Below are 114821 nucleotides of genomic sequence, written 5' to 3' on the forward strand. Positions count from 1 at the left end.
ACTTTGGGTGGTGGGGCCAGGAGACAGGGTGCGACAAGCAGATTGAACTCCAAGGGGAGTTCTGGCCCTCACATTTAAAGGGACCGCACACCTTTTAAATGTCCTCCCTCCACTTGGAACAATGAAAGAGAGGGGCATCTTCCCTTGGGCCTCATAGAATTGGCCCTCCTAGTCCTTATCTTTTTAAAACCTGGGAAGTGTTTTGAGGAGAGGCACCAGATGCTATCCTGCAAATTTGGTGCCTCTACCTAAAAAAAAAAGCCCCCCCACCCCCCCCAGAGCCCCAGATACCAGTGGATCAATTCTCTACTATACCCTATGGGAATAAGTCTCCATAGAAATAACAGCGTTCCCAGAAGACATTTCCCTCCCCGCTTTCCGATGACCCTGAAGCGGGGGGGAGGGCCTCCAAACCGAGGGATCCCCTGCCCTCACCTGGGGATTGGCAACCCTACTCAGCCCGCCATGCTCTGTCAGAATTCCAGAGATGCCACAGGCTCAAAAAGATCGGGGACCCCTGGGCTGGACCGACAGAGAATGACCGATCTGAGATCACACGGAGAGATTTATGGATTTGAACCCAAGTCCCCAGTCACAGTCCGGCACTCTAGCCATCCCACCAAACGAACTCATCACGCTTAGCCCTAGGGTTGCCAGGTCTGGCTCAAGAAATATCTGGGGATTTTGGGGGTGGAGCCAGGAGACTTTGGAGGGTGGGGCCAGGAGAAAGGGTGCGACAAGCAGATTGAACTCCAAGGGGAGCTCCGGCCATCACAGTGAAAGGGACCGCACACCTTTTAAATGTCCTCCCTCCATTTGGAACAATGAAGGATAGGGGCATCTTCTTTTGGGGCTCATAGAATTGGGCCCCCTAGTCCCATCCTTTTGAATCTTGGAGGGTATTTTAGGGAGAGGCACCAGATGCTATGCTGAAAATGTGGTGCCTCTATCTCAAAAAATAGCCCCTCCAGAGCCCCAGATACCTGCGGATCAATTCTCCATTATACCCTATGAGAATCGCTCTCCATAGGGAATAATGGAGTGGCCAGCAGACATCCCCCCACCCCCCGCCGCCTTCTGATGATCCTGAAGCAGGGGGCAGGCCTCCAAACCGGGGGATCCCCTGCCTCCACCTGGGGATTGGCAACCCCACGCTCTAGGCAGGGCCTAGAGATAGGGTTCCCAGTTTCCAGGTGGTGACTCCACCTTCTGAGGCAGCTACTTTATGGCGGCCATTTTGTGTCTCCGTCTACCACGCTCCGTCAGAATTCCAGAGATGCCTGCAGGCTCAAAAAGATCAGGGACCCCTGGGTTCGGCTGACAGAGAATGAGACTTATGGCCGGGGCAGGATTTGAACCCATGTCCCCAGTCACAGTCCGGCACTCTAGCCGTTCCACCAAACTGATTCCCCGCACTCAGTTCCTCCTGTAACAGCCTCCGTTTGCCTTTGGCCAACCCCATTGAAAGAGCTTCCACCCTCCGGTGAGCTCCATGAATCTCCTGCAGATAAGCTTTTAGGAGCTGTAAACTATCATCGCCGTTTTAATCCTGGAGCCCCTCCAAGGCTTGAGTGTGTTTTTATGAACACCTCGGCCTTCCTCCTCTCGCCAAGCTCGTGAAACCGACTCGGGATTCGAAGGAGGGCCAGGAAGCCAGCAGAGAAGGCGGGCTCAAGGTTTCCAAAAGTCCTTGCCAAAATCTAAAACAGCCTTGGCAAAGGCAGGGAAGCCAAGGTTGCCCGCCTCCGGAGAAGGCGAGAGAAATGCGTTCGCTTGCAGAAACGCTACGGGTGGAAACGGTTTGCCCAAAAGGAAGCTCAGCTCTGCAAGTTTATCGTGCAGAAAAGGGCAACCAGAATGATTCAGGGATTGGAACGTTTTCCCTATGAAGAAAGGTTGAAACGCTTGGGGCTCTTTAGCTTGGAGAAACGTCGACTGCGGGGTGACATGCTAGAGGTTGACAAGATGATGCTTGGGATGGAGAAAGTAGAGAAAGAAGTCCTTTTCTCCCTTTCTCACAATACAGGAACTCGTGGGCACTCAATGAAATTGCTGAGCAGACAGGTTAAAATGGATAAAAGGAAGTATTAGCCACAGTGTGAGTGTATATATAAAAATTTTTGCCACTGTGTGACACAGAGTGTTGAACTGGATGGGCCGTTGGCCTGATCCAACATGGCTTCTCTTATGTTCTTACGTTATGCTGAGCAGTTGGGTTAGGACGGATAAAAGGAAGCCCTTCTTCACCCAAAGGGTGATTAACATGTGGAATTCACTGCTGCAGGAGGTGGTGGCGGCTACAAGCATAGAGAGCTTCAAGAGCGGACTGGATAAGCATCTGGAGCAGAGGTCCATCAGTGGCTATTAGCCACAGCTTATCATTGGAACTCTCTGTCTGGGGCAGTGATGCTCTGTATTCTTGGTGTTTGCGGCGGGGGGGACAGTGGAAGGGCTTCTAGTGTCCTGGCCCCACTGATGGACCTCCTGATGGCACCTGGGCTTTTTTGGCTACTGTGTGACACAGAGTGTAGGACTGGATGGGCTATTGGCCTGATCCAACATGGCTTCTCTTATGTTCTTATGAGACACAGAGTGTTGGACTGGATGGGCCACTGGCCTGATCGAACAGGGCTTCTCTTATGTTCTTATGTGACACAGAGTGTTGGACTGGATGGGCCACTGGACTGATCCAACATGGCTTCTCTTATGTTCTTATGTGACACAGAGTGTTGGACTGGAGGGGCCATTGGCCTGATCCAACATAGCTTCTCTTATGTTCTTATGTGACACAGAATGTTGGACTGGATGGGCCACTGGCCTGATCCAACAGGGCTTCTCTTATGTTCTTATGTGACACAGAGTGTTGGACTGGATAGGCCACTGGACTGATCCAACATGGCTTCTCTTATGTTCTTATGTGACACAGAGTGTTGGATTGGCCTGATCCAGCATGGCTTCTCTTATGTTCTTATGTCTGTGGCAATGATGCTCTGTATTCTTGGTGTTTGCAGGGGGCACAGTGGGAGGGCTTCTAGTGTCCTGGCCCCACTGATGGACCTCCTGATGGCACTTGGGTTTTTTGGCCACTGTGTGACACAGAGTGTTGGACTGGATGGGCAACTGACCTGATCCAACATGGCTTCTCTTATGTTCTTATGTGACACAGAGTGTTGGACTGGATGGGCCACTGGCCTGATCCAACAGGGCTTCTCTTATGTTCTTATGTGACACAGAGTGTTGGACTGGATAGGCCACTGGACTGATCCAACATGGCTTCTCTTATGTTCTTATGTGACACAGAGTGTTGGACTGGCCTGATCCAGCATGGCTTCTCTTATGTTCTTATGTCTGTGGCAATGATGCTCTGTATTCTTGGTGTTTGCAGGGGGCACAGTGGGAGGGCTTCTAGTGTCCTGGCCCCACTGATGGACCTCCTGTTGGCACCTGGGCTTTTTTGGCTACTGTGTGACACAGAGTGTAGGACTGGATGGGCTATTGGCCTGATCCAACATGGCTTCTCTTATGTTCTTATGTGACACAGTGTTGGACTGGATGGGCCACTGGCCTGATCCAACAGGGCTTCTCTTATGTTCTTATGTGTGACACAGAGTGCTGGACTGGAGGGGCCATTGGCCTGGTCCAACATGGCTTCTCTTATGTTCTTATGTGTGACACAGAGTGTTGGACTGGATGGGCCATTGGCCTGATCCAACAGGGCTTCTCTTATGTTCTTATGTGACACAGAGTGTTGGACTGGGGGGGCCTTTGGCCTGATCCAACAGGGCTTCTCTTATGTTCTTATGTGACACAGAGTGTTGGACTGGATGGGCCATTGACCTGATCCAACATGGCTTCTCTTATGTTCTTATGTCTGTGGCAATGATGCTCTGTATTCTTGGTGTTTGCGGGGGCACAGTGGGAGGGCTTCTAGTGTCCTGGCCCCACTGATGGACCTCCTGATGGCGCCTGGGCTTTTTTGGCTACTGTGTGACACAGAGTGTTGGACTGGAGGGGCCATTGGCCTGATCCAACAGGGCTTCTCTTATGTTCTTCACTCTGGCTTCTGGGCATAGGGATGCCAGCCTCCAGGTGGAACCAGGGGCTCCACTGAAATTACAGTTCATCTCCCAGTGGCAGAGATCTGTTCCCCTGAAACCAATGGATGTCTTGGAGGGCGGACTCTACAGCCTCTTGCCCCACTGAAGTCTCTGTCCTCCCCAGGCTCCACCCCCAAATCTCCAGGAGTTCCCCAAACCTGGAGCTGGCAACCCTACCAATAGCCCCCAGTGGCCAGTGAACATCGCAATTTCAATATAGTCATTAATGACCTGGAAAGGGGGTAGGAGGTAGCAAAGTTTGCCAACGGCCATAAATAATTTAAGAGACTTAACTGCAACGTGCTTGGCTCGCCCATTAATGTAGCAAACTTCATAAAAGAAGCAATGACATCTGGAATTCAGACAGGGAGCTCTTATTACCGGTCCATAAATGAAGGGTCTTCATCACAAGGAGCAGAAAGTCTTTATGGTTAAGAATGTGTCTGAGTACCAATGGAACTGCAGAAACTGGCTTCCTACTCTCCCAGAGACCTGAAAGTAGAAGAAGAAGACTGCAGATTTATACCCCGCCCTTCTCTCTGAGCGGCTCACAATCCCCTTTATCTTCCTCCCCCACAACAGACACCCTGTGAGGTGGGTGGGGCTGGAGAGAGCTCTCACAGCAGCTGCCCTTTCAAGGACAACCTCTGCCAGAGCTATGGCTGACCCAAGGCCACTCTGGCAGCTGCAAGTGGAGGAGTGGGGAATCAAAGCCAATTCTCCCAGATAAGAGTCCACGCACTTAACCACTACATCAGACTGGCTCTACAGAGGAAGGCAGTGGTAAACCACCTCTGCTTCTCAGTTGCCTTAAAAGCCCGTTACTGAGATGACCATAGCTGGTTGCAACTTGATGACGCATGCCTACATAACCTGCACTTGTATTTCAAAAACTGGGTGCTTCTTTTTTTAAAAAAAAAAGCACACTGACAGAAAGGCAATCTACACTTTCAATAGCAAGAGAGCCAGTTTGGTGTAGTGGTTAAGTGTGCAGACTCTTATCTGGGAGAACCGGGTTTGATTCCCCCCTCCTCCACTTGCACCTGCTGGAACGGCCTTGGGTTAGCCAGAGCTCTGGCAGAAGTTGTCCTTGAAAGGGCAGCTGCTGTGAGAGCCCTTTCAGCCCTACGTACCTCACAGGGTGTCTGTTGTGGGGGAGGAAGGTAAAGGAGATTGTGAGCGGCTCTGAGACTCTGTCCTTGAAAGGGCAGCTGCTGTGAGAGCCCTCTCCAGCCCCACCCACCTCACAGGGTGTCTGTTGTGGGGGAGGAAGTGAAAGGAGATTGTGAGCGGCTCTGAGACTCTGTCCTTGAAAGGGCAGCTGCTGTGAGAGCCCTCTCAGCCTCACCTACCTCACAGGGTGTCTGTTGTGGTGGAGGAAGGGAAAGGAGATTGTAGGCCGCTCTGAGATTCTGTCCTTGGAAGGGCAGCTGCTGGGAGAGCCCTCTCAGCCTCACCTACCTCACAGTGTCTGTTGTGGGGGGGAAGGAAAAGGAGATTGCGAGCCGCTCTGCGACTCTTCGGAGTGGAGGGTGGGATATAAATCCAATATCTTCATCTACCTCACTGGGTGTCTGTTGTGGGGGAGGAAGGGAAAGGAGATTGCGAGCCGCTCTGCGACTCTTCGGAGTGGAGGGTGGGATATAAATCCAATATCTTCATCTACCTCACAGTGTCTGTTGTGGGGGGGAAGGAAAAGGAGATTGCGAGCCGCTCTGCGACTCTTCGGAGTGGAGGGTGGGATATAAATCCAATATCTTCATCTACCTCACAGGGTGTCTGTTGTGGGGGAGGAAGGGAAAGGAGATTGCGAGCCGCTCTGAGACTCTTCGGAGTGGAGGGCGGGATATAAATCCAATATCTTCTTCATCTTCTTCTAAATTATATCAGCTCATCATCTACCTTAACATTCTTCTTGAATTATAATTGTCATCATAAAACCTTACTGCCATCATACTTTCATAATTTCTTTCTCCTACGTGGCCACAGCGGCACGATGAAGATTTCCGTCTGTCTGCTTCATATGATTGGGTTATCTTCCCATTTTCTTGTGGGGGCAAATATTAGAAAGTTTGTCAGATCTTAAAGTTCACCAGAAAGTCTCACAGGGCAATTGCAAAAAGGCAAATGCAATTTTGGGCTATATCAACGGAAGTATAGTTTCCAGATCACGGGAAGTGATGGTATCGCTTTACTCCGCTGTGGTAAGACCTCACCTGCAGGATTGTGCTCAGTTATGGGCACCACGTTTTAAGAAGGACATAGACAAGCTGGAACGGGTTCAGAGGAGGGCGACGAAGATGGTGAGGGGTCTGGAGACCAAGTCCTATGAGAAAGGTTGAAGGAGCCGGGGATGTTTAGCCTGGAGAGGAGGCAGCTGAGAGGTGAAATGATCACCATCTTCAAGTCCTTGAAGGGCTGTCCTATAGAGGAGGATGTAGAATTGTTTTCTGTGGCCCCAGAAGGTAGGACCAGAACCAATGGGTTGAAATTAAATCAAAAAAGTTTCCAGTTCAACATTAGGAAGAACCTCCTGACCGTTACAGCAATTCCTCAGTGGAACAGACTTCCTCAGGAGGTGGTGGGCTCTCCTTCCTTGGAGCTTTTCTAAACAGAGGCTAGATGGCCATCTGACAGCAATGAAGATCCTGTGAATTTAGGGGGAGTTGTTTGTGAGTTTCCTGCATTGTGCAGGGGGTTGGACTAGATGACCATGGAGGTCCCTTCCAACTCTAGGATTCTAGGGGATTTGAACAATGGAGCCCAGAAGCAAGTATTTGGGGCAGGGGTAAGAAAGAAAGAGCACAATAAAATTGAGAGGTTCCGAAGCCGTTCTCCTGTGAGCTCCTGCCCCAAATGTTTACTCTCAGTCTACCTCAAGCAGACCCATTCTCTCTCAGGATCCGGCGACCTGCCTCCCCAATTAGACACAAATCTAGCACGCGCCTTTGTGGCAGGGCCGCCGGCTTCCTTCGGAGATTCGAATCCACTGCCAACTCTCCCTGTCCTCCAGGTGACGTATTTTATTTCAGCGAAAGAAATGATGAATGGAGTCGAGAATCGATGATCTTCCCGTATTCCTTAGAGCGGGCTTGCTCCTTCAGGGTTCCAACAGAAAAGTAAAATGCGGCTCAAGTCAGCCTTCTCCCCCCCCCCCCCGCCCCCTCCCTCAGGGAATTCATCACTATTGACACAAGTAATGACCAGGGTCTTCAAATCGCCTGCCACCTTTCCGCTTTAATTATTTTCCTTTTACATTGGTGGATTTGCTTCGCTCATTTTGCGTAGCCAAACTTCTATATTTCCTGCTGAAAGCATTTCAATTTGGGGGAGGGGGGTGTCTCTGATCGGAGGGCAGCCGGAATACCAGCGCTTCGTTAAATGCGTACGATTGCTTGGAAATCGTGTCAACACTGCAAAAACAATACACATTTAAATTACAAGATGAGGCAAGCAATGATACGTAAATATTTCAAGGGCTGTCAGTTCTCATGCAAATTACCGCACCTTGTGGCTTTTGGAGGAGTCTTTTAATACGCATGAAAACTTCTACAAGTTTGAGACGCCTGTAGAGAAATGACCAGATCAAAACTAGTTTCGAGAACTTGTCTCTTAAAAAAATAGCGTAGGCGCAAGCTGCTCGCCAGCTAAGCTTACTTTCAGCCCCACAACAGACACCCTGTGAGGTGGGTGGGGCTGAGAGGGCTCTCACAGCAACTGCCCTTTCAAGGACAACCTCTGCCAGAGCTATGGCTGACCCAAGACCATTCCTGCAGCTGCAAGTGGAGCAGTGGGGAAGCAAACCCGGTTCTCCCAGATAAGAGTCCACGCACTTCACCACTATACCAAACTGGCTCTCAGGAAACCGCAAGGGATGTCTGCTATATCTGTGTGAGACAGTGGCGTGTGTGAAAAAAAAGTCCTGTGCGAAACAATGGCAACATCAGGGGGTGTGGCCTAGAATGCAAATGAGTACCTGCTGGGCTTTTTCTACAAAAATAACCCTGGGTGAGGTTCATAGCCTGGCTGCTTGAAATCCCAAGGGGAAAGGTCTGCCCATTCCAGCTGCCTCCGACCTTGAGATTCAGCCTGGCAAAGGCAGCAGCAGGCCCTGCCTCGGCCTCCTCCCCGCCCATGCTAAATCCCTTGGATGAGGTCAGCAGATGACATTCACTCCTGTTCCTTCCTGCATAACTCACTCCGTCTCCTAACCAGAGGAAGCCGGACTCCAAAAGCATTCTCTCCCGTGTGACTCTGCTTTGTAATAAATTAAAGGAAGCTATAAAGTGTTCCTTCTAGCCATAAAGATTGATTCCTCTCTCTCTCTCCCTGTCCCTTCCAGTTTCAGCACTACCGAAGAGGTGATCTTTTGTGTCTCCTCAAAGCTATTTCCTTTGGTATCGTTATGGCCAGTTTCAGAGGGTCCCGATCCTCACGGTGTGTGAGGCATGTGAGCCCCAGATATAGCAGACAACATCCCCTGCGGGTCTCCTTCTACATCTTTAGCCGCCTCAAATCAAGTCTGCCTCCTCGCAAACCACACTGCATACTGTGTCCAAAACTGACCCCAGCATATCTCATGTAAGGTTGCCAAACTCCAGGTGAGACCCGGAGACCCCTGGAATTACAACTGATCTTCAGGCAGGGTTGCCACCCTCCAGGAGGTTGCAGGAGGTCTGCCGCTATTACAGCCATAGGGTGCAATGGAAAATTGATCCACAGATATCTGGGGCTCTGGGGTGGGGGGGTCTGTCATTTTTAAATAGAGGCACCAAATTTTCAGCATAGCATCCAGTTCCTCTCCCCAAAATACCCTCCAACTTTCAAAAGGATTGCACGAGGGGGCCCAATTCTATGAGCCCTCAAAGAAGGTGTCCCTATCCTTCATTTTCACCAATGGAAGGAAGGTGTGCTGTCCCTTTAAACGTGATGGCCAGAACTCCCTTTGGAGTTAAATTGTGCTTGTCACAAACTTGCTCCTGGCTCCACCCTCAATGTCTCCTGGCTCCACCTCCAATGCCTCCTGGCTCCACCCCAATGTCTCCTGGCTCCACTGCCAATGTCTCCTGACCCCACCTCCAATGTCTCCTGGCTCCACCTCCAGTGTCTCCTGGCTCCACCCCAATGTCTCCTGGCTCCACTGCCAACGTCTCCTGACTCCACCTCCAATGTCTCTTGGCTCCATCTCCAATGTCTCCTGGCTCCACCCCAATGTCTCCTGGCTCCACCGCCAACGTCTCTTGGCTCCACCTCCAATGTCTCCTGGCTCCATCTCCAATGTCTCTTGGCTCCACCTCCAATGTCTCCTGGCTCCACCCCAATGTCTCCTGGCTCCACCGCCAACGTCTCTTGGCTCCACCTCCAATGTCTCCTGGCTCCACCTCCAATGTCTCCTGGCTCCACCCCAATGTCTCCTGGCTCCACCTCCAATGTCTCCTGGCTCCACCTCCAATGTCTCCTGGCTCCACCTCCAATGTCTCCTGGCTCCACCTCCAGTGTCTCCTGGCTCCACCTCCAACGTCTCCTGGCTCCACCCCAATGTCTCCTGGCTCCACCTCCAATGTCTCCTGGCTCCACCCCCAAAGTCCCCAGATATTTCTTGAATCGGACTTGGCAGCCCTGTCTCCAGGCTACAGAGATCAGTTCCCCTAGAGAAAAGGGCCACTTCGGAGGGCGGACTCTGTCGCATTATCCTATGGCCGCCAATTCTGGGCTGGGAAATACCTGGAGAATTGGGGGTGGGGAGGGGAGGATATAATGCCATTGCAGGGTATGAAGCAGCAGAGCCCACCCTCCAAAGCACCCATGTTCTCTGGGTGGATGGGCCAGTATTGCTTGAAGAACAGTTGTAATCCCAGGCAGGGCATTCTTTGTACAAAAGCCCAGCAGGGACTCATTTGCATATCAGGCCACACCCCCTAATGCCAAGCCAGCCAAAAAGCCCTCATCCTAGGACATCAGACCATCCTTGGGGGTTATGCAATAATGGCTAACACCTAGGGTTGCCAAGTCCAATTCAAAAAATATCTGGAGACTTTGGGGGTGGGGTCAGGAAACTTTGCGGTGGAGCCAGGAGACACTGGGGGCGGAGCCAGGAGCAAGGGTGTGACAAGCATCATTGACCTCCAAAAGGAGTTCTGGCCATCACATTTAAAGGGACCGAGCTCCTTTTAATAGCCTTCCTTCCTTAGGAAATAATGACGGATAGGGGCACCTTCTTTTGGGGCTCATAGTATTGGACCCCCCGGTCCAATCTTTTTGAAACCTGGAGGGTATTTTGGGGAGAAGCCCTGGATGCTATACAGAAAATCTGGTGCTTCTACTTCAAAATACAGCCCCTCCCCCGAGCCCCAGATACCTGTGGATCAATTCTCCATTATTTCCTATGGGAATCAGTCTCCATAGGGAATAACGGAGTTCCCAGCAGACATTTCCCTCCCCCCCCCCTGCTTTCTGTTGACCCTGAAGCGGAGGGAGGGCCTCCAAACCGGGGGATCCCCTGCCCTCACCTGGGGATTGACAACCCTAATAACAACATGATAAAAAAAAAATCCTACAACACTCAGTGTTACAACAATATTTAAAAATGTCAAGAAAAGGCTGCAGCAGAACGTGCAAATAAATGAACTATAATTATAGACCTCCAGAGTCTGTGCTGCCCTTTTGTATTACAACCAGGCACAGTTAATAATTACAATTGACTCTGTAATAGTCCTCTGCATTGTAACCTCCTGCAAATCCTCACAACAATATGTCCAATTCACGGGGGGATCACGGGGGTTGGTGCAACGTGGATACAGCAATCCTCACCAGAAGAGCTACAAAGAAGAGTTCTAAATACTAAAAAGTTCAGTGGCACCTTTTATTATTATTCTAATAATAATAATAATAATAATAATAATAATAATAATAAGAAGAAGAAGAAGAAGAAGAAGAAGAAGAAGAAGAAGAAGAAGAAGAAGAAGAAGAAGAAGAAGAAGAAGAAGATGATGGTGATGGTGATGGTGATGGTGATGGTGATGGTGATGGTGATGGTGATGGTGATGGTGATGGTGATGGTGATGAAGATATTGGATTTATATCCCGCCCTAAACGCTGAATCTCAGAGTCTCAGAGCGGTCACAATCTCCTCTACCTTCCCCACCCCTCACAACAGACACCCTGTGAGGCGGGTGGGGCTGAGAGGGCTCTCACAATAGCTGCCCTTTCAAGGACAATGCCTGCGAGAGCTTTGGCTGACCCAAGGCCATTCCAGCAGGTGCAAATGGAGTAGTGGGGAATCAAACGCGGTTCTCCCAGATAAGAGTCCGCGCACTTAACCCCTACACCAAACTTGATTTATACCCCACCCTCCTCTCCAAATCGGAGAACCTCAAAGCGGCTTACAATTGCCTTTTCCAGGAGCGTGATTCGAATTCAGTGGCACCTTAGAGACCTACATAATGTCCAGGGTGTAAGCCTTCGGGAATCAAAGCTTCCTTCCTCAGTTAAAGAAGGAAACTTCCTACTTATATATGATGAAGGGAGTTTTGACTCTCGAGAGCTTACTCCCAAGAAACCTTGTTAGTCTCTAAGGGTGTAACTGAATTCGAATCTTGCTCTTCGCACACCAGAGTTTTAAATCTTGAAAGCTTCTGCCCTGAAAAAATCTTAATTAAATTAAATTACAGTGACGTCACGCCGAGAATGTCGCACTGGGGGCACTCTAGGATTCGCAATAAAACTCTATGGTACCATAGAGTTTTACCATGAATCCTACAGTGCCCCTGGCACAACATACCCAGCACAGTGACATCACTTCTGGGTGACGTATATATATATATATATACACACACACACACACACACACACACACACATAAATCGGCCACTGTGTGACACAGAGGCTGTTGGCCTGATCCAACATGGCTTCTCTTATGTTCTTATGTGACACAGAGTTTTGGACTGGAGGGGCCACTGGCCTGATCCAACATGGCTTCTTTTATGTTCTTATGTGACACAGAGCGTTGGACTGGAGGGGCCATTGGCCTGATCCAACAGGGCTTCTCTTATGTTCTTATGTGACACAGAGCGTTGGACTGGAGGGGCCATTGGCCTGATCCAACAGGGCTTCTCTTATGTTCTTATGTGACACAGAGCGTTGGACTGGATGGGCCATTGGCCTGATCCAACACGGCTTCTCTTATGTTCTTATGTGACACAGAGCGTTGGACTGGAGGGGCCATTGGCCTGATCCAACAGGGCTTCTCTTATGTTCTTATGTGACACAGAGTGTTGGACTGGAGGGGCCCTTGGTCTGATCCAACATGGCTACTCTTATGTTCTTATGTGACACAGAGTGTTGGACTGGATGGGCCACTGGCCTGATCCAACATGGTTTCTCTTATGTTCTTACCTTACAGGGTGTCTGTTGTGGGAGGAGGGGGGAGGTAAAGGAGATTGTGACTCCTCTGAGACCCAGAGTATAGGGTGTGATATAAATCCAATATCTTCTTCTTACCACACTATCTCACAAACTGCACAGACAGCCTTAGCTTTAAGTCAATACTGGTGGATTTATTTAGAGAAAAACATATAAATAGTGTGGAGAGAAAAAGTGTCTAAACTATTCTACGTAACTGGATGGCTTTGGATTGTAGTAGGCCATCTGCTTAGTTCAGTTCAGGCGGAGAGACACCGTGCTATTCCTCCAGATGCAAGGAAGGAAGAGGAGGTGAACAAACAGGAAGGAAGTTCCCTGAGTTACATTCTACTGGTTCCAGAGGGTGAGTGAAAGCAGAACCAGACAGGAAGGAGACCGATATGAACCTATCTGTCTAACTTGCTCTATTGTGTTTGTAGCCTTGGAGGACTGAGCAAGAGACATCGTCAGTCTGTTCTTCTTGCACATTCTCCACCCTCTGAGCCTTCCACCAGGACAACCCCAAAGCCTGATGGAGTTGCCAGTTCCAGGTTAAGGAATAACTGGAGACTTTGGGGGTGGGGCTTGAAGAGGGCAGGACTAGAAAAAGGGAGGGACTTCAATAGGGTACAATGCCACAGGTCCACCTGTCAAAGTAGCCATTCTCTCCAGGGGAACTGATCTCTGTTGCCTGGAGATCCATTGTAATCCCAGGAGATCTCCTGCCACCACCTGGAGGCTGGGAACCCTAAGACCTGTTAATGCAGGGGTGTCAAACATGTGGCCCGGGGGCCGAATCAGGCGCCTGGGGGGCTCCTATCAGCAACTGGCTGACGTCTGCTTCCTTCTCCCTCTCTCTTGCTTCCTTCTGCATCACAGCTTGCTTCACCAGGCTTGCTCAATCGCACAGGAGCTACAGAGCCAAGCCTCTATTTTCTCAGTTGGCTGAGGCTCCTCCCCGTCCTGGTCCCCTAGGGAGGGAGGGAAAGAGCCAGAGCTTCCTTTGCCCATTTCCCTGGATCCCATGGGAGGAATACAAAGAAAGCACCTTTAAGACCAACAAACGTTAATGTTTTAAGCATGTTTTATTTAAAGTTTGTTTTTTTAGTCGTGTTTGTCTGTGTCCTTTAAAAAGTTTATATCTCTGCTACCTAATCTTAAATAAGTATACACATGGCCTGGCCCGGCCAGACAAGGTCTCATTTATGTCAGATCCGGCCCTCATAACAAATGACTTTGACACCCCTGTGTATTACCGATGAACAAAGCTAGACTGTTCCTGGGATGGATCCAGAAGTCCCCCGTGCAGCCTTCAGGTGAAGCTGTCTTAGAGTGAATCAGACCCTTGGTCCATCGAGGTCATTCTTGTCCACTCAGATGGGCAGCAACTCTGAGAGTACTTAGATCTGGATCACAAAATTTGCTAGTCGTCCCCGGGCTGAAGGAGGCCGGACTGATACAACAGATATGATCGACCAGAGACAGGGCCTTTTTAATCACAGCCCCCTGCTGGTGGAACCAGTTAACCCGGATGAAGTGAGGGCCTTGTGGAACCTTGGGCAGTTCCGCAAGGCCTGCAAGACTGTCCTTTTCCGGTTAGCATACAACTGACTGGCATTTAAGAACTTCGGAGGAAGCCCATCACTATCAGATTAACACCAAATTAATAGACTGTCTCTGTTTCTGCTGTCTTAATTGTTTTAACTACTGTAAATTATTGAATATGTATTTTAATATTTATTAATTCTATTGTTCTATGTTTTTTATGTTGTAAGCCACCCTGAGCTCGCCTCGGTGGGAAGGGCGGGATATAAATCGAAAGAAAGAAAGAAAGAAAGAAAGAAAGAAAGAAAGAAAGAAAGAAAGAAAGAAAGAAAGAAAGAAAGAAAGAAAGAAAGAAAGAAAGAAAGAAAGCGGCCACTTTGTCAAGCGGTCTATATGGCAGGGGTGTCAAACATGTGGCCCGGGGGCTGAATCAGGCCCCTGGAGGCCTCCTATCAGGCCCCCGAACAACTGGCTGCTTTGTCTGCTTCCCTGTCTTCTCCCTGCTTCTCCCTGTCTCTTGCTTCCTTCTGCATCACAGCTTGCTTGGTCAGGCTTGCTCAATCGCACAGCAGAGCTACTGAGCCACGCCTCTTTTTTTTCTATTGGCTGAGGCTCCTCCCACTCCTCATCCCCTTGGGAAGGAAGGAAAGAGCCGGAGCTTCCTTTGCCCAGTTCTCTGGATCCCATGAGAGAATGACAAAGAAAGCGCCTTTAAGACCAACGAGTACTAATGTTTTTAACCATGTTTTAAGTTTTTAAAAAATATATATATTTAATTGCATTTGTCTATGTCCTTTATAAAGTTTATATCTTTGCTAAGAGACCAATCTCTTCCTCCTACACTGCGGCAGCTGCCCTCTCGTCACACTATAGCTCTGGGTTGGGAAATACCTGGAGATTTTGGGGGCGGAACCTAGGAAGGATGGGGTTTGGGGAGAGGAGGGGCCATAGTGGGGTATAATGCTATAAAGTCCACCTTCCAAAGAGACCATTTTTCTCCAGGGGAACTGATCTTTGCCAGAAGGAGGAGAAGATTAGATTTGTACCCCGCCCTCCGTTCTGAGTCTCAGAGCAGCTTAAATCTCCTTTCCCTTCCTCCCCCACAACAGACACCCCCCCCCCGTGAGAGAGGTGGGGCTGAGAGAGCTCTGACAGAAACTGCTCTTGAGAGAAGAGCTCTGAGAGAACTTGTGACTGACCCAAGGTCACGAAAGCAGGTGCGTGTGGAGGAGGAATGAGGAATCAAACCTGGTTCTCCAAAATTAGAGTCCATCGTTCTTAACCGCTACCCCCAAACTGGCCCTTACCTACTTGATTCGCCAACGGGGAATCATTTCCCCTTTCCTCCTTTTTATCCTCACAACAACATGGAGGGGTAGCTCAGGCTGTGCATGCGTCATGACTGGCCCAAGGTCACCCAGCTAGCTTCCGTGGCAGAATGAGGATTCGAACCTGGGTCCTCTTAGATCCTAGTCCAGCGCTGTATCACACTTGCTTTGTTCTTGCCTGCGGGAGTCCTATGGCCAGGCGTGGAATTCTAGCAGGAGCTCCTTTGCATATTAGGCCACACACCCCCGATGTAGCCAATCCTCCGAGAGCTTACATGGCTCTTTTATGTAAGCTCTTGGAGGATTGGCTACATCAGGGGGGTGTGGCCTAATATGCAAAGGAGCTCCGGCTAGAATTCCACCCCTGCCTACGGCAGAAGACAGAGCAGCCAAGAAGTCTTAAACAACTCGGAAAAGAATTGAAAATGACTCTCGTGGTGGATCGATGGATCCCTTAAAAGGCAAAATGATTCATCCTCTCCAATTCTGTAATGAATCGACAACCCCAGTTCGGAAGGGCTGATACAACAGATATGATCTGCAATCCTATTCGTTCCGCTCTATTCGTCATTCAGGCTTGAATGACAAATTGAATGCCAACTCATAAACTATGGATCAATAGTAACAGAAGAACGAGGGTCTTACCGCCAAGGCTGAAAAGAAGTAATATAGTTATCTTTGGCCCAGGCGCTTCTTTTCGAAACAGGGATGCCACTGCGAACGAGAAAATGGATTGTTGCAAATGGAAGCCAAATGAACCCCGCTCACTGGCTCGGCTTGAAAAACCTGGCTGGGAATTTCTGTAACTAATCCACTCCTAAAAGGAATATGACATCCTTTGGATTCTTTATAATCCTGAGATATTGTTCTCCCTTCCTCGCCCTCTAAATCATTTGCTATTAATGCTATTAGAAATATTAACAATTAACTGGAATTTCTTACGCTGCCCCTAAGAGCAGGAAAGTGGAGTCTATATTTACGAGCACCCCAGAGACTTTTTTTTTTTTTAAGAAAAGGAAAATAATGAAACGGTGACTTTTAAAAGCCCTTGGCAAATTCCACTTGAGAATCAACGGAGGTTAAAATTCCAACCTTCCCTTTAAGCAGAAGCAGTTTCTCCGGTGAGTTTGTACTTGGATGACAATACATTATCCCCAGAAAACCCTTGTGGGGATCCACAATCAGCCCCTATGAAACCAGACGTTTCAGGAGACTCCATCTTGTACCAAACAAGTTAATCATGAACAGGGAGAGCGTCTCTTTAGGAGACATCGAGGTTCTTATCAGAAACCCTCGTTTGTGCACTTATTTTATTATTTTAGTAAATTTCTATTCCGCCCGTGCCCCGTAGGGCTCAGGGCGGAGTACAACATATGATAAAACAATAAAATACAATAAAAGCATTTTATAAACCGACAACTCGACAGCACTCCGATGGCCATGGCATCACACATCGCCCAGCCTAGCCATCTCACATCATGACATCTCGTAGGGATGGTAGTTTTTATTCCATTTCCTAGCACAGTGCTGGCCGGGGAGGCCAACCAGATCGAGAATCGACACCCACAGCCTCAGCTAAAAACCTGGCGGAACAGCTCCGTTTTACGGGCCCTACGGAAGGCTAGCAAGCCAGGTAGGGCCCGGATCTCTGTAGGGAGCTGAGTCCACCAGCTTGGGGCCAGGACTGAAAAAGCCCTGGCCCTAGCGGAGGTGAGGCGGGCGTCTCTTGGGCCGGGGGCGGCCAACAGATGTTGGGAGGCGGAACGTAACGACCTCCTGGGCATATATGGAAAGAGACGGTCCCGCAGGTATGTTGGTCCCAGGCTGCGTAAGGCTTTAAATGTTAGCACTAGAACCTTGAAGCAGATCCGGTACTCGATGGGCAGTGGAGACTGCGGAGCGCCAGCCGAAGGCCCACCCGTAGAGGCGGCACAGTCAGCAGGCGAGCCGCCGCATTCTGCACCCGCTTAACCGCTCCACCAAACTGGCAGGAGAAAATGAGGGTGAACTTGATGACATTATGCTCTTCTGAGGCCTCCTCTCCCCGAACCCCACCCTCCACAACCGCCACCCCCAAAATCTCCAACCTGGAGCTGGTTGAGACCCCTAAACCCTAAGCGGGGTGGGGGTCAGCTCAGACACATTTTGGAAGCGCTTCCTTTTGGCCCCGAAATTTATCCCATCAATTTGGTTCCAGGTTTGTTTAAAGACAAGTTTTGTACCAGAGGAGTAAACATTTATATCAAGTGAGTGAAGGGTTTTCAGTTTAATCAAGGAGCGCCATCCGTGCGCTTCCCCCCATAAATATTCAGTTATGGAAATGATGCGATTTTAAGAAGGTTTTCATGCCAGCCATAAATAAACATTTGTCGGAGATGAACGCGTACTTTCAAATCACCAGCAAGAAGTAAAGAGCCAATGATGTCTGGTGACAATTGGAAAACAAAACGTGCTTTATTGAGAGGCAAATGCTGTGTTACCCCATGTGGAGTCGAAGCCGGGCAAGGATTTTCAAATCGTTCTATCAGCCTTCTTCTCCAGGTGTGTTTGTTTTCCCACAAGGCAATTCTCTTCGGAAAAACAAAAGCCAGCATTTCTGGATCAAGCCAGGCCAAGCCCCAGACTCAACGGCAGAATAAAGTGGGGCCTCTTGCAGGTGCCTGGCCCCAGGATACCTCCATTAGCTGGCCCCAGGGGAAGGCCTTCTCCGTTGTGGCCCCCTCCTCTGTGGAATGCACTCTCAGATCACACCAACTGCTTAGAAACCAACAAGGGTAGGAGCTTTCCAGAGTCAAAACTTTCTTCCAGTATCTGCCAGAGGGAGCTTTAGTTAAGAAGATGATGATGATGATTGATGATGATTTATCCCGCCCTATAAATCTCTATAGAGTCTCAGAGCAGTCACAATCTCCTTTACCTTTCCCCCACACGCACAACAGACAACCTGTGAGGTAGGTGGGGCTGAGAGAGCTCTTACAGCAGATGTCCTTTCAAGGACAATTAACATGTGGAATTCACTGCCACGGGAGGTGGTGGCGGCTAAAGCATAGCCAGCTTCAAAAGGAGATTTGATAAAAATGTGGAGCAGAGGTCCATCAGCGGCTATTAGCCACAGCGTATTGTTGGAACTCTCTGTCTGGGGCAGTGATGCTCTGTATTCTGGGTGCTTGAAGGGGGCACAGTAGGAGGGCTTCTACTGTCCTGGCCCCACTGAAGGACGTCCTGATGGCACCTGGTTTCTTTGGCCACTGTGTGACACAGAGTGTTGGACTGGATGGGCCACTGGCCTGATCCAACATGGATTCTCTTATGTTCTCATGTGACACAGAGTGTTGGACTGGATGGGCCACTGGCCTGACCCAACATGGCTTCTCTTATGTTCTTATGTGACACAGAGTGTTGGACTGGATGGGCCACTGGCCTGATCCAACATGGATTCTCTTATGTTCTCATGTGACACAGAGTGTTGGACTGGAGGGGCCACTGGCCTGATCCAACAGGGCTTCTCTTATGTTCTTATGTGACACAGAGTGTTGGACTGGATGGGCCACTGGCCTGATCCAACATGGCTTCTCTTATGTTCTTATGTGACATAGAGTGTTGGACTGGAGGGGCCATTGGCCTGATCCAACATGGCTTCTCTTATGTGACACAGAGTGTTGGACTGGAGGGGCCATTGGCCTGATCCAACATGGCTTCTCTTATGTGACACAGAGTGTTGGACTGGATGGGTCGTTGGCCTGATCCAACATGGCTTCTCTTCTGTTCTTCTGTAACACAGAGTGTTGGACTGCATGGGCCATTGGTCTGATACAACATGGCTTCTCTTCTGTTCTTATGACAACTCCTACAAGAGCTCTGGCTGACCCAAGGCCATTCCAGCAGGTGCAGGGGGAGGAGTGGGGAATCAAACCCGGTTCTTCCAGATAAGAGTCCACGCACTTCACCACTACACCAAACTGGCTCTCACCAGCTTTTAACCCAAAAATCTCATTGGCTTCTATCATGCTACTGGACTCAAATCCATCCTCCAAGAGGCTTCTGGGGATTTCCTGGAATTACAGCTGAATTCCAGATGACAGGGATCAGTTCCCCTGGAGAAAATGCCTGTTCTGGAGGGCAGACTGCCTGGCACTATGCCCCACGGAGGTCCATCCCCTCTCCAATCCCCCCCTGCAAATCTCCAGGAAATTCCCAACAAAGCTGGCAACCATACAGGCAGGGCTTTTTTATAGCAGGAACTCCTTTGCATATTAGGCCACGGCCCCTGATGTTGCCAATCCTCCAAGAGCTACAGGAGGCTCTGTAGGAATCACAGAATCCTAGAATCCTAGAGTTGGAAGGGACCTCCAGGGTCATCTAGTCCAACCCCCTGCACAATGCAGGAAACTCACAAACACCTCCCCCTAAATTCACAGGATCCGCATTGCTGTCAGAGGGCCATCTAGCCTCTGTTGAAAAACCACCAAGGAAGGAGAGCCCACCACTTCCCGAGGAGGAAGCCTGTTCCACTGAGGAATCGCTGTAACGGTCAGGAGGTTCTTCCTATTGTTGAGTCAGAAACTCTTTTGATTTACTTTCAACCCATTAGTTCTGGTCCTACCTTCTGGGGCCACAGAAAACAATTCCACCCCATCCTCTATAGGACTGCCCTTCAAGTCCTTGAAGATGGTGATCCTATCACCTCTCAGCCGCCTCCTCTCCAGGCTAAACATCCCCAGCTCCTTCAACCTTTCCTCATAGGACTCGGTCTCCAGACCCCTCACCATCTTCGTCGCCCTCCTCTGGACCCGTTCCAGCTTGTCTATATCCTTCTTAAAATGTGGTGCCCAAAACTGAACACAGTCCTCCAGGTGAGGTCTTCCCACAGCAGAGTAAAGCGATACCATCACTTCGCGTGATCTGGACACTATACTTCTGTTGATACAGGCCAAAATTGCATTTGCCTTTTTAGCCACCGCATCACACTGTTGACTCATGTTCAGCATATGGTCCACTAAGACCCCTAGATCCTTTTCGCACAGACTACTGCTAAGACAAGTCTCCCCCATCCTATAACCATGCATTGGATTTTTCCTACCTAAATGCAGAACTTTACATTTATCCCTGTTAAAATTCATTTTATTGATTTTAGCCCAGTTTTCCAGCCTGTCAAGGTCACTCTGAATCTTGTTTTGGTCTTCTACTGTATTTGCAACCCCTCCCAATTTAGTATCAGCTGCAAATTTAATAAGAAGAGTCCTGTAAGCTCTTAGAGAGTTGGCTACATCAGGGGGTGTGGCCTAATATGCAAAGGAGTTCCTGCTAAAAAAAGCCCCTGCATACAGGTCACGCAGTGCATCAGCCCAGCGCCAAAATGTCTGGGGCAGCTGTGGTCATAAGAACATAAGAGAAGCCATGTTGGATCAGGCCAATGGCCCATCCAGTCCAACACTCTGTGTCACACAGTGGCCAAATAAACCAGGTGCCATCAGGAGGTCTTTCAGTGGGGCCAGGACACTGGAAGCCCTCCCAGTGTGCCCCCCCAGCACCAAGAATACAGAGCATCACTGTCCCAGAGAGTTCCAGCAATACGCTGTGGTTTTCTGCTTCTAATATATTTGAAGAAATTTTTATTGTTGGTCGTTATGTTTTTTGCAATATGCTCCTCATCGTCCCTTTTTGCCTGCCTGATCACAGTCTTGCATTTGATTTGCCACAGCCTGTGTTCCCTTTTATTAATCTCACTTGGACTAGCTTTCCACCGCTTAAAGGAGTCCTTCTTTCCTTTTACAGCTTCCATTACTTTGTTTGTTAACCATGCAGGCCTTTTCTTATACCTGTTTGTACCTTTCCTAACTTGTGGTATATATTCTATCTGAGTTTCTAGGATTGTAGTTTTAAATAGCCTCCAAGCTTCCCCAAGGGTTTCGGCTGTATTTACCTTTCCTTTCAGTTTCCTGTTCACATGCCTCCTCATCTCAGAGAATTTACCCCTTTTAAAGTTAAACGTGGTTGCGGCGGTCTTTTGGGGCAACTCTCTATTTATTTGTTCCTTCTTGTTCCTTTTTAGGGCGTGAGCATTACCTGACAGCATAGAAATGCACAGAGCACGCCAAATGGCAACTGCAACGCCCGCATGCCATAGCCATGGGTCCCCGCTGCCCCCTAGCTTCCGCAGGAATCCGGGAGACGTTTGCCATCCGCCGATCTCATTTAATTTCAGTGCCAGTTGCACATCTGCAGGATTATTAACCCAGCATGCCTCAAACGTGGGATATTTATTGCCACAGATAATAGATGTCTCCTTTTCCCCCTGTTTTTAAATTAAAATAGCTGTTTGACCATTAGCCTGCTGTTTATAGTACCCCGCTCCGAATATTGATTCTGCTTTTTGAAAAAGGCGCAGACAGCAGGCGAGATAATTGAAGGAGCCCACGTTTGATACGCTGGATGCGATTTGCGGAGTCGAGCGTGACTCTTCCCCCAAACCGAACCTGCAGAAGAAACAAAAGACCGAGGGAGGCCTAAGAATGAAACGTGCCATCAAAGTCTGGTCCGAGGCAAAGATTTCCAGCTCCATTCCGAGCTGGCAGTGTTCAAAGGTTAGCTTCTCAACGGCTCCCACTCTGGTGTTCAAAACGACACTTTCCCTTAAGGGCACCCACCAGGAGTAGATATGAGAAAGCCCCCATGAACATAAGAACTTAAGAACAAAAGAGAAGCCCTGTGGCCCCTCCAGTCCAACACTCTGTGTCGCACAGTGGCCAAAGAAACCAGGTGCCATCAGGAGGTCCATCACTGGTGCCAGGACACTAGAAGCCCTCCCACTGTGCCCCCCCCCCAAGCACCAAGAATACAGAGCATCACTGCCCCAGACACAAGAACATAAGAGAAGACATCTTGGATCAGGCCCATGGCCCGTCCTCTCCAACACTCTTTGTCACAGAAGAACATAAGAGAAGCCATGTTGGATCAGGCCAATGGCCCCTCCAGTCCAACACTCTGTGTCACATAAGAACATAAGAGAAGCCCTGTTGGATCAGGCCCATGGCCCCTCCTCTCCAACACTCTGTGTCACACAGTGGCCAAAAACCCCAGGTGCCATCAGAAGGTCCATCAGTGGGGCCAGGACACTAGAAGCCCTCCCACTTTGCCCCTCCAAGCACTAAGAATACAGAGCATCACTGCCCCAGACACAAGAACATAAGAGAAGCCCTGTTGGATCAGGCCCATGGCCCCTCCTCTCCAACACTCTTTGTCACAGAAGAACATAAGAGAAGCCATGTTGGATCAGGCCAATGGCCCCTCCAGTCCAACACTCTGTGTCACATAAGAACATAAGAGAAGCCCTGTTGGATCAGGCCCATGGCCCCTCCTCTCCAACACTCTGTGTCACACAGTGGCCAAAAACCCCAGGTGCCATCAGAAGGTCCATCAGTGGGGCCAGGACACTAGAAGCCCTCCCACTTTGCCCCTCCAAGCACTAAGAATACAGAGCATCACTGCCCCAGACACAAGAACATAAGAGAAGCCATGTTGGATCAGGCCAATGGCCCCTCCTGTCCAACACTCTGTGTCACACAGTGGCCAAAAAACCCAGGTGCCATCAGGAGGTCCATCAGCGGGGCCAGGACACTAGAAGCCCTCCCACTGCTGCCCCCCCTCCAAGCACCAAGAATACAGAACATCACTGCCCCAGACACAAGAACATAAGAGAAGCCATGTTAGATTAGGCCAGTGGCCCCTCCAGTCCAACACTCTGTGTCACACAGTGGCCAAAAAACCCAGGCGCCATCAGGAGGTCCATCAGTGGGGCCAGGACACTAGAAGCCCTCCCACTGTGCCCCCCAAGCACCATACACAGTATTTCAAATGAGGCTACACCACCGATCTTGTGCTCTTTTTTTCTTAACCCACCCCCACCCCCAAAAAAATAATTGCTTCTGAGCTCCATTGGTCAACCCCCCTGTGAGAATTTGGCTGCACTCTTTAAGATCTGACAAACTTTCTAATATTTTTCCACACACCCCCCAAAAATGGGGAAATAACCAAAACATAAAGCAGGCAGATGAAAATCTTCCTCATGACCCTGTAGCCACATAAAAAAAAGGTAGTCCCCAATGCAAGCACCCGTCGTTTCCGACTCTGGGGTGACTTCACATCATGACATTTTCAAGGCAGACTTTTTTACGGGGTGGTTTTAAAAGTATGACGGGAGTATGGTTTAGGGTTGCCAAGTCCAATTAAAGAAATATCTGGGGACTTTGGGGGTGGAGCCAGGAGACTTTGGGGGTGGAGCCAGGAGACATTAGGGGTGGAGCCAAGATCAAGGCTGTGTCAAGCATAATTGAACTCCAAAGGGACTTTGGGCCATCGCATTTAAGAAGAAGAAGATATTGGATTTCTATCCCGCCCTCCACTCCGAAGAGTCTCAGAGCGGCTCACAATCTCCTTTCCCTTCCTCCCCCACAACAGACCCCCTGTGAGGTAGATGAAGATATTGGATTTATATCCCGCCCTCCACTCCGAAGAGTCTCAGAACGGCTCACAATCTCCTTTCCCTTCCTCCCCCACAACAGACACCCTGTGAGGTGGGTGGGGCTGAGAGGGCTCTCACAGCAGCTGCCCTTTCAAGGACAACCTCTGCCAGGGCTATGGCTGACCCAAGGCCATGCTAGCAGGTGCAAGTGGAGGAGTGGGGGATCAAACCTGGTTCTCCCAGATAAGAGTCCGCACACTTAACCACTACACCTTTTCAATTCCTTCCTTCCATAGGAAATAATGAAGGATAGGGGTACCTTCTTTTGGGGCTCATAGAATTGGACCCCCTGATCCAATCTTTTTGAAACTTGGGGGGTATTTTGGGGAGAGGCACTAGATGCTATACTGAAAATTTGGTGCCTCTACCCCAAAAAACAGCCCCCCAGAGCCCCAGATACCCGCGGATCAATTCTCTATTATTTTCTATGGGAATAAATCTCCAAAGGGAATAACAGAGTTCCCAGCAGACATTTCCCTCCCCTCCCCCCGCTTTCTGACGACCCTGAAGCGGGGGGAGGGCCTCCAAAAAGGGGGATCCCCTGCCCCCACCTGGGGATTGGCAACCCTAGTATGGTTTGATTGCGACCGTTATAATTCAAGGAGCATTTTGAAATAGATGCTGAACAGATAAAATTCAGTCCGCCTTCGGGTGATGTCAGGGGGAGTGCGGCTTATGCAAACGAGTTGTGCTAATGAGCTCCCGCACCTCTTTTTCTACAAAATGACCCCGACCGGTGTGTATCCTTGAGAAGCCCAGCCCCCTTGCATCTGTTAAACACCTTTATTAAGCTGCCAGCTAACTGGCCGCCCACCCTCTAAGCTGAGTCAGTGTGAGCTAGCTGCCGGCTCCCTCATTTGTGCCTTCGCTCAGGAAGGCTGGCCCCAGAGCAAACGAATTTCAGCAGCAGCTCACAACTTGAATGCCGGGAGCTCACAAAGTAGCTCACAAAAGACTCCGCACCTTAGAGAAAGTATTGCGCTCTACCTATATGTGTGGATGGACTGGTAATTTCCATTTCATTGTATCGGGAAAAGTGTGCACGCACACGAATGCTTTTACCTTGAATAAGATCTATTGGTCTTAAAGGTGCCCGGCTGGCATCTAACTTCATTCTGTTGCTTCAGAACAGGGGTGGCCCAATTGTGGCTCAGGAGCCACACGTGTCTCTTTCACACATATTGTGTGCCTCTCAAAGCCCCTGTCGCCCCGTGGGCTGGCTTGGAGAAGGCGCTTCTCTCTTGAAATCACTTCTCCCAGCCAAGCCAGCCGGTGGCTTGGGGGGTGAATGCATTTAAAATTGCTTTCTTTCCACCTCTCCTTCGCTCCCCCATGCATTTCCCTGCCTGCCCACCCTCCCTTCCCTCGTAGCTCTCAAACATCTGATGTTTATTCTATGTGAGCGGCCCCGTGGCACAGAGCGGTAAAGCAGCAGTACTGCGGTCCGAGCTCTCTGCTCACGACCTGAGTTCGATCCCAGCGGAAGCTGGTTCAGGTAGCTGGCTCCAGGTTGACTCAGCCTTCCATCCTTCTGAGGTCGGTCAAAGGAGTCCCCAGCTTGCTGGGGGGGAAGCGTAGATGACTGGGGAAGGCAATGGCAAAGCACCCCGTCAAAAGTCTGCCGTGAAAACGTTGTGAAAGCGACGTCACCCCAGAGTCGGAAACGACGGATGCTTGCACAGGGGACCTTTCCTTTCCTTTTTCCTTATTCTATGCGGCTCTTCTATCGCTTCTGTACTGGCCTCTGGTGGCGACTGAGGGGCACAGCGCAAGCTCTCTGTTGCATTTGCCGCTTTGGCCAGCAGAGGGCAGCAAAGGAGACAGAACTCACAGAAAGAAATGCAAAACTGAAAACTCTGGGCAGCAAATGTTTCCTGAACACAAGGTGGGGAGGGAGCCCAACGCCACCCTGCTGGAATATTCCAGAGTGGTCCAAGTAGTGCAGAGGTCCTTCTTACAATGCGGCCAACTACTAGGTCATAAAGAGGCATGCTTTCTTCTGACGTAGCCTCCTGGCACCAGCGTTCAGAGGTTAGACGGGCTCTGATTATGGAGGCTCTCTGGCCCACTGATGGCCCCGCTTTCCATGAACCTGGGCGCTTCATCTCTCGAACGTTGTCTCTTGAACTTTCTGCAGGGCAAGTGATGGATCTCTCTCCTAAAGCCGTCGCTTCCCTTCTCCTGCATTAGTGGCCCGGAGGCAGCTGCAACGTTTGCCAAATTCAAACGGATAGATTCAGCTGGGTCACCGACATTGTTGGTCTGAAGCAGGGGTGGCCAAACTGGGGCTTGGGAGACACATGTGGCTCTTTCACACATCTTGTGTGCCTTTCAAAGCCCTCACTGCCCCATCGAGAGCCAGTTTGGTGTAGTGGGGAAGTGTGCGGACTCTTATCTGGGAGAACCGGGTTTGATTCCCCCCTCCTCCACTTGCACATGCTGGAATGGCCTTGGGTCAGCCAGAGCTCTCTTATCTGAGAGAACCGGGTTTGATTCCCCCCTCCTCCACTTGCACATGCTGGAATGGCTTTGGGTTAGCCAGAGCTCTCTTATCTGAGAGAACCGGGTTTGATTCCCCCCTCCTCCACTTGCACCTGCTGGAATGGCCTTGGGTTAGCCAGAGCTCTCTTATCTGAGAGAACTGGGTTTGATTCCCCCCTCCTCCACTTGCAACTGCTGGAATGGCCTTGGGTTAGCCAGAGCTCTCTTATCTGAGAGAACCAGGTTTGATTCCCCCCTCCTCCACTTGCAACTGCTGGAATGTCCTTGGGTCAGCCAGAGCTCTCTTATCTGGGAGAACCGGGTTTGATTCCCCACTCCTCCGCTTGCAGCTGCTGGAATGGCCTTGGGTCAGCCAGAGCTCTCTTATCTGGGAGAACCGGGTTTGATTCCCCACTCCTCCACTTGCAGCTGCTGGAATGGCCTTGGGTCAGCCAGAGCTCTTTTATCTGGGAGAACCGGGTTTGATTCCCCACTCCTCCTCCTGCAGCTGCTGGAATGGCCTTGGGTCAGCCAGAGCTCTCTTATCTGGGAGAACCGGGTTTGATTCCCCACTCCTCCTCCTGCAGCTGCTGGAATGGCCTTGGGTCAGCCAGAGCTCTCTTATCTGGGAGAACCGGGTTTGATTCCCCACTCCTCCTCCTGCAGCTGCTGGAATGGCCTTGGGTCAGCCAGAGCTCTCTTATCTGGGAGAACCGGGTTTGATTCCCCACTCCTCCGCTTGCAGGTGCTGGAATGGCCTTGGGTCAGCCAGAGCTCTCTTATCTGGGAGAACCGGGTTTGATTCCCCACTCCTCCGCTTGCACCTGCTAGCATGGCCTTGGGTCAGCCATAGCTCTGGTAGAGGTTGTCCTTGAAAGGGCCGCTGCTGTGAGAGCCCTTTCAGCCCCACCCACCTCACAGGATGTCCGTTGTGGGGGAGGAAGGGAAAGGAGATTGTAGGCCGCTCTGAGACTCTGTCCTTGAAAGGGCAGCTGCTGGGAGAGCTCTCTCAGCCCCACCCACCTCATAGGGTGTCTGTTGTGGGGAAGGGAGGTAAAGGAGATTGTGAGCCGCTCTGAGACTCTTCGGAGTGGAGGGCGGGATATAAATCCAATATCTTCTTCTTAAATCTCGAGCAGAGTTTTTTATTCTTGGGCGGGGGGGGGCGGGTGTTAAGCTTTCGTGTGGACGCACACTTCAACTAGGGTTGCCAAGTCCAATTCAAGAAATATCTGGGGACTTTGGGGGGTGCAGCCAGGAGACATTAGGGGTGGAGCCAAGATCAAGGCTGTGACAAGCATAATTGAACTCCAAAAGGAGTTCTGGCCATCACATTTAAAGGGAAGGAACACTTTTCAATTCCTTCCTTCCATAGGAAATAATGAAGGCTAGGGACACCTTTTGGGGGGGCTCATAGAATTGGACCCCCTGGTCCAATCTTTTTGAAACGTCGGGGTTATTTTGGGGAAAGGCACTAGATCCTATACTGAAAATTTGGTGCATCTATCCCAAAAAACAGCCCCCCCAGAGCCCCAGATACCCGCGGATCAATTCTCCATGATTTTGAATGGGAATAAATCTCCATAGGGAATAATAGAGTTCCTAGCAGACATTTCCCTCCCCTCCCCCCGCTTTCTCACGACCCTGAAGCGGGGGGAGGGCCTCCAAACCTGGGGGTCCCCTGCCCCCACCTGGAGATTGGCAACCCTAACTTCAACAGACGCCGGCAGTCGTGCTACACCGAGCTGGCAGGCGATGGGGTTTGCAATCCGACTTTGTCCCCGCTTTTGCTACATCCGCCCTCCTCCCGCCGCCACGCGCGTGTGTCTCCCCCAAAGGGCGGGAGAACCCTCGCGCTTCTTGAACAAGCGGACCGAGAGGACCAGGAAGGCTGGATTCGGACACGCGCCGCTGCTGCAGGCGGCCCCTCCTCTCCCGCCTCTCGCCTGGCCCCTGCTGGCGGCCGGCGGGAGTGCAGGCGCCGCGGGCGGCAATTGCGCGCTTCCCCCAGGAGGAGGCGGCCGAGAGGCGAGCCCGGCTATGGGGGCGAGCGGCGTTTGCAGCAGGCAATCTGGAGCAGAGGAAACCTGGGCCTGGGGGTGCACCAGACGCCCCTCTCGCTTTCTCCTGGGTGGGGGGGGGGTTCTTTGGGCGCATTAGAGAACGACGCACAGGCCCTCTTTTTGGGGGGCTGGAAGGTTCGGAATAGCGGCTCGCCGCTGAAAGAGTGGAAGGGGGCGCATAATTTAAAACTTAATTAATTAAAATAGATTAGCAATCAGATTCGGGGGCGGGGGGCGGGAGGGCTTGCTTGCTGGGGGTGGTGCGCTGAGTCCGGCTTGCCTCGCCTCGCCAGCGGCAAAAGGAGAGTCCGTGTCTCGCTGTCTTGCCCAGGCTACGCGGCAGGGGCTATTCACAGGCGCGATCCCACTACTGATCGGCACGGGAGTTTTGACCTGCTCCGTCTCCGACCTGGGCCGGTTCACCCCTCCTTGGGCAACCTGGTGGGCCGCGGCTCCCCGCGGCTCGCCATATTGATGCCGAACTTAGTGCGGACACCCGATCGGCATAGCCCGCTGCAGCCCAGAACTCCTGAGCTCACGCGATCCGCCGGCCTCAGCCTCCCCGGCAGCCGGGATTACAGGCGCGCGCCACCGCGCCCGGCTGCCTCCACTCCGCCGCTGCACGCCCCTTAGCCCGGCAAGAGGGTGACGTCACCGCCCGGACACGCCCACAGCTCCGCCCACAGCCATGCTAGAAAGAGCGCCACTGCGCGGCCGCCTTAGCCCAGGTAGAGGGTGACGTCTCCGCCCGGACACGCCCCCAGCCCGGCTAGAAAGAGCGCCACCGCGCGGCCCTCTTAACACAGGCAGAGGGTGACGTCACCGCCCCGGACACGCCCCCAGCCCTGCTAGAAAGAGCGCCACCGCGCGGCTGCCTCCACTCCGCAACTGCACGCCCCTTAGCCCGGGCGGAGGATGACGTCACCGCCACGGCCCCTCTCCTTCCCTCCCTCCCTGCCTGGCTAGCACACAGCGCAGCCCCACCAGCCTTCAGTCTAGCAACAGGTGACGTCACCGAGCCGGCCACGCCCCCAGCCCGGCTCCCTCGCGTTCAGCCCTGCTAGAAAGAGCGCCGCCGCACGGTCGCTTGAGCCCAGAGAGCGGGTGACGTCACGGATCGGCCACGCCCACTCCGGCTCCCTCCTCCCCTCCCTCCCAGCCCGAGAGAGAGCGCCGCCGCGCACGCGCACGCCATACCCAGGGAATACGGTGACGTCCCCGCCCAGTCCCTGTGCCGCGCGGCATGCCGGGAGCCGGCTGGCCTTCATCTGCGCCTGCGCGCTCCACCTCCTTCCTTTCCCCTCAGACCGCGCCGCCGCCGCCGCCGCCTCCGCCTGAGCCACCATGGGTCACCAGCAGCTCTACTGGAGCCACCCGCGGAAGTTCGGGCAGGGGTCCCGCTCCTGGTGGGTGAGGGGAAGGGGGGCGGGGCAGGGCAGCCGGGGAGGGAAAGGGACCCCCCCCTCGGCCCTCCCACGTGACTGGCTGGCGCGCGGCCTCCCCCCCCCCCCTCTCTCTCTCTCTTGCAAATATATTTTATTGCATTTAAATCAGGGGTGTCAAACATGCAGGGCCCGGAGCAGCTGGCTGCCGTCTGCTTCCTTCTCCCTCTCGCTCGCTTCCTTCTGCATCACTCCTTGCTTTGCAAGGCTTGCTCAATCGCACAGGAGCTACAGAGCAAAGCCTCTGTTTTCTCCATTGGCTGAGGCTCCTCCCTTGGGGAGGGAGGGGGAAGGCAGAGCTTGCTTTGCCAGGCTCTCTCACTCGCACAGCAGGGCTACTGAGCCAGGCCTCTCTTCCTTCTATTGGCTGAGGCTCCTCCCTCTCCTGATCCCCTGGGGAAGGAAGGAAACAGCCACAGCTTCCTTTGCCCAGTTCCCTGGATCCCATGGGAGAGACACAAAGAAAGTACCTTTAAGACCAACGAGTGCTGATGATTTAAGCATGTTTTAAGGATTTTTTAAAATATATATATTTAATTGTGTTTGTCTGTGTCTTTTATAAAGTTTATATCTCTGCTACCTAATCTTAAATAGGTGCACAACATGGCCCGACCCAACAAGGTCTCATTTATGTTAGGTCATTTGTTATGTCATAACAAGTGAGTCCAACACCCCTGAAAACCATCAGATCCGAAGGTCATACATATGATGTAGCACGGGGGTGTCAGACTCATTTGTTATGAGGGCCAGATCTGACATAAATGAGACCTTGTTGGGCCGGGCCATGTGTGTATTTAAGATTAGGTAGCAGAGACAAAAACTTTATAAAGAACACAAATATATATTTTTTAAAAGAATAAAACTTAAAACATACTTCAAACGTTAGTGCTCATTGGTCTTAAAGATGCTTTCTTTGTATTTCTCCCATGGGATCCAGGGAGCTGGGCAAAGGAAGCTCTGGCTCTTTCCTTCCTTCCCCAGGGTGCTAGGAGGGAGGTCTGTATTCAGCATCTTTATCAACGATTCAGATGAAGGAATAGAGGGAAAGCTTATTAAATTTGCAGATGATACTAAATTGGGAGGGGTTGCAAATACATTAGAAGACCAAAACAGGATCCAGGATGACCTTGACAGACTGAAAACTGGGCTAAAATCAATAAAAATGAATTTTAACAGGGATAAATGTAAAGTTCTGCATTTAGGTACAAAAAATCCAATGCATGGTTATAGGATGGGGAAGACTTGTCTTAGCAGTAGTATGTGAGAAAAGGAGCTAAGGGTCTTAGTGGATCATACGCTGAACATGAGCCGACAGTGTGATGTGGTGGCTAAAAAGGCAAATGCAATTTTGGCTGTATCAACAGAAGCGTCGTGTCCTGACAAAGGGACACCCCTGCCGCCTGAGGCCTCTCCCCCCCCCCTTGGCGCCCCTGACTGACGCGCAGCCTCTCTCTCCCTCCTCTCTCCCCCCTCCGTGCAGCCGAGTGTGCTCCAACCGCCACGGCCTGATCCGCAAGTACGGCCTCACATGTGTCGCCAGTGCTTCCGCCAGTACGCAAGGACATCGGCTTCCTCAAGGTGCCTGCTAAGCGGGGGAAGGGTTAGGGAAGTGGAGGAAGGGGGCTTGTGGGATCAGTGGGGGGTGGATGGGTGGACTATGTGGGGGGGCTGTGGTGGTCTCCCTCTCTCTCTCTGACACCCCCCTTGCCCTTCTCTCCCCACAGCTGGACTGAGCAGCGCCTGAAAAACACCCCCAAGCCGGGAGAGAGGAGGACGCAGGAGGAGGCCGCCCCTGGCTGGAGAAAGGAGGGGAGCCACATGGGGGCCTGGCTTGGCCTGACACTTCCCGCCCTCCCTGGTGCAGACAATAAAGAGGCTGTTGTGAGCTAGGAGGTCCTACTCTGCTTTCTTCTTGGGGGCGGGGAGGGGGCCAGGAGGACTCTGCCCCGGATCTCACGTCCCTCACCCTTGGTTGGCCGAGAGTTCAACTGCATCTCTGCCTGCCCTTTTCTTGCCCCCCCCAGTGGTTCCTGTGAGCCTAGGAGGGCTTGTCCATCCCCATCTCTCCCTGGGGACCCTGTCTGAGTCTACCTGGTAGGGTAGAAGGTAGGCATGACTCCTGCTTTGGCCTGGTTTGGGGTTTTCCCTTCTCTTGGTGGGCTCAGTTAAAACCTGGCAGATGTAGAATACCCAGAGGCAGGGTGTGTTGTTGCCTGCAGTGGCCATACAGAGCCTCACTGCTCCAGACAGAGTTCCAACAATACGCTGTGGCTAATAGCCACTGATGGACCTCTGTTCCAGATGTTGATCCAATCCCCTCTTGAAGCTGGCTATGCTTGTAGCTGCCACCACCTCCTGCGGCAGTGAATTCCACATGTTAATCGCCCTTTGGGTGAAGAAGGACTTCCTTTTATCCGTTCTAACCCGACTGCTCAGCAATTTCATTGATTGTCCACAAATTCTTGTATTGTGAGCAAGGGAGAAAAGGACTTCCTTCTCTACCTTCTCTATCCCGTGCATAATCTTGTAAACCTCTATCACATCACCCCCGCACGTCTCTATCATGTCACTCCGTACTATTGTCCCTCACAGTATAACTACCATGAATATATATATATAAAGGTTAACCAGTGCTGATATTAGATTACAAGATAATGCAGCTTAATACAGTTGTGGATATATGTGGAAAGCTACAAACATCATTATATGAGAAAATATAGGTGGAAATATATGTATAAGTACATAAACATGTGGATACAGAAATAGGCATATGTAATAATCTGCATAGATATGTAAATACATGTATATGCTTTTGATAACTGACCCTTCATTAGCAATGATAATACTTGTAAGGAAACCACTTCGATGTGTCTGAGTCACAAGCCTAAAGGCCAGCAACTACCTGACTGAGAAGCAGTTTCTTCTGCCTCCTGTTTTGGAAGCAAGCACCAATCATAAGAACCTGAACGCAGGGGCCATTTGTTGGTGGCAGGAGGAGGTGGGTGTGGGGTGTTCCTCCGCTTCCTTCCACCCACAGCAGTGCTATTCTTGGGAGTCCTTTTGCAGGGGTGTCATGGATTCCCAGAAGAAGGGGAGTTTGGTTCTGCCAGTACCAGTCCATTCTCCGGCGGCTCAACACAGCCTGGAGCAGAAGGCAACCCATCGGCCGTGCGTTGTATTCCTTTCTTCTCAGATACTTTAGCGCAACTACTGTTTACATTGAGTACATTATTCTTTGCTCCCACTGTTGTGTAGTTCATGGGGTGGGGTCCACCGATGGCTGTTCTCAGTGCATCAAATTGCACTCAGAGCCAGTATCAAAATACTTGAGGGCACACAGCAGGACAGCACCGGCGCCTTCATACTGCACTCACTTCCCCCTGAAACTTGGAAGACACTTGGCGGCAGCTCCCAATCTGAACCAGAAAGAAGAAGATATTGGATTTATATCCCGCCCTCCACTCCGAAGAGTCTCAGAGCGGCTCACAATCTCCTTTCCCTTCCTCCCCCACAACAGACACTCTGTGAGGTAGAAGAAGATATTCGATTTATATCCCGCACTCCACTCCAAAGGGTCTCAGAGCGGCTCACAATCTCCTTTCCCTTCCTCCCCCACAACAGACACTCTGTGAGGTAGATGAAGATATTGGATTTATATCCCGCCCTCCACTCCGAAGAGTCTCAGAGCAGCTCACAATCTCCTTTCCCTTCCTCCCCCACAACAGACACTCTGTGAGGTAGAAGAAGATATTCGATTTATATCCTGCCGTCCACTCCGAAGAGTCTCAGAGCGGCTCACAATCTCCTTTCCCTTCCTCCCCCACAACAGACACCCTGTGAGGTAGAAGAAGATATTCGATTTATATCCCGCCCTCCACGCCGAAGGGTCTCAGAGCGGCCTACAATCTCCTTTCCCTTCCTCCCCCACAACAGACACCCTGTGAGGTGGGTAGGGCTAAGAGGGCTCTCCCAGCAGCTGCCCTTTCAAGGACAGAGACTCAGAGCGGCCTACAATCGCCTTTCCCTTCCTCCCCCACAACAGACACCCTGTGAGGTGGGTGGGGCTGGAGAGGGCTCTCACAGCAGCTGCCCTTTCAAGGACAACCTCTGCCAGAGCTATGGCTGACCCAAGGCCATTCCAGCAGGTGCAAGTGGAGGAGTGGGGAATCAAACCCGGTTCTCCCAGATAAGCGTCCGCACACTTAACCACTATATCAAACTGGCTCTCCGACCTTGTGAGAACTGCTGTGAGGCCCCGGATGGGAAGCAGTCCTAACTTAGATCTTGGCATGCGGAAGGTCCCAGGTTCAATCCCCAGCATCTCCATTTTAAACGACCAGGCAGTAAGTAAGAACATAAGAGAAGCCATGTTAGATCAGGCCAATGGCCCATCCAGTCCAACACTCTGTGTCACACAGTGGCAAAAAAATTTTATATATATATACACACACACAAACACACACACTGTGGCTAATAGCCACTGATGGACCTCTGCTCCATATTTTTATCTAAACCCCTCTTGAAGGTGGCTATGCTTGTGGCAGTGGGGGGGGGGGATCCGAAGCCCTGAATCTTTCTGCAACAATCCAGAGGAAAAGGATCTGGACTCAGAGGAGATGCACAGAGCGGTGAGCTGGGCGTGTGGAGGGATGGATTTCTGGGTGGGTGGAGGATCCAGCAGGATTCTTCCTCCCACAGGAGGGAAAGGATGCCTCTTTTGTATTCACAGGTATAATATGGTCACCCCTGGAGCATCTTCTAAGGGACTGGAGGCGAGGTTTGCAATCCTGGACGGAGCCCCCGCCACACACACCCCAGGGAGTCTGTGTCTTTTCCCTGAACTGGGGGGGGGGGGTTGCTTTTGATTTCCTCTGCAGGCGCAGAAAGAAGAGGAAGGAAGAGAAGAAAGCCCCTACTGCAGATAGGCACGCAGGGACCAAAAGTGAGGTGGGGGGTGCTGGTGGGGAAATGAAGCTCCCAGAGGAATTCCTGCCGTCTCCAACTGGAAGGTTGACGGGCTGGGAAAGACCTTCCTGCCCCCCTTCCGCTTGAAGACAGGGCTGGCGCTAGGGTTACCATCCTCCAGGTGGTGCCTGGAGACCTTCCATTTTTACAGTTGATCTCCAACTGGCAGAGATCGCCTCCCCTGGAGCAAACGGCTGGCTTTGGAGGGTGGACTCTACGGCATTGTCCCATGCTGAGGTCCCTGCGCTCCCCAAACCCCTACCCTCTCCTGGATCTACTCCCAAAGTCTCCAGGAATTTCCCAAAAGAGACCCGGCAACCCTAGCCGGTGCCACGGATGGACAGAGCTCAACGAGAAAAGGGGTCTCTCACCTCCGGTTCAGCAGGAGGAATGTCTGGGGGCAGCTTTGCACTCAAAGCAGCCGATGGTGGGCTGAATGGGCCCAGCATCTTCCACTCTCGCCTCCTTGGTCAGCTTCTTGAGCAAGGAATGTCTGGTCCCCAAGGATCCTTCTCACCCGGCTCCACAGGGAAGGTGAAGTTTATCCCCCTTCCTCCCCTCTGTTCAATTGTTCAGTCGCACAGTCGAGTCTGACTCTTTGCAGCCCCATGCGACCTTACGGACCAAGTCACGCCAGGCTTCCGCCATCCTCCGAAGTCTGCTCAAATCCACCATCCTTTTCAAAATGCCTGTGTGTGAGTTGAGCAGGAAGCAGGAAGTACTCAATGTCTTCCGCCATCCTCCGAAGTCTGCTCAAATCCGTGTTTGTTGCATCAGTAACGCTGTCCAGCCATCTCCTCTTTTGCCGCCCCCTTCCTCTTTTGCCTTCTGTCTTTCCCAGCATCAGGGTCTTCTCCAGGGAGTGCTCCCTTCTCATTGGGTGGCCAAAGTATTGGAGCTTCAGCTTCAGCATCTGCCCTTCCAGGGAACAGTCTGGGTTGATTTCCCTTAGGACTGACTGATTGGATCTTCTTGCAGTCCAAAGGACTCTCAAGTCTTCTCCAGTGACGGCTCCCTTCTCATTTGGAGGCCAAAGTATTGGAATCAGCTTCAGCATCTGACCTTCCAGGGAACAGTCTGGGTTGATTTCCCTTTGGACTGACTGATCTGATCTTGCAGTCCAAGAGACTCTCAAGAGTCTTCTCCAGGGAGTGCTCCCTTCTCATTTGGAGGCCAAAGTATTGGAACTTCAGCTTCAGCATCTGACCTTCCAGGGAACAATCAGGGTTGATTTCCCCTTAGGACTGACTGATGTGATCTTCTTGCAGTCCAAGGGACTCTCAAGATTTTTCTCCAGCACCACAGCTCAAAAGCATCTATTCTTCTGCGCTCGGCCTTCCTTATGGTCCAGCTCTCACAGCCATACATTACTACTGGGAAGACCATCGCTTTGACTATACAGACTTTTGTGAGACAAGGAAGCTGACCTTTAACCTTCTGTGCAACAACTTACAGAATCAAATAGGAAATGTGTTGTAAGAATCATGGAAGGAACCAGAGTCATCTAGTCCACACCCCTGCACAATGCAGGAAACTCACAAACACCTCCCCCTACATTCACAGGATCTTCATTGCCATCTAGCCTCTATTGAAAAACCTCCAAGGAAGGAGAGCCCACTACCTTCCGAGGAAGCCTCTTCCACTGAGGAACCACTCTAACGGTCAGGAAGTTCTTCCTAATGTTGAACCAGAAACACTTTTGATTTAATTTCAACCCATTGCTTCTGGTCCTTCCCGGGGCCACAGAAAACAATTCTGCACCATCCTCTAGAAGTACTTGAAGATGGTGATCTTATCCCCTCTCAGCCGCCTCCTCTCCAGGCTGAACATCTCCAGCTCCTTCCACCTTTCTTCATAGGACTTGGTCTCCGGTCCCCTCACCATCTTCGTCGCCCTCCTTTGGACCCGTTCCAGCTAGGCTTCCCTCAGGTCCCTCAGGCACTGAGGTCAGCAGGGAAGAACCAGCTGACTATCCCCAGACCAAAGGAGGCAAAACTACAAAACACTCACACACGGGCCTTCTCTATCGCAGCTCCACACCTATGGAACCAGCCCCCGGAAGAACTGCGAGCCCTGCGGAGCCTTGACCAGTTCCGCAGGGCTTGCAAGCCCACCCTTTTCAGGATGGCCTTTGCCAGTTGAGCGACTGATGCTCGTTGATTTCTATCATCATTAATTTTATGAACAGAATTAGCACCTGAAATATATCTGTATTTGTTTTAAATTGGAATGTTTTTTAAGATTAATGTGATTTTAAACCTTTGTATAATCATATGGATATGTTGTTAGCCGCCCTGAGCCTGCTTCGGCGGGGAGGGCGGGATATAAATAAAATTTTATTATTATTATTATTATTAGAGTCGTAAACAACTTGTGCTTGCATAGGGGATTATCTTTACCTTTTTGTGTCAGGAAAACAGCACAGCTGGCTGTAAAGTCATGGCTTCCCCCAGCATTCTATCAGCCACATACTGTGGTGCTCCTGTGTTTGTGATGTTTTCAAAGATTTCAGGTTTTCACGGCTGGTAACAACATTAGGGTTTGTAGAATCTTTCGGGCTCAAGTGCCGTGTTCTACTGGAGAAAGTTTTCCTTCCAGACGTTTCGTTCTCAGCTGCGGAGAACATCCTCAGTGGCGTTGCAGCCGGAGCAGGTGCTCAGACCTTCTTGGCTGCTGTGCATTGAGTGGGGGCCAGGGCTGCTGGAGATGTTTGTGATGTTTGTTTTTATGATATTATTTTAACTCTGTCGTTTTACTGTTGTAAGCCGCCCTGAGCCCGCTTGCGGGACAGGGTGGGATATAAATTCCAAAATTAAATCCAAATTAAAATTAAAGGAACTGGAATCAGCACAGAGGGAGAAATACTCAAAAGATATTGTTGTATACGGCTACACCTACATTTCTAGTGGCAAGAGCTGCTCAGCAACGGAGTCAATCACACTCCATTGATTCCGAAGTCTTTTGCACCTGGTTGGAGAAGAAGTGCAAGACTGGCTTGCGCCAAAAACTATACACTTCAGTGGCATTCAGAGCATTTGGCCATCAATCAGGAATGGCTTGCTCCTAATAAAAACTAGAGAGAGCATTTTGCCAGCAAAATCCAGAGGGCTTTTGCACCTGGTTAGAGAAGTTCAAGATTGGCTTAAGCTCCTAATATAAACACTTAAGTAGTACTGAGAGGACGAGAGATCTTGAACAAAATAAAGATATTGCAGAGAGCATTAATACTGAATTGCAACGAGAGGCTAATAACCCTCCGCTGAATTGTAACAAGAGGCTGATAACCCTGAAGGAAATGAGAAGACTCCTGACAAAGTTTTTTTGTGGAAATGAGCCTATATCCGGGTGCTTGTTGGATGGACCTTTCTTGTAATATTGGAAGGTACAAAAAGATCATACAACTCTTTAAAAGGTTTTTCTAAACATTGTTAGCCAGCACATCAGTGTTTGGTTTTTGTTATTGCCTGTAACATGAACTGTGATCCTAGGTTGTTGGTTTTTTAGCTTGACACTCTTGCCCTCGAGGGGGGACGAAACGAGTGCTTCAGTCATCTTTACCTGTATACTGCCCTCACCTGGATAGCCCAGGGTTGCTACGCAGAGGAAGGCAATGGCAACATCTCTCACCTTGAAAACTGGGTGGGGTTGGCTGCAGCCCATCGGCGTTTTACACACACACACCTGGCTAGGGGGTGACAAGCTCAAAGTGCTTTTAAAACACAACCAGTAACCACAAAACAACACCCAGGGCTTTTCCAAAGCAAGCTTTAGAATTTATTTAGGGAAACAGAGGGATACAGGAATGGAAAAAGTACTCAAAAGCATAAGATCGGTGAAACTGAGTATTTCACCGCATCTGAAAAATTAACGGAGAGAGAAAAGAGCCAGGATTCAGTGCTGGAAAGAGCCTTGAGATGAGGAGGGCGAGGGATTTAAAAGGGGAAAGAAGAGTTTCGAGAGAAAGGAAATTAAAAGCCCATCCAGGAAGAGGTTTCCAATCATAAGAACAATCATAAGAACATAAGTCACAATCATAAGTCCAATCGTAAGAACATAAGAGAAGCCATGTTGGATCAGGCCAATGGCCCATCCAGTCCAACACTCTGTGTCACATAAGAGAAGCCATGTTGGATCAGGCCAGTGGCCCATCCAGTCCAACACTCTGTGTCACATAAGAACATAAGAGAAGCCATGTTGGATCAGGCCAATGGCCCATCCAGTCCAACACTGTGTCACACAGTGGCCAAAAAAATTTATATATACACACACACACACACACAGTGTGGCTAATAACCATTGATGGACCTCTGCTCCATATTTTTATCTAAACCCCTCATCTAAATCCTAAATCCTCAGTCTGCTGATGTAGGTACAGTCCAGTGACTGTTTTATGATCCAGAATTGAGTGGAACATAAGAGAAGCCATGTTGGATCAGGCCAATGGCCCATCCAGTCCAACACTCTGTGTCATACAGTGGCCAAATTTTTTTTTTAATATATATATATATATATACACACACACACACACACACATATATACACACACTGTGGCTAATAGCCACTGATGGACCTCTGCTCCGTATTTTTATCTAATCCCCTCTTGAAGGTGGCTATGCTTGTGGCCGCCACCACCTCCTGTGGCAGTGGATTCCACATGTTAATCACCCTTTGGGTGAAGAAGTACCTCCTTTTATCCGTTCTAACCCGACTGCTCAGCAATTTCATCGAATGCCCATGAGTTCTTGTATTGTGAGAAAGGGAGAAAAGTACTTCTTTCTCTACCTTCTCCATCCCATGCATTATCTTGTAAACCTCTATCCTGTCACCCCGCAGTCGACGTTTCTCCAAGCTAAAGAGTCCCAAGCATTTTAACCTTTCTTCATAGGGAAAGTGTTCCAAACCTGTAATCATTCTAGTTGCCCTTTTCTGCACTTTTCCCAGTGCTATAATATCCTTTTTGAGGTGCGGCGACCAGAACTGCACACAGTACTCCAAATGAGACCGCACCATCAATTTATACAGGGGCATTATGATACTGGCTGATTTGTTGTCAATTCCCTTCCTACTAATTCCCAGCATGGCGTTGGCCTTTTTTATTGCAAACGCACACTGTCTTGACATTTTCAGTGAGTTATCTACCACGACCCCAAGATCTCTCTCTTGGTCAGTCTCTGCCAGTTCACACCCCATCAACTTGTATTGGTAGCTGGGATTCTTGGCCCCAATGTGCATTACTTTGCACTTGGCCACATTGAACCGCATCTGCCACGTTGACGCCCCCTCACCCAGCCTCAACAGATCCCTTTGGAGTTCCTCACAATCCTCTCTGGTTCTCACCACCCTGAACAATTTAGTGTCATCCGCAAATTTGGCCACTTCACTGCTCACTCCCAACTCTAAATCATTTATGAACAAGTTAAAGAGCATGGGACCCAGTACTGAGCCCTGCGGCACCCCACTGCTTACCATCCTCCACTGCGAAGACTGCCCATTTATACTCACTCTCTGCTTCCTATTACTCAGCCAGTTTTTGATCCACAAGAGGACCTGTCCTTTTACTCCATGACTCTCAAGCTTTCTAAGGAGCCTTTGATGAGGAACTTTATAAAAAGCTTTCTGGAAGTCAAGGTAAACAACATCTATTGGGTCCCCTTTGTCCACATGCTTGTTCACCCCCTCAAAGAAATGTAACAGGTTTTTGTGGCAAGTTCTTCCCTTGCAGAACCCATGCTGAGTCTTCCTCAATAACCCGTGTTCATCAATGTGCCTACTCATTCTGTCCTTGATAATGGTTTCTACCAACTTTCCCGGTATTGAAGTCAGACTGACTGGCCTGTAATTTCCCAGATCTCCTCTGGAACCCTTTTTAAAGATGGGGGTGACATTTGCTACCTTCCAGCGTAGGGGACATAGGCAGAGCTCCCAGGGAAAGAGAAGTTCGAGATTGGCTTAAGCTCCTAATATAAACACTTCAGTAGTACTGAGAGGACGAGAGATCTTGAAGAAAACAAAGATATTGCAGAGAGCATTAATATTGAATTGAAACAGTGGAGGGAGAGATGTTCCTTCCTGGCAAAGGAACTTTCCAGAGTCTCAAAGAAAGGAAAAGTGGACTTGGCAGCCTCTAAGTGAGCAGAGACGTTGAACAGACGACCACACTTTGGCTGAAAGAAGAGTTACAGCAGCCAACGTAAGAACATTCACCTCTTCTCATTTCAGCTCCTACTCAGCTGTGGAACCATGTCGGTTGTACCCTGGGGTCTTGACTCGCTTCCCACTCCCAGATTTCCTCCACAGGCTCTGCCCCAAGGATTTTTTGGGGGGTTATTATTTCGGTGCTCTCGCCGAGTGATCCCTTCTAGATCTCCCAAGCTTCAGACTTATGCGCGTCGAAGATCTGCCTGCCTTAAATCCACCGAATTGGAAAGGGTCACAGAAGCCATCCAGTCCAACCCCCCCGGGTCAAAGTGGGATCAGACTAAAGCATCCCTGAAAAGTGTTTGTCCGGCCACTGGCTGAAGACTCACCACCTCCCCCGGCAGCCCGTTCCACTGTTCAACTACTCTGATTAGAAACAATTTTTCTAATCTCCAGACGGCACCTTACTACCCATAATTTACACCTACTGTTCCAAATCCAAGCCTCTGCTACCTGCCTCTTGTGCCAAACATTCCAAGACTTCAAGAGAACACCACGAGTCAGCCCAGATCTCAGCCCAACGCTGAGGGATAGGGGCCGTCTCCCCTTCAATCCATCTGATTATTTCTTCTCTGGGATTCAGTGGGGGCGACCATCATGTAGGTGCTGGAACAGCAGATGATTATCTGTGGGCTCCTTAACAGCGGCACATCTCCAATGCTTTCATCTTACCATAGGCTTGTAACTTGGGTTCTCTCAATAATTAAATCACCTGAATTCCCCATTTCTGCACTTATCCCAGTCTTACCTTGGAGACCTGACACTTTGGCAAAAAGATTGTAAAAGTGAGGTTCAGGACAGATTTACTTCTAATCACCCAAGTCCAGGGGAGCCGGATCTCGTTGGGTCTCAGAAGCTGATTCTGGCAAGTAGTTTGATGGAAGACCTCCAAGGAATATCAAGGTATCAATATAGAGGCAAGCGTTGGCAAAGTACCCCTGAATATTTCATGCCCTGAAAGCCACACGGTGGCTTGCCGTAAGTCAACGGTGACTTGGTGACAAAAAAGCCCAAAACCCAGTCCATAAATTGCGTAGCATTTGCAGCAAAGGAGTGACAGCATATTCAATGTAAATGGTGGTTGTTCCTAAGTCTTTAAGCAGAAAGAAGAAGATGAAGATATTGGATTTATATCCTGCCCTCCACTCCGAAGAGTCTCTTCGGAGTGGAGGGTGGGATGTAAATCCAATATCTTCATCTACCTCACAGGGTGTCAGTTGTGGGGGAGGAAGGGAAAGGAGATTGTGAGCCGCTCTGAGACTCTTCGGAGTGGAGGGCGGGATATAAATCCAATATCTTCATCTACCTCACAGGGTGTCTGTCGTGGGGGAGGAAGGGAAAGGAGATTGTGAGCCGCTCTGAGACTCTTTGGAGTGGAGGGCAGGATATAAATCCAATATCTTCATCTACCTCACAGGGTGTCAGTTGTGGGGGAGGAAGGGAAAGGAGATTGTGAGCCGCTCTGAGACTCTTCGGAGTGGAGGGTGGGATATAAATCCAATATCTTCATCTACCTCACAGGGTGTCTGTTGTGGGGGAGGAAGGGAAAGGAGATTGTGAGCCGCTCTGAGACTCTTCAGAGTGGAGGGCGGGATATAAATCCAATCTTCATCTACCTCACAGGGTGTCTGTTGTGGGGGAGGGAGATAAAGGAGATTGTGAGCCGCTCTGAGACTCTTGAGTGGAGGGCGGAATATAAATCCAATGTCGTCGTCTTCTTCTGGCAACAACACACCCTGCCTGGGAGTCTGCCAGATTCTTTCAACGGAAAAGAGGAGAGAAAAACCCAGGCCAGGGCAAAGCGGGGCTCGTGTCTATCTGCTGCCCTACCAGGAAGACTGGGAAAAGGTCCCGAAGGAGAGAAGGGGATGGACAAGCACACCTCAGACCACAGGAACTACCGGAGGGGGGCAAGAAAAGAGCAGGGAGAGATCCAGCTGGCTCTCCAGAAGCGAGGGATGTGAAATGCTGGGCAGAGCCCTCCTGGCCCCCTCCTACCTCCCCCCCCCAAAAAAGAGAGCCAAGTCTAGCAGGACCTCCTGGCTCACAGAGCCTCTTTATTGTCTGCACAGGGGAGGGCGGGTCTCAGGCCAGGCCACTCCCCATTCGGCTCCACTCCTTCCCCAGCCAGGGGCTGCCTCCTTCTCCTCCTCTCTCCCGGCTTGGAGGGTTGGGGGGGGGGTTCAGGAGCCGTTCAGTCCAGCTGTAGAGAGAGAAGGGCAAGGGGGGAGCATCAGAGAGAGAGGGGGGAGACCCCCATAGCCCCCCCTTCTTAGTCCGCCCATCCCTCCCCTCCACCCCCCCCCCCACAAGCACCCACCTTGAGGAAGCCGATGTCCTTGGCATACTGGCGGAAGCACTGGCGACACATGTTGAGGCCGTACTTGCGGATCAGGCCGTGGCGGTTGGAGCACACTCGGCTGCACGGAGGGGGGAGAGAGGAAGGAGAGAGAGGCTGCACGTCAGTCAGGGGCGCCAAGGGGGGGAGGAGAGGCCTCAGGTGGCAGGGGGTGTCCCTCTGTCAGGACACTCTGTGTCACACAGTGGCCGAGAGAGAGAGAGAGAGAGAGAGAGAGAGAGATGCACTGTGGCTAACAGCCGCTGATGGACCTCTGCTCCATATTTTTATCCAATCCCCTCTTGAAGCTGTCTATGTTTGTGGCCGCCACCACCTCCTGTGGCAGTGAATTCCACACGTTAATCACCCTTTGGGTGAAGAATGACTTCCTTTTATCCGTTCTAACCCGACTGCTCAGCGATTTCAGCGAAAGTGTTCCAAACCTTTAATCATTCTAGTTGCCCTTTTCTGCACTTTTTCCAATGCTCTAATATCCTTTTTGAGGTGCGGTGACCAAAATTGCACACAGTATTCCAAATGAAACCTCACTATCGATTTATACAGGGGCATTATGATACTGGCTGATTTGTTTTCAATTCCCTTCCTAATAATTCCCAGCATGGCGTTGGCCTTTTTTATTGCAAATGCACACTATCTTGACATTTTCAGTGAATTATCTACCACGACCCCAAGATCTCTCTCTTGGTCAGTCTCTGCCAGTTCACCCCCCATCAACTTGTATTTGCAGCTAGGATTCTTGGCCCCAATGTACATTACTTTGCACTTGGCCACATTAAACCTCATCTGCCACGTTAACGCCCACTCACCCAGTCTCAACAGATCCCTTTGGTTGTGCCAGTCTTTTGGGGCAACTCCCTATTTATACAAACGGCGAAATCAATAACATTATGGTCACTGCTCCCAAGCAGTGCAATCACTTTTACATCTCTCACCAAGTCTTGGGCATTACTTAGGACCAAATTCAGGATCTCCCCACCCCTGGTAGGTTCTGTGACCATCTGCTCCACAGCACAGTCATTGAGAGCATCTAGAAACTCAGTTTCTTTCTCCTGACGAGAACACATATTGACCCAATCAATCTGTGGGTATTTCTTTGTATCACTCCCATGGGATCCAGGAAACTGGGCAGAGGAGGCTCTGGCTCTTTCCTTCCTTCTCCAGGGAATCCAGAGAGGGAGGAGCCTCAGCCAATAGAAGGAAGAGAGGCTTGGTTCAGCAGCCCTGCTGTGCAATTGAGAGAGCCTCGCAAAGCAAGCTCTGCCTCCCCCCTTCCTCCCCAAAGGAGGAGCCTCAGCCAATGGAGAAAACAGAGGCTTTGCTCTGTAGCTCCTGTGCAATTGAGCAAGCCTTGCAAAGCAAGCTGTGATGCAGAAGGAAGCGAGAGAGAGGGAGAAGGAAGCAGATGGCAGCCAGTTGCTCGGGGGCCTGCATGTTTCACACCCCTGATTTAAATGCAATTAAATATATTTGAACGAAAGCAAGGAAGAGAGAGAGAGGCCGCGCGGCAGTCACGTGGGAGGGCCGAGGGGCTCACCCACCAGGAGCGGGACCCCTGCCCGAACTTCCGCGGGTGGCTCCAGTAGAGCTGCTGGTGTCCCATCGTGGCTCAGGCGGCAGCGCGGTCCGACGGGAAAGGGAGGAAAGGAAGTGCGCAGTCGCAGATGAAGGCCGGGGAGGGAGAGGAGGGCGCGGCTGGGCGGTGACGTCACCGTACTCCCAGGGCAAGGCGTGCGCGTGCGCGGCGGCGCTCCCTCGAGCTGGGCTGGGAGGAGAGAGGGCGCCGGAGTGGGCGTGGCCTGTCCGCGACGTCACCCGTTCTCTGCTCTAAGGCGGCCGCGCTCTTTGTAGCCAGGGGAGGAGAGAGCTGGGGGTGGGTTTGGCTGTGATTGACATACCCGTTGCCTGGGTTAAGGCGGGGCTGTCCCTAGCCGGGCTGGGAGGGAGGGAGGAAATGGGCGTGGCCGTGGCGGTGACGTCACCCTCTGCCTGGGCTAAGGCGGCCGCGCGGTGGCGCTCTTTCTAGCAAGGCTGGGGGCGTGTCCGGGGCGGTGACGCTACCTCTGCCTGGACTAAGGCGGCCGCGCGGTGGCGCTCTTTCTAGCAGGGCTGGGGGCGGGTCCGGAGCGGTGACGTCACCCTCTGCCTGGGCTAAGGCGGCCGCGCGGTGGCGCTCTTTCTAGCAGGGCTGGGGGCGGGTCCGGAGCGGTGACGTCACCCTCTGCCTGGGCTAAGGCGGCCGCGCGGTGGCGCTCTTTCTAGCAAGGCTGGGGGCGTGTCCGGGGCGGTGACGCTACCTCTGCCTGGACTAAGGCGGCCGCGCGGTGGCGCTCTTTCTAGCAGGGCTGGGGGCGTGTCCGGGGCGGTGACGCTACCTCTGCCTGAGCTAAGGCGGCCGCGCGGTGGCGCTCTTTCTAGCAGGGCTGGGGGCGTGTCCGGGGCGGTGACGCTACCTCTGCCTGAGCTAAGGCGGCCGCGCGGTGGCGCTCTTTCTAGCAGGGCTGGGGGCGTGTCCGGGGCGGTGACGCTACCTCTGCCTGGACTAAGGCGGCCGCGCGGTGGCGCTCTTTCTAGCAAGGCTGGAGGCGTGTCCGGGGCGGTGACGCTACCTCTGCCTGAGCTAAGGCGGCCGCGCGGTGGCGCTCTTTCTAGCAAGGCTGGGGGCGTGTCCGGGGCGGTGACGCTACCTCTGCCTGGACTAAGGCGGCCGCGCGGTGGCGCTCTTTCTAGCAAGGCTGGGGGCGTGTCCGGAGCGGTGACGTCACCCTCTGCCTGGACTAAGGCGGCCGCGCGGTGGCGCTCTTTCTAGCAAGGCTGGGGGCGTGTCCGGGGCGGTAACGCCAACCTCTGCCTGGGCTAAGGCGGCCGCGCGGTGGCGCTCTTTCTAACAAGACTGGTGGCGGGGCTGGGGGCGTGTCCGGGGCGGCGACGTCACCCTCTGCCTGGGCTAAGGCGGCCGCGCGGTGGCGCTCTTTCTAGCAGGGCTGGGGGCGTGTCCGGAGCGGTGACGTCACCCTCTGCCTGGACTAAGGCGGCCGCGCGGTGGCGCTCTTTCTAGCAGGGCTGGGGGCGTGTCCGGGGCGGTGACGCTACCTCTGCCTGGACTAAGGCGGCCGCGCGGTGGCGCTCTTTCTAGCAAGGCTGGGGGCGTGTCCGGGGCGGTGACGCTACCTCTGCCTGGACTAAGGCGGCCGCGCGGTGGCGCTCTTTCTAGCAAGGCTGGGGGCGTGTCCGGGGCGGTGACGCTACCTCTGCCTGGACTAAGGCGGCCGCGCGGTGGCGCTCTTTCTAGCAGGGCTGGGGGCGTGTCCGGAGCGGTGACGTCACCCTCTGCCTGGAGTAAGGCGGCCGCGCGGTGGCGCTCTTTCTAGCAAGGCTGGGGGCGTGTCCGGGGCGGTGACGCCAACCTCTGCCTGGGCTAAGGCGGCCGCGCGGTGGCGCTCTTTCTAACAAGACTGGGGGCGGGGCTGGGGGCGTGTCCGGGGCGGCGACGTCACCCTCTGCCTGGGCTAAGGCGGCCGCGCGGTGGCGCTCTTTCTAACAAGACTGGGGGCGGGGCTGGGGGCGTGTCCGGGGCGGCGACGTCACCCTCTGCCTGGGCTAAGGCGGCCGCGCGGTGGCGCTCTTTCTAACAAGACTGGGGGCGGGGCTGGGGGCGTGTCCGGGGCGGCGACGTCACCCTCTGCCTGGGCTAAGGCGGCCGCGCGGTGGCGCTCTTTCTAACAAGACTGGGGGCGGGGCTGGGGGCGTGTCCGGGGCGGCGACGTCACCCTCTGCCTGGGCTAAGGCGGCCGCGCGGTGGCGCTCTTTCTAACAAGACTGGGGGCGGGGCTGGGGGCGTGTCCGGGGCGGCGACGTCACCCTCTGCCTGGGCTAAGGCGGCCGCGCGGTGGCGCTCTTTCTAGCATGGCTGTGGGCGGAGCTGTGGGCGTGTCCGGGCGGTGACGTCACCCTCTGCCGGGCTAAGGGGCGTGCAGCGGCGGAGTGGAGGCAGCCGGGCGCGGTGGCGCGCGCCTGTAATCCCGGCTGCCGGGGAGGCTGAGGCCGGCGGATCGCGTGAGCTCAGGAGTTCTGGGCTGCAGCGGGCTATGCCGATCGGGTGTCCGCACTAAGTTCGGCATCAATATGGCGAGCCGCGGGGAGCCGCGGCCCACCAGGTTGCCCAAGGAGGGGTGAACCGGCCCAGGTCGGAGACGGAGCAGGTCAAAACTCCCGTGCCGATCAGTAGTGGGATCGCGCCTGTGAATAGCCCCTGCCGCGTAGCCTGGGCAAGACAGCGAGACACGGACTCTCCTTTTGCCGCTGGCGAGGCGAGGCAAGCCGGACTCAGCGCACCACCCCCTCCCGCCCCCCCCCCCGAATCTGATTGCTAATTTATTTTAATTAATTAAGTTTTAAATTATGCGCCCCCTCCCACTCTTTCAGCGGCGAGCCTTGCTATTCCGAACCTTCCAGCCCCCCAAAAAGAGGGCCTGTGCGTCGTTCTCTAATGCGCCCAAAGAACCCCCCCCCCCAGGAGAAAGCGAGAGGGGCGTCTGGTGCCCCCCCAGGCCCGTTTCCTCTGCTCCAGATTGCCTGCTGCAAACGCCGCTCGCCCCCATAGCCGGGCTCGCCTCTCGGCCGCCTCCTCCTGGGGGAAGCGCGCAATTGCCGCCCGCGGCGCCTGCACTCCCGCCGGCCGCCAGCAGGGGCCAGGCGAGAGGCGGCGGCGAGACCTGCGGCATGCCCGGGCCGGGGGAGGAGGGGCCGCCTGCAGCAGCGGCGCGTGTCCGATTCGAGCCCTCTGGTCTGGTCCCGAGTCCACCTGCTCAAAAGGGATCTGCCGCGCGGTTCTCAAGCACAAAGGCTTGTGCTGCCTTAGGATTGGTCGGTGATCAATGAGGGAAGCAGATTCTTGTTCTCCAGAGCAAAAGATCCCAGGCGGTGAGACCAAAAAGCAGAACCGGATCTACATGTTTTTTGAGGGGGGGGGGGTTAAAAAATGATGCCCCCTTTTGTGCCATTCTGTCTTTTGGCCCCATACGATACAATGGACTCCATATCCAATTTGGTGCCCCTCCACCGTTGGCGCCCGGGGCGAGCATCCCCCTCTGCCCCCACCCTAGATCCGGCCCTGCCAAAAAGCCAGGAGTTGAGATGCAGCCAAACCTGCCAGCTCTTTTGTTCAGCCTGCTTAGAATCTAGGGTTGCCAAGTCCCATGCAAGAAATATCTGGGGGCTTTGGGGGTGGAGCCAGGAGAAAAGGGGTGGAGTCAGGATCAAGATTGTGACAAGCGTATTTGAACTCCTAAGGGAGTTTTGGCTATTACATTTAAAGGAACTGCACGCCTTTTAAATGCCTTCCCTCCGTTGGATAGGGGCACCTTCTTTTGGGGGGCTCATAGAATTGGACCCCCTGGTCCAATGCTTTTGAAACTTGGAGAATATTTTGAGGAGAGTCACCAGATTATATGCTCCAAATTTGGTTCCTCTACCTCAAAAAACAGCCCCCCCCCCCGAGCCCCAGATACCCGCAGATCAATTCTCCACTATGGGAATCACTCTCCATAGGGAATAATGTAGTACCCAGCAGACATTTCCCTCCCCTCCCCCCGCTTTCTGATGACCCTGCAGCAGGGGAGGGCTCCAAACCGGGGGGATCCCCTGCCCCCACCTGGGGATTGCCAGCCCTATAAGAATCCAACAGTACCTTTACCGGTCCTGGAGTCAAACCCTAGTAAGCTTAGAGGGGACACGTTTAAGCAAATGATTGGACCCGTTAGAGCTGTGAAATTGTCACCTGCTTTCTGCTAGTGCATTGCACGCAATTGCACCTCGGAAGATGAAAATGCAAATAAAATGCTTTCCTTCGAACTTCCTTCCTTGTGGCTAGAATGAGAAGCCAGGACAAGAGCAGTGTCCCCCCCTAAGCTGAGTGAACGTGAGCTGGCTCACAGACTTTTAGCCTCCAGCTCACACCTTTTTGTCGTAGCTCAGGAAGGAGGACCCCCAGAGCACACTGATTTATGGAGGGGCTGAGAACGTTCATGCCAGGAGCTCACAACTTTCATGCCAGCGGCTCACAAAACAGAATTTTTGCTCACAAGGTTCTGCAGCTTAGAGGGAACATTAGACAGGAGTACCTCTACTTTGGGGCATACAAGCTATTGGCTGTTGAAAGTTAATGTCCAAAGCTCTGAGCCTATGCAGAGATTAGTGCTTGTGCCAAAGTCCTGTGGGAGAGTCCTTTCAAAGGCCCAATGAAAAATAAACTGCATTCTCCAGTATAATCATAGAATCATAGAGTTGGAAGGGAACTCTAGGGTCATCTAGTCCAACCCCCTGCACAATGCAATACAAAGGAGCTTAAAATTAGGCCAAGAGGAGCAAATGAGTGACATGGCCCCTGGGCCGCAAGAACAATTTGGGGTAACAAACAGGGAAAACATCCAGAATCGACAAGCCAGTGACCTCCTCAGGTGTCTGGGCTTGGCTACATGTAAATAACCCCTGCGGCTGTGAAGGCTTGGCAAGTGAACAGAATTTATACTTTTCTGAATACAATCACTGCAATTCTAAGACGAATCAAGATTTATCATAAAAAGCTTCATATGATTTGCTGCCCCATATAAACACACACACACGGTTTCTTTGTTCTGTGTTACACTGCCTAGCCTGGGCAAGACAGTGAGACACAGCTCTCCTTTCTCTTGGGGGACACACATATGTGGACGGGGGGGAGGGGTGCGATGTTGGGGAAGCACTATGGGGGGGGAGCCTACATTTCAGGCAAGTCACTCTCCCCTCTCCTTACCACCTATGTCAGGGGTGGACAAACTTGCTTAATGTAAGAACCACATAAACAGATGTTTGAGAGTTGCAAAACATGAACATCAGATGTTTGAGAGTGGAAGGAAAATAGATTTGGGGAGAGAGGTAGAAAGAAAGCAACTTTAATTTTAAATGCATTCTCCAAGCTGCTGCTGCCTTGGAGAAGTGATTTAAAGAGAAATGCCTTCCCAAAGTTGGCCAACAGGGTTGGTGTGGGCTTTGAGAGCCACACAATATGTGTGAAAGAGTCACATGTGGCTCCCGAGCCACAGTTTGGCCATCCCTGACCTGTATCTTGCTGGCCGGTTTCTACAGACCCTCCTTGCACCTGACATTTCTCGAAAGCTTCTGTTACAATAAAATGTGTTAAAGGTGCTACTGGACTCTACTATTTTGCAGCAACAGCCTAACACCACTAACTCCTCTGCATCTACCTTACAGGGTTGCTGTGAAGATAAAACGAAGCATAAGAGAACAATGTTAAGATTTTTTAGGGTCTCCGTTGATGAGAAATGCAGGACAGAAATTAATAAAACGAAATAAAGGCCAACCAAAAGCAGCTTCAGGAGGGGTAGCCTTGTTGGCCTGAAGCGACGTTTGAGTCCACGGGGCACCCTGAAGCTACACAAAGTTTCATTCTGGGTATATGTTTTTCTGCGCATGCACGCTTCTTCAGATGCATACAGATGTGTGTACATCAGAGACAGACATGAATCTGAAAAAGTGCGCATGCATACAAAAGCTTAGACACAGAAATGAAACTTTGCGGCTCTCAGACTTTGCACCTTAAAACACCGTTGAAGCTTTAAAGCGCTCCCGCGCTCTCGGGCCAGCCAATGGCTGCTTTCCATTTCGACCGGAAGTCCGGCCCCTAAGCCTCTCTAGGGTTGTGGTTTGGGAGGGGGGCTTCCTCTACCTAAGGACCTGGCGGAGGAGGCCGTAGGGCGTTTATGCCATTTGCCGATGCCTTCCTCTTCTCGACCCCACCAATTCCATGAAGGGCCTGGGAAGGCGGGAAGTAGCCGAACCGTCTCCCGTCTCCTCAGAGACAGCGGGACTGCGCGGAGGGAGGTGAGATTGGAGCCCGTAGCTCAGGCAGTTTGCGAGACAGCCCCTCGGCGCGCAAGCGCAGATGTGAGGGCGGGAGGAGGCCCGGCTGCGCGCGCAGGAGGCGGGAAGCGGCGGCGGTGGCGGCGGGCTGAGGGGAGGGATGCGGCTGCCGTGCGAGGTGTCGGTGGTGAGCCGGATGCTGCCTTCGGCGGGGCTGCGGGGGCCGGGCCGAGCCGCTAGGGCGCTGCTGTCGCTCGGGAGGCCGCCCGGAGGAGGAGGAGGCGGCGGCGTTTGGCTCCTGGTCAGCACCGCCCGCGACCGCCCCGGCAACAAGTACCAGGTGAGGGAGGGGCAGCCCTGAGCCCCCCCCCCCCCATAGTCCCTCTAAGACGGGGGGCAACTTGCCTGGCGTCAGAGCCGCATAGAATAAACGGCAGATGAGGAAGGGAATCAAATAGATGGGGGAGGGGGGAGGTGGAAAGAAAGCAACTTTAGCTTTAAATGCATTCTCTCCTCCCTACCCCCAATAGTTCCTCTAAGCCAGGGGGGGCAAACTGCTTAATGTCAGAGCCATATAGAATAAACGTCAGATGTTTGAGAGAAGGAAGGAAATCAAATAGATGGGGAAGAGAGGTGGAAAGAAAGCAACTTTAGCTTTAAATGCATTCTCTCCTCCCCCCCCCAAAAAAAATAGTCCCTCTAAGCCAGCGGGGGCAAACTGCTTCATGTCAGAGCCGCATAGAATAAACGTCAGATTTTTGAGAGCCGCAAGACTGGAAGGAAATCAAGTTGATGAGGGAGGGAGAGGTGGGAAGAAAGCAACTTTAGCTTTAAATGCATTCTTCCTCCCCCATAGTCCCTCCAAACCAGGGGTGTTCAAACTTGCTTAATGTGAGAGCCTATGAAATAAACATTGGATGTTTGAGAGCTGCAATACAGGAAGGAAATCAAATATATGGGGGAGAGGTGGAAAGAAAGCAACTTTAGCTTTAAAATGCATTCTCCAAGCTGCTAGCTGGCTTGGCTTGGAGAAGTGGTTAAAAGAAATAAATAAGAACATAAGAGAAGCCCTGTTGGATCAGGCTAATGGCCCATCCAGTCCAACACTGTGTTACACAGTGGCGAAAATATATATATGTATGTGTGTGTGTATATATATATATATACATACACACTGTGGCTAATAGCAACTGATGCCTTCTCCAAGCTGGCTGATGGGGTGTTGGGGGCTTTGAGAGCCACACGTGTGTGAAAGAGCCCCAGTTTGGCCACTCCTGCTCTAAACAGTGCAGCTACCGTTGGCCATGCTGGCTGGGGCTGATGGGAGTTGTAGGCAAAAAAAACATCTGGAGCGCTACCGTTGGCCACCCCTGGCTTAGAGGGAACATTGCTCCCGAGTCACAGATTTCTTCTTTCAAACATCCCCCCCACACACACACACACACAAAAACTCCTCCTCTCTTCTGAGGATTAACTGCCCCACCCACCAATAGCCGGCGAAGGAGAAATGAGCGGTTCAAGGCAGGCTAATGTAGGCTGAAGGGGGGATATGGGCAAATATTGGAGGTTCCCTCCCGCTTTGAGTTTCGGGCTTCATCGGCTTAGGGGAAATGCACCCGCTGCTTCTTCCCAGACCTGCTCGGAGATACCGACAACACGATAAACTTTCAAATTATTATTTTGCAATGAATTGCGAAAGCAAGTAGCATCACAGTGAAGGAGACTGGAGAAACATATGGAACAGAGGTCCATTAGTGGTGGCTCTTAGCCACAAGATCCGGATGGGACACTGTCTGGGGCAGTGATGCTCTGTCTTCTTGGTGCTTGGGGGGCAGCAGTGGGAGGGCTTCTGGAGTTTTGGCCTTGCCGGTGGACCTCCTGGTCGCCCCTGAGTTTTAGCCACTGTGCGGCCGTTCACACAGCGTGTTGAGTCTGTGTTAAACTGACCCGGTTCTGTTCCAAATATCTTTGTTATCGATCAGACTGCCATACCGCAATTCGGAACTCCGCAGTGAAACCGTCTTCTGCCGTCCACACGACGGCACCATGCAGTTCTTTTTTTTTTCTTCCGCTATTATGTGCATAGGTTAAAACATGCGGTTCTGCACATATCGCTAAGTAGTAAAAAAAAAAAAAATGGCGACTGTAAACCGGATGTCTGAGGCTCCTTTTGCTCCAGGACAGCCTACAGACATCCGGAAGTTGGTTGAGAACTATCCAGACGGAGAAACGACGAGGTGAAACCGGAGAACTCAAAAAACACCACAGAGGAGCAGGTAACGAAATACTTCGGTTCCGAGAAGGATTGGGGGAGGGCTGCTACGATTTAATACCGGGAGGCAGATGTTGCTGTCTGATCAGCCATTTTTATTCCGGTATGAAACAGCAGCGACAACTGATTATACTGTGCGTCTGAACAGGGCCTGTGAGTGTTGGACTGGATGGACCTTCGGTTTAATCCAAAATGGTTTCTCACGCTCTTTATTCTTGGACTTTTGGGGGGGGCAGCTGTGGGAGGTCTTCTGGAGCTCTGGCCACCCTGGTGGGCCTCCTGATGGTACCTGGGTTTTGACCACTATTGGCCTGAGCCAACAGGGCTTCTCATGTTCTAATGTGACGCAGAGTGTTGGACTGGATGGGCCATTGGCCTGATCCAACATGGCTTCTCTTATGTTCTTATGTGACACAGAGTGTTGGACTGGATGGGCCATTGGCCTGCTCCAATATGGCTTCTCTTATGTTCTTATGTGACACAGAGTGTTGGACTGGATGGCTTCTCTTATGTGACACAGAGTGAGGGCTGGATGGGCCATTGGCCTGATCCAACATGGCTTCTCTTATGTTCTTATGTGACACAGAGTGTTGGACTGGATGGGCCACTGGCCTGATCCAATATGGCTTCTCTTATGTTCTTATGTGACACAGAGTGTTGGACTGGATGGGCCACTGGCCTGATCCAACATGGCTTCTCTTATGTTCTTCTGTGACACAGAGTGTTGGACTGGATGAGCCATTGGCCTGATCCAACAGGGCTTCTCTGATGTTCTTATGTGACACAGAGTGTTGGACTGGATGGGCCATTGGCCTGATCCAGCCTGGCTTCTCTTATGTTCTAATGTGACACAGAGTGTTGGACTGGATGGGCCATTGGCCTGATCCAACATGGCTTCTCTTATGTTCTTATGTGACACAGAGTGTTGGACTGGATGGACCACTGGCCTGATCCAACATGGCTTCTCTTATGTGACACAGAGTGTTGGACTGGATGGGCCATTGGCCTGATCCAACATGGCTTCTCTTATGTGACACAGAGTGTTGGACTGGATGGGCCATTGGCCTGATCCAACATGGCTTTTCTTGTGTTTCCTTCCATATGTCTCTGAGTACCAGTTATGCCTGTCTGTCTTTGCCCAAAGCCAAGGCCTTTTCCATCTGGGCTCCAGCTCTGTGGAATGGGTGGAGATCTTTACAAGGAGCTATAGGATGACGCCAGCTCATTTTTTGAGGGGATTTGAACTGACAGACATCTTTTAGGCGTAGGAGAGATTTGGGAGTTTGTCACTCTTGTTTTTTCTGCATTTTTTTAAAAAAAACTTATTGTAAGCTGCCTTGAACCACAAGGAGAGGTGAGATATAAATGTTTTAACGAACAAAATGAGCACAAACAAGCCAGCATGTTTTTAATGTTGTTTTATTAGTAAGTCTAATGCGTAAGTATATTTCATAAAGTCCAATAGCTTTTAGCTGAACTAAAAAGGATACTTGTAAAACAGTTTTTAGGCTAGAGGTAGATCGCAAAGTGGCTTCAAAAGATGGAACACTTTAGGGGGAGGTGTTTGTGAGTTTCCTGCATTGCGCAGGGAGTTGGACTAGATGACCCTGGAGGTCCCTTCCAACTCTAGGATTCACTGCATTCTATGACCATTAGAGCAGTTCCTCAGTGGAACAGGCTTCCTCCTTGGGAGGTGGTGGGCTCTCCTTCCTTGGAGATTTTTCAACAGAGGCTAGATGGCCACCTGACAGCAATGAAGATCCTGTGAATTTAGGGGGAGGGGGTTGTGAGTGTCCTGCATTGCGCAGGGGATTGGACTAGATGACCCTGGAGGTCCCTTCCAACTCTAGGATTGTATGACTGTTAGAGTGGTTCCTCAGTGGAACAGGCTTCCTTGGGAGGTGGTGAGCTCTCCTTCCTTGGAGGTTTTTCAACAAAGACTAGATGGCCATCTGACAGGAATGAGAATCCTGTTGATTGAGGGGGAAGTGTTTGTGAGTTTCCTGCATTGCGCAGGGAGTTGGACTAGATGACCCTGGAGGTCCCTTTCAACTCTAGGATTCTAGGAAAATGAAATGTTTTGCAATGCTGTTTTGGTGTTCCGTTAGAGTGGTTTTGCATGAATGACTCACCCCTTGTTCCAGAAAGGAGTAGCTTCACAGGGCAAGGAAGAGAGACTCCTGGGTTTGCATACGCCCACACACAGACAGACCTTTCTTATGTGGATTCTCTTGGAGCATCAGAGTGCTCTGTGGTTTCAAAATTTAAAAAATCAGCAGTATTTAGGATGGAGCATTCCCAGCCGCTGAACTAAGTGGGGCTGGCTGGAATAAGTCCTCTTGTGATTAATGGAACCCCTCAGTTGACCCTGGCTTCATCCGTACTTTCACTGGCATCTCTCTCTGTGTGTTCCGCCAGAGCTCTGTCTCTTCAGCAGAAGTTGGCTCCAATTTCCCTGGACTGTTCCTCAGGCGTAGAGAAAGGGAGACCTACAGGGAAACTGGCAACCGGGCCTGAGTGCGAGGGAAGGTTGTTCTTGAGCCTTGCAGGCTGCTCTGTGCCTCAAGCCTCTAGGACAGGGTTTTTCAAACTCCCCTCCCCCCATGGCCCGGTTATTTTTAAACTTCTCCTTCATGGCCCACTAAAATTCGGGAGTGGAGCCAGGAGACTTTGGGGGTGGAACCAGGAGACAGGAAAGCCTGTCTCTTCTATAGAGGTCTCCAATGAAAACGGAGCTCAGGCTTTGCAGCCTGTGTCAGTCTTCAAGGCTGGCTTTTATCTGCACAACACAGAGATGTTGGGGGATGGAAGGAAAGAAAACGGAGCTCAGGCTTTGCAGCCTGTGTCAGTCTTCAAGCCTAGCTGTTATCTGCACAACACAGAGACGCTGGGGGATGGAAGGAAAGAAAACAGAGCTCAGGCTTTGCAGCCTGTGTCAGTGTTCAAGTCTAGCTTTTCTCTGCACAACACAGAGACGTTGGGGGATGGAAGAAAAGAAAACGGAGCTCAGGCTTTGCAGTCTGTGTCGGTCTTCAAGCCTAGCTTTTCTCTGCACAGCACAAACGTTTGGGGGATGGAAGGAAGGAAAACGAAGCTCAGGCTTTGCAGTCTGTGTCAGTCTTCAAGGCTAGCTTTTCTCTGCACAACACAGACGTTTGGGGGATGGAAGGAAGGAAAACGGAGCTCAGGCTTTGCAGTCTGTGTCAGTCTTCAAGGCTAGTTTTTCTCTGCACATCAGAGAGGCGGGAAAGGGAGCAGAGCAGAGCTCATACTTTGCTGGGGACAGGGCTAGCTTTGGCTTTTCTTGTGACCTGGTATTGAGGCTTCCGTGGCCCTGTACCGGGTTGCAACCCTGCAAATGGGAAACGCTGCTCTAGGAGCATGATACTTCATATTCTAGGAGCATGATACTTCATATTCAGCTGAAGCAAGGGCTCAGACGACTAGAGAGACGGTGGAGGCATACTCGGGACGAAGCGACGAGAACATCCTATAGAACGCTTATGAGGTCTTATGAGATGGCAGTCAAGGCTGCAAAGAAAGAATACTTCGCAGCCAAGATTGCATCTGCAAAATCGCGCCCAGCACAATTGTTTAGAGTAATTGGAGATCTTATAACATTGCCACAAGGCAAACCAAATATTAGGGAATTAGAAATAGGCTGTGAGGCATTTGCGAAATATTTTGCAGATAAAATCTCGTCGCTCCGCCAAGACCTGCCTATCACATTAGACACAGTAAGTGAAACTGAGGCTCCGCGCCAGTCTTCAGATTTAGTACTGGACCACTTCGACCCACTCAGCCTGGAGGAAGTTGATGGAATTCTCTCTGCTGCTCGCCCAACAACAAGTGATTTGGACCCTTGCCCCTCTTGGCTGATTAAATCCTGCCAGAGGGAGCTTAGATGTCCTCTACGGGACATCATAAATAGATCCCTCCTAGAGGGGCATTTTCCAACGCCTCTGAAAGAGGCTTTGGTCCGCCCCCTCTTGAAAAAACCTACAGCAGACCCGGCCGAATTGGCAAACTACCAACTGGTGTCCAATTTACCATTTTTAGGTAAAATTATCGAGAGGGCAGTGGCGTTGCAGCTACAGAGATTTCTAGATGACGCTTCTGTCTTAGACCCGTGCCAGTCTGGCTTCCGACCGGGCCACGGGACGGAGACGGTCCTGGTCGCCTTGGTGGACGACCTCCAGCGGCAACTGGATCGAGGCGGTGCAGCAATACTGATGTTATTAGATTTGTCGGCTGCATTTGATACAGTCGACCATCGGTTGCTGATCCACCGCCTCGCCGACATAGGGGTTGAGGGGCTGGCCTTACAATGGCTTTCCTCCTTCCTCATGGGTCGGGGACAGAGGGTGGCGATTGGGGGTGAGCGATCCCAGAGGCGCACACTAGACTGTGGGGTGCCCCAGGGAGCAGTTCTCTCCCCGATGTTATTCAACATCTATATGCGCCCCCTCGCCCAGATTGCCCGGAGATTTGGGCTGGGTTGCCATCAATACGCAGATGACACCCAGCTCTATCTTCTAATGGACGGCCGGCCCGCCTCCGCCCCGGGGAACCTGGACCGGGCTTTGCAGGCTGTTGCAACGTGGCTTAGACTGAGTGGGCTGAAGTTAAATCCAGCGAAGACAGAGGTTCTCCATGTGGGTCGTGGCACTCTGGGGAAGGAAATATCTCTCCCGGCCTTTGACGGGGCGCCGCTGAAGATGGCGCAGCGGGTAAAGAGCCTGGGCGTCTTACTGGAGCCTTCATTATCAATGGAGGCCCAGATAACAGCCACTGCCAAATCAGCATTTTTCCACCTGAGGTGGGCGAGGCAGTTGGCCCCTTTCCTAGAGCGTCAGGACCTAGCAATGGTGATCCACGCGATGGTCACCTCAAGACTGGACTACTGTAACGCTCTCTACATGGGGCTGCCTCTGTACCGGACCCGGGAGCTGCAGCTAGTGCAGAACGCGGCGGCCAGGCTGTTACTTGGTCTCCCAAGATGGGAGCATATACGGCCGGGGCTGCGCGGACTGCACTGGCTGCCAATCATATACCAGATCCAGTACAAAGTGCTGGTCATAACCTTTAAAGCCCTATATGGCCAAGGACCGACCTACCTGAGGGACCGTCTCTCCCCATATGAGCCCCAGAGAGCACTGAGGTCAGTGGGGAAAAGCAGACTGAATACCCCTGGGCCAAAAGAAGTCAAACTTCAAAGCACCCGCACTCGGGCCTTTTCCGTTGCGGCCCCACAACTCTGGAACCAACTCCCAGAGGAGGTGCGGGCCCTGCGGAACTTAGACCAGTTCCGCAGGGCCTGCAAGACCGTCGTCTTCAAACAGGCGTTCACCAATAACTGAATTAATGTTTACCGCCAGATTAATAACAGTTACCGCCAGTGTTGATTTAGGAATGTTTTAATTATTGATTGATTTTAATATGAATTTTAATGTGAATTTAATGTTTTTCATACTGTATTGTTTACTTGAAATGCTGTTAGCCGCCCTGAGCCTGCTTCGGCGGGGGAGGGCGGGATATAAATAAAATTTTACATTACATTACATATTCTTAAAAGCCTGGGACAGGAAAAGGGTGTGTGGGTGTGGTGTTGGGGAGGGGCAAGGGGCCGCTGGAACTTGAGGAGCAGGAAATTGCACAACTGGCTGCAATTCACTGGAAGAGCCGCTGCAATTTGCTGGAAGAGCATCCCTGCCCCAGACAGAGAGTTCCAACAATACGCTGTGGCGAATAGCCACTGATGGACCTCTGCTCCATATTTTATCTAATCCCCTCTTGAAGCTGTCTATGCTTGTAGCTGCCGCCACCTCCTGTGGCAGTGAATTCCACATGTTAATCCCCCTTTGGGTGAAGAAGGACTTCCTTTTATCCGTTCTCACCCGACTGCTCAGCAATTTCATTGAGTGCCCACGAGTTCTCATATTGTGAGAAAGGGAGAAAAGGACTTCTTTCTCTGCTTTCTCCATCCCATGCATCATCTTGTCAACCTCTATCATGTCACCCTGCAGTCGACGTTTCTCCAAGCGAAAGAGCCCCAAGCGTTTTAACCTCCATAGGGAAAGTGTTCCAAGCCTTTAATCATTCTAGTTGCCCTTTTCTGGACCAGGCAGGAGGTGATGTGAAAGACCTTTCTCTGCCTGAGACCCTGGAGAGCTGCTGCGGGTCTGAGTAGACGAGACGGATGTAGATGGAGAGGAGGTGTGATTCCGTATGGGTTCATCTAGTTGACTAATTAGATCGGGGTTATGGTGCTTGTGAAACGTGTCAGGGCTGTTTTATTAAGCAAAGCTTATTTACTCAAGATGGCAATTTTGTTGTGTTCTTCCTCCTCCACCCCCCGCCCCAATTCCCACTCCAGTTGAAAGAAAATATAGAACAGCTTTTTACCAAGTTTGTGGAAGAAGGAAAAGCCACCATACGGCTGAAGGAACCCGCAGTGGATGTCTGCCTCAGCAAGGTATGAGATGAGAAGATGACGGTGATATTGGATTTATATCCCACCCTCTACTCTGGATCGCAGAGTCTCGGAGCGGCTCACAATCTCCTTTCCCTTTCTCCCCCACAACAGACACCCTGTGAGGTAGATGAAGATATTGGATTTACATCCTGCCCTCCACTCTGAAGAGTCTCGGAGCGGCTCACAATCTCCTTTCCCTTCCTCCCCCACAACAGACACCCTGTGAGGTAGATGAAGATATTGGATTTACATCCTGCCCTCCACTCTGAAGAGTCTCGGAGGGGCTCACAATCTCCTTTCCCTTCCTCCCCCACAACAGACACCCTGTGAGGTAGATGAAGGTATTGGAGTTATATCCCGCCCTCCACTCCACAGAGTCTCAGACCGGCTCACAATCTCCTTTACCTTCCTCCCCCACAACAGACACCCTGTGAGGTGGGTGGGACTGGAGAGGGCTCTCACAGCAGCTGCCCTTTCAAGGACAACTCTGCCAGAGCTATGGCTGACCCAAGGCCATTCCAGCAGCTGCAAGTGGAGGAGTGGGGAATCAAACCCGGTTCTCCCAGATAAGAGAGCTCTGGGTGACCCAAGGCCATTCCAGCAGCTGCAAGTGGAGGAGTGGGGAATCAAACCCGGTTCTCCCAGATAAGAGAGCTCTGGCTGACCCAAGGCCATTCCAGCAGCTGCAAGGGGAGGAGTGGGGAATCAAACCCGGTTCTCCCAGATAAGAGAGCTCTGGCTGACCCAAGGCCATTCCAGCAGCTGCAAGGGGAGGAGTGGGGAATCAAACCCAGTTCTCCCAGATAAGAGAGCTGTGGCTGACCCAAGGCCATTCCAGCAGCTGCAAGGGGAGGAGTGGGGCATCAAACCCAGTTCTCCCAGATAAGAGAGCTGTGGCTGACCCAAGGCCATTCCAGCAGCTGCAAGTGGAGGAGTGGGGAATCAAACCCGCTTCTCCCAGATAAGAGTCCGTGCACCTAACCGCTACACCAAAGGGTGCCTGGCCAGACACTGCTCTTATTTGCCAAGTCAAACACAACCCAAGTTGGAATCTCCGGTCTCTCTGCATAATTTACACAGGATCGGAAGGGGAGGAAGCTCCGGCTTCGCCTTTGATGTTCCAGGACTGGGCAGCCACACTTGCAGTGCAGTTGTGGGAACGCGCTGCCAAGAATGAACTTCATTGAGTGCAATAGAATGTATTTTGGGGAGGGGCTGCGGTTGCACAGTCACGTATCTCCTTCGCACGCAGAAGGTCCCAGGTTCAATCCCTGTCGTCTCGAGTATAAAGAATGAGGCAATAGGTGATGGGAAAGAGACCCTGTCTGAGACCCTGGAGAGCTGTTGCCAGTACTGGCCGTGATGGATCAGTGTTCTGACCAGGCCTTGAACTCAGCAAGAGCTCAGTGGAGCAGAGCTCCTGAACCTTTCTGATGGCCCCCCTTTCCCCCTCCCACCTTGTCCATTGAATAGGAGGTGCAGCTGCATAACAGTCCCTGGATTAGGAGAGCGGGCAGCCAGCCAGACACTGGGGGCTTTGCCATGCCCCCATTAACCCCTGGAGAAGCCCACGCTGCCCTTTCTCTGCTTCTTATGTGATTTTGGGCGACATTGAATAGGAGGTGCAGCTGCATAACAGTCCCTGGATTAGGAGAGCAGCCAGCCAGCCACCAGGGGCTTTGCCACACCCCCAGCAGCCCTCATTAACCCCTTGGGTTGCTTTTGGCTGGGGGGTGGGGAGGTGCATCTGCTAATGAGTTTTGCTAATGAGTTCCACCACCTATTTTTCTACAAAATAACCCCCCGGTTCTGACTCAGTAGAAGGCAGCTTCCGTGTGTGTTTGGCAAATCTCCATTTTGGGAGAGGGACGGTGGCTCAGCAGTAGAGCATCTGCTTGGCACGCACAAGATCCCAGGTGCAATCCCCAACAATCTCTAGCTAAAAGGCAGTAGGTGGAGGGGGGAAATTGACCCTGGAGAGCCATAGCCAATCTAAGTAGATGGTAGTGACGTCGATGGACCAAGGGAATGAGTCAGTGGAAAGCAGATTCACGCAACATATAGACTTGTTGAGGATCGCTGCAGGAAAGCGCGCAAATACCACCCGTTATATAATGATGGATTGTTCTTGTGGAGCTTTCCTTCTGCAGTTTTAAGTTCCTTTTAGGGACGCTGCTGCCGGCTGTTCCCCGGCGTGTTTTGGATGCACCTAAGTTCTGAAGCGGGACGAGAAGCAAGCTCACGCTGTCTCTCATTATGAAATGTTTAAAAAAAGACTTCTGATTTTCAGTTTTGCTTATGGCAGTCTGTAAGCAGTGAACCTGCAACGTCGGATTATTTGCAGAATTTGTGCAGAGAGTGTCTTTCGTGATATATAGTTGGCAGCTGGTCCTGAATCTCTGTTCATATTTTCTTTTTAAAAAATCAATCAAACTTTAGTAAAAAGAATAAATACCAAATATACCTATCTTTCTTCATATGTCAAACACTGGTGGTCAGAGTCCTGTGGGACCTTGACCAGTTCTGCAAGGCCTGGAAGACGATACTGTTTCAGTTAGCTTTTAACTGATATGCTGACCACCACCAAGGTACTAGATCTAAATGGATGCTTCAGATCACTGGATGCCATCTTTAAACTGTATCGAAATCAGCACCAAATTATTTTAAACTGTTAGTTTTAATTTCAACAGAAGTCTAGTGTCCAGATCACGTGATGTGATGGTATCGCTTTGCTCTGCTCCGGTAAGACCTCACCTGGAGTATTGTGTTCAGTTTTGGGCACCACATTTTAAGAAGGATCTAGACAAGCTGGAAGGGGTCCAGAGGAGGGCGACGAAGATGGTGAGGGGTCTGGAGACCCATGAGGAAAGGTTGAAGGAGCTGGGGATGTTTAGCCTGGAGAGGAGGCGGCTGAGAGGTGATATGATCACCATCTTCAAGTCCTTGAAGGGCTGTTCTCTAGAGGATGGGGTTGAATTGTCTTCTGTGGCCCCAGAAGATAGGACCAGAACCAGTGGGTTGAAATTAAAAGATTCCGGCTCAACATTAGGAAGAACTTCCTGACCGTTAGAGCAATTCCTCAGTGGAACAGACTTCCTCAGGAGGTGGTGGGCTCTCCTTCCTTGGAGGTTTTTCAACAGCAGGTTAGATGGCCATCTGACAGCAATGAAGATCCTGTGAATTTAGGGGGAGGTTTTTGTGAGTTCCCTGCACTGTGCAGGGGGGTTGGACTAGATGACCCTGGAGGTCCCTTCCAACTCTATGATTCTAACTTCAAGTGCATTTTCCAAGCTGCTAGCTGGCTTGGAGAAGTGATTTAAAGACAGCAATGAAGATCCTGTGAATTTAGGGGGAGGTGTTTGTGAGTTTCCTGCATTGTGCAGGGGTTGGACTAGATGACTCTAGAGGTCCCTTCCAACTCTAGGATTCTATGACTGTTAGAGCGGTTCCTCAGTGGAACAGGCTTCCTCCTTGGGAGGTGGTGGGCTCTCCTTCCTTGGAGGTTTTTCAACAGAGGCTAGATGGCCATCTGACAGCAATGAAGATCCTGTGAATTTAGGGGGAAGTGTTTGTGAGTTTCCTGCATGGTGCAGGGGGTTGGACTAGATGACCCTGGAGGTCCCGTCCAACTCTGATTCTATGAAGGTTCTTGATGTAAATGTTATTACTGTGTTTTGCTATGTATTGTGAGTCCGCTTCAGTGGGGAGGGCAGGATATAAATCCAATAAATCAGAGTACAATGTACATATCCAAAATCTCAAACCAAATGAACATGATAAATTCTGGTGACCCTATAAATACAGCTGGGCGCACTCATAAAAATACAAAGAGACGAACAAAAAAAGTTAAAAGTAGTCCCCCTGTGCAAGCAGCAGAAGGGCTGAATCAATCTGAACCCAGCTTTCGCCGGGATCGAACTCAGGTCACGAGCAGAGTTTAGGACTGCGGTACTGCAGCTTTTACCAACTTTTTTTTAAAAAAAAGAAAGGGAGAGGGGGGAATAGGAAGGATGAATCTCTGTTCACATGAATATTTGGGTTCCCAGACAGCCTTTTCCGGTGGCATCTGTTGGAACGTCCTTCCTTTTTCTCTTCTCCTGTCTTAGCGGTCGGCGTTTGCTCTTGCCAACTCAGTTTAATGTTGGGGTATCAGTAACCCCCTACCTAATGATGAAGGCCCCGCGGCAGTGCTGGTTGGAAAACGTGCCAGACCAAAGCTTCGTTGCGCTTTCTCTCGCGCACTTAAACAACCTGCCCACCTCCTGACGCTGGGGCAAGTTTATAAAGACAGGGAATCTGCAAGCGCTGACAACCTTTGTGTCCCGTTTCGGATGCAGGCCAACGCCAACCTTTTGAAGACTTTCCTCTCCGCCGTGAAGCTGGCTAACAGCGGAGCCCACGAGGAAGCCCTCCCGCTCTCCGCCTTGGTCCCCCCCAAAGCGTCGGAAGTGGAGAAGCCAAAGACGAGGATGACGATCGCATCGAGGAAGGAGTATCCGCTCACCCACAACTTCCCGTATTCTCTGGAGCACCTCCAAGCCTCCTACTGCAAGCTGGCCCGCGTCGACACGCGCATGCTTTGTCTGAAAAGCCTCCGGAAGCTGGACTTGAGCCACAATTGCATCAAGAAGCTGCCGGCTACCATCGGAGACCTCGTGTGCCTCCAGGAGCTCAACCTGCGCAACAACCACCTGGAGGCCTTCAACGCAGCGCTCTGCGGCTCCACCCTCCGGAAGTCGCTCCAGTCTCTGGACCTCAGCCAGAACAGGATCCGAGCGCTCCCGGCCCAGTTCTGCCAGTTGCAGGAACTGACTCACCTGAGGCTGGACGACAATGAACTGGTCAGGCTGCCGTTCAAGATTGGGCGGCTGAGGCAGCTACGTCTCTTGTCTGCTGCCCGCAACAAGCTCCCATTTTTGCCGGAGGACTTCGCAAAGCTCTCTCTGGAGAACCTGGATTTGTTCGGCAACCCGTTCGAGCAACCCAGACCGCTCGTCCCCGACGTACAGCTCAAAATACCTTTGACTTTGCTCGAGTGTTCGGCGAGAGCGATGGTCGATTTCAGGTAAAAGAGTTATGAAGCTGCCTTCTACTGGATCAGACCCTCCTGGGTCCATCAAAGTCAGTCTTGTCTCCTCAGACTGGCAGCGGCTCTCCAGGGTCTCCAGCTGAGGTTTTTCACACCTATTTGCCTGGACCCTTTTTAGTTGGAGATGCCAGGGATTGAACCTGGGACCTTCTTATCTATCTATCTATCTATCTATCTATCTATCTATCTATCTATCTATCTATCTATCTATCTATCTATCTATCATCTATATCATCTATCTATCATCTATCTATCCCATCATCTATCTATTCATCCATCATCTATCCATCCATCAATCATCTATCATATGAACACCTGAAGCTGCCTTATACTGAATCAGACCCTTGGTCCATCAAAGTCAGTATTGTCTACTCAGACTGGCAGCGGCTCTGCAGGGTCTCAAGCGGAGGTTTTTCACGCCTACTTGCCTGGACCGTTTTTAGTTGGAGATGCCGGGGATTGAACCTGGGACCTTCTGCTTGCCAAGCAGATGCTCTGCCACTGAGCCACCGTCCCTCCCCTGACTGGCAGCGGCTCTCCAGGGTCTCAAGCTGAGGTTTTTCATGCCTACTTGCCTGGAACCTTTTGCGTTAGAGATGTCGGGGATTGAACCTGGGACCTTCTGCTTACCAAGCAGATGCTCCACCGCTGAGCCACCATCCCTCCCCAAGACTTGCATCTCTGACACACACCCCAGTCAATGTCTGAAGCATTAGAAATTAGCAAAATAGATTTTGACTGCGAGGAAGGGACGTATTGAGAAACAAGTGGGTCAGAGGTATGAGTGGGTCTCTCAAAGGGATCAGAGAATGCTGCATTTCCAGCGTTTCAATACAAACCAAGGAACACACAGTTATACAATTTTTTTTGCAGCTTTATACCCCGCCCTTCTCAATCAATCAGAGACTCAGAGCGGCTTACAATTTCCCTATCTTCTTCCCCCACAACAGACACCCTGTGAGGTGGGTGAGGCTGAGAAAGCTCTGACAGAAGCTGCCCTTTCAAGGACAACTGCGATAGCTATGGCTAACCCAAGGCCATTCCAGCAGCTGCAAGTGGAGGAGTGGGGATTCAAACCCGGTTCTCCCAGATAAGAGTCCGCACACTTAACCACTACACCAAACTGGCTCTCCTTGAAATGAAACCAAAAACAAATCAACTGTGCAATGCAATTTACTAATGACTTTGTTATATTAAATTCAAAATGAAAAGCATAGGTATTTCTAAGAAACTACATCCAACAGAATTATACAAGGCACAGTTGGTTCTTGAAGAAGCTGCGTTCGCAATTCATATAGCTTTTTTTTAAGATCCCCCTATATTCAGCACTTTGGCATATGCCAAAAAAGAGTTTTGGTTATGCATTGCTGGCGAAAATTAAAATAATTATTTGGAGAATGCTGAGAAACGACTCCCGAGGAAGCCTCACCCAGTGGAACACTATTAGCCAGTGGAAGTGTTGAGCGACGGTTTCTCTTGGAGCGGTTCATAGAATCATAGAGTTGGAAGGGACCTCCAGGGTCATCTAGTCCAACCCCCTGCACAATGCAGGAAATTCACAAATACCTTCCCCTAAATTCACAGGATCTTCATCGCTGTCAGATGGCCATCTAGCCTCTGTTTAAAAACCTCTAAGGAAGGAGAGCCAGTTTGGTTTAGTGGTTAAGTGTGTGGACTCTTATCTGGGAGAACCGGGTTTGATTCCCCACTCCTGCACTTGCAGCTGCTGGAATGGCCTTGGGTCAGCCAGAGCTCTGGCAGAGGTTGTCCTTGAAAGGGCAGTTGCTGTGAGAGCCCTCTCAGCCCCACCCACCTCACAGGGTGTCTGTTGTGGGGGGAGAAGATATAGGAGATTGTAAGCCGCTCTGAGTCTCTGATTCAGGGAGAAGGGCGGGGTATAAATCTGCAATTCTTCTTCACCTCCCGAGGAGGAAGCCACCACCTCCCACTGAGGAACCGCTCTAACGGTCAGGAAGTTCTCCCTAATTTTGAGCCGGAAACACTTTTGATTTAATTTCAACCCATTGGTTCTGGTCCTACCTTTCGGGGCTACAGAAAACAATTCCACACCGTCCTCTACTTGAAGATGGTGATCCTATCACCTCTCAGCAGCCTCCTCTCCAGGTAAACATGAAGCTTTCCAAAATATTTGTTGGGATTCCACTCACCTTATATATGGAAGGACTCCTGAGCTGCGTTTGAGTCTCTTAAAAACGTTTGAAAATAGTGGGATTTTTAAAGAAAAGTTATATGAATTAGGAGACCTCCTTGGAATACCAGAGGTAGGCGCCGGAGGCAGGCTTATCAGGCCCCTTCTCTGAATGTCCTTCGTGCCCAAGTAGGAGTCACCAGAGGTCACCATGAGTTCTAGGCACGTGCACACACACAATAGCAGAACCCCCAAAAAATTTTTATTAATGTCCGCCTAGGATGGAGGTGGCCAAACTGTGGCTGGGGAACCACATGTGGCTCTTTCACGCATATTGTGTGGCTCTCGAAACCACCCCCCGTCAGCCCATTTGGAAAAGGCATTTCTCTCTTTAAATCACTTAGCCGAGCCAGCTGGTGGCTTGGAGAATGCAGTTAAAGCTGCTTTCTTTCTACCTCTCCCTCCGTCTTCCTTCCTTGTAGCTCTCAAACGTCTGTTTATTCTATGTGACTCTTATTTATTCATTTGATTTATATCCCGCCTTGCTCGCCGAAGCAGGCTCAGGACGGCTCACGGTATAAAATCACAGCAACCAGTTAAAACAAAACATATTATAAAATTGCATTACATATAAAAAACACTCTATAGTTAAACCATCAACATTGATTCGGTGCTAATCTCTTTGGTAACACATATTTCTCCAGCAGCGACGGCATGTCTTCAGCTTCCTACAATATAAACTCCCATGTCAGTTAAAAGCCAGCCAAAGGAGAGTGGTCTTGCAGGCCTTGTGGAATTGGGCAAGGTCCCGCAAGGCCCTCACTTCCTCTGGCAGTTGATTCCACCAATGGGGGGGGGGCCTGCGATCGAGAAGGCCCTGTCTCTTTCGTTAAGCGAGTTTGGCCACCCGTGGACCAGATCTGAGACACAGGTTCAAATGCTACCTCTTCTATCAAAGCTTACTGGAGAGCCAGTTTGGTGTAGTGCTTAAGTGTGCGGGCTCTTATCTGGGAGAACCAGGTTTGATTCCCCACTCCTCCACTTGCACCTGCTGGAATGGCCTTGGGTCAGCCATAGCTCTCTTATCTGGGAGAAACGGGTTGGATTTCCCACTCCTCCACTTGCACCTGCTGGCATGGCCTTGGGTCAGCCATAGCTGACAGGGTGGTTTGCCCTTGCCTTCCCCAGTCATCTACGCTTTCCCTCCAGCAAGCTGGGGACTCATTTGACCGACCTCGGAAGGATGGAAGGCCGAGTCAACCTCGAGCCGGCGACCTGAATCCAGCTTCCGCCGGAATTGAACTCAGGTCGTGAGCAGAGAGTTCAGACTGCAGTACTGCTGCTTTACCACTCTGCACCGCGGGGCTCTTATACATAGCAGTAGGGAATCATTCTTTCACAGGGCTGTCATAAGTCAGAAGCAATTTTCAGGGCGCCTAAACAGCTTCCGCAACCCGCCCACGCTCACTCCCTTTCCCCTGTCTTGTTCCGCAGAATCCCGCATGGCCGCCGCGTCCTCCCTTCTCACCTGTGCGACGACCTGGCCATGTCCAAGAGGTGCCCGTGCGGTCACGCCTGTCTCAGCTGCTTCATTCAGATCACCGTGACCATGAATCTCCACAGCGTGGCACACACCGTGGTTTTGGTGGACAACATGGGCAGCACGGAGGCCCCCGCCCTGCGCTACTTCTGCTCGCTGACTTGCTACTCCCAGTTCCTAGACAGGCACCTGCAAGGCCTCCGGTGACCTTTACGGCACAGGGCTTGGGGTGCTCCATCTAGCCGAGGAGGGCCGGCGCTTCCTTCCGCCTGGTCTCGAAGCGACTGGGAAACACGGCACAGAGTCCGGCCGTTCCCTAACGTTCTACCAACTGCCCCTTTTTCGACCACTCAGAGGAAGGAATAGAATTGTAAGTTTTAAATAACATAGCTGGGGGGTGGGGAGGAGTTGCTAATGCAGTCTTGCGTGCTTTTTGTCTGGGATGATGGGCAACCAGCTGCAGATTCTGCTCCTGAAACCTCGCTCCCTCCCAGCGACTCTGGCTTGAATGGGAACAGCTGGGGCCTCTTTGCCAAGAAACTGCCCTTTTCTCTTTCTGCTGTCTTCCGTAAGATTCGCAAGTGGCTCCCGCGCCCAGTCAGACGGCTGCCGGAAGCGTGCCTTCAGCTGGGGGGGCAGGAAGGGATTCTGCTCTCCTCGAACAGCGGCTTGCACGGAACAGTATTTTTTAATCTTTAAAAGTACGTTTTCTAACTTATTTGTGGCACACGTCAGATCACGAAAGAGGCATCTCCGCTTAAGAAGTCGATCGGGTCTGCCATCGCTACGCCACGCTGGAGCGTTCACGAGCAAGTCAGCGTAACGGTGGCCTGCTCGTCCTGAAGCGTGTTGTCTTGCAGGGATTGAATTCCCGAGTTTGGGAAATGGGGTCTCTGCATGGGGAGGGCTTTTTTCCCTGCTAGCAGATGTTACGCCGGCACGTCACCGACGCACAGCTGTTATTTGTTTAGATGTGATTCTGAAATAAATTGGTTGTATGGAGTCGTTCTGCGTTACTGAACTGCATTACTAAATGCTGATGCAAACAAAGAATCATAAAGTTGGAAGAGACCTCCAGGGTCATCTAGTCCAACCCCCTGCACAATGCAGGAAATTCACAAGTACCTCCCCGCTACACACACACCCAGTGACCCCTGCTCCAAGCCCAGAAGATGGCATAAAAAACACCCAACTTTGCAGGATCCGTGGAGAAAAACTGCCTGACCCCAAAGTAGCAAACAGCATTTCCCTGGGTGGGTAAGAAGGGGCCACAAGAACGAAGCAGTGATGCAGCCCTTCCTGCCCTCCTCGTGATCTGCCTAATTCACAGAATCTGCACTGCTGTCAGGTGGCTCTGTAGCCACCTTATACTGAATCAGAGTCTGGGTTTATCAGGTCAGTACTGCCTAATCAGACTACTGCTTGGTCCTTTCAACTAGAGATGGGTGGGATTGAACCTGGGACCTTCTGCAAAGCTGAACGTAAGAGAAGCCACGTTGGATCAGGCCAATGGCCCATCCAGACTAACACTCTGTGTCACACAGTGGCCAAAAAACCCAGGTGGCATCAGGAAGTCCATCAGGGGGGCCAGGACGCTAGAAGCCCTCCCACTGTGACCCCCCCCCCAGCACCAAGAATATAGAGCACCACTGCCCCAGACTCAAGAACGTAAGAGAAGCCATATTGGATCAGACCTATGGCCCATCCAGTCCAACACTGTCACACAGTGGCAAAAAACCCAGGTGCCATCAGTGGGGCCAGGACACTAGAAGCCCTCCCACTGTTGCCCGCCCTCCCAAGCACCAAGAATACAGAGCATCACTGCCCTGGACATAAGAGAAGCCATGTTGGATCAGGCCAATGGCCCATCCAAACTAACACTGTGTCACACAGTGGCCAAAAAACCCAGGTGGAATCAGGAGGTCTATCAGTGGGGCCAGGACACTAGAAGCCCTCCCACTGTGACACCCCCCCCCCCCCCCAAGCACCAAGAATACAGAGCATCACTGCCCCAGACATAAGAACATAAGAGAAGCCATGTCGGATCAGGCAAATGGCCCATCCAGTCCAACACTCTGTGTCACACAGTGGCCAAAAAACCAGGTGCCATCAGGAAGTCCATCAGTGGGGTAGGACGCTAGAAGCCCTCACACTGTTGCCCCCCCCCAAGCACCAAGAATACAGAGCATCACTTGCCCCACCTATACCTTGTGGCTAATAGCCACTGATGGACCTCTGTTCCTTATGTTTATCCAATCCTTTCTTGAAGCCGCCTATGCTTGTAGCTGCCAACACTTCCTGTGGCAGTGAATTCCACCTATGAATGACTCTAGGTGAAGAAGTACTTCCTTTTATCTGAGTGCCCATGAGTTCTTGTATTGTGAAAAAGGGAGAAAAGCACTGTTGAGAGCCAGTTTGGTGTGGTTAAGTGGGAGAACTGGGTTTGATTCCCCACTCCTCTACTTGCACCTGCTGGAATGGCCTTGGGTCAGCCATAGCTCTTGCAGGAGTTGTCCTTGAAAGGGCAGCTTCTGTGAGAGCTCTCTCAGCCCCACCCACCTCACAATGTCTCTTGTGTGGGGGGGAGGTAAAGGAGATTGTGACCGCCCTGAGATGCCGAGTATAGGGTGGGATATAAATCCAGTTTCTTCCGCCTTCTCTATCCCAGTCTGAGCAGATGAGCCATGGTCCCTCCACCGAAACCCATGAAGATTCCACAGTGACCTTCCGTTATGCTAAAGTACCTGTTGTGTGTCCTAGCCAGCGCTGTCCTTTGCTGGAAAACTCAGGACTCTGCCGGCAAAATGTGACATCACCCCACCCCCCATCGGTTGTGCAGGTAATAAGCTGTACGGAAACCAAGAGCATCTGAAAACAGAAACAATCCACCTCGTTTTGCGCACGTGAATATTTCTTTTTAACTCTCGCTCTGTGGACACAACTGATCTATTGAGTTATGAGGAGTGGCGGAAGACAGTTAAGGGATACCTCAAACAGCAGGGAGGAACTACAGCATCGATTAAATAGAGGAGTGGACGTTATAAAACAGGTGGCCAAACTGTGGCCCTCGCACACCGTGTGGCTCTTGAAGCCCCCACGGCCCCATTGGCCGGCTTGGAGAAGGTAGAGCATTCCTCCAAGTCAAGCCAGGTGGCAGCTTGAAGAATGCATTTGAAGTTAAAATTGTTTTCTTTCCACCTCTCCCTCCCTCCCCCCCATCTATTTGCTTCCTTTTCACCTTTCTTCCCTCCCCGTCTTGCGGCTCTCAAACATCTGACATTTATTCACTGTGGCTCTTTCATTAGTCAAGTTCAGCCAACCTTGTTATAAAAGGTGGCAAGTTGTAACGCCAGGAGAAAAGGAGTGAGTTCACCTCCAGGAGCTAAGGTTGGTCTGGTCTAATGAGTGAGCGCTACGTTTAGAAACTGAAGGGAGGGGGAATCTGTCCTTGCCTTGTTTCGTCTTGAGTAGACTGAATTATGCCTGCAGCACTGAGCGGTAAAGGAGGCCAAACTGGACCCATGTTTGTGCGGCTTCTCCCCTGTGCGCCACAAGCGAAGGCTGGGTGCATGGCCAGTGTGTGGGAGTAGGTCAAGCAGGTGGCTGCCTAGGGTGCCACCCGGCCTAGGGGCGCCACCAGGCACCTTCTCTTTCCACGGACAGCATGTGTGCGTCTTGGAGACTGCTTTCCCCAGTGGAAGAGACAATTGCCGTTTCTGACAATTGGCTCCTGTTGAAGTTGTGTGCTGCCACTCATCCTCCCTCCTCTTCCTTTGTATGCACAAGGTCTTGTCCCTGGCACCTCCAGCTACTAGAAGGATCGAGTAGAAAGGGTCATGCGAAGGCCTTATCCCTGGCGCCTCCAGCTAAAATGATCATCAGGACTGGATCGAAATGTTTTTTGAGGGGGGGGGGGCAAAATTTAAAAAAGGCGCCCCCTTATGGACCATTCTGTCTTATGGTCCCACAGAATACAATGGACTCCATTCCCAATTTGGCGGCCCCCTCCGTCAGCACCCAGGGCAAGTACCCCCTCTCTCCCCCCTCCCAAGATCCGGCCCTGAGTAGCATTCTCCCCATTTTTATGGCTCAATCTCACCATTTTTTCCAAAAAAATAAAAATAAAAACTGAACATCAACTGTAAATTAAAAACGTACATCGTTTCGTTTCTTCAGTTCTACAATTCTCTTTTTTCAAGGGCGGGGGGGGGCTCTAGTGGGCAGCTTGCCTAGGACGCCAAAACCCCTGTATAAATCGACGGTGCGGCCTCATTTGGAATACTGTGTGCAATTCTGGTCACTGCACCTCAAAAAGGATATTATAGCATTGGGAAAAGTGCAGAAAAGGGCAACTAGAATGATTAAAGGGCTGGAACGCTTTCCCTATGAAGAAAGGTTGAAACGCTTGGGGCTCTTTAGCTTGGAGAAACATCGACTGCGGGGTGACAGGATAGAAGATGATGATGATATTGGATTTATATCCCGCCCTGCACTCCAAAGAGTCTCAGAGCGGCTCACAATCTCCTTTCCCTTCCTCCCCCACAACAGACACCCTGTGAGGTGGGTGGGGCTGGAGAGGGCTCTCACAGCAGCTGCCCTTTCAAGGACAACTTCTGCCAGAGCTATGGCTGACCCAAGGCCATTCCAGCAGCTGCAAGTGGAGGAGTGGGGAATCAAACCCGGTTCTCCCAGATAAGAGAGCTCTGGCTGACCCAAGGCCATTCCAGCAGGTGCAAGTGGAGGAGTGGGGAATCAAACCCGGTTCTCCCAGATAACTACTACACCAAACTGGCTCTCCTAGAGGTTGACAAGATTATGCATGGGATGGAGACGGTACGGAAAGAAGTCCTTTTCTCCCTTTCTCACAATATGAGAACTCGTGGGCATTCCATGAAATTGCTGAGCAGTTGGGTTAAAAGGGATAAAAGGAGGTACTTCACCCAAAGGGTAATTAACATGTGGAATTCACTGCCACAGGAGGTGGTGGCAGCTACAAGCATAGACAGCTTCAAGAGGGGATTAGATAAAAATATGGAGCAGAGGTCCATTAGTGGCTGTTAGCCACAGTGTGTATATATATGTGTGTGTGTGTATGTATGTATGTATATGTGTGTGTGTGTGTATACACACACATACACACATATATTGGCCACTGTGTGACCCAGAGTGTTGGACTGGAGGGGCCACTGGCCCGATCCAACAGGGCTTCTCTTCTGTTCTCATGTTCTAGCCTGGCTGACTCGTGGAGGCGGCCTTTTGTCCGCAGTCGCGATCCCCAGCCGTGGGGGGACGGGGAGGTGGCCTCTCCGTCCCTCTCGGAGGCTCGTGGCTTGGAGCAGGCCTCGGAGGGGGGGTGGGGGCTGCTCTCTCCCGCTCCGGCGCGCAGCCGGCTTGCAGCAGCCGTTGGGCCCGGCGCGCGGTGTGGGCGGCGGGGGCGGCCTCCCTCCGGATCCGGAAGCGGCGCCCGGAGGAGGAGGAGCCGGCGTGGCTGCAGCGGCAGCAGGAGGCCGGCGCTGGAGAGGGGAGCGTGGCCCGGGCGAGCGTCCGGGGCGGGGCCTCCCTGCTTCCTTCCTCCCTCCCTTCCCTCGGGGAGGCCAGAGGCGCCGGTGGCGGGCGGGCGGGCGGGCGGGCGGCGGCGGAGGATGCTTGCAGGGCGGAGCGGGCTGCCGCTCGGCTGATGCCCGGCGGGGAGGGCGCCCGGCGGGCCTGGCCGGAGGATGAGGCTGCGCGTGCACAAGCGCAAAGTGGTGGCGCTGCTGCTGGGCCTGGGGGCGGCCGCGTGCGCCCTGGCGCTTTGGGGAGGCGGCGGCGGCGGCGAGAGCGCGGCGGCGGCGGCGGAGGAGGCCGGGGATGCAGCAGGAGCGGCGGCGGCGGCGACGAGCATGGTGCTGAGCGCCCGGCCTTCCAGCGGCGGCGGCGGCAACGCGTCGGGGAGCGCGGCGTGGTGGGCGAACGAGACGGCGGCGCTGCGCTCGCTGGTGTTCCGCGCCAACTTCGACCAGGCGGCGCGCCAGGGGGAGCTGTGGACGGCGGGGCCGCCGCTGGGGCCGGGCGAGGCGGCGCTGGCGCTGGTGGTGCAGGTGCACGAGCGTCCCGAGCACCTGCGCCTGCTGCTGGCCTCGCTGCGGAGGGCGCCGGGCGCCGGCAAGGTGCTGCTGGTGCTCAGCCACGACGTGTGGTCGGCCGAGCTGAACGCGCTGGCGGCCGCCGTGGACTTCTGCGCCGTGCTGCAGGTCTTCTTCCCCTTCAGCCGCCAGCTCTACCCGGCCGAGTTCCCGGGCAGCGACCCCCGCGACTGCCCGCGGGATCTGGGCCGGGCGGCGGCGCTGCGCCGGGGCTGCCTCAACGCCCGCTACCCGGACGCCTTCGGCCACTACCGCGAGGCCGCCTTCGCGCAGACCAAGCACCACTGGTGGTGGAAGCTCCACTTCGTCTGGGAGCGGGTGCGGATCCTGCGCCAACGCCCGCCCGCCCTGGTGCTCTTCCTGGAGGAGGACCACTACTTAGCGCCCGACTTCTACGCCGCCCTGCAGGCCCTCTGGGCCCTCCGCCAGAGGGAGTGCCCCGATTGCCAGGTCCTCTCGCTGGGCTCCTACGCCGCCGTGCGCGGGGGGTTCGGGGCCCGCGCGGATAAGGCCGAGCTCAAGACCTGGAAATCGACCGAGCACAACATGGGCATGGCCTTCGCGCGCGAAACCTACGAGCAGCTGCTGGCCTGCGCCGACGCCTTCTGCACCTACGACGACTACAACTGGGACTGGACCCTCCAGCACCTCACCGCCCACTGCCTGCCCCGCTTCTGGAAGGTCCTCGTGCCCGAGATCCCGCGCGTCTTCCACACCGGCGACTGCGGCATGCACCACCGCCAACAGGCTTGCCGCCCCGCCGCCCAGGCCGCCAAGGTCGACGCCCTCCTCGACGCCAACCGCCAGCACCTCTTCCCCGCCGCCATGAGCCTCAGCAAGCGCCACGCCCTCGCCCCCATCAGCCCCCACGTCAAGAACGGCGGCTGGGGCGACATCCGCGACCACGAGCTCTGCAAGAGCTACCGGCGCCTCCAGTAGGGGAGGGAGGCGCTCCCGGGACCGCCCTGTTGGGGATTCCCGGGGAGGAGGTGAAAACCTGGGAGATTCTTGCAGAGGACGTGAGACCCGGGAGATTCTTGGGGAGGACGTGAGACTGGGAGATTCTTGGGGAGGACGTGAGACCCGGCAGATTCTTGCAGAGGACGTGAGACCAGGGGATTCTTGGGGAGGACGTGAGACCCAGACCAAGGAGGAAGAGGGGACAGGTGCTGGACTCTCCAGCGAAAGAACGGGGGTTTCAACTAAGCCTTTAAAAAAAACACATACACAAAAGTGCTTCTGATACTTTCAAACGCCCCCCTTTAAAAAAAAAAGATTCATTTAAAAAAAAAAGTGAGGCTTTTGACAAAGGAAAGATGTGGCAGATGTCCAAAGATGACTGAGCCCCCCCCCCAAAAAGAAACCTTCAGTTTTCAAAGGACAGTCTTCGATTGGCCTAATTTTGCTTCCGTTGATCCGACTTTTAACAGATCGGAACCCTCCAAATCATTCAGTATTGTACAGGCTTGCTTGGGATTTGGTACCTTAATATCTGCCAGAAAAGGCATTCTATTTTATTTGCTATGTGCTTATATGGGGGGGGAAAAAGGAAAATCCATTTGTTTTCACTTTAATGTAGAAATATGCAATTTTGTTTTCATTTCTGCCAAAATAAATCCATGGGTTTTTTGTTTTTTTTTGTAATACAGTCTTTTAATGGGCTTGGGGAGAAAAAGCTATCTTATTTTAATTACAAATTAAAAGAAGAGGTTTAAGAGAAACGATGGCTTGTTGCAATGATACCAACTTTTATTTAGCAATTTAATAACAGCATTTCAACGGCTGGTGACCCTTTGCTTCCGTGTTAAGGGAAACCGTTTCGTTTTCCCATTAGTCAGCTCCATTAAACAAACACCTAAAACCAGGCCTGGGAAGAGGAAAGAATACAGAACTCAGAAGCTGAAACCATACAAAGGAAGCCGGCTGCAAAAGGAGAGATCTTTGCTGCAAACCTATTCTGTATCTATGTGTGGGGGAAGGGGGGCCTGAAAATGTTCTGAGGCTTGTGTCCTTGAAAAAAACCCTTCCTGGCAGACAAGCACAGACTTCAGCAAACTTTTGTATTCAGTTGTAGGTCACAGTCATGGAGCAAGTTCCCCTGTTCTAAATGAATACAGGGCTTGGTACAACAGAATTTCCCCCACAGCTGTGCTCTCAGCACTAACGGAAAATGTTCTGGGGAGGAAATTGTTCCAGTGGTTGAACCACCATCAAGGTATCATTAACAAGAAACAGGAGAGAAACTAGCTTAGCTCTGCGTACTAAGTTTCCACTATGGGTGCAAGTAGCAAGCAACCTGGCTGTTTGGAGTTCAGTGGTTTTTAAGGCCTCCTGCATTCCATAGGATAAATGTCAGAATTCCCAAATTACAACCACTGAATAACACTTCAAGGAAAGATGAGCACCCCTGCCCCCCCCCCCCAAAAAACACACAGCTTTCCTTGGGTCTTGCTTTTCTGACTCCTAGGGATGCAAATACAAAGGCACGAGAGAAAAAGATGTGAGCGGGTTTCGTATCAGCTCTCTGGTTTTTGAATCTTAAAAATAGTAACGCGGTGCGGAACTTTCCTCTGACTGCAGCGGGCTGAAGGTTGCCAAGGGTGAGGTTGGGCAGGCTTTGCTGGAAGGAAACGGGGAGGCGGCTTTCGGGGCAAGGCGAGAGGGTAAAAGCCAGCCAAACGAAAGCGCTGTCTCAAGGCCACAGAGAGCAGCAGGGAAGAACTCTGCCATTTAAATGACTGGGCCTTCAACCAGGCTTTCGCCGTGGCTTCCTGGTGCCTCCTCGGGCGGGACGGCTTTGCCAGTGTTGATGCCCAAAGCAAACCTGGTTTGGCGGTTGTGGCCGTCAGGGATATTGAATGTTGCTTCTTGCAAAAGGGGAAGCCAACCTGAAAGGCAGCCAAAAGCTGCCCAGTTCCAGTAGGCAATTTAAGCAGTTCTGTTGAGCCGTGAAAATCAACACAGTTGCTCGCAGATTGCCCTAAAAAAGACACTTTGGCTGCTGGTTTAAAAAGGGGGTTTCTGTGGTTTTCTGACAGGCTGTGGTTTAAAAGGGGGGCTCTTTTGGTTTTCTGACAGGCAAATTCAAATGGGATTACGACTGCAATTTCTTTTCCCTGTCTGGATCAGTGCCCCTTTTTTGCCTCTGCCTTGACTCTGTATTGAGGAGGTGGTCTCCTTGAGATGCAAACGACGAACACCAGAAGGAAAGGAACCCTCCGCTTCTCACTTTAGCCTGCCGTTCTGCTCTCAGCTGGGACTCGCATCCCCACGACCGAGCATCAGACGGCAAGGTAGCCGGTTTGGCTCTGAAATCGCTCCTGGTGAAGTCCTAGCTGCCTTTCGACTTCACCAATGACCATGCGAGTCAGCCATCCCGACCCTACTTATTTCCGTGTGACGAGGAAGACTAAGGAAGAACCACCCATCAGCCCTACCTCAAGGAATACTCTAGAGTAGATAGCGGCCCGGCACAGACCACGAAAGCAAAGTGACCTGTTGCTTGCAGCGTTAACGGGGGCTTGCAGAGGTATATTTGTCTCCTGCTTAACCTCTAGAGAGCGCAACGTGGGGCGGTGGGAGAAGCATGCCGTGACTTAAGGGCCACGGTGCTGGCAGTCAGGTATTGCAAAATATGTTCGCGGTTTGGGCAAGAGCTGGACTGAAGGGAAGCTTAGAGAAGCTCTACAGGCAGCCACCCCAAGCGCCTCGTGTCCCAACGGGGTTTGTGCAAGAGCACGTGCGTTCTTGGGGAAGTCCCATTTGATCCGGGGGAGCCTTTGCAAGAGATCCACCAAAGACTGCTTGGTGACCCAGCTCAATGAGAGTTTGCATTCCGAGGGAGGGGTGGGGGGAATAAGCTGGGTATTTTTCCAAACTGAAAGACCCCTTCTCAGTTTGGGAAACCCCTCCAGATGTTTGCAGCACCTTTTGTTGTTTTCATCTCCGCAGCCCCGCAGTGCCCGGCTGTTAATCTAGTTCGTACAACAGGGGATTCTGAAAAGAGACGGCACAGCGTGTCGTGTGATCTCGAATGAGCTGCACGCTCCCGTCTCTTGCGTCTGTTTCCCTTAACACCGGAGCAGGCGGACCGCCGTTCTCTGTAGAGCCTGGGCACAACTCCTCTCCCGCCCCAGCACGCTCGCCCCTGCCAAGTTGCGGCTGCCGTCTGGCTCTCGACTCCTGCGGCTTTGTTATCTGCGGCTTCTGGGACGAGCCGGCAGGGTCAGGCTCCCCACAACGACCCCGTCCCCACGCAGCCGGTGGTTCCTTTGTTTCTGCAGCTGTGAGTGAGTCGGAGGCCTTTTCGGTTTGCGGGGTGTGGTTTCCTGCTGGGTTGGTTGCCATAGGGCGGTTCTCTGCTCTGGATGGGTGTTCACCGACTTCTCTCCCAGGGTTAACTTCCTCTTCTGCTGGGCCAGCTTCGGGGCCGTTACGCTCTGGTGCCTGTGGAGGAGGGGGGAAAGTTGGTTACTGTTGTAGGCTGAAGGTGGAGGACCAAGCCAAGAGGCTCTTTCAAGCTGAACAGGAATCTGGTCTCCTGTGCAGTTGTGCCGCCCCGTTTCCTGTAAATGAGAGGGGAGAGGTTCATACGTTTGACAACTGAGGCAAGGCCATTGGAGCATTTCGACAAAGAAACTGTCCCCCCCCTCCCCAGCTTAGGAATCTGGTTGTCCCACCAGTGTTCCCTCTAAGCTGAGTGTGGCTCACAGATTTTTAGTCTCTGGATCACACATTTTTGGCTTAGCTCAAGAAGGATGACCCCCCCAGAGCACAATCATTTATGCAGTCGCTCAGATCTTTAATGTCAGGAGCTCACAAAGTAGAATTTTTGCTCACAAGACTGCAGCTCAGAGGGATCGCTGGTCCCCACTGTGGATTTTGTGTGCGCCCAAAAGCCATTGTTTCTTGCTCCCAACCAGTGTTCCCTCTAAGAGAAGCCAGTTTGACGTAGTTGTGAAGTGTGTGGACTCTCGTCTGGGAGAACCGGGCTTGATTCCCCCACTCCTCCACTTGCAGCCGCTGGAATGGCCTGGGGTCAGCTATAGCTCTCGCAGAGCTTTCCTTGAAAGGGCAGCTGCTGGGAGAGCTCTCTCAGCCCCACTCACTTCACAGGGTGTCTGTTGTGGGGGAGGAAGATAAAGGAGATTGTGACCACTCTGAGATGCAGAGTGAAGGGCGGGGTATAAACCCAATATCTTCTTCTTCCACACATATTGTGTAGCTCTTGAAGCCCCACCATTCCATCTTTTTAAATCACATCGCCAAGCCAGCTGGCGGCTTGGGATATACATTTAAAGTTAAAAGTTGATTTCTTTCCTTCTATCCATCCATCCCCCTTCCTTCCATGAGAGCCAGTTTGGTGTAGTAGTTAAGTGCGCGGACTCTTATCTGGGAGAACCAGGTTGGATTCCCCACTCCTCCACTTGCACCTGCTGGAATGGTCTTGGGTCAGCCAGAGCTCTCGCAGGAGTTGTTCTTGAAAGGGCAGCTGCTTTTAGAGCTCTCTTAGCCACATCTACTTCACAGGGTGTATGTTGTGGTGGAGGAAGGTAAAGGAGATTGTAGGCCGCTCTGAGACTCAGTTCTCGAAAGGGCAGCTTCTGGGAGAACTCTCTCAGCCCCACCCACCTCACAGAGTGTCTGCTGTGGGGGAGGAAGGGAAAGGAGATTGTAGGCCGCTCTGAGACTCTGTTCTTGAAAGGGCAGCTTCTGGGAGAACTCAGCCCCACCCACCTCACAAGGTGTCTGTTGTGGGGGAGGAAGATAAAGGAGATTGTAGGCCACCCTGAGACTCTGTTCTTGAAAGGGCAGCTTCTGGGAGAACTCTCTCAGCCCCACCCACCTCACAGGGTGTCTGTTGTGGGGGAGGAGGGGAAAGGCGATTGTGATCGCTCTGAGACTTGGAGATTCAGAGTATAGGCTGGGATATAAATCCAATATCATTATCATTATCTTCTCCTTCTCCTCCTCCTCCCTTCCTTCTCGCCAACATCTGACATTCATGTCTTGCGGCTCTCAAACATCTGATCTTTATTCTACGTGGCTCTTATGTTAAGCAAGTTTGCCCCCCACCCCACCCCCGGTCTAGCCGCTCAGCTGCTGGAGAAGAGAAGGAGAAGCAAAGTGGGATTTGCGTTGCAATCTTAACGGTCCAGCTCCCTTCCTGCATCCCCCTTCTCTGCCCATCCCCACCAATCAGGCCTGCCCTCCGATCCCATCTCTTGCTACAACTGCACGCAGCCCGGGCAAAGGCCCCTCCGAGGTGGAAGACTGCTGGGCCGCTCTCATTTTCATAGTCAAAGCAGCAGCACCTGCAAGGCGCCCAGAAACGGGTGCCCCCTCCCCCCCCGGCTGCCCTGGGCCAATGCCAGCTCCAAGGCCCGTGAGGAGCCTGTACCGTGGGCTGCCGCGTGCCAGCTGCAACACACACACCCCGCCAACCAACAATCCCTGCAGCCTTCAGCAGTATCACTTTGCACCCGACCGCCTGCTCTGCCAGGCTGCTTGAACAGGAGCGCAGATTATTGTCTGGCCCAGACGGAGCAGGAGACGCAGATAAGGGGGAAACGGAGACTTTGATCCTTGTGTTGTCAGCGGGGGCCATTAAAAACATGAAGTGCTGCTGGGAGGGAGCGTCGGAGCGGAGAGGCGGGATGTTGCCACCCGCAATTCAGGCAGCCGTGCCTCGTCTCTGCGGGCTCAGACAGGGCTTGATGCGCCGGACGCTGTCTTAGCCCTGGTTTGGAGGGCCCAGGCTAGCTGGGTCTCATCCGCTCCCAGAGGTCCAAGTGGGGTCAGCCTCTTCTGGTTGTCTCTTAACTGGACGGCCGGAAATTGGCTGAACCTTGGCGACATTTCCCACCACCGTCATAGAGTTAGGAGAGGCTCAAAAGCGGCCACCTGACCAAACACCCCCCAGATGCATGGCTGCACTCCAGGCCACATGGGATATATCAAGTAGGGTTTCTCAAGTAGTGGGGTCGTGGTAGATAACTCACTGAAAATGTCAAGACAGTGTGCGATTGCAATAAAAAAGGCCAATACCATGCTGGGAATTATTAGGAAGGGAACTGAAAACAAATCAGCCAGTATCATAATGCCCCTGTACAAATTGATGGTGCGGTCTCATTTGGAGTACTGTCTGCAATTCTGGTGCAATTCTGTGCACCTCAAAAAGGATATTACAGCATTGGAAAAAGTGCAGAAAAGGGCAACTAGAATGATTACAGGCTTGGAACACTTTCCCTATGAAGAAAGGTTGAAACGCTTGGGGCTCTTTAGCTTGGAGAAACGTTGACTGCGGGGTGACACGATAGAGGTTGACAAGATAATGCATGGGATGGAGAAGGTAGAGAAGTACTTTTCTCCCTTTCTCACAATACAAGAACTCATGGGCATTCAATGAAATTGCTCAGTCGGGTTAGAATGGATAAAAGGAGGTACGTCTTCACCCAAAGGGTGATTAACATGTGGAATTCACTGCCACAGGAGGTGGTGGCGGCTACAAGCATACCCAGCTTCAAGAGGGGATTAGATAAAAATATGGAGCAGAGGTCCATCAGTGGCTCTTAGCCACAGTATATATGTGTGTGTGTGTGTGTGTGTGTGTGTGTGTATATATATATATATATATATATTTTCCCTGCAGCCACTGTGGCCGGATCTGCCTGTCCCGCATTGGTCTTGTCAGCCACCAGCGAGCCTGCAGCAGACGTGGACTACTGCACCCTTCTTAAATCTTCGTTCGCGAAGTCAAGCCGAGATATATATATATATACACACACACACACACACACACACACACACACACACATATTGGGCCACTGTGTGACCCAGAATGTTGGACTGGATGGGCCGTTGGCCTGATCCAACATGGCTTCTCTTATGTTCTTGTGTGTGTGTATATATAAATATAAATTATTGGCCACTGTGTGATACAGAGTGTTGGACTGGATGGGCCGTTGGCCTGATCCAACATGGCTTCTCTTATGTTCTTGTGTGTGTGTATATATAAATATAAATTATTGGCCACTGTGTGATACAGAGTGTTGGACTGGAGGGGCCATTGGCCTGATCCAACAGGGCTTCTCTTATGTTCTTGTGTGTGTGTGTGTATATAAATATAAATTATTGGCCACTGTGTGATACAGAGTGTTGGACTGGATGGGCCGTTGGCCTGATCCAACATGGCTTCTCTTATGTTCTTATGTTCTATGACTAAAACAAGTGAGCCAGTTTATAAACCTACAGCAGGGGTGGCCAACGGTAGCTCTCCAGGTGTTTCACTGCCACAGGAGGTAGTGGCAGCCACAAGCATAGCCAGCTTCAAGAGGGGATTGGATAAAAATATGGAGCAGAGGCTGGCTGGGGCTGATGGGAGTTGTAGGCAAAAAACATCTGGTGAGCTACAGTTGGCCACCCCTGGGCTAGATGACTCTGGAGGTCCCTTCCAACTGTTCTTTTTCTATGCTACTTTGCCAAGTCCCATACCTAGTTATTCCAAATATATATATATTTTTTGGGGGGGGGGGTTGGAATCGATACCCTCAAACATTTGTATCTCTTAGGCTCCAGTGGAAGCTGGAAAAAAATCATGGCTAGATGGAAGATATTTACCAGGTGACAGTCAATGGGTTCTGGTACAGACAACATAGTAGCCTGATAGCTCAACCGAGCTTGACCTTGCGTAACCTTGAAAACGAAGCAGGGCTGGCCACAGCTGGTATTCGGATGGAAGAAGAAGAAGATATTGGATTTATATCCCGCCCTCCACTCCGAAGAGTCTCAGAGCGGCCCACAATCTCCTTTCCCTTCCTCCCCCACGACAGACACCCTGTGAGGTGGGTGGGGCTGGAGAGGGCTCTCACAGCAGCTGCCCTTTCAAGGACAACTTCTGCCAGGGCTATGGCTGACCCAAGGCCATGCCAGCAGGTGCAAGTGGAGGAGTGGGGAATCAAACCCGGTTCTCCCAGATAAGAGTCCGCACACTTAACCACTACACCAAACTGGCTCTCCAGTTTGTTGGGAGACCCACAAGGATGTTCGGGGTTGCGACACAAAGGCAGGCAATGGCACCCCACCTCTGAGCATCCCTCACCGTGGAAGTGCCATGGTCTGGGGTCCCGAAAGGTATTACAAAATCGGGAGGGATTGCAAACACAGAAGAAGACCGAAACAGGATCCAGGGTGACCTTGACAGGCTGGAAAACGGGGCTAAAATCAATATAATGAATTTTAACGGGGAGAAATGTAAAGGTCTGCATTTCGGTAGGAAAAACCCAATGCATGGTTATAGGATGGGGGAGACTTGTCTGGGCAGTAGTCTGTGCGAAAAGGATCTAAGGGTCTTAGTGGACCATATGCTGAACATGAGTCAATGGTGTGATGCGGTGGCTAAATAAGCAAATGCAATTTCGGGCTGTATCAACAGAAGTCTAGTGTCCAGATCACGTGATGTGATGGTATCGCTTTGCTCTGCTGTAGTAAGACCTCACCGGGAGTACTGGGTTCGGTTTTGGACACCACATTTTAAGAAGGATCTAGACAAGCTGGAATGGTCCAGAGGAGGGCGATGAAGATGGTGAGGGGTCTGGAGACCAAGTCCTATGAGGAAAGGCTGAAGGAGCTGGGCATGTTTAGCCTGGAGAGGAGGCAGCTGAGAGGTGATAGGATCACCATCTTCAAGTCCTTGAAGGGCTGTCATATAGAGGATGGTGTGGAATTGTTTTCTGTGGCCCCGGAAGGTAGGACCAGAACCATTGGGTTGAAATTAAATCAAAAAATCCGGCTCAACATTAGGAAGAATTTCCTGACGGTTAGAGTGGTTCCTCATTGGAACAGGCTCCCTTGGGAGGTGGTGGGCTCTCCTTCCTTGGAGGTTTTTAAACAGAGGCTAGATGGCCATCTGATAGCAATGAGGACCCTGTGATTTTAGGGAGAGGTGTTTGTGAGTTTCCTGCATTGTGCAGGAGGTTGGACTAGATGACCCTGGAGGTCCCTTCCAACTCTAGGATTCTATTATTACAGATTGCATTTCCTCAGAGGAAGCTGGAAGCTTTGACTGCCAGCCTTCTTTCAAATGCCAGGTCTTGGCAGTCCTTAGAGCCGTCAAGTTTTCAGCAGCAGAGAGAGGACAGAAACCAGAGGTGGGCAGGGTGCGAGAGAAGATGCAGCTTGATAGGGGAGTGAAACACGGAATCGAGAACCCCAACCTGAAACTCTTATTTGAAGATTGTCGCAGAATCAAAATGAGAGCGTTTCAAAGCGGAGCAGCGCAACCTTGCAGCTGGGCTCGCAACGTGGGCGGTTTAACAGCCATTGGTTTCTTTCCCTGAGGACGGACGATGAAAGGGTGCGTGCCGGCCCGTCTGACAAACAGCAAAGTCCAGCCACTAGCCTTGACCTTCTGGGGCTTGAGCAACGCTGCCAGGGGCTCCTTCGAAGGGCGGGGACACGGGATGACCTCAGGCGGCAGCTACAAACTGCGGCATCTAGTGCAAGGTTTAAATGCAGATCGCATCAGAGTTTTCAGTACCGTTCCCCTCTGCCGTTTTAAGCGTTTCAGTTCCATCTATACAGCGTCTCATTAAAGGGAGGGGGATTCTGGGGAAAATGGAAGGCAGTAGGGAAAAAAGGAAGACCCAGCAAGGGAGGAATGGGCTTCTTCGAGGAGGAGGGGGAAGAAGAAGGAATTGGATTTATATCCCGCCCTCCACTCTGAATCTCAGAGTCTCGAAACGGCTCACAACCTCCTTTTATCTTCCTCCCCCAAACAGACACCCTGTGAGGTAGGTGGGGCTGAGAGAGCTCTGACAGAAACTGCCTGTCCAAGGACAGCTCTACGAGAGCTACGGCTGACCCAAGGCCATCCCAGCAGCTGCAAGTGGAGGAGGGGGGAATCAGACCCGGTTCTCCCAGATAAGAGCCCACCAAACTGGGTCTCATTTGTGGAAGTGTTCCAGGAGTGGATCTTCAGAAACCCTCCCACAGTTCCTGTGTGCCCAGCGGTCAGTTGGGGTGACTGAACTGGGCCTTCTCCTGTGCTGGGTCACATTCAAAGTCGCTGTCAAAAGAGCCAGTTTGGTGTAGTGGTGAAGTGTGCGGACACTTATCTGGGAGAACTGGATTTGATTCCCCACTCCTCCACTTGCAGCTGCCGGAATGGCCTTGGGTCAGCCATAGCTCTGGCAGGAGTTGTCCTTGAAAGGGCAGTTGCTGTAAGAGGGCTCTCAGCCCCACCCACCTCACAGGATGTCTGTTGCGGGGGAGGAAGGTAAAGGAGATTGTGAGCCGCTCTGAGACTCTTCGGAGTGGAGGGCGGGATATAAATCCAATATCTTCAAAATCACATGGTGTCTATTGTGAGGGGGAAAGTAAAGGAGATTGTGAGCCACTCAGAGACTCTGAGATTCAGAATATTGGGTGGGATATAAATCCTCCTTCTCCTCCTCCTTTTCCTATGTACAGAGGGTGACATGTACTAAAGTGCAGCACCAGACGTGCATTCAGCAAATGTTTATTAGACTGTTGCTAATGTTTGCTCTTTTTCCATGTAAATATTTGAAACTGCAGTTTGTTTCAGCAGCAAGCAAAAGTAAGTACAGTAAGGAGCAGCCTCTATTTTTCATGTCTTGCTTTAAAGAATATAAGAACCTCAGAGGAGCCCTGCTGGATCAGCCTAGTGAGGGTCCCTCTAGTCCAGCCTCCTGTCTCACACAGTGGCCAGCCAGTTCCTCTGGAGGGCCAACAACAGGGCAGAGAGGACGAGGCCTTCCCCTGAGAAGAACATCAGAAGAGCCCTGCTGGATCAGACCAGGGAGGGTCCATCTAGTCCAGCCTCCTGTCTCACACAGTGGCCAATCAGTTCCCCTAGAGGGCCAACCACAGGGCAGAGAGGCTGAGACTTCATAAGAACATCAGAAGAGCCCTGCTGGATCAGACCAGTGAGGGTCCATCTTGTCCAGCCTCTAGTCTCATACAGTGGCCAACCAGTTCCTCTGGAGGGCCAACAACAGGGCAGAGAGGCCGAGGCCTTCATAAGAACATCAGAAGAGCCCTGCTGGATCAGACCAGGGAGGGTCCATCTTGTCCAGCCTCTAGTCTCACACAGTGGCCAGCCAGTTCCTCTGGAGGGCCAACAACAGGGCAGAGAGGCCAAGGCCTTCCCCTGAGAAGAACATCAGAAGAGCCCTGCTGGATCAGACCAGGGAGGGTCCATCTAGTCCAGCCTCCTGTCTCACACAGTGGCCAATCAGTTCCCCTAGAGGGCCAACCACAGGACAGAGAGGCTGAAGCCTTCATAAGAACATCAGAAGAGCCCTGCTGGATCAGACCAGGGAGGGTCCATCTAGTCCAACCTCCTGTCTCACACAGTGGCCAATCAGTTCCCCTAGAGGGCCAACCACAGGACAGAGAGGCTGAAGCCTTCATAAGAACATCAGAAGAGCCCTGCTGGATCAGACTAGTGAGGGCCCATCTTGTCCAGCATCCTGTCTCCTGGCAAAGGGCTTTGCCTGACAAGAGGCTATTGGGCCAGCATGACACCAGGGCAACCGGCTGCTGCCATGTGCTGAACAACCTCTCACCTTTAACCGGATCCGACTCTTCCCCTCAGACACTTCCAGCACTTCAATCAGTGGCTGATGCTCCATCTCAGGCTGGCCGGGGCAGGAGGATCTTGGGAGGCTATCCAGAAACTCAGAGACGTTGTCTTCAGTGACAAACAACTTTTCCTAGAGGGGAGACGCAAGCACAATATTTCAGCTTTATTCTTGGCTACTAAAAATGAGACTTACACACCAACGTTGTACCCTGCCTTAAGTCTATATGGCAAAGTCCAAACTTTAGGATTCCTCTATCACGGAAAAAAACAGAAGACTAAATAACGCAATGAAATGCAGCTCCCGTTTCCCATTTTGCTGCAAAATGGCTTCCCTGTATAAATCGATGGTGCGTTCTCATTTGGAATACTGTGTACAATTCTGGTCACTGCACATCAAAAAAGATATTATAGCACTGGAAAAAGTCCAGAAAAGGGCAACTAGAATGATTAAAGGGCTGGAACACCTTCCCTATGAAGAAAGGTTAAAACGCTTGGGGCTCTTTAGCTTGGAGAAACGTTGACTGCGGGGTAACATGATAGAGGTTGACAAGATTATGCATAGGATGTAGAAAGTAAAGAAAAAAGTACTTTTCTCCCTTTCTCTCAATACAAGAACTCATGGGCATTCAATGAAATTGCTGAGCAGTCGGGTTTCCTGACACAGAGTGTTGGACTGGATGGGCCATTGACCTAATCCAGCATGGCTTCTCTTATGTGACACAGAGTGTTGGACTGGAGGAGCCACTGGCCTGATCCAACATGGCTTCTCTTATGTTCTTATGTGACAGAGTGTTGGACTGGAGGGGCCACTAGCCTGATCCAACATGGCTTCTAGTATGTTCTTATGTGACCCAGAGTGTTGGACTGGATGGGCCACTGGCCTAATCCAACATGGCTTCTAATATGTTCTTATGTGACACAGAATGTTGGACTGGAGGGGCCATTTGCCTGAACCAACGTGGCTTCTGTTATGTTACACAGAGTGTTGGACTGGAGGGGCCACTGGCCTGATCCAACATGGCTTCTCTTATGTTCTTATGTGACACAGAGTGTTGGACTGGATGGGCCATTGGCCTGATCCAACATGGCTTCTCTTATGTTCTTATGTGACACAGAGTGTTGGACTGGATGGGCCATTGGCCTGATCCAACATGAATTCTCTTCTTATGTTCTTAAGTGACACAGAGTGTTGGACTGGATGGGCCATTGGCCTGATCCAATATGGCTTCTCTTATGTTCTTAAGTGACACAGAGTGTTGGACTGGATGGGCCATTGGCCTGATCCAATATGGCTTCTCTTATGTTCTTATGTGACACAGAGTGTTGGACTGGAGGGGCCATTGGCCTGATCCAATATGGCTTCTCTTATGTTCTTATGTGACACAGAGTGTTGGACTGGATGGGCCATTGGCCTGATCCAACATGGCTTCTCTTATGTTCTTAAGTGACACAGAGTGTTGGACTGGATGGGCCATTGGCCTGATCCAACATGGCTTCTCTTATCTTCTTATGTGACACAGAGTGTTGGACTGGATGGGCCATTGTCCTGATCCAACATGGCTCCTCTTATGTTCTTATGTGACACAGAGTGTTGGACTGGATGGACCATTGGCCTGATCCAATATGGCTTCTCTTATGTTCTTATGTGACACAGAGTGTTGGACTGGAGGGGCCACTGGCCTGATCCAACATGGCTTTTCTTATGTTCTTATGTGACACAGAGTGTTGGAGTGGAGGGGCCATTGGCCTGATCCAACATGGCTTTTCTTATGTTCTTATGTGACACAGAGTGTTGGACTGGAGGGGCCACTGGCCTGACCCAACATGGCTTTTCTTATGTTCTTATGTGACACAGAGTGTTGGACTGGATGGGCCATTGGCCTGATCCAACATGGCTTCTCTTATGTTCTTATATGACACAAAGTGTTGGACTGGATGGGCCATTGGCCTGATCCAGTATGGCTTTTCTTATGTTCTTATGTTAACACAACTTCCTTCCAAGCAATCCAATCATGCTGGAGCTTGATATATTCAAAGGATGCATTTCTTATCCATCTCTTCCTATTCCTTTCTCTATCTAAATCCTCTCTTCTATTTTTAGAATGCTTTTACTTGCGCCAACGCTATTTGCTTTTCCCCCATTCAACCAAAGGTTTACTTTCATTTTTATTTATTTATTTTTTATTTTATTTGATGGACTTATATCCCGCCCTTCTCACCGAAGTGTCTCAGGGCGGCTCACAACACAATGATTCATACAATTCCATTTAAAACATTTACAGATACAATAAAAGCATAGTTAATAAAACAAGATAAAATAAAGGCAGCGGTCTATAAGAGCATTTTGTTCCATCCAAAGATGTTCCATCCAAAATATCAGTTAGGTGTTATAGGCCTGCCGGAAGAGGGCTGTCTTGCAGGCCCTGCGGAACTGCCCTAGGTCCCGCAGGGCCCGCACCTCCTCCGGCAGCTGGTTCCACCAGTAAGGTGCCGCTGTTGAGAAGGCCCGATCCCTGGTGGATTTTAGGCGGGCCTCCTTTGGTCCAGGGACTACCAGCAGATTTTGTGAGCCGGAACGTAGTACTCTCTGGGGAACGTGTGGGGAGAGACGGTCCCTAAGGTAGGCAGGTCCTAGGCCATACAGGGCTTTTAAGAGAGTCAATGAATGTACTTTTAAGAGAGTCAATGAATATATATATATATTAAATTAAGTATATATAGCAAAGAACTAAGATTGCCAACTTTGAGTTGTGAAATTCCTGCAGATTTTGGGGGTGGGGGAAGGGGGAGGGCGGGGAGGGGAGGGGAGGGGCCTCAGCAGGGTGCAACGCCGTGAGGCCCACCATCCAAGGCAGCCATTTTCTCCAGGGGAGTGGACCTCTGTCACCTGGAAATCGGTTGTCACCCCAGCAGATCTCCAGGCACTTCAGGCAAAGCACCACTCCAGAAGATACTGTGTGGGGAGATGGCTGTCTTCCAGTTAAAGGCAGCATTTTGGACCCAGGAAGGTCACAGATGATGCTCTACTCATGGAGGCCTTCCTCCAATGCAAACATCTTCATGTGCAGACGTTTGCAGGTGACAAAGGGTGGTCTCCACAAAGCTTCACCTGCTGGCTTCCGCTAATCACACTGATATAACACCAGAGCATGTCAGGCTGTTTTTCCCCCAAAATCAGTTGGTAGCTTTGGTTGTGATGGAAGGTTCTAGTGATAGGAGGGGTTCTAGTGCCCTGGCCGCACTGGTGGACCTCCTGATGGCACATGGGTCTTTTGGCCACTGTGTGACGCAGAGTGTTGGACTGGATGGGCCATTGGCCTGATCAAACATGGCTTCTCTTATGTTCTTCTGTGACACAGAGTGTTGGACTGGATGGGCCATTGGCCTGATCCAACAGGGCTTCTCTTATGTTCTTCTGTGACACAGAGTGTTGGACTGGAGGGGCCATTGGCCTGATCCAACTTGGCTTCTCTTATGTTCTTATGTGACACAGAGTGTTGGACTGGAGGGCCACTGGCCTGATCCAACAGGGCTTCTCTTATGTTCTTATGTGACACAGAGTATTGGACTGGATGGGCCAGTGGCCTGATCCAACATGGCTTCTCTTACGTTCTTATGTGACACAGAGTGTTGGACTGGATGGGCCACTGACCTGATCCAACATGGCTTCTCTTATGTTCTTATGTGACACAGAGTGTTGGACTGGATGGGCCATTGGCCTGATCCAACATGGCTTCTCTTATGTTCTTATGTGACACAGAGTGTTGGACTGGAGGGGCCAGTGGCCTGATCCAACATGGCTTCTCTTATGTTCTTATGTGACACAGAGTGTTGGACTGGATGGGCCAGTGGCCTGATCCAACATGGCTTCTCTTACGTTCTTATGTGACACAGAGTGTTGGACTGGATGGGCCATTGGCCTGATCCAACATGGCTTCTCTTATGTTCCTATGTCTGGGGCAGTGATGCTCTGTCTTCCTGGTGCTTGGGGGGCACAGTGGGAGGACTTCTAGTGTCCTTGCTTCACTGATGGACCTTCTGATTGCACCTGGATTTTGGCCACTCTGTGATACAGAGTGCTGGACTGGATGCGCCATTTGCCTGATACAACATGGCTTCTCTTATGTTCTTAAGGTCAATTCCGTGTTAGCTGATCTTGACAAGAGAAGTTGGGATGCCAGTCCCATAAGAACCTATGTCTGTTTGTGCCTAAAGTGCCATCACAGTCACAAATGACTCATGGCAACCCAGCAAGGGGCTTTCAAGGCAAGGAAGAAGCAGAGGTGCTTTTCCGTTGCCTGCCTCTATGGAGTCTTCCTTGGTGGTCTCCCATCCAACTGATGTGCCTGTTGAGCTTCTGATATCTCATGAGGCTGGGCTACACCACGCTGCCTTCCCTCCCCCAAAAACTCAGCAAACAGTTTTTTACAAGTGGGAGACTATGTATGCTCATGTAAGATTATCACCCCTTCCCCCACCAGGCATGGCTTCTGTGCACTTTGGGTTTGTAACAAGGCGACAATCATCAGGTGAACCTTTTGTATATATAATCCCGGACTTGATCCCTAGCAATCTTTTGTAGTGTTGATTCTGTGCTGTGTTCAAGACACAGGAGCACGGACAGAATAAAAAGTTGGCATCCCTTGAATCATGGGGATATGTGACTTGCTCAGAGCCATCTTGCGTTTTCCAAAGAATGGAGCTCTCTGTGTATATCAATATAAGAACATAAGAGCCCACCCCTGCCTGGATCAGACCAGTGGTACAGCATCCTGTCCCAGACAGTGGCCAACCAGTTCCTCTGGAGGGCCAACAACAGGGCATGAAGGCCAAGGCCTTCATAAGAACATCAGAAGTGCCCTGCTGGATCAGACAAGCGAGGGTCCATCTAAGAACATAAGAGAAGCCATGTTAGATCAGGCCAATGGCCCATCCAGTCCAACATTCTGTGTCACACAGCGGCCAAATATATATATATATATATATATATATATATATATATATATATATATATATATATATATATATATATATATATACATACACACACACACACACACACACACACACTGTGGCTAATAGCCACTGATGGACCTCTGCTCCATATTTTTATCTAACCCCTTCTTGAAGGTGGCTATGCTTGTGGACGCCACCACCTCCTGTGGCAGTGAATTCCACATGTTAATCACCCTTTGGGTGAAGAAGTACTTCCTTTTATCCGTTTTAACCTGTCTGCTCAGCAATTTCATCGAATGCCCACGAGTTCTTGTATTGTGAGAAAGGGAGAAAAGTACTTCTTTCTCTACTTTCTCCATCCCATGCATTATCTTGTAAACTTCTATCATGTCACCCCGCAGTCGACGTTTCTCCAAGCTAAAGAGCCCTAAGCGTTTCAACCTTTCTTCATAGGGAAGGTGTTCCAGCCCTTTAATCATTTTAGTTGCCCTTTTCTGAACTTTCTCCAATGCTATAATATCCTTTTTGAGGTGCGGCGACCAGAACTGCACACAGTACTCCAAATGAGACCGCACCATCGATTTATACAGAGGCATTATGATACTGGCTGATTTGTTTTCAATTCCCTTCCTAATAATTCCCAGCATGGCGTTGGCCTTTTTTATTGCAAACGCACACTGTCTTGACATTTTCAGTGAATTATCTACCATGACCCCAAGATCTCTCTCTTGGTCTGTCTCTGCCAGTTCACACCCCATCAACTTGTATTTGTAGCTGGGATTCTTGGCCCCAATGTGCATTACTTTGCACTTGGCCACATTGAACCGCATCTGCCACGTTGACGCCCACTCACCCAGCCTCAACAGATCCCTTTGGAGTTCCTCACAATCCTCTCTGGTTCTCACCACCCTGAACAATTTAGTGTCATCCGCAAATTTGGCCACTTCACTGCTCACTCCCAACTCTAAATCATTTATGAACAAGTTAAAGAGGATGGGACCCAGTACCGAGCCCTGCGGCATCTAGTCCAGCATCCTGTCTCACACAGAGGACAGCAAGTTCCTATGGAGGGCCAACAACAGGGCAGAGAGGCCGAGGTCTTCATAAGAACATCAGAAGAGTCCTGCTGGATCAGACCAGTGAGGGTCCAGCCAGTCCAGCCTCTGCACACAGTGACCAACCAGTTCCTCTGGAGGGCCAACAACAGGGCATGGAGGCCGAGGCCTTTATAAGAACATCAGAAGAGCCCTGCTGCATCAGACCAGTGAGGGTCCATCTAGTCCAGCCTCCTCTCGGCCAACCAGTTCCTCTGGAGAGCCAACAACAGGCCATGGAGGCCGAGGCCTTTATAATAACATCAGAAGAGCCCTGCTGGATCAGACCAGTGAGGGTCCATCCAGTCCAGCCTCCTGTCTCACACAGAGGCCAACCAGTTCCTCTGGAGGGCCAACAACAGGGCAGAGAAGCCAAGGCCTTCATAAGAACACAAGAAGAGCCCTGTTGGATCAGACCAGTGAGGGTCCATCTAATCCAGCCTCCTGTCTCACACAGTGGCCAACCAGTTCCCCTGGAGGGCCAACAACAGGGCACAGAGGCCGAGGCCTTCATAAGAACATCAGAAGAGGCCTGCTGGATCAGACCAGCGAGGGTCCATCTAGTCCAGCATCAACATAGAGGGGGAAAAGAACACTCTGACTGGTGCGTGGTTTGTTGCCCCCATCACTGGAAACATACAGACCCTCCCCAGACTGGTTCAGCCTGGCCTTCTAAAGTTACCACAGGGAAATCCCTTATCTGATCTGCGGAACAAACCGGTGAGAGCCGGCAGAAAAACGCCAAAAGGTACAGGAACGCAGCCTGCCTGCCAGGAGAAAGGAAAAGTGAGCCAAGGGTGAGAGATTGTCTTCGGGGCTGGGAATTCAAAGCCGATTGTGCTGCAAAAAATAATTGCTCCAGCTCTTATAAATGCAACTTGCTGCACACAGTCATTAGGCGGGGGTGGGTGGGAATAACCTAGGGTCATCCATGGTATAATAAAGAAAAGCAATACATTATCCTCCTGGACAAACATATCAACTTTCACCACTACCAACACCCTTTTCTGAACGTGTGAAAAAAAATAAGAATATAAGATCATAAGGAGAGCCAATTCCTGACTGGATCAGACCAGTGGTCCAGCATCCTGCCTCACACAGTGGCCCCAACCAGTTCTTCCAACCAGGGCATGGAGGCCGAGGCCTTCATAAGAAGCCTGCTTGACCAGACCAGTGAGGGTCCATCTAGTCCAGCCTCCTGTCTCCCACAGTGGCCAACCAGTTCCTCTGGAGGGCCAACAACAGGGCAGAAACCTCCAAGGAAGGAGAACATAAGAACATAAGAGAAGCCATGTTGGATCAGGCCAATGGCCCATCCAGTCCAACACTCTGTGTCACACAGTGGCCAAAAAAATTATACACACACACACACTGTGGCTAATAGCCACTGATGGACCTCTGCTCCATATTTTTATCCAATCCCCTCTTGAAGCTGACTATACTCGTAGCCGCCACCATGTCCTGTGGCAGTGAATTCCACATGTTAATCACCTTTTGGGTGAAGAAGTACTTCCTTTTATCCGTTTTAACCTGACTGCTCAGCAATTTCATCGAATCCCCACGAGTTCTTGTATTGTGAGAAAGGGAGAAAAGGACTTCTTTGCCCCAAGCGTTTTAACCTTTCTTCATAGGGAAAGTGTTCCAACCCTTTAATCATTCTAGGAGAGCCCACCACCTCCCAAGGAGGAAGCCTGTTCCACTGAGGATCCACTCTAATGGTCAGGAAGTTCTTCCTAACGGCTGGAAGCTCTTTTGATTTAATTTCAACCCACTGGTTCTGGTCCTACCTTCTGGGGCCACACAATCCCCGGGCTGCGGACCAGTACTGGTCCGTGACCTGTTAGCATCCAGGCCGCAGAGTGAGGCAGAGACCTTTGCCTACTTCTCATTTAAGGACCCCCACGGGGGGGCCAGGATGAGGTGTGGGCATGGAGGCAGCCTAGAGCAGCAAAACCCCCAGCACCCCCACCGGTCCGTGCAAAAATTGTCTTCCACAAAACCAGTCCCTGGTGCCAAAAAGGCTGGGGGGGGGGGGCCTGTTCTAAGCGGCTCTTATGTTAATTGAGTAAGGCCACCCCTGATACATGGCAGCTTTTTCATATCACTGAAAGGATGCTAAAATGGATCTGAACCAATTAATAAAACACACTTGATCCACAGAAGTCTTTGGGAGAAAAGATATTTGAGCGTCGTCATGAATTCTAAACAGTAGGCAGTGTCTGCAATGGGAAAACCAGGAAGACGAATCCGGGGCTTTCATCCGTCGCGATCGGTGTCAAGTTATTAGGACTGAACGCTTCTCTCAAGGAGACTGCAGGCATTTTAAAAGTAGGTCATAAGCTGGATCTACATTTCGTGTGCAATTCAAGCTGGAGGTTTCAAAAGAAACGTCAAAATCTGCAGGTCTCACAGCCTCTGTGGCTTTTATCATAACCTGGAGAAAGTCTCCAAAGCTGCACAAGATTAAAGTCTCCGTTGCTGGGAAGGGGGGGGGGGGCCTTCTGGGAGTAGAAATTATAACAGCTCCAAAAAAAGGCTTTTAGCAGCCTAATGAGGAGGTTAATAACTTTTCTCATTTAACTTTCCTATGCAAGAAAGATGGTCGCTTTTTTCACCAGCAGTTAAATCAGCCGCAGGGGTTTTCTCAAATGTGACTAACCGAGAAGGCATCCCTAATTTTAGTTTCTGTGCCCTGCCACAATGGCCAAATGCCTCAAAGCTTCTGCAGGATCCAAGTGATTCACACAGCAGACCGAGCATTCCTAGTCTATTACAGTGGGACAATAACCACCTCTAATCCCAATTATATCCTTGTTAGTTCCACGCATATATAGTAGTTTGCCAAAGCTGCAAACCACGGAGAAATAAAACACCCAATGAAAAGGTCAACAAGAAAGCATTTTCAACACAAATTCATTAATTATTACCAACAAAAAAAAAGAGAGAGAAGGAAAATATGTGTATTGAATAAGGGGGGTTATAAAGCCCAGAGAATGGCAGGAAATGGGGAAAACGGGTCATTTTATGATGAAAATTCCTGGAGATTTGTGGAGAAGGGTTTGGGCAGGGCAGGGGAGGGGAGAGGGATATAATGCCATACAGTCTACCCTCCTCCAAAGCTGCCATTTTCTTCAGCACTCATCTTGGGTGTCTGGAGATGAGCTGTAATTGGAGGTCACCAGAGTCTGGAGTCTGACAACTCTGCTTCCATCTACATACAAATGGATACCAGAGTCATAAATAGCTTGGGAGGAAGGGAGGGAGGGAAGGAAGGAAGGATTCCCTGCCACAGCCAGCTTCAAGAGGGGACTGGATAAACATCTGGAGCAGAGGTCCATCAGTGGCTATTAGCCACCAGCGAGCCTGCAGCAGACGTGGACTATTGCACCCTTCTTAAATCTTCATTCGCGAAGCCAAGCCGAGAGAGATTGTTGGAACTCTATGTCTGGGGCAGTGACGCTCTGTATTCTCAGTGCTGGGGGTGGGGCACAGTGGGAGGGCTTCTAGTGTCCTGGCCCCGCTGGTGGACCTCGTATTGGCACCTGGTTTTCTTGGTCACTGTGTGACACAGAGTATTGGACTGGATGGGCCATTGGCCTGATCCAACATGGCTTCCCTTGTGTTCTTATGCCTGGGCCACTGATGTTCTGTATTCTTGGTGCTGAGAGGGGCACAGTGGGAGGGCTTCTAGTGTCCTGGCCCCACTGGTAGACCTCCTGATGGCACCAGGTTTTTTTGGCCACTGTGTGACACAGAGTGTTGGACTGGATGGGCCACTGGCCTGATCCAACATGGCTTCTCTTATGTTGAGAGGGAGGGAGGGAGGGAGGAAGGGAAGGGAAGGAAGGGAGGGAAGGAAGGGAGGAACGGAAGGAAGGGAAGGAAGGAAGGGCTGTCCCTTGATATGAGTTCTTTATTTTAATGATTTTTTAAAAAACAGAAAATCAGGACCAGACAGACCATTTTCTCCTTGGTTACTGAGAAAGAAGAAGAGCCACGCCACCAATCACTACGAATGTCACAGCTCAAGTGTTAGCTCTGTCGACTCTTCCTGCTTTCTAAAGCAAACAAGTCTTCTCTTCCTCGCCGCCACTGGGCACGGTTCACAGCAGCGGTGAGAAACAAAACCGCCCTTCCTTTCTGAAGCAGAGCCTATTGTGCTTCACAGCGACTTCAGACCCTGGCCTCTTACTCCATCTCACAGCCCCAGTTCCACGAGAAAATAAAGAAGGAAGTGGACAAAGGAAGATATGCGGCAGCAAGACGAACAGATCTGTGGTTAATCTAGAGCAGCGGTCCCCAACGTTTTTGGCATCAGGGACCGGTTTCGTGGAAGACAATTTTCCCACAGACCGGTGAGGGGGTATGCTTGGGTTCTTGCCACCCCAGGCTGCCCCCCTGCCCCGTCGCTGCCCCCCAGGGGGGGGTCTTTAAATGAGGGGCAGGCAAAGGTCACTGCCACAATGCCCCCTCTGCCCACTTGGGACCCAGGCGGGTGAATAAGGTGGTGCTTCGGAGAGAAGCCGCACTGCCTTTTTTGGTGAAAGGGGTGGTGGGGCTGCTCGGCCTCACTCTGCGGCCCGGTTGCTAACAGACCACGGACCGGACCTGCTCCATGGTCCAGAGACCCCTGATCTAAAGCAAAGAATTTAGCTAAGGAAGGTATAGGTATGGGAGTTTGCTCAAAGCTTCCAAGCCAGAAAAGATGCACGTCGTGGGTGTTCAGACAAGCCCTCCTGATCACCAAAGGTGATAAGATAGCGCAGGGTCACAGAGATAAGAGACAGAACGCAGCAGTGCAAAGGTCTTCGGTTAGCCCTCTATTATGCAGTGGGCTTAAAGCACTGAACATATGAAGAACATATGAAGCTGCCTTATACTGAATCAGACTCTTGGTCCATCAAAGTCAGTCTTGTCTTCTCAGACTGGCAGCGGCTCTCCAGGGTCTCAAGCTGAGGTTTTTCACACCTATTTGCCTGGACCTTTTTAGCTGGAGATGCCAGGGATTGAACCTGGGACCTTTTGCTTACCAAGCAGATGCTCGACCACTGAGCCACCGTCCCTCCCCTAAAGAGGCAACAGCTCTTTATTCTGGGCAGCACGGTGAGGGTTGCTCTCAACAAGACTTCTCAAAGCTCTCGCGCAAGCTTGCCATTGGTTCGTTTAAAACAGGCAGGGGTCTGTGATTGGTGTAAGGCAGCAGGTATTTGGATCCCACTACCCATCGTTCTCCACTCCCCAAGCTCCGCTCCCCTGGCTCTAATGAGCCGGCAGGAATCACATCTTTTAAGGCACATGCGTAACACCCTCCATGACTCAGTGGGAACCCATCAGCACTAAAGCTGCTACAACTTTTTTCAACCCTCACCTGGACAGCCCCAGGCTAGCCCAATTTGTCCTATCTGGGACGCTAGGCAGGGCTGGCCACGGTTAGTAAGAACATAGGAGAAGCCATGTTGGATCAGGCCAAAAAGGATATCATAGCATTGGGAAAAGTCCAGAAGAGGGCAACTAGAACGATTAAAGGGTTGGAACACTTTCCCTGTGAAGAAAGGTTAAAACGCTTGGGGCTCTTTAGCTTGGAGAAACGTCGACTGAAGGGTGACATGATAGAGGTTGACAAGATGATGCATGGGATGGAGAAGGGAGGGAAAGAAGTCCTTTTCTCCCTTTCTCACAATACGAGAACTCGTGGGCATTCGATGAAATTGCTGAGCAGTCAGTTAGAACGGATAAAAGGAAGTCCTTCACCTAAAGGGTGGAATTTGCTGCCACAGGAGATGGTGGCAGCTACAAGCATAGCCAGCTTCAAGAGGGGAATGGATAAGCATCTGGAGCAGAGGTCCATCAGTGGCTATTAACCACAAAGTACTGATGGAATCCTCTGTCTGGGGCAAGTGATGCTGTGTATTCTTGGTGCTTGGGGGGGCACAGTGTGAGGGCTTCTAGTGTCCTGGCCCCACTGGTGGACCTCCTGATAGCGCCTGGTTTTTTTGCCCACTGTGTGACACAGAGTGTTGGACTGGATGGGCCATTGGCCTGATCCAACATGGCTTCCCTTATGTTCTTACGTCAAGGAAGTCCCAGGCTGCTATGCAAAGGCAATGTCATATGAACATATAAAGCCGCCTTATACTGAATCAGTCAGTCTTGTCTCCTCAGACTGGCAGCAGCTCTCCAGGATCTCAAGCTGAGGTTTTCCACACCTATTTGCCTGGACCCTTTTTAGTTGGAGATGCCGGGGATTGAACCTGGGACCTTCTGCTTACCAAGCAGATGCTCTACCACCGAGCCACCGTCCCTCCCCAAACCACCTCTGAACATCTCTTGCCTTGAAAACGCTGTGGGGATGCCAAAAGTTGGTTATGACTTGGGGGCACCTTCCACCACCAGCCCTGACTTGGATGTTTCAGGCTAGTTCAATCTTGTCAGACCTGATAAGCTAAGCAGGGTCAGTCCCACTAAATACTTAAGATGGGAGACCCACGGAGGAAGTCCTGGATTGTTATGCAGAACCGGGCAATAGCAAACCACTTCTGAACGTCTCTTGCCTTGAAAACCCCAAGCATCTCTACAGGCTGGCTTTGCGTTAACACTTCCCAACAGTGCCGCAGTCCTCTTCCAAGACAACCACCACTAGTTTTCACATACAGAGTTTGGAGAACAAAGCCTAGCCCTGGATGCTTCTGCTCTGTAGCCCCGAACCTATGGAACCAACTTCCAGAGGAAATGCGGGCCCTGCGGGACCTTGAACAATTCCGCAGGGCCTGCAAGACCTTCCTCTTCCGACTGGCTTTCGCTGACGTAGAAAGAAATTGCTAATGATTACCGCCATCATAAAGAACAAATAGCATTAGCACTTTTAGCAATTTAATTAATTAATTTTAAACTTATCAGAATTTTAATGTTAATGTTTAATGTAACTTTGTCTTTTGTATAATGGAAATTTGAATGATGTTGTTAGCCGCCCTGAGCCTGCTCCGGCGGGGAGGGCGGGATATAAATAAAATTATCCATCTATCTATCTATCTATGCTTCTGAAGTAACAAACTTCAGCCAGTACAGGGATATAACGAAAGCTAATTTTGGAAACAGAGGTTTACAGAAGAAACAATAAAGCGCAGAAGAATAGATGCTTTCAAGCTGTGGTGCTGGAGAAGAATCTTGAGAGTCCCCTGGACTGCAAGAAGATCCAGTCAGTCCTAATGGAAATCAACCCAGACTGCTCCCTGGAAGGTCAGATGCTGAAGTTGAAGCTCAAAGACTTTGGCCACCCAATGAGAAGGGAGCCCTCACTGGAGAAGACTCTTGAGAGTCCCTTGGACTGCAAGAAGATCCAATCAGTCAGTCCTAAGGGAAATCAACCCAGACTGTTCCCTCGAAGATCAGATGCTGAAGCTGAAGCTCAAATACTTTGGCCACCCAAAGGGAGCCCTCACTGGAGAAGATCCTGATGCTGGGAAAGACAGAAGGCAAAAGAAGAAGGGGATGGCAAAAGAGGAGATGGCTGGACAGCGTTACTGATGTAATTAACATGAATTTGAGCAGACTTCGGAGGCTGGTGGAAGACAGGAGGGCCTGGCGTGACTTAGTCCATGGGGTCGCAAAGAGTCGGACTTGACTGTGCGACTGAACAACAACAAAGTTATGGTGGGCAACTATTAACCAAGGAGGTTTTTTTGCTCTCATTCTGAACCTCGGCACCCACAGCTTCAGCTGCAACACTGTTTTTAAGTACAAAGACAACAAAAGACCATGAATCGGGAAGCTCTCCTGTCTTTGAATATCTTCCAACAGGTATGTGTTCTGAGTTGTGAAGGGGCTCACATCCAGCGTTCCCTCTAAGCTGAGTTAGTGTGAGCCAGCCCACCATTTTTTGGCCTCCAGCTCACACATTTTTGTCTTGGCTCAGGAAAAATGGCCCCAGAGCAAACTAATTTATGCAGTAGATCACAACTTTAATGCCAGTAGCTCATGAAGTAAAATTTTTGTTCACAAGACTCCACAGCTTAGAGCAGCGATGTCAAACATGAGGCTAGGGGGTCGAATCAAACCCCTGAGCAACTGGCTGTCATCTGCTTCCTTCTCCCTCACTCTTACTTCCTTCTGCATAACAGCTTGCTTTGCAAGATTTGCTCAACTGCACAGGAGCTACAGAACAAAACCTCTATTTACTCCATTGGCTGAGGCTCCTCCTTTGGGGAGGGAGCGGGGGGAGGCAGAGCTTGCTTTGCCAGGCTTTCTCAATCACACAGCAGAGCTACTGAGCCAAGCCTCTCTTCCTTTTGTTGGCTGAGGCTCCCTCCTGGTCCCCTGGGGAAGGAAGGAAAGAGCCAGGGCTTTCTTTGCCCGGTTTCCTGGATCCCATGGGAGAAATACAAAGAAAACACCTTTAAGACCAATGAGTGCTAATGTTTTTAAACATGTTTTATTTTAAGTTTAAAACAATAATCTTTGTGTTTGTCTGTGTCCTTTATAAGAACATAAGAGAAGCCATGTTGGATCAGGCCAACGGCCCATCCAGTCCACTGTGTATCACACAGTGGCCAATAATTTTTATATATATACACACACACACTGTGGCTAATATCCACTGATGGACCTCTGCTCCATATTTTTATCTAACCCTCTCTTGAAGCTGGCTATGCCTGTAGCCGCCACCACCTCCTGTGGCAGTGAATTCCACATGTTAATCCCCCTTTGGGTGAAGAAGTACCTCCTTTTATCCGTTCTAACCCGACTGCTCAGCAATTTCATCGAATGCCCACGAGTTCTTGTATTGTGAGAAAGGGAGAAAAGTATTTCTTCCTCTACCTTCTCCATCCCATTTATAAAGTTTATTTCTCTGCTACCTGATCTTAAATAGGAACACGCATGGCCTTGCCCAACGACGTCTCATTTATGTCAGATCCAGCCTTCGCAACAAATGAGTTTGACACCCCAGTTCTAAAGGTTTGCTTCTAGTGTTAAATAAAATCCTACAGGCCTGTTAACATGGTTATGAGGCAGCTCGGGGTGTAACCGCTCTGGAGCCCTTCACGGATGAAGAATCCATGAACAGACTTCCCAATTCCCATTTTGGCCTCTCTAAATACAAAGGAAGCTTTCTTCTCTAAAATTCCACCTGCAGATGTCGACCGCAAAAAAGAAGACGCGCTCTCCTTTAAAAGATCTAACTTATTCCAAAAAAATTACAGCCAAATGAGTATTACCGCACACGGGGTGGTCGTGGGATAAACTGCCGCCGTCCTACAACGAAAGGCTTTAACCCGCATTGGGATTTTTAAAAACATCTCAGGGCCAAGAACAATCCAGTCGGCATTTTCTCCGCTCCTTTGGAAACCAGCAAGGTCTCAGAGGCTCAGGGAAGCCAGGTCGGCATTTCTGACTTTAGGAACAAAAGTGGGAATTGCTCAGTTTTAGAAAGGAAAAGCTACGCCGACATATTATCTGGGGAAAGGCAACGCAGGGAATGCATGATAATAGGAAACTCACACACCAAGGGAGAGGGGAAAGCAGACGGGTCGATGTCGACAAGGGAACCCGGGTAGAAACAAAAGCGCAAACTGCAAGTCGGCTGAATAAGGGCAAAATCTACTTATCTGTGTTTTTTCCTAATAAAACAAATTAAATCAACCCACTGGAAACACTGAAAAATGGAACGATTACTCCAGCTGGGCAGCCGTGTTGGTCTGAAAGCAGCAGAACAAAGTAAGAGTCAAGTGCACCTTTAAAACCACAAAATGTTATTCAGAATGGAAGCTTTCGTGTGCTCCAAGCACACTTCGTCAGACGAGGAATCAGGCACAGCGAGCAGAGCTGCGTACAGCTGGAAGGCAGCGGTTTCAAATGCAGACTGGTACAAATTTAAGATCCAAAGACAGAATAGTAAAATTAACAAATTGAGCAAACCTCTGATATGGGTAGCATGAGCATGAGAAAGCGATAAAACAGTAATATGCCAAAATGTGAGAATGTCTGTTAATCACTCTATTGCTACCCAGATCAAAGGCTTGCTCAATTTGTTAATTTTACTATTCTGTCTTTGGATCTTAAATTTGTACCATTCTGCATTCGAAACCACTGCCTTCCAGCTATACACAGCTCTCCTCAATGTATCTGATTCACTGCCCCTGATTCCTCGTCCGATGAAGTGTGCATCATTAGGAGAGCCAGTTTGGTGTAGTGGTGAAGTGTGCGGACTCTTATCTGGGAGAACTGGGTTTCATTCCCCACTCCTCCACTTGCACCTGCTGGCATGGCCTTGGGTCAGCCATAGCTCTGGCAGAGGTTGGCCTTGAAAGGGCAGCTGCTGTGAGAGCCCTCTCCAGCCCCACCCACCTCACAGGGTGTCTGTTGTGGGGGAGGAAGGGAAAGGAGATTGTAGGCCGCTCTGAGACTCTGACCTTGAAAGGGCAGCTTCTGAGAGAGCCTCTCAGCCCCACCCACCTCACAGGGTGTCTCCTGTGGGGGAGGAAGGGAAAGGAGATTGTAGGCCGCTCTGAGACTCTTCGGAGTGGAGGGTGGGATAGAAATCCAATATCATCTTCTTCTTCTTCCTAGAGCACACGAAAGCTTACATTCCGAATAAAACCTTTCTGGAACAATTACTATTTAAGAAGCCAATTTAAATAGGGCAAAGGGAGAGTGTGTTTCATTTGTAATTTCGTCCTGAATTGTTTTCCTGTAAAATCTCCATTGGCCTTCAAGCCGAAGACATAATGCCTCGGTTTGAGTTATTTATACATTCCCCCCCCCCCCCAAAAAAAAAAATGCTGCCATCTCATACTGGATGAGGATCAAGCTGCTTGCTTGGGAGTGGTGTTTCAGCAGTGGCAGCAACCAGGGAACTAGATAGTGTGAGCTGATCCGTAAAGGGCTGTGGTGAGTGAACAATCTCACCTCTGGGCAACAGACTGTCTACAAGTCCCCTTGGGTCTCTTCCAACCCCATAACTACATAGCAAGGGGGGGGGGAATTTGCTCCGAGTGTTTAGGTCAGAGGTCACCAATCTGCTCCAAGACAGTTTGGGTCAGAGGTTGCCACTGTAGTGCCAACCTTTCCTAGTGCCCACCAAGTGTTTCTAGAATGTGGGTGGGGCCAGGTGAGGCTTTTGCCAGCAAGGATTCAGATTCGCTTTGCAGATTTTTTTTTTAAATAGCTTTTATTGTAGCTGCCAAGTCAGCACAGGGTAAGCGCTGGCAGCCATTTTGTGGCTGGCTCAACTCCTGTGCCCACAGACCAGGGGTGGAATTCTAGCAGGAGCTCCTTTGCATATTAGGCCACCCACCCCTGATGTAGCCAATCCTCTAGGAGCTTACAAAAAAGAGCCCTGTAAGCTCTTAGAGGATTGGCTACATCAGGGGTGGGTGGCCTAATGTGCAAAGGAGCTCCTGCTAGAATTCCAGCCCTGCCACAGACTCAGAAAGCTTGGGGAACCCTGGCTTAGGTTCTCATCAGCGAGCACCTGGTCCTTTCTGGTGGTCCACTTCTGAATGTCCCCTCCCTACACACACACACTCTTTGGAACCAGGATTCAGTCACTGCAGTTAATCTAATCCAGTTTGGTGTAGCGGTTAAGTGCGCAGAGTCTTATCTGAGAGAACCAGGTTTGATTCCCCACTCTTCCACTTACACCTGCTGACATGGCCTTGGGTCAGCCATAGCTCTCACAGGAGTTGTCCCTGAAAGGGCAGCTGCTGGGAGAGCTCTTTCGTCCCCACCCACCTCACAGGGTGTCTGTTGTGGGGGGAGAAGACATGGGAGATTGTAAGCCGCTCTGCGCCTCTGAGTTCAGAGAGAAGGGCGGGGTATAAATCTGCAGTCGTCTTCTTCTATGGATCTCCTTGCATGCAAAGTCCTGAGTGAAACCACGACTGAATCGTTGAACAAACAGCAAAAAAGAGTCAAGTGGCACCTTTAAGACCAACTTAGTTTTTATTCAGAACGTAAGCTTTTGTGTGCTCTCTAAAAAAAAAGAAAAAAGAAAGCTTACGTTCTGAATAAAAACTAAGTTGGTCTTAAAAGTGCCACTTGACTCCTGTTTTGTTCTACTACTTCAGACCTACACGGCTGCCTGCTTGGATCTATCAGCACAAAAGGGTGTTAGAGGCAAATTCAGGCTGCCCTTGATGACTTAAAACTCAGCATTCATATCTGTTTTTCTCCTCTCCAAGCCGAAACCCTCGTCCCCAACAGCAATACCTGACACAAGGAGTTAACAGTTTCAGTAAACCATGGTGTTAATGACCTTTCTGCAGTCTGTGACAGAAATGCCACAGCTATTTTTCACTCCTTGGACATTGAGGATCCACAGTGAATGAGATAGTAAAAATTCAAAATTTTAACTTAAACTGACATTTGAGCCACTGAAGCTCCATTGAGCAGACCGGTGAACTTTAACTAGTCCTTGAATGAAAGGTCACATGGCCTCTTTAAATGGCACAACCTAATTAGAAAACAGAGCCGGGAGACTTTGTCCCTATCCACATCTCCCTCTTTGATTTACAACTGACCAAAGTGAGAACATAAAGAACAAAAAAGAGAAGCCCTGTTGGATCAGGCCAATGGGCCATCCAGTCCAACACTCTGTGTCACACATAACAACATAAGAGAAGCCATGTTGGATCAGGCCAGTGGCCCCTCCAGTCCAACACTCTGCGTCACATAAGAACATAAGAGAAGCCCTGTTGGATCAGGCCAGTGGCCCTTCCAGTCCAACACTCTGTGTCACATTAGAACATAAGAGAAGCCCTGCTGGATCAGACCAATAGCCCATCCAGTCCAACACTCTGTGTCACAGAAGAACATAAGAGAAGCTATGTTGGATCAGGCCAGTGGCCCCTCCAGTCCAACACTCTATGTCACACATAAGAACATAAGAGAAGCCCTGTTGGATCAGGCCAATGACCCCTCCAGTGCAACACTCTGTGTCACACATAAGAGAAGCCATGTTGGATCAGGCAAATGGCCATCCAGTCCAACACTCTATGTCACACCTAAGAACATAAGAGAAGCCCTGTTGGATCAGGCCAGTGGCCCCTCCAGTCCAACACTCTGTGTCACACATAAGAGAAGCCATGTTGGATCAGGCGAATGGCCATCCAGTCCAACACTCTATGTCACACCTAAGAACATAAGAGAAGCCATGTTGGATAAGGCCAGTGGCCCCTCCAGTCCAACACTCTATGTCACACATAAGAACATAAGAGAAGCCATGTTGGATAAGGCCAGTGGCCCCTCCAGTCCAACACTCTATGTCACACATAAGAACATAAGAGAAGCCCTGTTGGATCAGGCCAGTGGCCCCTCCAGTCCAACACTCTGTGTCACATAAGAACATAAGAGAAGCCATGCTGGATCAGGCCAATGGCCCATCCAGTCCAACACTCTGTGTCACATAAGAACATAAGAAGCTCTGTTGGATCAGGCCAATGGCCCCTCCAGTCCAACACTCTGCGTCACACAGTGGTCAAAACCCAGGGGCCATCAAGAGGTCAACCAGCAAGGCCAGAACTCCAGAAATCTTCCCACTGTTGTCCCCTCAAGCACCAAGAAGGCAGAGCATCACTGCCCCAGACATAAGAATGTAAGAGAAGCCATGTTGGAACAGGCCAGTGGCCCATCCAGTCCAACACTCTGTGCCACACATAAGAACACAGGGGAAGCCATGTTGGATCAGGCCAATGGCCCATCCAGTCCAACACTCTGTGTCACAGAAGAACATAAGAGAAGCCATGTTAGATCAGGCAAATGGCCCATCCAGTACAACACTCTGTGTCACATAAGAACATAAGAGAAGCCCTGTTGGATCAGACCAGTGGCCCATCCAGTACAACACTCTGTGTCACATAAGAACATAAGAGAAGCCCTGTTGGATCAGGCCAGTGGCCCATCCAGTCCAACACTCTGTGTCACATAAGAACATAAGAGAAGCCCTGTTGGATCAGGCCAATGGCCCCTCCAGTCCAACTCTGTGTCACACAGTGGCCAAAAAAAAATGATATATATGTGTGTGTGTATGTGTATGTATGTGTATATATATATACACACACACACACACATATACACACTGTGGCTAATAGCCACTGATGGACCTCTGCTCCTTATTTTCATCTAACCCCCTCTTGAAGCTGTCTACAATTTTGTGTCCTCTGCAAACTTGGACACTTCACTGCTCACTCCCAACTCCATCTAATTGCCTTCCTTCCTTTGTTCCTTCCTTCCTACTTTGCGGCTCTCAAATATCTGATGCTCATGTCTTGTGGCTCTCAAACATCTGACATTGATTCTATGTGTCTCTTGTATTAAGCAAGTTTGGCCACCCCTGCCACTACCATGACCTTTGGGACATTCTCAGGCTTTTTTTTGGTAGCAGGAACTCCTTTGCACAGTAGGCCACACTCCCCTGATGCAGCCAATCCTCCAAGAGCTTAGAGGGCTCTCAGTACAGAGCCTTCTGGAAGCTCCAGGAGGATTGGCTACATCAGGGGTGTGTGGCCTAATGTGCAAAGGAGTTCCTGCTACAAAACAAAGCTCTGTGATCGTGGCTCTCCGTGCATTACTGCATTAAATATACGCCCCCAAGTCACTTTAAAGGCAATTACCTGCATGGCGTCTTCATTGAGGCCAAAGTACAGCTTTGTCCAAAGGCCGGTGGTGTCAGGTGCCTTCGCCAGGTGAATGGCAGCATTATCTAACGACACGCTGATGCTAGTTTCGGGAGAAGTCAGTTTATTTTCAGCAGGAAGCTGCAAGAAGAGGGCGTACGAAACCGAGTCTTTGCTGGCAAAGCTAACCCTGTAGTGATGTGCGCCAACCTCCCCTTTGAGGCTCTGGGGATCGATGCCCTGCACTTGCAAGAGTAGCACCAGGGCCTCTTCATCCTGAGTGCACTGGAAAGGAGGGCACAGGGTGGGAATTGAGCTGCTGGGGGGCAAGGGAGAGACAAGGCTGCCCAGAGGGCTCAAGGCAGGCTCCGGGTCAACACCAAGGTCTGTCCCGGAGAGCAGAGGGGGGCCCGGAGGGCTGTTTGTGGCACCCACGGCAGTCACAGAAAGATCTGTGGAGGGAGAACACACTGGTGCTACAGGGTGGCTGCAGTTACTGGGGTGCTGGGTGCCATCTGTACCGGTGCAGGTTTCCAGATTCTGATGCGGGTGGGAGCCATTGTGGCATTCTTTGGCCACAGGGTGATCAGAGCTGGTACCCCCGAGTTGTATAGAAGGGGTGGATGCATCATCAAGTTCTGACGAGGGCACAGCATTGGCATCCCCCGGGCCCTGCTTAAGATCCATGTCAGTGCCAGGCTTCATTTGAACGACAGCAGGGTCAAGGCACGCTGGACGCTCCACACTGTTGCCCACACACACCTCGGGAGCAAGGAAAACGCACTCAGACTCATGGCTCTTGTTGTCTGTTGCACCTTCCGGGGCACCTGAAGCGTTCCCGTTGGCGGCGTCTAAAAGCACCCGACGGTTAGTCTCAGCGAGCCCCGGGGTGGCACCCAGGCGGTCGTCAAGAGGCGATTCTCCCCGCGGTCTGCTCGTCCCGGTTGCCCCCGGACCGCTTTGGTCAGCGCACACCGGAAGCTCCACGTGGTTTGTCCCCACCGGAAGTTCCATGGCGTTTGTCCCCACGTGGGCAGCAGAGCAAAGCTGCTGGCCAGGGCTGGATCGCTCGGGAAGAGGGTCAGCCGGGGCGGCGCAGGAGGAAGGCGAGTCGCCGCTGCCGCTTCCCGGAGGTTCCTCCTCCTCCGCTGCAGGCCCGGGCAGGAAGGCGGGCTGCGGGGGCCGCAAGACGGGCAAGGTGACCACGAGGCGCCGCTTGGCCTTGTCGAAGGCGGCCCTGCCGGCGTCCTCGTCCACGGGGTAGGGCAGACGGAGGCGGAGGCTGTAGGCGGGCCGGCGGGAGTCGAGGCGCAGCTCCTTTCCGCGGACCTCCAGCTGGGCCTGGGCGGCGGAGGAGAGCAGCGGCAGCTCGACGGTCACCTCCAGCTCGCGGGGCACGGGGCTGGGCGCCGAGTCGCGGCTGTGGCGGTAGTCCTGGAGGTCGACGTAGGAGCGCTGGCGGAGGGTCCAGCGCGGAGTGGCGGCGGCGGGGACCGGCTCCGGGGGCGGCGAGTCCGGATCCCGCGGGGCCGCTGGGGGCGGGTAGGCGTAGGGGGTGGGGAAGGGCGGCAGCGGCGAGCCCCCTCCTCCTTCCCCTTCTTTTTCTTTCCCTCCTCCTTTTTCTTTCCCTCCTTTTTCTTTTCTTCCTCCTTTTTCTTTCCCTCCTTTTTCTTTCCTTTCTCCTTTTTCTTTCCCTCCTTCTTTTTCCCCTTTTTCTTCTTTTTCTTTCCCTCCTCCTTTTTCTTTCCTTCCTCCTTTTTCTTTTTCTTTCCCTCCTCCTCCTTCTTCTTCTTCTTCTTCTTCTTCTTCTTCTTCTTCTTCTTCTTCTTCTTCTTCTTTCCCTCCTCCTTCTTTTTCTTCCCCTCCTTTTAATTCCTCTTCTTCTTCCCCTCCTTCTTCTTCTTCCCCTCCTCCTTCTTCTTCCCCTCCTTCTTCTTTTTCTTCTCCCCCTCCTTCTTCTTTTTCTTCCTCTTCTTCTTTTTCTCCTCCGCCTCCCGCCGGCGCCGGGAGCCCCCCGGGGAGCGGCGTGCGGAGCAGCGAGGCCCGGGGCACCCCCTTGTACTTGGCGCCCTTGAGGCGGCGGGCGTTGGCGCGGTCGAGGCCGGGCTGGAAGCGCTTCTGCACGGCGTCGAGGGCCGTGTCGTGGAGGAGGCTGCGGAAGCGGGGCGAGCGGCGGGCCAGGCGCAGGGCGTCGGGGTGGAAGAGGACGTCGTAGACGGGCAGGCGGCGGCCGCCCTTGGCCAGCTCCTCGCGGCCCGGGGGGAGGCAGTGCGGGAGGCTCCAGCGGCTCCCTCCGGGCTCGGGGCGGGCCTCGGGGCGGCCCACGCGGGGGTGGCCGCAGATGTTGAGGTAGCAGCGGCGGGCGCCGGCCTGGCTGGTCCGCAGCACCCAGCCGGGCTCCGGGTGGAGGAAGTGGGCCTCGACGCCCCGCTGCCGCTCCAGCGCCACCACCTCGGCCTCGTAGATGGCCCGCTGCGCCGGGTCGGCCAGCTCGGCCGCGTACTCGCCCCACAGGCGCCGGAACTCCTCGTCCGCGAAGGCCCGCCGCAGCCGCTCCACCTCCTCGCCCGAAAGCTCCAGCTCCTCCAGGCCAGACGACGACGACGCCATGGCGGCTCCCGCGGCCCGGCCGGCTGGGGAACGGTCGCCTTGGAGACGGAGCCCAACGAGGCGGCGGCGTTGCTAGGGAGACGGGGCTGAAACAAGATGGCCGCGGCGGCGTTGCTAGGGAGACGGGGCTGAAAACAAGATGGCCGCGGCGGCGTTGCTAGGGTGACGGACAAACGCAGGCCTTCTACTTGGTGTGGAGGGTCCCCGATCCCCAGTTGGGTAACAACTGAAATTAAACCACTGCCTTACTTATATATTGTGTAACTTATTAATGTGTTTTAATTCCTAATTTTATTGTTGGAGTTTTTATGTTGTGAGCCGCCCTGAGCCCACTTTGGTGGGGTAGGGCGGGATATAAATCGAATTAAATAAATAAATAAATAAATGCAAATTATTGCTCCACAGTTATGTCTTATATCTTGTTCAGGTATTCTTCACCAAGATTCTAACCAACGTCCATGAATACAACACAACTCCAAATACAAATTAATTTGCAGTTGCTGCAATGGTACCAAAGTTACCCACTTCAGCTGGATAACAACTGAAATAAACCACTGCCTTACATTATATTGCAAATAATTGCTCCACAGATATTTCTTATATCTTGTTCAGGTATTCTTCACCAAGATTCTAACAAACGTCCATGAATACAGCACAACTCCAAATACAAATTAATTTGCAGTTGCTGCAATGGTACCAAAATTACCCACTTCAGCTGGGTAACAAAGGAAATAAACCACTGCCTTACATTATATTGCAAATAATTGCTCCACAGATATCTCTTATATCCTATTGAGTTATTCTTCACTAAGATTCTTACAAATGTCCATGAATACAGCACAACAAATACAAATTAATTTCCAGTTTCTGTGATGGTACCAAAGTCCACTGTATCCTTTCGTTGATAAAACGTGTGCAGTACCAATAAATGTGCTGCTTCTTGCTCGGGTAGCAGTCCGAAATCCAACAGGCAAAAGCGCACGTGGCATGTTATGTCTCTTCAGTTTGCACGAGAACCATTTGTGCAACCTGAAGAGACATAAGAACATAAGCCATGTTGGATCAGGCCAATGGCCCATGCAGTCCAACACTGTGTCACACAGTGGCCAAGAACATAAGAAAAGCATTCAGTAGAAGGGTGAATGAAACACGAACTGAACCTAGGACCCATGTCACTGCACCTCTTGGATTTCAGACTGCTACCCACGCAAGAAGTAGCACATTTATTGCTACTGCACATGTCTATAAACAAAAGGATACAGACCATTACAGCAATTGGAAATTAATTTGTATTTGAAGTTGTGCTGTATTCTTGGACACTTGTAAGAACTTTGGTGAAGAATACATGAATAGGATATAGGAAATATCTGTGGAGCAATTATTTGCAATATATAAGTGACACAGTGGTTTATTTCAGTTGTTACTAATCAGTACACTGGTTTCTGGTTTTGCTTAATCCCCAGTTGGGGGGAGGGGATCCCCCAGTTTGGAGGCTCTCCCCACCCCGCTTCAGGGTCACCAGAAAGCAGTGTGGGGAAGAGGGAAACGTCTGCTGGGCACTCTATGCTGCAGACTGACTCCCATAATGGAGAATTGATCTGCAGGTATCTGTGAGGGCTGTTTTTTGAGGCAGAGGCCCCAAATTTGCAGCTTAGCATTCGCTGCCTCTCCTCAGAACACCCCCCAACTTTTAAAAAGATTGGACCAGAGGGTCCGATTCTAGGAGGCCCCAAGTAAGGTGCCCCTATCCTCCATTGTTTTCAAATGGAGAGAAGGTATTTAAAAGGCATGCAGCCCCTTTCAGTGTGATGGCCAGAACTCCCCTTCGGAGTTCAGTCATGCTTGTCAACCCTTTCTCCTGGCTCCACCCCCAAAGTCCCCCAATATTTCTGGAGTCAGACCTGGCAACCCTAGGAGGGCGCAGTGAATAAATAGCAAATCGTCTTCCAGAGTTCTTTGCTGGTTGGTGCTAGTCATAACATGAAATTACTTATAGCGGTCATTTCTAAACACATTTCTAAACACTTTGCTGGTTGGTGCTAGTCATAACATGAAATTACTTATAGCGGTCATTTCTAAACACATTGCAATGGCACAAAACTCCAGGTGAGATCTTACCAGAGCAGAGTAAAGCGATACCATCACATCACGTGATCTGGACACTAGACTTCTGTTGATACAGCCCAAAATTGCATTTGCCTTTTTAGCTACGGCATCACACTGCTGACTCATGTTCAGCTATGATCCACTAAGACCCCTAGATCCTTTTCACACAGACTACTACTAAGACAAGTCTCCCCCATCCTATGACCATGCATGGAATTTTTCCTACCTAAATGCAGAACTTTACATTTATCCCTGTTAAAATTCATTTCATTGTTTTTAGACCAGTTTTGCATGTCCTCAGGCTCAGCCCCCAAATCTTAAGGAATTCCCCAACCCCAGAGTTGGCAACCCTATGCATGTTGCATGACTGCATTAAAGGGTCAGCGCCAGGCTTGGTATTCTGCTGCAGCCAGGCACCAAAGTTTCTAAGTGGCTCTAAAAGCCATCTCAAAAACCTTCCTACCTAGAGGTGTTTGGCAGCCGCAAAGGAAGCGGTCAACTCCCCATCTTTTACACCTGCTTGCATTCCTCAAAAATGGGATTAGACTCCAGTGAGAAGAATTAAGCACACCCCACTAGTAGCAGTTTTGAGTCTGCCAAATGCCTCTGTTCATGAGCTGCAAAACTGGAACAAGTTAATAACATACGTGGGTACAGATCTTGGAATGCTCTCACAGGAAAGGGCTAGTCTGAGATGGTTTCAAGGTGAATTTGTAGCTGCTCTTACAGTAGTTGCGCAAAGCTTGTACTCCTATTTAGGTATCGTAATCGCTTTAGCTGTACGGCTGGAAGCAACATACAGTCTTCATAAAACTTAAGACCCCTACTGGATCAGACCAGTAGTCCGACTAGTCCAGATTCCCATCTAGCACAGAGGTCAACCAGTTTGTCCGGAGGGCAGAGAGGCCGAGGCCTTCCCCTGAGAGGATGACTGCCTTTGAACGTGGAGAGTCCCCTTTAGTTACCATGGCTAGTAGCCATTGATAGTCCTCTCCTCCCTGAAGCTGCCTAATCCCCTTTTAAAGCTATCTATGCCTGCGACCCTCTTATTTATTTATTCATTCATTCAGTAGGCTTATATTCTGCCCTTTCCCATAACAGGCTCAGGGCGGATTACAACATGAACTGAGCAGCAATATAAAAAAACCCTATTATTTAAATCTGAAAACAATACAATAAAATGAGCAAATCAAACAACAGAACAATAAAACAAGATGCATTGTCAGGTGGGAAGGGCACATTTGGCAGGATACAGCAGTTTTCAACCCAAGATGAAAGGACGGTGATAATAAATAGGAAAGCACCATAGTCTGCAAAGCGTGATGTCTCAACAGGGATGCCCTTAAATTTCAGTTTCTAATTCAGCTCAGTCATGATTAGGAATGTCGGAAGTGTTACTTTGCCTTGGAATGCCTTGCATTTATTTATTTTATTTATTTATTCATTCTATTTATATCCCGCCCTACCCCACCGAAGTGGGCTCAGGGCGGCTCACAACATAAAAACTCCAACCATAAAATTAAGAATTAAAATACATTAATAATTTAACACGGAGAACACGATACAGGTTTCAACATCACATGCCCTTCCCCAAACTACGCCACACTGAACTACTCAAGAGGGCTTTCCTACATAGGTAATACTGCCCAGTACTGCGCTAAACGGTTTTTATCAGCCTGTTTGGATAAATGATTAAGGACTGTGATCTATATTGCTGCAATTAGCTTAATGTATATAATTTCTGTACCGCGTAATATGTCATCTGAATACTTCAGTTCTTTCTGGTGGTTTCAGAATTCATATATCCTAATTTACTGGTTATCTAATGTTCCATTTTGTTGATTGTACTGACTCCGTGTAACCCACCTGGAGTCCTGTGAGAAAGGCGGGCTACAAATACCATGAACAAAGCTTTTGAGCTAATATGTAGCAGAGG

General features: G+C 51.1%; 5 protein-coding genes across 5 annotated transcripts; 3 read left to right on the top strand and 2 right to left on the bottom strand.

The window, feature by feature from the left end:
* The first annotated feature begins 29740 nt into the window (after window positions 1-29740).
* On the top strand, window positions 29741-31766 carry LOC132588723 (small ribosomal subunit protein uS14-like). The gene is given in 5 exon segments (XM_060261107.1): window positions 29741-29841; window positions 31358-31401; window positions 31404-31430; window positions 31433-31455; window positions 31602-31766. Coding segments are annotated over 5 exon segments (165 nt in total). The 5' UTR covers window positions 29741-29779; the 3' UTR covers window positions 31611-31766.
* Window positions 31767-43223: 11457 nt separating this feature from the next.
* Window positions 43224-45217, bottom strand: LOC132588919 (small ribosomal subunit protein uS14-like). The gene is made up of 3 exons (XM_060261384.1): window positions 44938-45217; window positions 43339-43460; window positions 43224-43243 (listed from the first exon to the last, which is right to left on the bottom strand). The coding sequence occupies exons 1-3, from the start codon at window positions 44997-44999 to the stop codon at window positions 43224-43226; spliced, it is 204 nt and encodes a 67-aa protein (XP_060117367.1). The 5' UTR covers window positions 45000-45217.
* A 6178-nt stretch (window positions 45218-51395) lies between these two features.
* LRR1 (leucine rich repeat protein 1) lies at window positions 51396-69783 on the top strand. Its single transcript, XM_060262548.1, has 4 exons — window positions 51396-51596; window positions 59905-60003; window positions 64341-65068; window positions 68736-69783. The coding sequence occupies exons 1-4, from the start codon at window positions 51417-51419 to the stop codon at window positions 68986-68988; spliced, it is 1260 nt and encodes a 419-aa protein (XP_060118531.1). The 5' UTR covers window positions 51396-51416; the 3' UTR covers window positions 68989-69783.
* A 4715-nt stretch (window positions 69784-74498) lies between these two features.
* On the top strand, window positions 74499-76627 carry MGAT2 (alpha-1,6-mannosyl-glycoprotein 2-beta-N-acetylglucosaminyltransferase). The gene has a single exon (XM_060262227.1). It carries the CDS (start codon window positions 74499-74501, stop codon window positions 75843-75845), a length of 1347 nt encoding a protein of 448 aa, XP_060118210.1. The 3' UTR covers window positions 75846-76627.
* A 2248-nt stretch (window positions 76628-78875) lies between these two features.
* DNAAF2 (dynein axonemal assembly factor 2) lies at window positions 78876-110779 on the bottom strand. The gene is made up of 4 exons (XM_060261397.1): window positions 110161-110779; window positions 108167-109767; window positions 87494-87640; window positions 78876-79352 (listed from the first exon to the last, which is right to left on the bottom strand). Exons 1-4 carry the CDS (start codon window positions 110777-110779, stop codon window positions 78876-78878), a joined length of 2844 nt encoding a protein of 947 aa, XP_060117380.1.
* Window positions 110780-114821: the final 4042 nt, after the last annotated feature.

This window comes from Heteronotia binoei, chromosome 21 (assembly GCF_032191835.1).
Source record: "Heteronotia binoei isolate CCM8104 ecotype False Entrance Well chromosome 21, APGP_CSIRO_Hbin_v1, whole genome shotgun sequence".
In the NCBI taxonomy this organism is placed as follows: Eukaryota; Metazoa; Chordata; class Lepidosauria; order Squamata; family Gekkonidae; genus Heteronotia; species Heteronotia binoei.

Bases quoted from the DNA above. Each gene is read 5' to 3' on its own strand.
- LOC132588919 (XM_060261384.1), bottom strand. From the start codon at position 44,999: ATGGGACACCAGCAGCTCTACTGGAGCCACCCGCGGAAGTTCGGGCAG. The intron at 43,461-44,937 runs GTGGGTGAGCCC...CCCTCCGTGCAG, and splicing joins GGGCAGGGGTCCCGCTCCTG to CCGAGTGTGCTCCAACCGCC. The intron at 43,244-43,338 runs GTGGAGGGGAGG...CTCTCTCTACAG, and splicing joins GGGTGCTTGTGGGGGGGGGG to CTGGACTGAACGGCTCCTGA.
- LRR1 (XM_060262548.1), top strand. From the start codon at position 51,417: ATGCGGCTGCCGTGCGAGGTGTCGGTGGTGAGCCGGATGCTGCCTTCG. The intron at 51,597-59,904 runs GTGAGGGAGGGG...TTCCCACTCCAG, and splicing joins GCCCCGGCAACAAGTACCAG to TTGAAAGAAAATATAGAACA. The intron at 65,069-68,735 runs GTAAAAGAGTTA...CTTGTTCCGCAG, and splicing joins AGAGCGATGGTCGATTTCAG to AATCCCGCATGGCCGCCGCG.
- MGAT2 (XM_060262227.1), top strand. From the start codon at position 74,499: ATGAGGCTGCGCGTGCACAAGCGCAAAGTGGTGGCGCTGCTGCTGGGC.
- DNAAF2 (XM_060261397.1), bottom strand. From the start codon at position 110,779: ATGGCGTCGTCGTCGTCTGGCCTGGAGGAGCTGGAGCTTTCGGGCGAG. The intron at 109,768-110,160 runs GCGGAGGAGAAA...GGAAAGAAAAAG, and splicing joins GCTCCCGGCGCCGGCGGGAG to AAGGGGAAGGAGGAGGGGGC. The intron at 79,353-87,493 runs GTGAGAGGTTGT...CCTCCTCCACAG, and splicing joins AGAGTCGGATCCGGTTAAAG to GCACCAGAGCGTAACGGCCC.